Source organism: Hippoglossus stenolepis, chromosome 2 (assembly GCF_022539355.2).
Source record: "Hippoglossus stenolepis isolate QCI-W04-F060 chromosome 2, HSTE1.2, whole genome shotgun sequence".
Classification (NCBI taxonomy): domain Eukaryota; kingdom Metazoa; phylum Chordata; class Actinopteri; order Pleuronectiformes; family Pleuronectidae; genus Hippoglossus; species Hippoglossus stenolepis.
In genome coordinates this window covers 19,170,252-19,311,038 of record NC_061484.1, presented here as the reverse complement: position 1 = coordinate 19,311,038, position 140,787 = coordinate 19,170,252, and the positions used below count along the sequence as shown (strand labels likewise).

The 140,787-nt window shown below is 40.1% G+C and overlaps 13 protein-coding genes across 17 annotated transcripts in view; 7 read left to right on the top strand and 6 right to left on the bottom strand.

The window, feature by feature from the left end:
- Positions 1 to 21,483: 21,483 nt before the first annotated feature.
- slc25a4 (solute carrier family 25 member 4) lies at positions 21,484 to 23,787 on the top strand. The gene is made up of 4 exons (XM_035174415.2): positions 21,484 to 21,688; positions 22,434 to 22,920; positions 23,021 to 23,161; positions 23,270 to 23,787. The coding sequence occupies exons 1-4, from the start codon at positions 21,578 to 21,580 to the stop codon at positions 23,425 to 23,427; spliced, it is 897 nt and encodes a 298-aa protein (XP_035030306.1). The 5' UTR covers positions 21,484 to 21,577; the 3' UTR covers positions 23,428 to 23,787.
- A 724-nt stretch (positions 23,788 to 24,511) lies between these two features.
- cfap97 (cilia and flagella associated protein 97) lies at positions 24,512 to 31,907 on the bottom strand. Of its 2 annotated transcripts, XM_035174403.2 has the most exons (6): positions 31,388 to 31,907; positions 29,490 to 30,407; positions 28,989 to 29,269; positions 26,112 to 26,271; positions 25,896 to 25,944; positions 25,271 to 25,396 (listed from the first exon to the last, which is right to left on the bottom strand). In XM_035174403.2, exons 2-5 carry the CDS (start codon positions 30,379 to 30,381, stop codon positions 25,913 to 25,915), a joined length of 1,365 nt encoding a protein of 454 aa, XP_035030294.2. In that variant the 5' UTR covers positions 30,382 to 30,407; positions 31,388 to 31,907; the 3' UTR covers positions 25,271 to 25,396; positions 25,896 to 25,912. The 2 variants fall into 2 exon arrangements, with proteins under 2 accessions (XP_035030285.2, XP_035030294.2); XM_035174394.2 differs by lacking the exon at positions 25,896 to 25,944 and having other exon boundaries at positions 24,512 to 25,396; positions 31,388 to 31,903.
- A 3,567-nt stretch (positions 31,908 to 35,474) lies between these two features.
- Positions 35,475 to 40,712, bottom strand: ufsp2 (ufm1-specific peptidase 2). The gene is made up of 12 exons (XM_035145062.2): positions 40,586 to 40,712; positions 40,002 to 40,080; positions 38,755 to 38,938; positions 38,589 to 38,655; positions 38,189 to 38,343; positions 37,874 to 38,066; positions 37,496 to 37,642; positions 37,244 to 37,408; positions 37,023 to 37,147; positions 36,866 to 36,942; positions 36,074 to 36,198; positions 35,475 to 35,970 (listed from the first exon to the last, which is right to left on the bottom strand). Exons 1-12 carry the CDS (start codon positions 40,586 to 40,588, stop codon positions 35,884 to 35,886), a joined length of 1,407 nt encoding a protein of 468 aa, XP_035000953.2. The 5' UTR covers positions 40,589 to 40,712; the 3' UTR covers positions 35,475 to 35,883.
- Positions 40,713 to 46,895: 6,183 nt separating this feature from the next.
- Positions 46,896 to 55,390, top strand: gucy1a1 (guanylate cyclase 1 soluble subunit alpha 1). Its single transcript, XM_035181734.2, has 8 exons — positions 46,896 to 47,436; positions 47,655 to 47,713; positions 48,464 to 48,552; positions 48,645 to 49,354; positions 51,266 to 51,751; positions 53,140 to 53,283; positions 54,135 to 54,289; positions 54,442 to 55,390. Exons 1-8 carry the CDS (start codon positions 47,197 to 47,199, stop codon positions 54,602 to 54,604), a joined length of 2,046 nt encoding a protein of 681 aa, XP_035037625.1. The 5' UTR covers positions 46,896 to 47,196; the 3' UTR covers positions 54,605 to 55,390.
- Positions 55,391 to 56,636: 1,246 nt separating this feature from the next.
- Positions 56,637 to 73,424, top strand: gucy1b1 (guanylate cyclase 1 soluble subunit beta 1). Its single transcript, XM_035181747.2, has 13 exons — positions 56,637 to 56,766; positions 57,026 to 57,099; positions 59,790 to 59,890; positions 60,033 to 60,151; positions 61,311 to 61,508; positions 62,604 to 62,834; positions 63,023 to 63,139; positions 63,852 to 63,985; positions 65,333 to 65,530; positions 67,576 to 67,813; positions 69,085 to 69,225; positions 71,331 to 71,485; positions 71,959 to 73,424. The coding sequence occupies exons 1-13, from the start codon at positions 56,764 to 56,766 to the stop codon at positions 72,104 to 72,106; spliced, it is 1,857 nt and encodes a 618-aa protein (XP_035037638.1). The 5' UTR covers positions 56,637 to 56,763; the 3' UTR covers positions 72,107 to 73,424.
- A 3,471-nt stretch (positions 73,425 to 76,895) lies between these two features.
- Positions 76,896 to 78,589, top strand: fabp2 (fatty acid binding protein 2, intestinal). Its single transcript, XM_035179441.2, has 4 exons — positions 76,896 to 76,977; positions 77,373 to 77,545; positions 78,073 to 78,180; positions 78,403 to 78,589. The coding sequence occupies exons 1-4, from the start codon at positions 76,911 to 76,913 to the stop codon at positions 78,451 to 78,453; spliced, it is 399 nt and encodes a 132-aa protein (XP_035035332.2). The 5' UTR covers positions 76,896 to 76,910; the 3' UTR covers positions 78,454 to 78,589.
- Positions 78,590 to 80,237: 1,648 nt separating this feature from the next.
- Positions 80,238 to 98,514, bottom strand: usp53b (ubiquitin specific peptidase 53b). 3 transcript variants are annotated; one of them, XM_035176200.2, is made up of 17 exons: positions 98,064 to 98,514; positions 96,386 to 96,582; positions 95,921 to 96,081; positions 94,149 to 94,241; positions 93,924 to 94,058; positions 93,046 to 93,159; positions 92,760 to 92,842; positions 92,172 to 92,277; positions 91,038 to 91,184; positions 90,559 to 90,708; positions 90,289 to 90,457; positions 87,872 to 87,994; positions 87,045 to 87,765; positions 86,208 to 86,269; positions 84,372 to 84,450; positions 83,420 to 84,240; positions 80,238 to 83,004 (listed from the first exon to the last, which is right to left on the bottom strand). In XM_035176200.2, the coding sequence occupies exons 2-17, from the start codon at positions 96,477 to 96,479 to the stop codon at positions 82,952 to 82,954; spliced, it is 3,111 nt and encodes a 1,036-aa protein (XP_035032091.1). In that variant the 5' UTR covers positions 96,480 to 96,582; positions 98,064 to 98,514; the 3' UTR covers positions 80,238 to 82,951. The 3 variants fall into 3 exon arrangements, with proteins under 3 accessions (XP_035032091.1, XP_035032071.1, XP_035032080.1); XM_035176180.2 differs by having other exon boundaries at positions 80,238 to 82,568; positions 98,064 to 98,513; XM_035176189.2 differs by having other exon boundaries at positions 80,238 to 82,568; positions 95,921 to 96,075; positions 98,064 to 98,513.
- A 3,376-nt stretch (positions 98,515 to 101,890) lies between these two features.
- Positions 101,891 to 106,715, bottom strand: myoz2b (myozenin 2b). 2 transcript variants are annotated; one of them, XM_035183247.2, is made up of 6 exons: positions 106,454 to 106,715; positions 105,235 to 105,375; positions 104,236 to 104,402; positions 103,662 to 103,758; positions 102,885 to 103,041; positions 101,891 to 102,804 (listed from the first exon to the last, which is right to left on the bottom strand). In XM_035183247.2, exons 2-6 carry the CDS (start codon positions 105,350 to 105,352, stop codon positions 102,579 to 102,581), a joined length of 765 nt encoding a protein of 254 aa, XP_035039138.1. In that variant the 5' UTR covers positions 105,353 to 105,375; positions 106,454 to 106,715; the 3' UTR covers positions 101,891 to 102,578. The 2 variants fall into 2 exon arrangements, with proteins under 2 accessions (XP_035039138.1, XP_035039149.1); XM_035183258.2 differs by having other exon boundaries at positions 105,235 to 105,340; positions 106,454 to 106,702.
- Positions 106,716 to 109,883: 3,168 nt separating this feature from the next.
- synpo2b (synaptopodin 2b) lies at positions 109,884 to 116,550 on the bottom strand. The gene is made up of 3 exons (XM_035169881.2): positions 116,475 to 116,550; positions 114,341 to 115,063; positions 109,884 to 113,590 (listed from the first exon to the last, which is right to left on the bottom strand). The coding sequence occupies exons 1-3, from the start codon at positions 116,548 to 116,550 to the stop codon at positions 111,207 to 111,209; spliced, it is 3,183 nt and encodes a 1,060-aa protein (XP_035025772.2). The 3' UTR covers positions 109,884 to 111,206.
- Positions 116,551 to 120,314: 3,764 nt separating this feature from the next.
- On the top strand, positions 120,315 to 124,290 carry LOC118117551 (solute carrier family 22 member 7-like). The gene is made up of 10 exons (XM_035169867.2): positions 120,315 to 120,710; positions 120,957 to 121,060; positions 121,560 to 121,714; positions 121,850 to 122,018; positions 122,109 to 122,232; positions 122,331 to 122,440; positions 123,242 to 123,456; positions 123,551 to 123,659; positions 123,776 to 123,982; positions 124,257 to 124,290. The coding sequence occupies exons 1-10, from the start codon at positions 120,330 to 120,332 to the stop codon at positions 124,288 to 124,290; spliced, it is 1,608 nt and encodes a 535-aa protein (XP_035025758.1). The 5' UTR covers positions 120,315 to 120,329.
- A 1,281-nt stretch (positions 124,291 to 125,571) lies between these two features.
- Positions 125,572 to 129,687, top strand: LOC118123377 (solute carrier family 22 member 7-like). The gene is made up of 10 exons (XM_035180733.1): positions 125,572 to 125,958; positions 126,040 to 126,143; positions 126,516 to 126,670; positions 127,215 to 127,383; positions 127,913 to 128,036; positions 128,116 to 128,225; positions 128,621 to 128,835; positions 129,035 to 129,143; positions 129,362 to 129,568; positions 129,657 to 129,687. Exons 1-10 carry the CDS (start codon positions 125,578 to 125,580, stop codon positions 129,685 to 129,687), a joined length of 1,605 nt encoding a protein of 534 aa, XP_035036624.1. The 5' UTR covers positions 125,572 to 125,577.
- Positions 129,688 to 133,879: 4,192 nt separating this feature from the next.
- On the top strand, positions 133,880 to 136,759 carry LOC118117571 (solute carrier family 22 member 7-like). The gene is made up of 9 exons (XM_035169908.1): positions 133,880 to 134,260; positions 134,378 to 134,481; positions 134,567 to 134,721; positions 134,853 to 135,021; positions 135,267 to 135,390; positions 135,624 to 135,733; positions 135,909 to 136,123; positions 136,233 to 136,341; positions 136,546 to 136,759. Exons 1-9 carry the CDS (start codon positions 133,880 to 133,882, stop codon positions 136,757 to 136,759), a joined length of 1,581 nt encoding a protein of 526 aa, XP_035025799.1.
- A 993-nt stretch (positions 136,760 to 137,752) lies between these two features.
- Positions 137,753 to 140,787, bottom strand: part of LOC118119303 (ATP-dependent RNA helicase DHX15) — a 7,989-nt gene continuing 4,954 nt past the window's right edge. Inside the window, exons 11-14 of the mRNA XM_035173143.2 lie at positions 140,080 to 140,202; positions 139,093 to 139,283; positions 138,347 to 138,516; positions 137,753 to 138,226 (exon numbers count right to left, since the gene is read on the bottom strand). Of these exons, the coding sequence (XP_035029034.1) occupies positions 138,109 to 138,226; positions 138,347 to 138,516; positions 139,093 to 139,283; positions 140,080 to 140,202 (602 nt within the window). The 3' untranslated portion in view covers positions 137,753 to 138,108. The remainder of the gene's footprint in view (positions 138,227 to 138,346; positions 138,517 to 139,092; positions 139,284 to 140,079; positions 140,203 to 140,787) is intronic.

The window sequence follows — 140,787 nt, the reverse complement described above, 5'->3', positions numbered from 1 at the left end:
ACTGTTTTTGGCAAGCTGCTGTCTGCTATATGTGACCACATGCATCTCAATAAATGCATCAAATTGCTTCCAGACCCCTTCTGTCTTTCTTTAAGTGAGTTGTATAGAGATGGATTGTAAAAAAAAAAAAAAAAAAAGAGGTAAAAAGAGAGAGAGGGAAACTCCTTGTTGTTCCTTTTCCCCCTTTAAAACCAAGGAGCCCCATTGTGGTGCATCTGAAAGGGGAACAATCTCTGCCTCCTTGTGCTTCATCCTTGAGTGATTGCGAAGAAAAATAATCAACACCATGAAATCAAAGTTTCTCTCTGACAGCAGTGCAAGAAAATACTGAGAAGCAAAGAAGCAAAGCTGATATGATTGCACATGTCTCTCTCCTGTGTCATTTCAGGCTCCTGTACCTGAACATGACACTAAAAGACAGAAATGTAAGGTGCGTTATGTGTCATCATAGTTGCACGTATGGACAGATATAGGATGGATGCAAGAATCATTTCCGGATGGATGGGTAGATAACGGATGCATGGATAAGCCCACATTAATCGCCTGGATGGTTGGATAAACCCACATTAACCAGCCCCAGACCAAAAAGGACAGGCAACAAGAGAGGGCAAGTGAAAGAAAGAAAAACATTGGGCATGCAGATGGAAGAAGTGACAATACGATAAAAGAGAAAAGGCTTTGGAGAAACACTTGGATCCCTGCAGCGCCAATATTGGTTTAAATCCTGACTCTGAACAGGAGAAAAAAGACTCATGTGCAGCCAGATGAGAAAGATTTAGCCACAGCACATCACATGAATAATAATAAATTGAGCAGGGATAAAAAAAAACAAAAAAACTCCACAGCATTTATTGTCATGTAAACCGAGTGAAGCTCCCGTTGGAGAATGTTTATCTTTCGCATTAATATCACATGCTGAACATGAACAATCTGCTCTTGTGAGAAATTATTCATCACTTGAACGTCAAAGAAGAACAGCATCGTGCTCAGACACTTTTACTTTGATGAAGATGAATGAATGGACAAAAGTTTATGAAGAGAAAAGCATCTTCCTCATCCTGTCGAAACAGGAACTATGGTGGGAATCAGATAAATTCTTCATCCATGAGAAATAGTTAGCCCGAGCTCCGACAGTGCAAAGGCCCTATTGCTTTTCGTTTCATTATTCAGGAAAATCAATCGCATTTTTGACGGCTTGAACATACTCCAAAAATCACCAAATTTCCCGGGCGTGTCAGGCTTGGTGAAAATGTACGTATTCTGGAGTAACTGAAAATGGGCGTGGCAAAATAGCTCAACAGCGCCCCCCCAAAATGCAGCAATTCCGTCTAGTTTAACCGATCTTCACGAAATTCGGTACACACGTGTATCATGACTGGACGGAAAAAAAATCACAAGGAACAAAAGGCACCAATACGATTAAGGAAGTCGGCCATATTGGATTAAGTGGGCATTTTGGCCTTTTTACACGTTGTGTATTTTAACGAACTCCTTCTAGAGCTTTCATCAGATCAACTTCAAATCAGTTAGTGTCATTTAAAACACATAGAGAAGAGCACTGCTCCTGGCTGCTTTACAGTATACAGCTCAAATGAGCTCAGACAAGTCATGAGACCATGGTCAGAATTGTGACATTTCCTCAAACTGTGTAAATATTGAGGTCCGGCGAAGGTTGATCCTTCGCAAAAGGAGATGAAGTTGTCATACCTGCACTATGCATTGTCCAATCAGCACCGAAATTCTGTCACATGACCAGAGTCCAGGCCTGAACAACTCCATATGTCAGTATTAACCCAGGGTCATAGCGCCACCTACTGATTTGCCATGAAACAGGACGTTTTTTTTAAACTCCACTGTGCATTGTCCTGTCAGCAACAAAATACTCACCTTTGATTAGAGTCCCGACCTTAATCCTTGATCACGAGCTATGCGAACACCTTCTAATGCACATCATGGGTACAAAATGAAACGTATTCATTTCTTGTGTTTGCGTTATTCTTTTATAGCTTATTCTTCCTTCTTCGTAGGAGAAGGCTCCTTTGATGATATAGAAGTCTCATCTTCTATGTCATCAAAGGAGCCTTCTTCATTTAGGAGAGCTGGATCAAAAGATGTATCAAAAGGTTAACAGCTCAATATGTCAAAACTAACTCAGGGTCATAGCGCCACCTACTGATTCGCCATGAAACTGGAAGTTTTTTTTAATTTCACTGTGCATTGTCCTGTCAGCAACAAAATACTCACCTTTGATTAGAGTCCCGACCTTAATCCTTGATCACGAGCTATGCGAACACCTTCTAATGCACAACATGGGTACAAAATGAACCGTATTCATTTCCTGTGTTTGCGTTATTCTTTTATAGCTTATTCTTCCTTCTTCGTAGGAGAAGGCTCCTTTGATGAACTAGAAGATGAGACTTCTATATCATCAAAGGAGCCTTCTTCATTTAGGAGAGCTGGATCAAAGGATGTATCAAAAGGTTAACAGCTCAATATGTCAAAACTAACTCAGGGTCATAGCGCCACCTAATGATTCGCCATGAAACTGGAAGTTTTTTTTAACTTCACTACACATTGTCCAATTGGCCCCAAATTGCTCAGGCTTCATCAGAGCCTGGACCTGAACAGATCTATTAGTCTGTATGTAGTGATAGCGCCACCTACTGGCAACAGGAAGTAAGCCTCATTTTACAACTTTAATACGAGCTGTTGACATCACACACTTGACTCACCACCCAATTAAACTCATTCAAGTGCAATTTCTCAACTTCTGTCTCTCTTGACAGTCAGTGTTTATGTTGGTGTAGATATACTGGTACCTGAACTGGGGGTCAGATTCAATCAAAGGATTCCCAAGATCTCAGGGGTCACATGATCGCTGCTTTGTAGAATGTAACGTGTTATATGATGAATCTAATAAAGGCCGCAAACGCCTTATAATAAATTTGTTCTATAGTTGATGGTCTTTAACCTTTTAAAGAATCCGCAAATGAAACAATCTGAGAAGCAAAAACTGCTTCTAACTCCACAATGTAGCAAAAACCTATGATCGGTATGTTACCTCCACCAAGGAGGTTCTGTTTTCACCCGTGGCTGTGGATTCAGGGGCGGATCCAGTTATTTTTTCCAGTGAACTATTAATGATAAATAAATCATTTAGGTTATCAGACCACTTCCTGTTTTTTTTAAATATTTCTATCGGAACTTAACAAACGTGTAGGATTGTTCGGCCGTGGCGGAGGCATGAGATCTGCTGATTGTTGTTTGTGAAAGATAGATGGAAATATCGATAAAAGACTGGAAACAGTGGAACACTGCATACTCACTATGTTCATGCTGGTCAAGTGTTTTTACATGTCACTTAATATGCAAGACATACTGTATTAATTAGTCAGCTTTCGAGACAGATGCTCTTTCGCTCTGTTTCCAATAAGCTGAATGGCTCTAAGTTGGCTGTATTGCTTTATATTTAAAGGATAAGAGAGCGGTATCAATCTTCTCATCCTTCTCTCTGCAAGACCGTAAACAGGCATATGTCCCAAACTGTTGAACTATTGCTCTAAGGGGTTACAAGTCCTAAGTGTTGTTCTGATCTTTGCACCTGCACAAACACTAAAGGCTGTCCGCTAAGCCTCTGGCTGAACAACCGTAAATCTTCTTTCCTTTACCATACTGTGTGTTTGTGTTGCCCTCTGTGTGTGTGTGTGTGTGTGTGTGTGTGTGTGTGTGTGAAGAAGGGTTTCTGTCGTGCTTTGGGAGTGAAGCCAAAGACGTTACACAAGCTGTGAGAAGCTCAACAGTCAGTCAGTCTGCTGGTGGCTAATCAAAGTGCTCCGGTGGCATCAGATCTCGGCCGGCTCACCTCAGGATGGTCGTCTGATCGGCAGCATGAAAAGACAGAGAGACAGAGAGTGAGGGGGGGGAGGGAGGATGGGAGGGGGTGAGACAGAGGGAGGGAAGAAGTGAGAGAGACAGAAACAGTGCGAGGGTGCTAAGAAAAGGGGAGGGGAGGAAAAAAAAAGAGGGATGAAGATCATTCCCACAACAGATAGCACTATCTCACAGGGGTTTAAAGGGCCCCCTCTCTGTACACCCCCCATCCCCTCTCCTCCCCTCTCTCCTTCCTCCTCCACCCCCCTCTTCCCCTCACCAATAATGCCAAAACTTGGCAGCCAACCCAGCGCATGAGCAACAGTTTCCCATCAGAGAGAGGCAGCCGCCCTACTGCCTTGGCACCGGCGACGTCTGGAGACTGACGGGCACTGTAAGAGAGGACGAGAGCGAGACATGAATGGAGTCTGTGAGGTTAAGACGAAGGAAAAAAAACAACAACACATATCAACGGCTTTTGATCGTCTGGGGGAGATTCTTGTGAGCAGACATGTTAAAAGTGTAAACATTTTATAATATTTGACTGTTTTTCATAGCAAAAGGTAAAAGGTGGGTGTTTAAATAGAGTATTTAATTAATAAAAATGTAATTATTTTTCCAGGGAGCTTTTTTGTATTCGTTTATCCACAATGAGAGAAAATGACGTTAATCAGAACATATCTGCTGTAACATCTGACATTTGCTGTAGGAGGCCTCTCCATAGTCGTCTGTGCCCCCTGCCAAGGGATGAGGGGCTTCACCTTTTTACACTTGGCACAACCCTCCATGCACTCACCAGCAATGCCATCAGATTATGCAAATCCACGGAGATGTCCCATTCAACACTACCTCCATTTAGAACTGAGATATTTGAGCCAAAAATGAATAGAGTGATAAAGGAGGCAGTGTTTTAAGGGAGGAAGAGCAGCGAAGGGTCAAAGACATCTCCGATATAAATGAAAACATAATGAACACTGTACAAAATATCCCACTGTGGACCGCCCATTCAGTCACGCCCTCACTTTTCTCGCTCTTTGTCTCTTTCCGCTGTTTTGTAAAGTTTTCTCGTGTACAGGGCGGCCGCCACCGCAGACAATCAGAGAAATATGGAGGCCGAGAGCGGCATGGGAACAGCCCAACAAGCGTGCAACAACACACTATAGAGGAGAGCTGTGAGTCAAAGAAACAAAAACAACAAACAAAAAGAAACAAACTTGGACCAAAGTCTTTGTTATTCATGAGAAAAAGGAGAGCAAGCTTGTTAACTTGCACAATTAAGGCGTCATTTGCCAAGAAAAAGTGGCGTTCTTTGTTTTTGGGGGGACAAAAGGTTGAGAACGTGTGTTCTAGATCGGCGCCGCGAGTTTCACGAGGGTGGGTTCGGCCACAACAAGGGACACTTTTGTCACGAGCACAGACAGTGTGACATCAGAAAGTGCTTGAGATAAATCAGGTGATTTTGCATGGTAGTTAGACAAAGAGCGCCATACATTCCAGTTCCTGTGTGTGTTTATAAAGGGCGTATGAGTAAAAGAGGAGGCAAATATAACAACAGCATGTGAGTAATTTCACAAGACGTCTCCAATAGAGTGGCATAATTTATGTTTTAATGGCTTTTTGTTCAAGACTAATGGCATTAAGTTGGACAACATCAATAAATTATGGATATTTGAAAGAATATATTTAATCAAAGAACACACTAATAAAGACATTTGGATAATCTCCCCCTCTAGTAGAATAATTAAGACAAGAAATGCAGTTTCTCAATTTTTCTGGCAATATTTTGCCTTTATTGGAATGTCAAGTTTTATATCTTTAGTAAACTTTGATCTCTGTTGTAATTCAATTAAATGTTTAGTTCATTTCCAACTTTAAGAAGTTGCACATCAGTGACATTTCATACTGTTTATACTGATATGAAATTGATAGCTATATTTACTACTTACTTTACAGATTACATTTTATTTTCCTCACAATAACTTTTGAACGTTAGGATTTCTATTTCTTACCAGAGATTAAACAATCGAACCATTGATTATATGATCAAACCTGGTTGTTAAGCAGTTAAAATAAATGCAGCCTCAGTGAGCTAATCCATTAATAATAATAATAATAATAATAATAATAATAATACACTAATTAAAACATTATTCATTCTGTTTGAAGTACAATGTCTACTTTTCCTACTATTAATTCATGTTTTCTCCTTCCCTTGCACTGCACACATGAGCAAAAGGATAAATTCGCAGAGCTGTTTTGTGTATTTGAAAACGTTAACCTGCTCTCACGTTTTATTTCCCTGCTCCGCTGCAAAGTCGTCCTTTCAGCTCCGATCACTCTCGTGCGCGTGAGGCTGCGTTCACGTGTGAAGGTTTCTTTAAGTTGTAAATCAGGGATGTTTTATTCCTGCCAGAAATCTTTCTCCAACATAACGCTTCAGTGATGTGGAGAATATGAAAACTGACATCCTGAATCAGGAGAATGCAACATGAAGCTGCTTGGGAATGTGAAAAGCTGTGTGTGATGTGGTCAGACGGTCACAGCTGAGGCACCTGACAAACTTGACGCCCTGGTCGACTCTTTGCGGGGCCAAAAAGAAAGGGTAAATAAAACCCAGAGGTCCTAATGTGCTCCCTGTGCGCTTGGCTGGACTCATGAGGGGCGAGCAGGGTATGTTCGGCCTTTTGTCCGGCGAGCTGACGGCCGCTGCTCTGTATTTAGCTGTGTCCTGGGGGCCAGCGTAGGGCCAGTGAGGTGGGGCCCTGGGGGCTCCACAGGTCACCCTCTGAGGTCACGATCTGAGTAACCAATCCAGGGAAAGAAATAAAGCCGAAATGAGACTGGCAGCCAGTGAGGGTTGAAGACTTCATCTTAAGTGATCGCATGCGGCCGAACTGAATGAGATCCGGCCAATACATTTTCTCGTGTGAATGTCGATAGACTGAATGCTTTTTATTTTTAACCCAATGAGCTTTTTGGGGAGAGGCAGCGTTCGTACAAAAGAGGATGAAGCAGGAGCAAAGAAAGGAATTCACACACCCAGAAGAGAGAGACACACACACACACGCACACAATTAAAGCAACATTCAAAGACAAAATACAATATTGTAAACTGTGTTTCCTTTAGTTTTACAACAGATTGGACGTACGGTTGTGGTCATCGTGTCGGCGGGTGAAGTGGTCAGACCCTCGCTGACCTCACTGTGACCTTCACAGCAGGGCACCCATGTCCGACACCACGGACATGAGGCAACACAACACAGTCCGTGGAAACAACAGCCACATCAGGAAATCAGTTTGAAATACAACATGTCATTCATCCAGAGAGACGGGCTGAGCTGCACTGATGCACTTTCACACAGTGTGGTGGGTTCATTCACTTTTTAAATATAGTGGATTCAATTACAACACAGCAATAACATATTTGACCAAACCCTCAGGATTGTATGTTTTATGGTGTGTATAGAAGATATTATCAGCTGTTTCTCAAAGAGAGAGAAGAGGAGGAGAACATGCAACATGTCTCCAGCTTGAGTCCAGCTGGGGACATTTTTTTTTAAACCCTCAGGCCACCAGGGTGCACTCACCACTCCAGACTTTGTTAGTGATAAGAAAGAAACGTCGTTCACCCTGACCCACACACACACTGTTAGTTTAATCCCAGCTTGCAGTTTGTGGACCTCATAGCGACTTGTTGTGTGCACGGCACAGACACACAGTCTCACTGGGGTTAAAACAAGTTAAACAAGTTGCTTTTAACTTTACACCTTCTTTAAACTTTAGTAATGACTGAACATCAAACATTACGAATATCGACCTGTTGCTGTTCTATCACCTGAAAGAACATAAAATAACTTGTAGTTCATGAACGGAATCTGTAGTGTTTGTGTTGTGTGGATGTTTTAAGCACAGGACTCACACGTTTGTAGGTTCAAACAATGTCAATTTAAAAAAACTGATTCATATTTAAAAAACTAATGTTTCTGTTTTATTAACTTACACCAAACAAAGCACCATTTAGTAAGAGTTAACGTTAAACTTCACAATGACTCTACAGAACAATTACGAAAGCTAACATCAGTTTACCCTATATTATAATATTTTACACATAGCAACTGAGTTGTTCATACTTGTACTCCTGCACATGTTATACTGACTGATCTAGAGGGACTGTGAAGATACAACAAAGGTAAATTAAGTTATTCTTATTTATACTTTATTTGTAATTACCAAACTATGGTACACCCTTCATCAGATTTGGTTTAATCTAGATTACAGACGTACAAACAGGGGTGAAAACATAAACTCCTTGTTATAAATTAATATGATCTTGAATTAGGATTATTTTGTCAAACATCCTTTAAAATTGTTTCTATGAGTTGATCAGACTTTACTGCAAAATATCAGTCCAGCTGCCTCCGCTTAACTCCTACTACACACACACACACACACACACACACACACACACACACACACACACACACACACACACACACACACACACACACACACACACACACACACACAACGACAAAGGAGTGTTTTCTTATGCACAGCATTAACGCCCATTAGGAAAACAAACAGGGGTTTGAGAGTGTATCATTCAGACGTATCTGCTGCTGCACTCGGAGTTGGCAGCTCTCCCTGCCAACATGCCAACACTGGGGGGTGACTCTCAGGCTTCATCCATTCACAGCAGTGACTAAACTGATTCTCTGAGCAGAGAGACTGAATGTGACCTTGTGTTTTGGAATCAGACAATAATATATACTTTATATTGTCAAAATAAATGGACATATCATTACTTTCTTTTTTGTAAAGACACTGTACCACATCTGAATAAACAGACTTATTTTAAAGATAATTCAAAAAGGTATGGGAGATAATATAATACAGACTCGCTCTTACTGGTTGAAATTTTTTTTTACTAAAGCAAACTTTTGTAAAGGAATTTGGCAAAGATAATTCATTATGAATTTATATTGTTTTTCAATTAGATTTTTGGATTCTTTAGTGTTTTAACCTAATATCACCACAAATTATATTTCAATACAATGAGAGACATGCATAAGGTCACAGCCATTTGAAACTTTATGTCCAGAGAGGTCAAAGACACATTATTCTCAGCTGAAATCCAGCGGCAGAGAGAGAGAGAGAGGGAGAGAAATGGAAGGATTAAAAGCAGCCAGAGAACAAGCCAGGGTTTGTGGGGAGAAGACACCCACAGATAACGTTCTGAATGGCCGCTTACGCTTCCCCTTTTCTCTCACCATCATAAGATAGCAGAGGGGAGGGCAAAAAAAAGGGACTAACAAGATGCACATTTTACATTGAAAACTGTTATTGTTCCCCTTCCTAATCTGGCCCACCATCTGAGAGGAGGGCTGCGCTAAAGAGCAAGGGGCTTTAACGGGAGGACGAGAGCCAACTCAGGGATATGGGAGGAGAGAGAGAGAGGTGGGGGGGAGATGCAGGGGGTTGGTCTTTGGCTTTAAGGAGGGGATCAGTTGGGAAGTGTAGAATGGATGTTTCTTTTTCTGTATGGGGGGAACTTTGTATTTGACTGTTGTTTGTATCTGTCTTTCAGTGGCCTGATCCCCGTGGGCCTGGACAGGGAGATGCCTCTATATGTGTTTGCATGTGTGGATGTGTGTGTGTGTGTGTGTGTGTGTGTGTGAGGCAGAGAGAGAGAGAGAGAAACTGATGGTGGGATCTACCCCTCTTCTTTCCTACAGCTGCAGCTCAGCGGATTAGCCGTCATCCACAAGGCAACATTACACAAGTAGCCTTTGAACAAAAGTCATGGATACTATTAATGATATGGTAATCCGTAATGGAGCTACCTCCCAGTAGTGATTATACTGACATGGGAAGAATGTCCAAGAGTCCTGGACGCAACTACCCAAACAACACTGTGGCTATTGTTGGCAGGTCTGCACCTACATCCACTGGCATCAGCCGAGTAACAATCCTTTCCTGCTACACACACACACACACACACGCAAACTGCCCCCTGCTTTTTTGACACCCTTCCCTCCACCCCGATCACCCTATGAATAAAAATGAAAACCCAAAAATGGATGGAGAGAAAGAGAGGGAGGGAAGGGGTGGGAGCGGAGGGGAGAAAAACAAAGTGTCTTGGCCGGGATCAGCCGGGGATTTCTCCCTATGTGGTTCCCACACACTGACTCCAGCTCCGCTCTCTCTACCCGGGTCCATCCTTTCTCCTCATAGTCCGGGGAGACCACACAAACACTAAATGATTTCATGATTTAATCTGGGACGGTGGTGGAGAAGATGAGCGTTGAGTCAGTCCTCCTCTTTTTATTCTTGGGCTGGTACAAGCCACTATAGTGGGTGTGGTGGAGTTGGCGGCGGCGGCGGTGGTCCGGGGGGGGGGGAGGCCCCTGTTTGCCTGGGTAAATGTTCTCCACTGGACAGGCTGGGTCACAGCAGGGGTGTTTAACCCTAAAAACTTGTCTCTTTTAAAATACAATTACCAATTTCTGTGTTCACTCCTGCCACTAATCCACTCAGAGCTCAGAGTGCATGATGTCAGAAGAGCGTGCGATGTAATAACAAACGTAGAGCAATGAGGCACATCACCTTAATTACAGTGGAAGACTTACAGAGTGTATGAAGAAAGTCACACTATGACTAGAATGGCATTCAGGACACACCTCCACATACCTTTTTTTTTATCAAGATCCATGAAATACTTCCTTGAAAAATTATGAAAATGTTGAAAAACGCTGTATCTTGCAATGCTGAAGAAAAAAAATCCTGAATCAAACCCCTGATCCGGATTGGCACCAACATTGAATGGGTTCTTCCCTGACCCAAACCACATCCTTCCACCGTGTATCGTGGAAATCAGTTTCAGTGTTCTTGTGAAATGTGACTCACAAACAAACACACATCAAAACCAACCAGCCATCAAAGAAACTGGGTGAAAACACAACATCCTTAATTACCCAAACCTTCATGGGTCTGTTTGTTAAACCAGAAAATACCTTTAGGTTCCCAGTCGTCTTTCCCCAATTAAAACATACTTTACATTCAAATGTCACATAGATCACAAATTCTTTACTTCTCCTAATGTTATGAAAACTGCTTATAAATATCATTTTAAAATGATGATGTGTTTTGTACATTCACTGCAGACAAAAACAATTGTCTTGAAACTTTATGGAAGGGTTCGGAACGGGCCAAGGAAGAATTGAATAAGTTTGGGATCAGATTCAATTAAAGGGTCGGATCCTGGTTTTCTCTTTCTTTAACATAGGGCGTGTTTCAACATTAATGCAGAGATCCTTATTCAAAAAACCAGGCAAACGTGGACTGCTAATAGCCTACCCAAATGTCTGTGTACATGGTATATGTATCAGATCTCAATACCTGTACTGTATATGCAAGTGGAGGTATCTGCTTTCGAGTATCCATCTTTTTAGTAAAGATACAAAAATTCAAAGTAGTACATTACAAAAACAACTGGTCAATTGTTAGACTTTTTCATTGTGTGAACATTTGTCATCTTCAAACCTATGACCAGATAACTCCTGACTGAGGCGTTCTGGCATTGACCTACACATGTGTGCACAACACTGGCAGAGTTTCCCTCTAACATGATGGAGACTCTGCTCACATCGACTGGGCCTGAGACTGAGCAGAGGACTTTTAAATCAGTAAAAAGACAGAAGACGTTAAGTTGCAAACAAGTGGCAGAAATGGCAAAGCAACATGTGAGGCCCGTCCACTCAGATTAATTATTCAGATATTACACAAACCAACTACCACACATGTACATACAAAAGTAAGAAACCAGACAGACAGACAGGAAACTGAGGTATTTTAATAAATGATCTACAGTATCTCTCAGGCTGATGCTCTTACTACAGTTTTGTCTTTTATTTATTTAATTTGAAAGACTTTTTCAGAAAAACAAACTGACTCATGTTTGTGTGTATTGAAAAACTAATATCCAATAATAACGGATCAGTATCAGTATTGAGGCCAATTCAAACCTCTCGGCTGAATCTGTGTACGAAGCTCCGTTCTTTCATTCTGTCAAATTTGGGGGCGAAAATCGTTCGACAGACGGAGCATTTGGAAGCGCTTCGTTTCAAGAGGGCCCGGTTTATTCATGCAAATTGACTAAATAACATTTAAATGCCACTTCTTCACCATTAGTTTGGCTCTGGCTCAGGCCTCTTTGTAACAACTGTCCTTGCTTGACTGATATGTCAAAGTTGAGGACACGGCGAAAAAAGACGAGAAAGAAAATGCCACACAGGCACTGACACCGGGATCAATCCGATTTGGAATGATTTAGCATTTCCACGTTTTGAATAAAAATGAGAGCGCTAGACGGTGGAGCAGTTTGATTAGTGGGATCCTTAAGTCCCCCGAAGCCTTCAGGGCCTTTTCTCTCCTCCCTCACTGCCAGAAGAAAAGTCCTCTTTCTCTCTTTTCACAGGTCCCTTGGTACCCCAGCTTTTTCCTCACTGTTGGTATTACAAAATCCCCATTGAAAACAACCCTTGTCACCTGTCAACTAAGCCAGGCTGGTTTGCTAGGTCTTTATCCCCAGCACATACACTCACACATACACAGAGGCTGACTCCCAGGCCCCACCCCACCCCCATTTATGCACATCTCTCCCTACATTCATACACATACATAGACACAGACACAACTGCAAATCCCAACCGCACACACACACACACACACACACACTCACGCCCACCCACTCACCCATGCTCACACACTAAAACCACATGTCTGAGAGCTGTTACTATAGCAGTTTAAAATTCATTACCCTGTTCGCTTTAACAAACGTCCACACTGGGATGGGCGGCCTTTCAGCTGCGCTTTTGCTCGCCGTGGCGAGGCCCGAGCCTTCACGTGCACGGAGAGGGAGAGGGCTGCTGCATCGTGGGCCGAATCTGACGACCTGTTAGGAGAAACCAACACAAACAAAGAAAACTGAAATGTAAAAGTAAAAGACAAAAGTAAAGTCCGAGGTGCACAACTTGAACTTCCTGATGACACAACCCAACATTAAATAGAGAATGAGATGCTTCTTTTATAAGGCTTAGAGCTGTGGAATCAGTGGGATTGTTTAAAGTATAACTGGTGTTTGTGATTTGAAGCTAATCTTAATTTATTGGTGGCATTAATATAAACTCCATAAACTAACTGTTTAACTTTTAGGAGAAGCATATAAACAACAAATATATGCTTTAAAATGCATTATATTGGAAATGCAAGCAGATATAAGAATATCTTCAAACTATTAATGTATCCGGGGGGTGATCGTCTTAATCACCTCATTCAACTTTTTGGATTTTCCCAGTTCAGGTCATGGTATATCCCACCACACGTAGGTGCATTTATTTATTATTTAAATCTTCATGCCATCCATTAGCCACACTGATAAAGACTTTTTTCATTTCCCCCCTGGTTTATTTCCTTGTGTCTTAATGTATCTGTGGCCAATTGTAATTCAGGATATGAAACTTAACTGATGCTAATGCTCGACACCACAATATTAGTTAAGATTTATTATGTCTGCATGAGTTCTCACATATAAATACAATATTTTAGAGAGCTTTCATATTAGATTACATTTAATAAAAGCTTTATAGGGCACAGTGAGGATTCATCATCAATCAAATATATCACTGCTGTTATATCATATATATTATATAATTAAATAGGCCGTATAAAAAAAAAGTACATTTTAAAACGTTTTCTTTTTTCAGAGTACAACATTATAGTTGTTATTAATCATTAATTAGGTGTTTATAAGCAGTTTACAAATTACGGACAAAATAAATGTTTTAAGGAATGTATCAAAATCAATAAATTTGTGTAGTGTAAAATCACAGATATTTGTGATTTAGCAGTAAGTTTATTGTTTCCAGTAATTTACTGATCTATATGAATAAATGTCCGCTGGCATTATCACATTTTCACTCAAATAAAAGTATCCCTGCTTCTTAAATCACCATTACAAATGGATAATGAACACCTCAGTTGTTACTGAGTGAAAGCTTGTGCAGAGCAGCTGTGCAAACCTGAGCTTAAGTGAGAGCCCCACCGACGGGTGTCGGGTGGAGGTGGTGGTGGTGGAGGGGCTGTTTAACTGATGGCCGTAAGGGTCAGAGCAGAGGGTGGTCATCCGGCCCGGTCACTTAGCCAAGGCCCAGCGTGCCCCGAGCAGCCGTCGCTCATTAACCCGCTGACAGCAGCTCCGGACACCGATGAGCGTCGCCTCACACAGAAGGGTCACCGGGTCAATCAGCCCTCTCTCCGGCCATCACATCAAGATGGACGCACAAGCAGCGACTTATCCCCCAATCAAAGGGTCAGTGATGCATTGTCGATGTCACACACACACACACTCACACACACACACACACACACACACACACACACACACACACACACACACACACTCACTCAAGTCTAATCAAAGCAAATTGATGTATCAAAGGTGTTAAGAGTTAAAAAAAAAGAATAACCTAATCTAATTTAAAGGTTTTCAGATGACAAGAGACGTATAAAGACATAGAGACATATGTTTGACTGAATCTTTGTGACATTAGTATGAAAAGTACAATAGAACAGAAATGTGAAGCCCAACTAACAATATAATAGTCTCGTAACAATTTCTGAAAAACAAAATTACACTTAAATATTTAATATTTGTATTTTAGCCGTGAAATTATACAAACTATTATATATAATCAAACATTAATCGAAACCATCCACTTTTTAAATTATTTTTAGTAAGTAACTAAGTAAAGTGTATATATAAATCACTTTCCACATGCTAGAGTCTCTAATATCCGAGTTGTAAAGAAATTGTGACGCAATAGAGTCCAGTTAAGTGCATAAAAGACATAAGAATAACGCAAAGGCCTGTTTAAACAGAGTTAAATGGACTTTAACTGTTTTTAAATGATTCCAAAGAGTCAGCAAACCTTAGAGGTGTTGGTAGGACTTTCCAAAACTGAAGTGCTGCAGCCTTGAAAGCCTGATGGTGCTTGGGATAACGTAGCTGGACCCTAGAGAGCGAGTGGATGAGTAAAGGTGGAGTAAATCAGTCAGATGTGCAGGGGCCCGATGGTGCAGGGCTCCACGAGTGAGGATTTTAAACTGAATTCTGTATGTGACAGGGAGCCAATGAAGAGGAGTAAGTGTAATGTATGAAATACTTAGGGGACGTAAAGCGCTGTTTAAGTTAATTTCAGATTAAAAGTTTAATATAAAGGGTATTTATATAGTTTTTTTTATGTCGGTTGGTTCCAACTTCCTCAAATATCAGGATATATGTTTTCCTTTGTGTGGGTTGGAGCTATAGAGCCAAATGCAATGTGAAGACTTCACTTCTGTCTCTGAGACATTTTGATGCCATTTCTGATATTTTATCATTTCTTTACAGACTAGATGGTTTTTAATCATTTAATTTGCAGTGGAAATATTTGATCTCCTCTTTTACTTTATTCTTAGTTTCCTTGCAGTTTGTCGGCACGTCACGCTGCAGTCACATCCGTCGTAAGGGATCTACATGTTCCAGTCACATCCTATAATTGGGTGAAGTCCCCGCTCTTTACTCTTTGTCTCTGAATACAAGACGAACATAAAAGATGTTTCCTCCACTTGAAAAAATTGTGCACAACCTCTCCACAACACAGAAATGGACGTGTTAAAATGTATTGAGAAAACCAATACATTTTAACACGTCCATACCACCAGTATTGCACAATAGAGCCACTGGTTAAACTCCTGACCCACTGTGTGGCTGAGTGTTCCTCATTAGAAACTCTAATTCCAGAATGAGATTAATCCACAGCTAAAACGACGACAACCATTTGGGCCTAAGGGCCGTTATGAGGGCTCAAACTCGTCTTAAATGATCTCAGGGTTTGAAGAGGGTGTTGTCTCTGCGAGAAGTCTGAAGAAAGGATGAATGAAGTTCACACACTTATAGGAAACCATCATCTTGAGGGTACTACATAGATTACTCCTCTGAGTTGATAAGGGTTCTTGTTTTCTGGGCGAACGCGAGTCCAGGAGGAATTCTTTTATCGTGAGTGAGAGATGAGAGCTGCTTCTTGGTGTGAAGAAAACAAAGCAGTGGGAGGTAAAAGATGCTGAAACGTCAGGGGTTTTGTTCCTGGCTTCATACTCTGTTGTGGGGGTTGTTGCAAAATCCAATTTACATCTCTGCACCTGGTGAGAATATGTACACACACATGAAATAATCAAGTGGTGGAAGTGAATGTTGTTTCAGTATCCTCTTTACATAAAACCTAATCGCTCATCTGGATTGATGTTTTCACCTGTATTTATAAAACTTGCTGTTTACAGGGACTCCTGAATAAAAGTTAAAAACAAAGCTACAAAAACCCATGAGAAAGATTTTTGATAGAATGTTGATTATCAGCTCTTTTGGCTCGGTGCCTCTTCAGGTAGGTTTAAGAAAAGATTAACTTTCCCTTAACTTAATTTGATCAACTGAGGGCAGATAAAGACTAAACCAGTGAATAAACATTTGGACATTTCCTATTCGTATCTCACGGCCTCCGTAAACCCTGAAAATGAACTGCGAACAACGTTTACTTTGTCTGATTTATCCAATTAAGGGAACTTAATCTAATCTTGTCTCCAAATGCCAGCGTCAGAGCTGGAGACACTTCTGAACCCTTGACACTCCGCAAATATTTACCGTCAAAGCAGTAAATGCTAGAGTTGATGTAATTTGCCCCTGCCATTTGGTTTGTGCGTTTATTTTTCAGTAGAATTACACAAAAAACACTTAATATATTTCCATGGAACCTGGTGGAAGAATGGGACATGAGCCAAGAGAGAAACCATTACATTTTGGCAAAGATCTGGAAAAAGGAGTTAATGCAGGAATTTTCAATTTCTTTAACATTGTGAGGCATGTTTGACTTTTTAACTGATTTCCCACGGAATAATTCATTTAGACTGATATCTGTGAGTGTGTGAAATTTGGTGCAGCTTGATTGGATTTAATGGGACTATTGGGCCTTGGTGGAGGTATGTGATCTACTGAGTGGCATTCTAGTTCAATAAGATGAAGACAGATTTAATAAAGGAAAGATTTATTAATGGAAACAAGTGTATTTTTGGCTCTGTTAGTTATATTTACTAAATGTGAGATGACGTTGAGAACGACATGTCTCCTCTTAAGTCTTTTTAAACCAGTGTCACTCGGACATTGCCAGTAATACACACTGAGTTTTAAAGGTTAACATTTGTTGGACTCCAGCCTCAGACCTTCTCCTCTTCACACTCTTCCTCTCTCTCTCTCTCTCCCTCTCTCTCTCTTTCCTCAGCCCCAGATCTGCTCACATATTCTCTCTCTCCCATTTTTGGATTTCACCCCACCTCTGGTTCCCATGAACTTCTTTTTTTACTCTCTGCCTCTTTCCCTTGGCCCCAGTGTCTCTCACCCTCAACCCCCACTCCTGCCATGTCCATCCCTTCGTCCCCCCACTGACTGTGTGTCTCCAGGTCTTCCTGATTGGTCATGGGGATTTCTCCTCCTTCTCCGCAGCAGCGTGTGTATGTGTGTGTTTATGTGTGCGTGTTATCGTGACTGCTCGGCGATGGGCACTGCCCTGACTGCGGGTGAGAAAAGTCAGCTGCATGACGCTGTCTCTTGTTTTTTAAACCCACACAGACACACATGTGCCTTTGACTCATATTGTCCTCAGTCAGTGTTAATGAAAACAGGCCAACAGCCAATAATGGCACCAAAGAGAAGAGAGAGGGAAACAGTTAAATAATCTCCTTCTCTCTGAGCCCTGGAGAGCTCAGTCTGTCTGTCTGCTCAGGAGATCCCAGTGTGCATCCACCAGAGGATTGTACTATGGTGACTTTGAACAGGACACTCATGGGACGGAGCTTTATGAAGAAATAAACAGCCAACATCATCTCTTAGGAAGGAGCTGAGTTTTTCTTGATGCATATTGTGTAAAATGTTGTGATAATGTGATAATGCTGCTTGTACTATTTACATCAGAATTAAATAACTGCTATGGACTTTAATTGTATGTACTGCATTAAAATATCCTGTAGATTTCTACATAACTTTAATTCAGCTGTATTCAAATTTTTCCTGTAGTCATCAAAACCAACAAATATTTTATCCCACTACAGAAAAAGTAGCGTCTGTGTAGCCAAAGTCTGATATAGTTATACTATTATCACTGAGCCACAGTGTTTCACTGGGTGACATGTTCATTACAATGAATATGGCCATGTTGGTTTATTTTGAGAAATACTCACTTCTCTTAAGAGAAACAAATGTGTATTAATCCACTGAAAACAATAGATAGTTCTCAAGAAATGTGCAATTTACTACTGTTTGAGTAACATTTGCTAAAATAGAAAGTGTGCAGCTGTTTTCGCCTTTTTAAAAAACTATATATTAAACTGTGACTGGTTTATGTGCTCATTATGAACCATAGGCTTCAGGCTGAGAGCTCAGAGTTATGTTTGTACATACTGTACATATGTATATACACATGCATACATATTGAGATTTAACTTTTTATCGTTGCAGCACACTACACATGAAGTATATTTATATATATTTATATAAATTTAGTTGTGCAAAGTTGTGATGTATCGATACAAAGTTAAATCTCAAAATAATCTCTGTGTTTCAGCTCTATTATTCCTTTCATTCAATTCAAAGCAAAATAATTTCCTAACAATACATCTCTATGGTCTGAAACTGTTGGAGTAAGAATCAACCAGTGGCTTCATGCTGGTGAGTTTTGACCCTAATATCTGTAGTTTTAACCTTGTCTGACAGTCATAATCTCCATTATCTTCCCGTCTGAGCTGCTCTGAGATAGACAAAAAAAAAGATGGTTTTCACAGTTGCTTCTTAACATATGAAATCAGTGACTGTATGCTGTGCTTAACGGCTTTGTGTACGCTTGTGTGCATGTTTATATGTGTGCGGCAGGGGGGGGGGGGTCTAACTGTCTAACACCTGCAGCTCTTCATACTCAAAATGCAAATCCAAGCCCACACCCCCTCCATGACCCCTCCCTCAACCTCTAAGATCCAAGGTTACTGAGCAACGACTTTCGTAAATCTAGATCAGATTTAAATAACAGTGCAAAAAGAAAGAGTTTCAACGGCACTTAACACGGAATTAAAGCTTTTTATGGAAATAATACGCACAGAAAATTTTCGGATCCAGATGAATCATTGACATATTCTGCAAAATCAAATCTTATCCCACAAATAGTCTGTACATTTTCAGCTAATAGCTCTCAACTGTTGGTGGATTTTTACAAATAATGATAGTAATAATAATAAAAACTCGTCATCGTCAATAGCAACAACATTGTGGTTATTCGACAAATTACAGTAAATGGTAAATCCGGTGAATTTGAGTAGTTTACTTCAATATTGCCAAAATAAATTATATTATATATTATCTCATTAGAAAGAAACTGACATTATCCTTTAAAACTGAGAACCACCAACATCTTATATATTGGTCTGAGGTTATAGGCAGTCCCTGGCAGCTCAGGATGGAGATGCTTTGTGAATTGGTAACAGTTAGTGAAGTCACCTCTGCCTGTCTGAAAGCAGGTGCTAGACAAGCCTCCGTGTCAGAGCACCTGCTTCACTGAAGGCAACAACATGAACGAGAAGCTGATCCCCAACCAGCTCTGAGGTTGCAGCCGTGCAGTCTGACCTCTGACCTGCTGGTGGGGAAGACTTAGGAGCGACTCTCTTTGTGGGGACGAGTAAAGTGCTGCATTATCGGCTGTTTTCTATTGTTGTGTCTGTGGAGTGTGGAGTAAACCAGGGGGGAAAGCACCTGTTCCACTGGTTTACAACATTTGCTCTGTGGGGACGTTCCTGACGCTCTTGAACGCAAGCCAGCTCTCTAGTGCCACCCACTGGCCAGTCCAGACACAACACAGCAGCATGGAGACCAGAGGACATACTGGAGCTACAGCAGATACAAGACTCAACAACCCCAATTTAGTCTATGTGGGGTTAAAATGTATTATTTTTTGTGTGGAAATAAGCTGCAAAAACAAAATCAAACAACATCTATTGTATAAAAATATTGTTAAAATCAGAGAAATACCCTGTAAATTAGATTCGATGCCTTCAAGTAATACTTTTAATAAAGAAGCAATAATAAAAACATCAATCAGAATTATTATTATTACTAATAATATTAGTATCTATGTGTATTTTTTTTATTAAATAGGTGTTTCTAGTTTGATAGTATGTTAGTATAAGTATAGTTTACATTTTTTATATTTTGTCTATGGACCTATACACGAAGTCGAAGTGCGCCACCAGGTGGTCTTGAGGTGTTACTTAAACTCCAGAAGAGAAGACCAAGAGGATGAAACCTTAAAAACATGGCACCTTATTTAAATTATAGTTTTTATTTGTTCTCCCTTTGAGACGGTGTTTAAGTTTTCCAATTAGACAGATCCAATTTAAATGTTTTAAATTGAATTGAAATCAATTTGATTTAACTGCTTTATTTCAATGAGTTATGCCAGTGCCTACTTTGTGGTACAGCTATAAGAATTAACTAGTCTCAGAAAATCGTTTCTTTAGTGGAACCAAAAGAAGCCAGTGGGTCGGTTTACAACTTCATGATCATACAGTTTTTTTGAAAAGTCAGCCAGAATCTTATTTCCTGTGCTATACTTCACAACAAAATTGACCAGAGTAATTTGGCATGCTCTCCGGTGTCACACTTACTTTGAAAGGCAAACACTCTCTTCCGTTCCTCCTCTTTCTAACCATCTGCTGAATGACGCAGGTTTTCAACAGGTGCCAAAAATGAATGGGCAGCAAAAAAAAGTCAGTTTGCTGGAAAGAGTCAGCCTGAAATAAAGTAAATGACAATAAGACAAAGTAAAAGATGTTGGTTCAGCTCAATGATTAATACTTGATTTCATTTTTGAAAAACTCCTTCACGTCCACTTACTTCTGACCCAGAATCAAAATGTTGTGTTTCAGCCCGAAGTGAAGAATTTTCCTAACTGTTTAACATTTAATCTGCTTTATTTTTGATACATGTTGTCATACGAAAATATTGATAGGAAGGAAATCTCTATTTATGGGTCTGTTATGCTGTGAAATGTTTAAATGGGTTAAACTGTGTAGATTCAGAATTGAAACCTCGTTTGATTCCCTCTTTAGATTCACTTCAATAAGTCCTTGTTTCATTTTGAGTATTTTGGAAACTCACTTGTCCCCACTGTCTGGTTTGTGGCTGACAAGTTGCTCTCCAATGGGTTGAAGGCAAACTACGTTATTACCATGATGAGAATAAGATTAGATTAATAAAGAAACACATTGAAATAAATCCTTACTTTCATTCTAATCCCATTTCACTGATTGTGCCCTTTAAACGTCCCCTGCTCAGACTTGGCAATGGGCACGAATATGGCGCAGGTCTTAACCTTCGACCTCGGATATTTATCCAACCTCGTTTTTCCGTTTGACACAATCCAAATCCATCACTCAAAATTCTCGCGATAAATGGCGCGGATATATTAGGGCAGATGGAGGAGCCTCGTCCACTTGAAGGGGCGTTGGGTTTCCTTGAGGACCAGTGTGAGGTTTGGAAAAGTCAAGGGTCTCGAGTTTGCACCAGAAACATCCAACCATGTCGGACGCGGTGGTCAGTTTCATGAAGGACTTTTTGGCCGGTGGTGTCGCCGCTGCCATCTCCAAAACTGCTGTCGCTCCTATCGAGAGAGTCAAGTTGTTGCTGCAGGTAAAATAATTGATCCAACTGTTGCCCACAGCGTGGCCACGTGTTGAATGTCTTGTGCGTAAAGCATGCGTAAATGTTGGATAACTGATAAACCTAACATCAAATTGTACAAACGGAATTTCTTTTAATAGAAGCAAAGTGTAGTCGTGCGTGAATTGGGTTCATTTGATCCGGTGCGTAATGTCAAGGGGCACGTGAGAGCTCTTGCGTCAATGTGGAGATGGTTTTACGCACCGGACTTTGCAATGTTGCTGCTATGACGAGGATGGTCACATATCAAGTCCTTGATATGTGACCATCCTCGTCATAGCAGCAACATTGCAAGTCCTTGATATGTGATTCAATATCAATAATTTACGTTGCTATCTGTTTATAAAGTTAATTGTTGCTCCACTTTCACAGATGACCGCAGTCATATTCAGAGAAATTGAATTGCTAAATTTAACTTGGAGTAAGTAATCCAATACAGAGCAGAATCTCAAGTGACAGGAGAAGAGCCTGGAGGCCGCTGCCACCACTACAGCATATGATGCCTGAATAGAGAATAAGAAACACCGACTAATATTATGTAAAAATAATAAGTTATCAACAGTGAAATAAAACATATGAGCATATATTATATCGTTAATAGGGAATAAGGCATGACATAGTTCATTTGCACAACATTTAACTATATAATATTAATTTCCCCTTGGTATGCACTTTAAAAAATAAATAAATGATCTTTTATTGTCTCTGCTTGCAGGTCCAGCATGCCAGCAGACAGATCACCGCAGAGATGCAGTACAAAGGCATCATGGACTGTGTGGCCAGGATCCCAAAGGAGCAGGGCTTCATTTCCTTCTGGAGAGGCAACCTGGCCAACGTGATCCGTTACTTCCCCACCCAAGCCCTCAACTTCGCCTTCAAGGACAAGTACAAGAAGGTCTTCCTCGGTGGAGTGGATCAAAAAACACAGTTCTGGCGCTACTTCGCTGGTAACCTGGCATCCGGTGGCGCAGCTGGTGCCACTTCGCTCTGCTTCGTCTACCCTCTGGACTTCGCCAGAACAAGACTCGCCGCCGACATCGGCAAGGGCACAGCAGAGAGAGAGTTCTCCGGTCTCGGCAACTGCCTCTCCAAAGTCTTCAAGAGCGATGGCTTCAAGGGTCTTTACCTCGGCTTCAACGTGTCAGTTCAGGGCATCATCATCTACAGAGCGGCCTACTTTGGATGCTTCGACACAGCCAAAGGTGCGCACATCTGTCCGACCTGACCTTTAACATGTTTTCAACATCTGTGTATGTGTGTTTTCCAGTAATGAGCGAGTGTCTTCACTCTTCCCTCGTGCAGGCATGCTGCCAGATCCAAAGAACACGCACATCGTCATCACCTGGATGATCGCCCAGACTGTCACTGCTGCAGCTGGTATCATCTCATACCCCTTCGACACCGTCAGACGTCGCATGATGATGCAGTCTGGACGCAAAGGAGGTGAGCGTCACTCATGTCCTTTATCTGAGGAATTCTATCCGTTTGTTGCATTTTTACGCAGGCATCCATTGCATGTACGCATCACTAACTCTGTCTCAATTTCCACAGCTGACATCATGTACACGGGCACAATGGACTGCTGGAGGAAGATCATTAAGGACGAGGGATCAAAGGCCTTCTTCAAGGGTGCCTGGTCCAACGTGATCAGAGGCATGGGGGGTGCCTTTGTGCTGGTGCTGTATGACGAGATCAAGAAGTACACATAATAAACTCTCTCATCTCCGAGTGCCGAAGGAAACCTTCTCTTTGTTTGAGTCTTAAATCTTGTGATCGGGCGATAACAGCTTGTGGTGAATTACAATGTGGATACGTGTTCCTCTGCAGCAGCCCTGGGAGGAAAGGTGCATTTGACCTGGGTTTAACATGCCTCCCTCTGTATATATCCCATCTATCCTGTGCATCATCACATGTCCAATCAACCACCGGTCACTACCCGCCATATGCTCCTCATGTTAGTCAGTTTGTGAAGCAGTTGCTGAGGCCATGTAATATTGTGTTGTGACCACTCTGACCCATGTATCCAACCTCATACACTATTTTATTAAGAATAAAAATGTATTATTCAATGGTCCAGTCTTTTTCCAACACATGTTCTGTTGTCACGCCAACATGTCATCTGCTGTTAACTAGACTTGTCACAGTAAAACACAGTTAACATTACTGATGGCTCTGTTCTATTCAAGAGTCCCAGTCATGTCACCATTAAAGTGAGTGAGCAGGTACAATAACAGGACCCTGAAACTAAAGCTGCAAAATTCCTCCTTAATCTTCATCCTAAAATGATGGATGATGTAAGATGTACCTGTATTTAACCTGTGTGGAGCAAATTCAAAGTTGACACAGCAGCTCTTAAGTTAGTGGCAGCACAAGGGGAAAATGTAGCAAGAAATACAAATACCACTGAAATATAATCTAGAATGAATAAGATAAATATACTATATTATAGTGTTTTTTAAAACGCAATTTAAAAGGTACATTTGTCAAAAATCCTTTGAAATATACAATATGGGTAGCCGTCTTTCTTAGATTTTGGATTCTAGTCGTATACTGTGGGTCTTGATGCTGTTACTACTATGTCAGTATAAACCCAATATCTGTATGAAGATCATGAAAACATCTTTAAACCGAAGGACGACGCCTGCGCCCTGATTTTCACCTCTAACAATCTGTTCAAACCAAGTATCCATTAAAAATCCTCTTCGGTTTTCTGGCAATTGGTCACGAGAATGTTAGACACCTACTTAAGAGCCACCATTCTCCAAGATGTAAATAACACACTGCTTACTAATGGAAGTAGCAGCCTTTTTATTTTATAAGCAACAATATATTAATAACAACAAATATTAACTTCCCTATAACCTTTTCATTTTGTTTATAATTCTATAGCACATTAGAATTTGAACAAATGTGAGAAATTGCAGAAATAAACCAAAATGTCACTTACTTACTGATATAATAAATTAATTTATTGTGCTATTTTTGTAATGCATAATTTATAATAGCAGTTGATGTAAAGGCAATATTTTCTACAGAAATGCACCCAGTGATCTTACCACAGTATTGAGAAGCCACAGTTGAACTATTAGAGTGTATAATGAGAGAGCATCGTTGGCTATATTTCAGCATCAAAGAGCAGAAAAAAATTCCACCTTCTTTATAATGCTGAACTTGAATTAAGGTATCCAGCAACATGCTTCTTAAACTGCATTCAAACACGAACAGAACTCCAGAGAATCTCCTGACATTCTCTGGAGGGGCTGTATGTTCTAGGGAGTTTCTCCTGGCGGGAAAATCCCCAGATAATGTTCCAGTGAGCCCACGAGCGAGAACAGCAGGAGGTTCTCTGGATGATTCACTGCGAGCGAGTGGGCACATTGATGATGTTTCTAACCTCCATCGACGCAAAGATGACAAAAAACAAACAAAACATCAAATATCTCAGTATGAAAAAGCAATGCTGTACACAAGGAAGACACCAACGACGATGATCCGGGGACCAGGGAAACTCCTGCTGCGTTCTTCATATTTAAAAGAGAAACTCTGGAGTTCATGTCTGAAAACGGCTTTGGTTGCTGCACCGTTTGTTTGACGTGGGTGCAGGCGTGCTGCCGGAGTCTGTGGTGGTGGAAACTGCTCTGGAGCTGTGGTTGGTGGAACTAGCAGACCTGGGACCCACTGCACAAAAGAAAGACACTTATCAATACATGCTTAAAGGAAATACCAAACATTTTTAAATTTTTAATTTCATAGCACAGTGCAGGTAAAAACCCACACACAAGCACACATCAAATTGCCATTGAGCAGCTTTTATTCTACTTTGCAGTTTTACACGATAAGGCTATAAAGATGCAAAAAAATCAGCCCTTAATATTATCCCATAAACTCCTATAGTTATTTTAATCAACAATAAAATGTAACTGAAGGCAGCAGCACCGTGACACAAGCTGATTCTCTTTGCCCGTCTTAATTAAACCATCAGATTCAAACACCCACAGGCTACTACAAAACGGCCCTGTTCACACCTGAACTTAGCGCTGACCACATGAGATCAGATCACTCAGGACAGATATTAATACAAGGTCTGAGGTCAATGACTCCCTGTGAACCTGCCTTTGAAGAACGATAACCCTCTGTGAGGGTTGTGCAGTCAGGTGGTAAGATGCTGTGAAGTTACCTCAAGAGTGGGATTGTCTAAAAGTGAAAATCCACATCTCCTGACCCTCCTGGTTCAGTCGTACATATGAAATATGTAAATGGAGGAGAGATGGACAAGAAATGCTTGTTTTTATAAACAGTCATGTGTAGTTGAAGACCCTGTATGAGCAGGTATCCAGTTGCCAATTGTATTTTGACACAATAACATCGTCAGAAGTAGAAACAAATAACTTGCCTGAGTTTGTTCCGCAGGAGGACCTGTCTTTCTTTGAAGAGGGCCACATTGGGTATACAGGACCTCCCAAATATGATTCTAGTCGCTGGTAATCTGCCAGTTGCTCTGAGCGCTTCATACCAGATGAAGGCTTGGCAGACTCCAGTCGCTTCAGAAAAACCTGCAAGGAACACATTCATTTCACACATTTTGAGAATCCATTCTAAGATATATCTTCTCGTACCACTAAATAAATCAAACTACCTATGCCAATGTCTTGAAATTGTCAGTTTCGATACATTGTTAAAGCCATCATGTTTAATTTAAGACTTTCAGGTAATCTGACTCTGGTAGATGAGGGAATATGTTTACAGGAGGTCGGTTGAACATAAAGTGCTCTACCTGTGCGAAGGTGTTGAGCACTTAGATGTTTAGACACTTATCCATCATGCAGTGGAATCATCTGATTGTTCCCAATTCATTCTGCAGCATAACAACGACTACAAACACACAGTCAGACTCCTGAAACAGATGCTATTGGCCCCCCCCACAGAGCGCTGATCTCAACTTCATGGAGCCAGTCTGGGATCACATGAGGAGACAGAAAACACTGAGACTAAATCGACAGAACCGTGACGAGTTCTCCAAGATGGAGGAAGCTACTTGTCAAGTATACCGAGGAGAAGGCATGCTGTTTTAAAAGGGTCACACCAAATATTATGATTTGAAAAATATTCATCAGAATATTTTTGAAAGCATTCCTACTTTAAATTTAGTTAGTGGCTTAAACGTTTGATCATTGCCATATATGCTCATAATTAAAGGACTTCTTATCTCTGGCTATGTGTTATTATGTCTGACTTCAGCCACAAAACCTAAATAAGAAGTAAGACTCACAAGCAGGAGTATGATATGAATGATGATGCTTTCTAGCAAACGGATCATGATTTACTGTATATATACACTGACCCAAAATGTATAACCCATTTATTTTATCCTTTAAAAAGCATCTTTATCATTTCTAATAAAATTAAGCACAAAGTAACCCTATCGTACGAATCACAATCAAATTAGGTGAATAGAAAAACTTCGCAGCACAAACAACATGAAACAAAAACAGTGTAGGCAAGTGGCTAAATGTCATACATGCATTCACACTCCCACATGCATGTTGTGCTGTGCAGAAATCCACCAGTAGGCAAAAACTCTATATGAAGCAATGCAACCAGCGAAAAAAGCTCCAGTACTGAAGTTCACATATTCTCCAAAGATCTGCTGGATTTTACAGTCACTGCAGGCAGACTCGTCACCTACGGATTTCTCCACTGTGTGAATAATTCAAATCTCTCCCCTCTACATTAGAAAATTAAGTACTTTGTGCAACTGACCAATCTTGAAAGTGCACAACTAGTTCTACTTGTGCAGGACACATGTATGATGTGTTGGGTGGACACACTCATCACCCGGCAGATTCAGTTACTTCACTCTAAGAATAGAGAAGGCGAAATGCACGACGTAGAGAGAATCAGGAGGAAGAACAGTTTGTCCTGATAATGACTGGAACTTATTCCTCTATACCAAAGCAATAAGTATTAATTGTCTAATCAGTAAAAATGACGAACATTAGTGACAATAAAAGAAAAGAAGGAAGAGTTTCCCCTGTTTTCACTTAGAAACAGTAAAAAAAAATGGCTACTCCAAAAATAACTTGCTGAATTAAAACTGCTACTGGTCTGAACCTGTGGTTTTATGACTGCGTGGTCAAGCAGAGTGAATATAGGAGGAGAGAGGCTGCAGCTGCAGACGCTGAACTGTCTGTTAATGTCACTCTGTGGCGAGCCCGCCACCTGCTGCCGTCTGTCTCCGTCCATCCGTGTCTGCTTTCAGGGGTGACACTCTACATCTAGTATCCTTGAACATATAGTCGAACGTATTCGTTTCCAATGATCATTATCATGTTTACAACGATATTAACAATGCAGAAAAGATTTGCATTTATGTTTAAAATTTTTGGAGGGAAATTATGTATATTTTTTATTGAAGTTCCATATATGTATTTTTTTTCACTATAGTGACACATATCACAAACTAAACTTGACCTATCTTTAACTATCTTTTCATGTTATACTTAACCACCTTATATTCTATGATATTTGGGCAATTTGCAATTGTTTCATTGTGGTAAATGGACTGTATTTATATAACACCTCTCCAGTCTTATCAACCACACAAACCGCTTTACAGCAGTCGTTTCTATATGGAGCACAGCTGGAGGTGCTGGGGATCAAACACCCGACACTGTGGCTAGTGGACGAGCCTCACTACCTCCTGAGCCACAGTCGCCCCATATATTAGGATGATATTACTTTTCTTTTATTAAATAATCACATTGAGATCTAGATCTCTTTTGCAAGAAAGACCAGAGAAGAGCAGAGGACAAGGAAAAACAAACACAGCCAGATATGGCAAACAGGACAAGACAATCAGAGACATACTGCAGATTTTATGGTAAAAGTTACCATAATAAATCAGTTTTGACAATACGACAAAAAACCCTCTGGAATTCATCCCATACGTTGCAAAGATAGAATTTAGATCTCTTCTTGTTGTGTTTGAGGGCCAGCCCAATTTTTCATATAGTTCACAGTGATGAGTATGCAATGTGTTGTATTGGAGAGAGAGACAGGAATACATGCTATTTGCAAAGGGTGAGATTTTGACTCTATTAATAGTGTTTTTCCACACTGACCTCAGATTTGATATCAGAGCTAGATACAAAAATCACATCTTCTCTACTACCTTCCATGGATCAGATGCTACAACTGATGTGTGCTGATGATCCCACTGAACCTTATTCTAATAAATCATTGGTCATTTACACGGATCAATCTCACTCACCAGATTCTCTCTCTCGATCCGTTTCTGATCCCGCTGCCTGTTAACTGCGCTGTAATTAAGGCGAATGGCAGGCGAGTTGCTGCCTTTCTTGGTTTTCTTCTTCGCCGCACTCTGTGGTCTGGGCTCTGCAGAAAGGCGTGACAGCGCCCGAAGCAGTCGCTGGTTCTCCTGATCTATGCGCCGGACATCGATGTTGTTGAATGAGAAGTTCTTCCTGTTTTTCTGTCCAGGATAGCAGACGACCAGTCCACCTCCAAGTTGACTATCTGAACTGAGGGAGCCTGATTGATGCAAAGGAGAATGGTTTAAGTATTTTCATTTTCTTTAACAGAGTTACTGTTTTTTATGCAATGTTTAAATGGTCTTTAATTTGTCTCAAAAGTGATTCAACTTAATCTGAGGCATTTACTTTTATGCCTTTTACTGTGCATTGTCCCAGCTAAATAAATCAACAAACATTCTCACAAAATAATTTGTGATAATTTTTGTTTCTTAACTTACACTCATCCACATCCTGATCTGAGTCCTCGTACTGACATGTATCGCTGAGGCCACTGGAGGGCACACTCTCCTGCTGCTGCTCTTTCGAGCTTTGCTCCTCTGGCTCTGTGTGGTTCAGGTCCAACGACTGCAGAGGGCTGATGTCAGGAGAGGAGAGGGGGCTCACATCTGTCACTGTATCATCCGACTCCTCTGCACAGCTGGTGGTCATGTCCCGAGATCCTGCCCCGCCCTCTGTGGACTGTCTCTCTCGAGGGGATAAAGACGACTTCATGGGTTTGTGAGGGGTGGAGGACCTTCTACAACTACAGCTAGAGCCGCTCTCTGAGTCTGCTTCCTCGGCTGAAGAGGGGGATGGAATTTGGCTAGGCAATTTTCTTGTCAGTTTTTTAGAAGATTGTGTATTTCTCCATTTCAAGGGTTTGGCATTGGATCCCGATGCTTCTTCTTCAGTCTCATCTGGACTCTGGTTGTACATGTCCCTATCCTTTACCTCATCCAACAAAGACATGAATGTCTTATTGGGTCTTTTAGAGAGCACATTGTAATCTTCCTCACTATCACTGCTGTCACTGATGCCTTTATCTGACACAGAGGCTACAGATGATACGTTAGAAACCCTTCGGTTATTTTCTTCCTTTGACAGATGGCTGTTCTCTTTACTTCCCCCACTGCTTCTGTTGTTGTTAATTTTCTGCAGGTGTTTTTTTGTCCCATAAGTCCTCTGGGACAAACCATTATTTGCTTTTTCAGTCTGTTTTGCTTGAAGCTTCTCTTGCACTGGTGGATTCTCCCTCGTTTCCCCTCCTTCTCTGCTGACGCTACCGTCGTCATTATCACTGTCGAAAAATGAATGATCCACCTCATCTTCAACTTCACTGGAGGTGAGCATGACTCGTCTGCTCCAACCCACTGAACCTGTCGGATAGCGTGAGGATGAGGTCAATTATAGATTAAAGAACAACAGTTTTACATGATATAGGCCATTTACAAAACATTACCTTTACTTCATAATACAGCTTACCATAGTGGTCTTTCATTTCATCCACACAACATAAAAATTATTTAGCCAACTCCAAAAACTTGCTTGTTTTGAAATCAATCCAAAATAAAAAAAAGTCTAAATTATTGTTCACGACATGTGAAGTATCAGTCTACAGTTTTCAACCTGCGTCAGATGGATTGCACGTTAAAGCTTAAATGATTTATAACTGTTAAACTCATCGATAGAAAATAAATATAGTTTTAAGGGTAAATAACTTATAATAATTATCTATATTTATGTATAAGCTTTAGTTTTAAAATAATACAAGGTCAGTGGGAGTTGGCTTGATTTGACGATTTAAGTTTAGCATATTATTTATAATATATTTTTATGAAGGATAAGCTTGCTTTGTTACAGGCAGAGTAAATTCACTTTATATGTGTGTGATTTATTTCCTGTTTTGTCACTAGGTTTGTTGGTGTTCGGTTGTGGATGCAACTCTTTAAAAGAGTAATCGGCAAATATTTGAATAACTCAACAATCGTTTGATTCACCTTTCAAGAACAAATGCAAATAATTTGCTGGTTCAAGCTCCTGAAAGAAGACTTTCCCACTTGATCTGTTTTGTATGGCATCAGGTCAAGTTGGTCACTTGATTGAGCACAAGACCTTCATACTAACAAGGGATATTAACCATCTAGGCCTATATTCTCAAAAATAAGTTGCATATCTTTAGTAGCTAAAACAAAACCAAGCACATAGAGACGTTGCCTGAGCTTTGAGAGACTAAGGTGCACTACTGTCATTGATTTGTAATTGAGGAGCTGAAAGCTGCCAACACACTGACATGGTCTTGTGTCTCATTTGAATGAATAACAAGACACTGCAACCAAAGTATCACAAACATATTTACCTGGAGATTTAGACCGACCAGGCCTTGTAATGAGAATTCCGGGTCAACAGGGACACTTTCCTCCGCACAGTACACAGCTGTGCACCCATGAAACACGATGGGAAGCCTCAGACCTTGAAATGAGTGTATTTAGCCAACTAGCTTAACTAAACTCCACCGGGTTAGCTAACTTTAGCGGCGTGGCAGCGATATCGTAGCTGACGTCGAGAGCCAGACGCTGTTTGACGTTACGGTTTTGTTCGCCTCTTCAGACACGATGAGAAGAAGAAACACACTGACCCCAGCAGTAAGGGAGAGCTCAAATCGTGGCAGCGGTAGCTCGTCGAGGCATTTCCGCTCAAATCGTGCCCGCAGTAGGTCGTAGAGGCATTTCCGGTGTCAACAGAAACGGCCGCTGATATGTAAAGGCAGCTGATATGTAAAGGCAGCTGCCTTTGTTTCCACAATGTTAAGAGAAAGCTGCCTCTGTTGCGACAGTGTTTAGAGGCAGCTGCCTTTGTTGCAACACTGTTTGGAGGCAGCTGTGACTGTTGCCACAAGTGTTTGGGGGCAGGGACACTGTCTGAGAGCAACTAAAGCTGTTAGTGATTTATTCAATAAGATAAACAATATTCAATAAGTTTATGAAAGTGTATTGGATAGTTTCTTAGCTCTCGTGGGGGCTGGACTCAAAATGAATCAACAAAAGCTCCACATCTATCAGATCCATCCATCTTGGTGTCTATGGATAGGTCAGAACTTAAAGACTGTATTCTCAGTATCACTTACAGTGTCTGATACTCTGCCTGAGTAAACTGTGATAAACCAAAGGAGAAATACAAATTTGTATCCTTGCCTTAAAGGTTCAGGGTGTAGAATTTAGTGACATCTAGTGGTGAAGTTGCATGTTGCATCTAAACACCCCTCACCTCACCCCCCCAATAGATCCCTTTCACCTAAATCTTACACTCTGAACCTTTAAATTCTACATAAGATGGTGAATAACTCCATGGTAGCAATGATGCACAGAGATGCCACTGCTCATGTAGCAATGTATTGACTACAACTGTACCAAAGTAGATGGAAATACCACAAAGGAACAAAGTTTTTAGTAACGGTCGGACCGGGCACACTTTCTATTTACACTTATTCTCTCTAGTCTGAATAAATGTATTCAGAGTTTTGTTTTACCACACAGCAAAGAGAGACTCACACAATTTTACTTTGCAATTGCATATAAACCATTAGCAGTTTTATTTACTATCATAAGTTGACCTAGGCCCAAATGCTTTCCTTATGATGGGATCTCATAGGCATTCTCCGAGGACTCTTAGTTAAATACACTAACATCCATAAGAACATTTAAAATAGACTTATTGTTGCTCTTTGTCTGAGACCATGCTGCTACAGAACGTGCTATATTGTTACCGAGCAGGCGCATTTATAAAAGAGAGGTCCTGTAAGTAATCCTTTTAAAGTTTAACTAAACCACATTTTTTTTAGATGAAAACAAATATATCTGGATATTTAGTAGAGAAAATATTTATTTGGGAATTCGGCCGTATTTAAAATACAGTCACATAAACGAGCAAGTGGAGAAATAAAGATTCTTGGTGCTCAGAATAGTATCACTCTGATAAACATTCATAAACGAAGTATAAATCTCAGGGAATAAGTCACAAACAGCGGTAGTTGCCCTCAAACGGAGTGGCAGCAGTGGCAACTGACAGCTGCCTCAAATGTTTCTGTTGCCACCGGAAGTGCCGCTGCGAGCTGCCTCTGCCACGATTTGAGCTTGTTGTCTCTCGTGCTGCGAGCGCGGCATGGCGCCTAGTAACAACAAGACGTCACTTCCTAGCAACGGTTGCTATGCGGCAGCCAGCAGCGATAAACTAAATAAACAGTCGAAGGTTATTATATTATATTTTTTATGTATATTTTATATTTTTTTGTAATGCATTTATATATATATTTGAACACCGTTGTCTTTATTTATTTATTCATACTTATTTTTATACCTTTTGCCAATTTTGTTTTCCATCCTAAGTCTTTGTTTTATTCCTAACGTGTTCTTATTGATCTATCTTATTTCATGTCTTTGATTTTATTGTAAAGCACTTTGAGCTGCATTTTATGTATGAAAGGTGCTGTATAAATAAAATGTATTATATTATTATTATTATTATTATAAGTAACGATTAAAAAACACAGAATACAATAAAAGTATGCAACACTTACCTGCGCTGTTCAGAGATGGTTTGTTCCTTTATCCAACACGAGAAATGAAAATTGAACAAGGAGATCCAGTAACAGTAAAAGAGACAGATGCCCTTCAAAGTAAAAGTTCAGGAGGCTCAAAGTCCTATTTGATGATATAAAGTGGCTCATTAACACTCAAAAACCCCAGAGTAGTGAGTGACCCTGTTCTGTAGCTGATAGATTCATCATTTATTTTATCACCCTATGCAAACCATATATGTCGAGAACTATATTAAATAGTTATAAGGGACGAATGGACAAACAATTCATTTTCGGGACATAGTATATTTTCTACGATTTGAGAGTAATATGTTGGATAAATGTTAGAATTTTCATCAAACAGATTCTATTATTGGGAGATGGTAAAACTCCAAACCAGTTTTTGAATTTGAATTTTCATCAAGAACTATATCAATTAAATTTAATCTCACATACAATTTCTCGAGTGGTTTGTGTTGTATTCTTTGATTTTCTTTTATATATAAATGCATTTTTATATATTGACTAAATATCAAGTGTCTGCCTCAACATATTGACACAAGCTGGCTTTTAAACAGTGATTTCATAGAGAGACCAAAATAAAACCCCACATTGCCGTGATTTGCCCTGACAGTCAAAAGTAAAACTAAACCAAAACTATTTAAACATACATAGGAACAGAAGCTGTGGAGGAACAGAGAAGAGGTCATTTAGTTTTTCCATGGGGATCTATTATGCCAAAGTAACTGCTCCCTCCAGTGCATCTCCATTAACAAGGGAGGGGATTATCTGGAGGCGCGTCCCCTGAAATCACAATTTGTCATGGTTTCCTCCTAATAACATAGTTAGACCTAGAAGTGACACACACTGATGAAATGCCGATGTCCTGGGACAATGGTCCTTGGAGGAATCTATCGTATAAACCTGTGTCTGGTCACTGTCATCGAATTTACATGCCAATGCAGGATGGGTAGAGATGGGGATTGAATAGGGGTATTACTGCGACAGTCCCATACAATCAACCCATGCATAAGAAACCACAAAGAGTGACAGTGTAACATTCAAAGATTTTTTTTTTTTAAATCATAAAGTGCACATTTTTTTATGTCTGCTAGTAAGAGGAGAAAAGCATAAATCTGACTCTGACAACTGACTGGTTGTGAAAACTCAATTACAGCCAGTGATTGTTTTCCAATAAAGTCAGAGGGATCAGTGATCAGGCTCCAAAGGTTTCAGAAGCAGATTCTCCACGACCAAAGTATTTGTCATAGTGGAACATTCACATGTTTCTAGGACGTCTACAGCAAAATGAGAATTACTCTAAATTAACTGTTATTCATTCACCCACACATATATAAATTACAGGAGCCTAAGCATAAGAATGAGGATAGATTTCACTTCATTTAATCTCATCTCATAGATTCTACATGTTTATAAATGAATATAAAAAAATAGTCTGTAATTGTGAGTATCAATAAAAAACTAAATCCAGTGGCTGATGTGTTATTTAGCTGTCTGTGATAGGACTATAGCAATATATTGTATTGTTTCTTAACTTTCAGAAACTCAAACTTCAAACTTTAAGAAGCAGAAGTTGTTGTTCTATGAATAAGTTTTATCAGTCAAAAATAATTTAGGATTCATATTCTATTGAGACGACTAATCTAACTAGAATGGCACTCAGAGAGCACATACCTCAGAGGCCAAGCAGTCCTGTTGGGCCTGATATAAACGGGCCTGATATTTGTCGTCAAGATCCATTAATTGGAAGATTAAAGATCCTGCTCTCCTTGGCAGAAGTAATAATCAGCTGATTGTTTTAGATCTGCAAGTTTTTAAACATTTTTAAAAAAGGAAAGAAAATATAATGTACAGTTTAATCATTTTATATAATCAGCCAAATAGAATAGTGGAACATACGTCTTTCAGCTCGTCTTCAACCAGACACAAAAGAGTCAAGACCATGTTTTACATCAGTCATTGTGGGTTTGTTCACAGTAACACAAAGCAACAATATTTTGAGGTTTTGTGAACTTGAGGCATCGTATCTATCTTCAAAATAAAATAAGCCTGTTTAGGGAACATACTGTATTTCACCAGCCTTCCTTATATTAAATAATAGCGAGTACTGGAAGTGCACATTATGATGATTATCAGAAATAACTTGAATTTGCAAAGTTGGACACATTCCTATACAGCAAACAGGATATAGTGTGACTCCATAAGTTTTCCATATTCTTTACCATTATTAAACATTGTCCATGAGACAGGCTGTGAGCTCAGATGATCTTTGGCCTTTGAGGCAGACACAGATTATAATACGCTGTTTTATCCCAAAAGTCTGGTCCTTTCCATCCACACCAGCCCTGTGGGAGATACAAGTCACACCAAGGTCAACACTGTACATGAAAAGTTTTTTTTTCCACACAGAGCAAAATACAGCCACTGTGGATGCACGTGAACAGTTACCTTGTCTGTGATAACCTGCAGGTCTTCTGCTCCTGTGTAATGTGGATCTAAGATGAGATAGCGGATCTGCCCGGTGGTCTCGCTCCATGTCACACCCAGAATAGTGTGAGCTAACACTCCCCCACCTGCAACACAGCACCAACTGTTAACAAACCTCTAAATCTGACTGGGAATTAAGATCCACTGACCTTGTTAGACACAACTAAATAATATTGTTACAACATAATATCGGCTTTTGAAAATGCAGAACCCCTCTTTCACTAAGTCAGGTACATAGTATTTGCATTTAAGTGAAAATTAGTTGTTTTTATGAGCAGTTAATTAAAATCTCTTAATATATACAATATACATTACCCAAAGATTACATTTATCAAATAAGCATCAATGTTTCTCATACGATCGTTGAGGCTATGAGGATAATTCACCCTGTGTTTACAGATGCTATACTAAATGTGCCTTGTGGTGATTAGACAGATTAAGATGCTGTCTAGACTCTGGAATAAATAACCTGTCAATCAATTTTGGTCCCACAGAAGGCTCCAGTCTTATATTTGGAGTTTTCAAGGGGACCCGATCCTTAAAACAAAATCCAGATCATAGATTATGTGTCTATAGATTATTATGCTATTTACATTGTTGCTGTAAATTGTAGGTATGATGATATTATAATCTTACAAAAGATATATACCCAAATGTATAGTAAACAATAAGTTATAACTATGTGCTTGTTGATTAGGTTAATTTAAACACAAAATGCTTATAATAATAATAATAATCTGACATTCAACTCACCGATCATGATAGGAGTTCCTTCTGTAAGGAAGTGGTTGGCCAGTTCTCTGCCTTTAGATCCCAACTCAGACCCCTGACTGAAAAGAACACAGATTAGCTGTCAGAAAAGCTGTCATTTGAACTTTATCATACACAAGGTGCTAATATGTAACCACACCTCACAAACATGATCTTGGAAGTGACTCCGAGCAGCTGGTTCAGAACCAACTGAACCTCTATGGATCCGATCCACTGACGTGATCCCACAAAGGACGACTGCTTGTCTCCAACGTCCACTAAAGCCTGTGAAACAGAGACCAGCAGATATGCAAATGAAAAACAAACAAGAGGAAAACAGGTATATTTCCTATTGTGTTGTGGTCGAGTTCACAGATATACCTGTTGGATCTCTTTGTGAGTGGGCACAGGCCGCTCTTCAAAGCCTTGCTGCTGGAACCAGGAGCAGATGGTCTGCAGGGAGCGATAAGCGCAGCCCCAGCCATTGTCATCTATACGGCCCTGCATGTAGTGGTGATAGCTGTAGATCCCCTCGACCAAGTACACCTTCAAAAAAAGGGAAAACATTATTATGGTTTCTATTTAATGCACATTTCTTGAGGAAACTGAGTGCGACATGGTAATTAGCCGTACCTTCCCATCATCCACGGTAGGGTGTGTGAGGACCAGGTGAGGGTTGCGCAGGTAACCGTCTCTGTAGGCCTCGCTGGGAAAGTGGTACGCATTGGCTCTTCTAAAATAAGGCCTGTCATCGGGGAGCTCAAACTGTTGATGCAGCTCCTAGAGACAGAAATTTCATGCAGAATTCATTTACAAGTACAAGCTGGAGCTGAAGCTAATCCAGTGGCTGCTGGATAAATAAAAATGTTGGACTTTCTGTATCCCATTTCTCGTCTGGATGTTGTTGGAGCGATATAGACTCCACCAGAGTTGAACTCTAATATCAGGAGATGTACAAGTTGCTTGCCAGTGCATTATAGATTTTAAGGAAGCTCAGTCTGAGGTTCTCACCTTACGCTGTGTCTCTAGTTGGCCGTCAGCCACTCCTGCTGGGTAAACCACGGTCACTAGTCCAATAGGCTTCGGTAGAAGAAAGTGCAGCGGCTCAGGGACCAACAGCGTCGTCCCTTTCATGTGCCGCAGGGTCACTTTCTCCATCTCACATAGCTGGTGAGTGAGCGCTTCCACAAGGCGCTCGCAGGCACTGCAACGTCAGAGCAAATATTGTTAACAGTGAGAAACGAGGAGTGCTATGTTTGGTGTCGAATATTTGAAAAGTTTGATCAGTAGTATGAATCCAGATAAAAAATGTAAAAAAATAGATACTCTCTGATCGTGTCGTCGCAGCTTATACAGACAGCACAGTCCATGGGAAGAGTCGCCGACAGGAAGTGGGACTTCTGGGCTGTTCTGGTGAGGATGGGAGCTGAGAGGGGACCTGGGTTTGTCACCTCCATCATCAGTTGAAGGTTTATGACACTCTACATGATACAGATGCAAATATGGGGGAATATAATACACTTTAGGATGATAAGGTGTTTTCAAATATCTGAAATTATCCTGCAGCTACGGTGTGGAAAATTAGTTGGCTGATATTTTTTGGTCCATGTGATAAAAACTTGAAAAATATTCTGCAGTGTTCCAGCAACATTTCTGATCTATTGGGACATTATTACTATTTCTGTCTTGGCACTCCCACACCCTTCTCGCTGTTAGAAAAACTTACCGCTGCTGAACTTCTCCTGCCTTTCTTTTTTCCAGATTTCTTGCCAAAGCTCTCCTGCTCATCTGACCTACAGTGAATAAAAATAGAAATGACTGTGCTGCTGACGAAGAAAGAGACAAAACTACAGACTAGTCCACAAGATCAACAAAAGCTGTTACTGACTCACTGTATCCACTGATGTACGTCTTCAAACAGCGTGTCTGGGGTTATGACTTCAGGTGTTACATGTATGGCTTTGTTTGGCCAGATAACAACGGGGCTGTCGCAGACCGCGAGGACGCAGGATTCAGATTTCACCTGAGAGCGAAGGGTCTCGAATGTTTCTGAGATGGCCTTGTGCATCCGAAACACTGACACAGGGACAGAGAGAGAGAGACAGTGTTAATCATTTGAACATTTAAACACAGGATGATGTGATAAAGACAAGGTCTGAAGTTACTATACATAAACATTTGTGTATTTGCAGTTTGTTGTTGTTTTTCATGTTTTATTAGAGACCCCTCACTTAATCTAGGGTAAAGCTTGAGCTGATTTCAGACATTTGCCTTAAACACATGAAGAACGCAGCAGGAGAATGTCTAGGTCAGAAAAGTTTGCAACAACAGGAAAATGTCCAGAATATTCAGTCGAGGGATGGCGCCTGGGTAGAGCATGCAGGGTGCATAACATGACGCCAGGAAAATCATGTGTTTGTTGTTTGTTTACAGAAGATCCACACCAACAACGGCCCTCACGTCAAATGCTCTCGAATCTCGTTGTCTTTCCAAGTTGATGGCAGATCTGTGACCCAGTCACCTTAAAGGTTCAGTGTGTAAGATTTAGGTGAAAGGGATCTACTGGCAAAAATTTAATATAAAATAATCCTAGTTAGATTTTCACTGGTGTGTTTCATCTAAATTGTACGAATAGTTTTTTTCTTTTCCTGTTTTTTTTACAGTAGCCCAGACTGGATAAACTAAACACCTTTTGAGTTTTTATGACAACTGAAGGCCACCACAGGTTCTCTTTCATGTTTGGAAGGGGAGGGTGAGGTGAGGGGTATTCAGCTGCAACCATGCAACTTCACCACTAGATGTCACTAAATTCTACACCCTGAACCTTTAAAAACCCATCAGTACCTTCAGGACAGGTTTATTATGATATATAAAATAATAATAATAATTTTAATAATCTATGTAAGGACAGCTCAGATTAGGTGATGGCAAACGAGCTCATCAGCCGGAGACATCATCCGCCAAGTGAAAAACTTCATTCCTGCTCCCTGCAAGATTTCCTCTCACAGTATCTGTACTTTTACTTTACTAACTTCCTCACATGCATATAGGATCAGATAAGCTAAAGATTTGTTACAGAAAAAGAAAAAAACCACAGGAGGGGAGTGAAACCTGAAATAAAAAAAATACAAGTCGGTACCGTCTGTGGTGTCCAGGTGACATCTGAGCTCCAGCTGCCCTCTGAGCCGGAGGATGGTTCCAGTGAGGGAGGGAACAACCTGAGGAACCACAGAGGAGGCGTTAGCAGCCTGACACAGAACCAGCTAAAGACTATCACCTGCATTATCATATCTAGTGTTGAATAGAACCAGGGGAACCACAGAGAAGTTAGCAGCCTGACACAGAACCAGCTACATTATCATATCTAGAGTTGAATAGAACCAGAGGAACCACAGAGGAGAAGTTAGCAGCCTGACACAGAACCAGCTACATTATTATTATTTAGTGTTGAATAGAACCAGAGGAACCACAGAGGAGAAGTTAGCAGCCTGACACAGAACCAGCTACATTATTATTATTTAGTGTCAAATAGAACCAGAGGAACCACAGAGGAGAAGTTAGCAGCCTGACACAGAAGCAGCTACATTATCATATCTAGTGTTGAATGGGAGCCGAGGAGACGCGGTGAGCAAACAGGGATCAGTGGAAACAGACTATTACACTGAACCATATTCATCTGAACCAGCTCCCTCATCAGTTTCTCCATGAATCTTCTAAACTCACCATCGTGGAGCTGAGTTCTGTCAGTTTAGGATCCGGAGGCGGACATGTCTGATGGAGGAAACCTCTGACGTGTCCGTCACCGCTGCATCCTATTGGACCACACTGACTCCACCCACTGGTGTTGCGTTCAAGGATAGCTGGTTATTTTGGAAATAGTAACAGAATGTTTATTTCTCCCTTCTTATTGACGATCAGCACTTATATTACACAGGAGAACACAAAGGGCATTCTCATCACATTTCAAATAGCATCAATATATGGTGTACTTTGTAGAAAATCATTACAAAATATTTTCCTCCAAAATTGAGAGGGTTTAATACATTTTTATATTTTGTTGTTGTAGAAATAGATTCATAAAGAATAAAATGACCACTTCTGCTGTCAACCTCTCAACTATAGACTGTACAGTAAATAAAGACGAATGACATGACTGCGCCCCCAAAGTGAAGCCAAAGCTTCTTGATCGCCCTCTGGTGGCTGGTAGTTTGTGTTATTTTAGGTAGTTCCTACCACACCGATGTTTCTTCAAGGGCTATTTTACTCAGTAACTTTGGTTGTAATTAGTTAATGATGCTACAAAAAAATGGGCAAAACATCATAATTGACAGCTAAAACTGATTTGTGGTGGTCGATCACGTGTTTTGACAGGACCTCGACAACTCTATCCCCTGATTGCTACTGTGCAGATTCTGGCTCCAAATGCGCAAGATAGCAGTGTTGGTATCCGAGATATTTTAACTAAATCTCTGGATAGTGGGAGGATGCTGGAGACACGTCATCCATCTTTCTATAGTATGCTCTAATGATGAAAAAATAAATAAGAATACTGGGTTTTTTTAATAGAACAGATCTGTCGTAATGTTACGAGGAAACATTATCAAAATGTCTACTGTGAACATCCATGGTCACATCTGTACAAATAACTGAACCACTAAGTACAGTAAACACATACTCTGTAGTGGTTAGGATTCAGTAATGAAGTGTCTGTCACACAGATTAAAAGTCTCCAGCATATATGTACATAGATCATCATAAAACTATAATGTATTTTCACATTAACTGAGATATAGCACCCTGAGTAACTTAACTCTGCATCATTCAGTATATGAGCAGACAACATTGAGACAATTCCTATTTTGTCATCTATTGCTCTTCATTTGTCATATATAGCTTACTTCCATATTTAGATTTTTAAGAGAGATAATGTAAAATATAACAGAATCTTTTTGGCACTTGACAGTGGGACATGTTGGACGTACATTTGGGGCAGAGCAATAGTAATGATAAAAACAACTATGGGCTGTAAAAATCGAAATAATTTTCCAGTCATACTGCCTCCTGCTAATGAGCGTAACGTAAAATCTCCTGTGGGGGTGCTGTCTGTACATTACCAAGTGTGTTCGGCTTTAGTGAGGCATACTACATCTAATTATTCCAGCATCAGTGCCCAAGTCTCCCATCTTACGCAACACTTGAAAACATGCATCAATATTCTTGTTTATTTTATCTTTTTGTTCAGCTATCTATTTTTAAAAAATAATTATTTACATCTTTTTGCACAGGGATGAATAATTCAAAGGGATTAATACATAGAATGAAAAATACAGTGGAAGCTGTTTCTTGGTACATTTCGTATTTGCCCCAGGCTGTTACATGGCAGCCATGCATGCAAGCCGAGCGGGCAGGATGAGGACACAGGGTTAGAGACACTGTACTGTATGTGGTTATTATGCATGTTAGAGGAGGATGCTTTCTAACCATCGTCGCTTCTAGCAAACATCACCACGAAATACTCTTTGAACTCAACAACCTCGAAGGAGAAATGAAACGATCACCAAAAGCTTCACTTGAAGTAAAAAAAGACAATTCAGATAACAGAATGTATTTACCTGCTTTTGCTCTGACAAAGAGAAGTATCTGTAAATGAAAGGCCTATCACACTTGAATATGTAAAAACCTATTGACTATTCTTATTGATTGTGTCACAGTAAAATAAGGGCAATGTCAGAAAGCAGAGTTGAAATTGATTTTAGTTTTTGCTCAGTGATGTTCTAGTGTAGTGTTTCTTCTGGAAAAAGTCACGATGGGTTTGTTAGAATCTGCAAAAAAGAGATGAGATAGTTTGTGCAGTACTGGGCCTGTGGCGTGGCAGTATGGGCAAATGCCAGGGGGCGCCCTCCAAATGAAGGGGTACCAGAAATTATAGAAGAAGAAAGAAATCCAAATAATTAACTTTCACTACTTTTACCTCTGGTAAGGAGGTTATTTTTTACCCCTGTCCATTTGTTTGTTGATTTGAATAATTTTATATGAGCAAGATTACACAAAAACAACAGAACAGTTATCCATGAAATGGGACCAGGGCCAAAAAAGAACCCATTCAATTTTAGTGCAGATGCGAATAAAGTGGCAGATCCAGGAATCTTTTTTTAAAACTCTTTTGTTCACATTCCGAGTTAGGGCTTTTTGCAGCATTTTTGTTATTTTCCCAGGGAATGTTCCATGGAACTTGAGGGATAAATTCAGACATGTCCATGAGAGATATTAATGAGTGTGTGCAATTTGGTGCAGATTCAAAAAAAAGCCCAGATCTAGTGAGTTCAAATTTGGTCTTATATACATACCACTGTCGAAGATTTATGAAAACTAATCTAATACTAACATGTCTAAAACGTGCAAACTCCAATGCTCTTAATTAGACTTAATTCAGTTACCTGACCTGAAACATGATATAATTCATATATTATCAATTTAAAAATCAATACCAATCATCTGAAGTTTGTGAGATTTGACAGATTTAACTGGCCTGTAGTTTTGGGACTTATGAACATTCTAATGAAAACCATATTTTAGCTACATATGAAAAACAGTTATTGTGATATTTTGAGACACAATAGTTTCCAGTATCTCATGTGCACACACAGACTTTTAATCTAAACATCCATTAAAGGGCTTCAAGTTGAAATCTGCCTAAAAGTTAAAGAAACTGTGTGTACATTTTAACTGTCTGAGGTCATGGCTGTTACGTTCCTGTGGACTTAGTGCGCTGGGTTTGATTTGTGATGAGATTATCTATCTCTCTGCGTATCATCAACAGAGTGGATGGTCCTTTGGGGAGTGTGTGCCGGGGACTGAATAAATGGAAACTCACGTTACAAATACACATTCATCATATGCACATAGACAACGTTTATCCTTGGATTCCTTTGGTTGCATAATAAATATGTGACATGAAATTAGTGTAGTTTGAATGAAACACAAATAATATTTGATTGTGATGGAAAAGTTAAAGAGGACTATTATAAGTGATGACTCACTCAAGGTTTTACTACAAATTCAATTCATGCTATTTAGATTTTTTGTGGTAGTATTTGACAGTGCTATGGCAAAATGGTGCAGATTAATATCAGTGTGATATATATAAACTTCATGATTTAAAGATGACAAATGTGTTACAACGCAGTTTGGGATTATAGAAGCAGTGTCGATGATAAAAATAGTTTAAAATAGCATAAAAACAAGGTTAGAGACTCAGTAGTCAGATGACCATGTTGTATGAAACATTTCTGGCTGTAAGCTTTCAAACTGGCCATTCAAACTTTCCTTCTTATTTCACTTTGAAATTAAGGGACGGATTTGGACGGAACTTGATTCTGCGATTAGTGAGATGATGAAGAACCTTACTTCCAGCACCTCCTCTTTCTCAGGATTCAGATTATCAGTATGGACATATTAGACTCAGGCCCAGGGTCTTGAGAGGTCAGGGGGCCCCTGGGCCCTGCAGAGACTGTGTATGAAATGACTGCAAGTATTTCTTGTTTGGAAGATGCACCGCTCAAAAAGACACAAATATCAGAAAAAGTTGCACAACCAGTACAAAGAGACAAAAATGACCATACACAAACACAAAAGATACACAAAACAACACAAAAGAGACACAACATGACTTTAGAGACACACAAAATAACCATTTTTATGATGACTATGAAGGCAAAAATTACTATGAAGAAAACTAAACGAAGAAACACAAAAATGGCTACAGAATGGGATTATGTCAAGTAGTTGATGTCTATCTCTTTCAGTCGTGGGGTCTCATATCAGAGTGGTGGGGTCTTTGGGCTCCATCCCCTTATATTCCATCCATGATCAGTCATATCTACCGTCTTGTTCAATTTCCATAAGTGACTGAAATGTTCTTTGAGGACAAAGAGGAAATTGGCCTGTGCCCAGTGATTCCTGCAGAACAGATGCTTCAGAGTTTATCGTCTTCACCTTCAGCTCCAGTTGTGTTTTACTCTCCAGCTCAGAAAGAATACAAAAATTAGACTCACAATAACACAAAGCCAACACTACAACTGTGAGACTTTTCTCCCTTGGGACTGAATTCACTGGCTCACCTTGGCTCAGATTAGAAGGTCCATGTTGTAAATAATCCAGACAAAGAGGTTTGTTCATGCCGGTGCAGCTGGTGCCGTCTCCTCTGGGTCCTGGTGAGAGGCAACAAAAACAGCTGTCACCTCTGTGGTGACAGATGTGATGCTAAGACCTGAGGACGGCCTGTACATCTCCACACTTCACCTGTAATCGCTTCTCATCAAATTTTTACACACGCTCTTCAGAAATAAATGTCTATTTACTGTAAGTCTTTTGAGTAATAAGTTCACTTTAAACTAAGATGAGAGCAGAGGCTGTGAGGCTCAGTGTTCCTGTCTGTCTGGTGGCACCTGGAGGTTGCAGATTTTCTTTATCGGAATTTTTATTTTGATTATTTACAGAGAACATCTTAAAGACAGACACGATAGACTTGGTCACACATGGCGCCACATGAAAGGATCCCCCCTTTATCTCTAACCTATAAACATGTCAATGTTTATAGCAGCTTCCGGGACCGGATCCAAAGTTTTTCTGCAAGAAATGACTCCAACTCCTGAGTGACAAAGCTGTTCATTATTTAAGCCCTGAAATGGATTTATTATGTCAGACAATGAAATCGCTGTTTTTCAGCCCAAACAAGGCCAGTGAGCAGAACCTCAGACTCATCGTGGCCAATAAAAGCTGTTTTTGACACAAATGTTAAAAATGATCCCTCAACATGTCTGATCAAGACCCAAACATTTCCTCAGCACTTTTGAATTAAACAAATCAGAGTCGATTCATGTTGCACTTCAACTTGCAACCGAACATTGTCAGTGTATGTTGTTCGTTGTCTGTGGCATAGACATGTAAGAATAGAAAACATGCTGATATATGAGAAACATTCCTTCATTGTCATTGCACTGACATCAATAGATAGAACATGGATAACTATTTTCTCATTTAAAACAGTAAAGCTTTCTATTGCAACTCTCCTGTAACACTGTTGGACTTTGATATGCAGCTTTTAAAATTGCAGAACCAGAGATGTCTTCTTTTGTTAATTCTACAGTCTTCATCCTTGTCAGAACCTGCTGCCTACATTACCCACAACACCACTCAACTACCAACTCGGTCTTCCCATTTTTCAGATTTTCTCATGTCAATATAGTCTGAAGACATCACACAGGGTTCCACAATTCCTATGACAATAACATTCCACAACAACAATTAAAGGACAAAACATTCAACACATTAATTTCAAATGAAACTAATTGTTGCCTGTAGCCATGATTATAATTAGCAGAAATGTGGATTAGTAGTGTTTATGTGTCTGACTTGGAAGACTGAAAAAAAAATGGGCTGAATGGAGATGGTCCTGTGGGGGGTTGTGGGTCTGTTGTTTGAGCGGACATTGCGATTTATAATCTTCCAGACCAGATGATAGATTTTCAGGCGTTTTATAAGGGGAATGCAAAAGGGAAGCTGTAGGTGATGTAACGTTATATATATATATATATATATATATACTGTATTTCGGTAGGTGTGTGTGCATGAGAGAGAAAGAGACGGACAATAGAGAAACAAAAGAATTAGAAGAAACTTAAAAAGCCGAATGTAAACTGAAAAGAATAGTATCCTGTCCCACCAATAACTGAATAAAGACCACATCCTCATTGTGCACTACAGGCACGTATACACTCGACATCCTGGATATAATAGGAATATGTTTATTCCTCTCTGTGAGACCAGTTTCATATGATGGGAGCACAGACTGTATATGGGACCCAGTCCAGCGTCTGATCTAAATAATAAAAAGTCAGTTGCATGCGAGGAGTCGTCTGGAAATAATTTCTCCGTGCTGATAGGTTGTTCAGCTACACCAGCCCCACTTGCGCATGGATTGGCCTGGTGCGCTCTTCTCTCCCCCCTCCAGTTTCTCATTGGCTTTTGGTAATGATAGTTCTTGGCCATCATTTGCCCATGCAGTTTTTTTTTTTTCAATGAATATATTGTATGTGGTCTTGTGGCTCTGATGCTGCCGATCATTTGAATCGGCGGAGCACTAGGAGCAGGAGGAGCAGGAGGAGGCGGAGGAGAGGTCTCCTGGATGAGCGCACCAGATGATGGAATTTCTCCCGGAGACCGCAGCTGCTGCTCGACCAGAACAGTCTCCCTCCGAGATAAGATAGAGAAGAGCCGCAGAAGAAGGAGAGGAGCCTGCCGGCGGTGCCAGGCTGCAGCAGGGGGGAGGAAAGATGTTCTGCGCGAAGCTGAAGGAGCTGAAGATATCCGGAGAGTGTCCGTTCTCCAGCGGCGCCAGGAGGAACGAGCTGGGAGACTTTGAGGAGCGCGCAGGTGACGCCGCGGATCTATCGCCTATTTCTAAGGACGTGCACGGGAAAATTGGCGAGGACGTGCCGCGACCCAAGCCGAGCAGAGGCAAAGTTAACCTGCACACACTTGGGGAGAGCATCCGAAAACTGGCATGTCCTGAGGTGAGAAAAATATGAATATTCACTGGCCTAGAATAGAACAAATTAATAAATCACATTCATTTGATTGTGCAATTTGTGCCCTTGCACCACCACCGCCTGTTCATCCCCTTGAATTAAAGATAATCCTGCTTTTCTTAATTATCTGTCATAATTAAAGCTGCATTAATAAAGTGTGGCCAGACAATGACCTTAAACTTGCTGAACACTTTGCCATTCAGTTTCACAGACTGCACGCTGCCCTCCATCGAATGATGAGACTCAACAGGGACCCTGAAAGGTAACATTTGTTTTCCTGAAACATCCACGCCAGCTGCACTCCTCCTCCTAGACAGACACAATAACTACTATACAGCTACTGTAAATTACAGGCCCCTATACCACTACCACCACAGCATGTGCTCCTGTAATACCAGTAATGATGCTGAGATGTTACAGCCTCATTTGATCCTCTGTTGCACAAGATTTCGTACAAATTTCCCCTGTCGCTCTCTCACTACCAGACAGAGAGTAATGATGACAACAACAACAAGGTGTGAGGCAGACTCAGACTGCTGCGGAGACAACATTACACAATCGTCTGAAAAACCTAGTGGAAATAACAAGCAGACATTGGAGTTTTCACGATAAATGTATCAATATTGTCATATAAGATGTAGAGGTAAAATGATTAGCAAATCAGCAACTATTTTGATAATTTACAAATGTTTAATCTTTATATTTAAGCTAAAATGGCAAAACATTTGTTGGCTGCAGCTTCTAAAACGTGTCCGATTTCTGCTTTTTGGGTTATATATGACTGATAACTGCATATTTTGGGTGTTTTGGCCAGACAAAACAAATGAGCCTGAGCTGGGAAATCAACGTGCATTTTTCACTTTTTCACGAGTTAATTGAGTGTAGATATTTGGCAGATTAACAGATTGTGAAAATAAGAGGTAGCTGCAGCTCTATTTTGATGTTTTCCCGAATACAGTCCACCGAGCACTGGTTCATGTGTCTAAATCTTTCAAATTCATTGTCTCTCCAGTCCAACAATTTGCTGCACAGGCGATCAGAGTTGCAGCGAAGAAACAGAGCATTTAGTGGAGATGATCAACATTTACTCAAGTAAAACAGGTACAAACATTTGATTATCCTTTTTATACTTCTGGGTATTGTGAGCTTTCCTCCCATCTTCACCTGCTTCCCTTCATGTGTCTTCATGACAGCAATCCCGCTGGAAGCGTTGAAAGTCTCTCTTGGCGTGGAGCTCTTCAACATGTGTTACGAGGAGGACGGACACATTTTGCGGGTGGTGGGGGGAGCTCTCCACGACTTCCTCAACAGCTTCAGCGTCTTGTTGAAACAGAGCAGCACGCCGCCCAACCCGGACAGAGGGGATTGTGTAAACGAACCTTCAGTGCTGTGCTTAGACAAGGATCCGGGTCTGCTCACTGTCTATTTCTTCAACCCCCACCCAACCACTCAGCTTTTTTTCCCTGGAGTCATCAAAGCTGCTGCCCGCTTGCTGTATCACACCACGGTGGATGTGTTGATGGACCCCCCCAGTGCTAATGACAGCATCTTGCAGGCCAGCCCGCAGCCCAGTCTTCTGTACACAGTTGTTGTTAAGGATGCTAAAAATCTGAGCCCCAGTCCGCTGAGGGCTTCCTCAGCTGGGACCCTTCCTACCACTCTGTTCTCCACCATTTTCCCCTTCCATCTGATCCTGGACCAGGACTTGGTTCTGGTTCAAATAGGACATGGCCTCAGGAAGAGACTGAGCAGGAAGGATGGACTGAGGCGGTCCACTACCTTCCAAGAACACTTCTCTATCGTCTGCCCGCAGATCAAATGTACCTTTCAGGGCATCCTGACCATGCTGAACACCCAGTTTATCATTCGGATCAAGCATGGAAGCACAGATAACACGGGGAAGGTATGTTGATATATCTGTGAGATATCCATAAAAAAGTGACGTCACTGGCTAATGAGGCAGAAAAGGTCTTCTGGTCAGAGTCTTAATATTAAATCAAATAAGACAGGAAAAAAAAGATCTGGCTATTTATAAGCAGTCTGGCTTATTAGTGGTGTAGTTGGCCTGAGGTAGAGATCAACATTATACCCCCAGTGGAGATCAGAAGCAAATGTCAAACCATTTTACCCATCAAAGGCCCAGCCCTGCTTGTGCTATTTATGTAAGGGAGCACAGCGATTGGTCGCCAGGACATGAAAAAAAGTATCAGCGAGTCAACATGACGGTGGTGTAATAACTAATGACATCCAGTCAGAGAGGATTCCACACGAGTCATCCAGTGGTAGTTTTATCTTAACCTTTAGTGAGTCCAGTTACAACAGGTAAAACATACATGCACAAACAGTCCTCTTCAATTCAATCAAGCTGCACCAAATTGCACACACATAGAAATCAGTGGAATCAGATTTTTTTTTATCAACATCCATGCATTATTCTCTGGGAAATTAGTGAAAATATATATTTTTTAAAAACAACGACATAACTTCCTTGGTGGAAGTAATCAGGAAGTGGATGAGGTAGTGTCTCCATTTCTTCCATCTGGGGTTGACGACGTATCACCCTGTTAGCAAGTCCACTAAACACAAATATGACTGACATATCAACTGAAATGGCACTTTCAACATTAATTACATTAGAATTTGAAAACTACTGCTGTAGCTGTACTTTTTCCTGTAGCTCTTGAAGAAGACTAAGTGTCTGCTGCTCGGTCAGACTGTAATAGTATAAATCAAACCATTAGATTGATGACAGCGAGTTATTAAACACACATGATCAAGTATTCATTATTTCCAGGAAAATTGACTGAAATGTCAAAACATGCCATATCTTGAAAGGTAACGTTGATTTACAAAACTGCTGTATTGGCTCCGTTAACTGGATCTGCAGCTACATTTTATTTAATTCAATGGCCGATGCCCCACCCCCACTCCTGCTGACAACCAAACAAACTTGATTGAGGTACTAATTACACTAATCATTAGCATTTGGATTCAAATATTCAGCATTCAAAGTAGCATAAAACACTAATGCTAATGTCTAGCATATCATTTTACCCATCTTTGGTTAGAGTACTAGCATGATAACATTTCCAAATTAGCCCAAAAAACACAAAGTCAAGGTTTCACCAGCAGCTATGAATGTGTCTCCCAAATTGAATGGCAATCCATCCAACAGTTGCTGAGATGTATCGCTCTGAGTCGCAAATACTAACCTCATGGTGGCGCCAGATAAAAAGTCTGCATGTCACAAAAGTTGCTATATTCCTCCTCTGGGGACCATGAATGTCTGTACCACTCATCACGGCAATACATCCAATAGTTGCAGAGATATTTCAGTCTGGAGGAAAGTATTGGACTTGACCAGCTGTCTTTGCTGCTACTGTGACTAATGTAAATGTTGACTCTGATGGGACTTTTCGGTTTTTTTTAAATGTGTATTCCCTGGAACATAAATAAGCTTTTGGTTGTGTTTAGTGTTGTGGTTGACAGACAGCTGCAAACAGCTGCTGTCTCACCAATAACATGCAAATGGAACGTTTGCTTTACTTTTCTCTGTTTACATGTCTCAGTCTCGAGGGAGTTTATGTATATACGTTGCTTATTTTTTAAATGCAAAGATGCCACAGAGAGAAAAAACATTATTTTTATTCAGTTGTGGGAAATTTGTTCTTAAATAAAACAGTAGAGGAGCAGGGGGTGGGCTATATACTGCAGTAATCGTAATCAATCTTCTTTCAACAAAAGAAGTTGTTGAGTTGTGAGGACAGTTAGACCAGTAAATGCACTTTTCTCATCATATCCTTTTTCCTGTCAGCTCATGGATCTTAAAGGTCAGATGATCTTCGTGTCAGAGTCCAATGCCATCTTGTTCCTGGGCTCCCCGTGTGTGGACAAGCTGGAGGAGCTGACCGGCCGCGGCCTCTACCTGTCAGACATCCCCATCCATAACGCGCTGCGTGACGTAGTCCTGGTCGGTGAACAGGCCAAAGCCCAGGACGGTTTGAAAAAGCGTCTGGGGAAGGCGAAGGCAGCCTTGGAGCATGCTCACCAAGCCCTGGAGGAGGAGAAGAAGAAGACAGTGGACCTCCTCTTCTCCATTTTTCCCGGCACGGTGGCGCAGCAGCTGTGGCAGGGGCAAACGGTCCAGGCCAAGAAGTTCGACAGGGTTACAATGCTCTTCTCTGACCTTGTGGGCTTCACAGCCGTCTGCTCGCGCTGTACCCCGATGCAAGTGATCACCATGCTCAATGAGTTGTACACCAGGTTTGACCACCATTGTGGGGAGCTTGATGTTTACAAGGTAGGTTAATGGACCGTACCGTGAGTGCATAATTGTTATTGTAAATTGTAAACGTTCTTACGTAATTGTAGCTTTCGTAAAGAGCATTTGGGGTTGTACATGCAATATTTATTACCACTAGATGTCGCACTACCACCAGCATCTTGAACCAAAACAAATATTTCATCAGCCACACTTCCACCCTCCCCGTGAGTTCTGAGCAAGGTTTTGCGTTTTAGTCTAAAAACGAATTTATGCTACGAAAAGAAATATGCGTCTTTGTAACCTTGTTTAGAAAGGTGCTGTACAAATAAAGTTATTATTTTTTTGTATTGTTATTTGGCTGCCCCACTCTCGAGTTAGCATGGCTAGCATTTTTAACCAAGCTGTGGTGGGCTGTGCTGCATTTAACCCATAACATGCATAAAAATAAGGTGTAGCACTGGTGTTAGTGGTTTGACAGAACTGTGGTGGGCAGGCGTCAAGTGTATGTACGGTGTTTGTGCTCTGAAAGACATCAAAATACAGAAAAGGGTAAAACGTTATCACGACTGGAACTTGAGCCTCACATACATTTATATAACCTTTAAACCACAAATGTGATGGATTCAAAAATACAGCTTTTCTTTCTTTTAACTCAAAATAAAAAATTAGGATGTTGGGTACTAGCAAAGGGTACATCAAATAATTTTTTTTGCAAATTCCACAGATCTGAAATTTATAAGTTTTGCTTTAGAAATTTAAACAGGTTGAAAGGACTGTAACTCAGCCACCTACCCTAGTGTCTGCCAGAGGCTGTTAATCTACAGGGAGGTTGGATAATATAATCAAAGTGTCACAGAGCCATAACAGACAGAGCAACATGTTTGACAAATATCTCGTAAAACACTAGGAAGTCCGAGGTTCCTTCGGGTCCCTGTTTCCACTCCACATGCACGAGCCTAAAAATAGTTTTCCTTGTCTCATAGCCGTCTTGGCCACATCGCTCCAGACTGCTCTGCGGTGCAGATTTACACGTACAAACGCGAAGAAGAGGAAGACAAAACGTTTCTGGACATTTTAATATGACCGAGGATCAAGTGCTATTAGAATTTAAGTGTTATTATTCCTTGTTTCTTGCCCCCTGTCTTGTACAGCAAGATGAACAGCGAGTGAGATTCTTAATCAAAGACATTTTGATGAATACCCACTTCACATTCATTATTCTGTTCAAGGTTCATTGTCGTCATGGCACAGTTCATATTAAATACAGTTTAACTCCCTGGATAAACAAAGCTAGAACAATATGATCTCAGATCCACAAAAAGAAGCATTGGACTGTGGGTGGAGGGGGGAAGCACAAACAGCGTCTTTATTCTGCCTCAGCTGCCGGGTTAAAAATAATTTTAATGATCCTCCACTGTGTTCAGGTGGAAACCATTGGTGATGCGTATTGTGTCGCCGGGGGCTTACACAAGGAGAGTGAGATGCACGCCGTCCAAATTGCACTCATGGCCTTAAAGATGATGGAGCTTTCAGATGAAGTCAGGACGCCAACTGGAGACCCAATACAGGTGAGAGTCAAGTACTGCAGGGGGTGATACTCCTCATTCCACCTGACTGTGTAACTCCAACAATCCAGTAGAGTTTGATATAAAGACTTTTTATTAAAAAAAGAAATGTTTCTCATTTGAAAGAGAAAAAAATGCTTTCTATGAATATGTATGCGAGTGAATGAAAGTTAATTTAAGTCAAAATACATTCTTAGACCTTTGTTTAATAAGTAATAGTTATGCTTTCGATTAATGGTGTTGACTCATTTTTTTTATATTGATTAATTTCCAACCCCAGCAGTTGTAATAATACAAATAATTGGATTAATCAAGAAACCAAAAATCTACATGATGCTTTAATGTGTTTAATATACAAATGATTTGAGTTTTTGTCTTACTTCGAAGGCAGGATTGTGAGTCGCACTGCCTGCAGACGTGTGCACATTTAATCATTTAGTCCAATACGAACAAAATGGGGACCCACTCATAAAAGCCCTGGTACCAGTGGTCAAAAGCTCCACAGGATACTTTTAAAGAGCAGTAAATAATGTATTAGTCCAGGACTATTTTCAACTGCAGATTTGGAGAGCTGGTGAGTACATGTACAGCAGCAGGGCTGAGTTTATGCCTTCATGTTGGGTTCAAGATTCTTTTTGCTGATGAATTTTGACTTTACAAGCGATTTGTTGATAATATGAAAAATATGGAATCATAATTTGAAAGCATCTGTTTTATCACGTGAAGCAGAGAAATTGATCTGCAGATGCAAAGCAGGGTAACTTTAGAGCTACACTGGTTTAGATAATCTGATAAAATATCTGTTGATTAATAAAAGACAAGCAGAATGTGTTGAATGCCTTTCTTTTTTCTAGATGCGTATTGGCCTTCACACTGGTTCAGTTCTGGCTGGTGTAGTCGGGGTGATGATGCCGCGCTACTGCCTTTTTGGGAACAACGTTACTTTGGCCAACAAGTTTGAATCGGGCAGCCAACCCAGAAAAATCAATATCAGCCCTACAACCCACAGGTGAAGTTTCAAATAACAGATTTTAACTACCCAATCTTGTTTGGTGCTACTTGTTCCCAGAGGCGATTGATGCAGAGAGTTAAAAAACTGTGTTTCTTAATCTGCCACATTGTTTTTAGATTCATGTTTTCCTCGTGTGCTGTTTGTCCCAGATTGCTGGAGCATCGGCCAGAGTTCGTCTTTGTTCCCAGGAGCAGACAGGACCTTCCGGCCGACTTCCCAGAAGACATCCCTGGTGTTTGTTACTTTTTGGAGGCGTCCTTCAAAACGGACTCAGAAATGAAGTCAAGCTGCTGCACGGCCCAGAAATGTTAGATATCAAGAAATATAAGCGTGTTCAGTGAATACGGTGTAAACACCTGTTGTCTTTGGTTGTTTGGATATTGATGATATTGTCCATCAGTCAATCTCTCGCAGCCGCTTGATAACAGAGATGTCAGTTTGCTGTTAAACATGAGTCTCGTCTCTGTACAATTATCTGTTTGTATTGTTATAGTGGAAAGAAACACTCGCTTCCTGCATTTTTCTTCCAGAATGAGTCATCTCTCCAAAGTGTTCTCCGCACTCCCAGCACAGACTGTCAATAAAAGATTTTCAGACAATTTCTTTTAACAATACAGCATTGTAGAGGTATAACATGTAGACAGAAATGGTGTTAGCTTTCTTTGATTTGCAGATTTGTAAAGAAATGTATACACATCATTTTGCATAATGTAGATATGATTCAGAAATACATTCTGGATGTTGATTCTCAACGTGATGCAGTTTAACGGAGTCGTTGTTTTTGTCGAGATTGTTGTCTGTAAGTGTCTGACTGGTCCATTCACGTCTGTCCAGCCTGGGTACCTGCTAAAGCACCTTGGTCTGCTGGGACGTAAGACAAAATCTAGATTCAAGATAAAATGGCTTTGTGTGCATCAGTGGGAAAGATTTCATGACAAATGATATGGAAACGCTGAAGCAAATTTTACCGTTATTCAACGAGTTAGGATGAAATAAAGTGATGTAGAGTAGATTCAGGTGCCTTATGGGAACTGTATGGACAGGATCAGAGATGTTAAAAATGTCAAGCTGGTTATTCTCTGTTAATTTTACCAGCATACCCCCGATATGGTTCAATATGAATTCACATGTCAATCATTTCTTCCAGAGGTATGTGGTCCTATATATTTTATATATTCCATTTATTAGACGAAAGCATTCCAATTCAATTTTCCTAATAGAAGTAATGTATTTTTACTTTTTACCACTCTACACATGTTTATACTATATTTATTACATGAGTTTCACAGCACTCCTTTCCCATATAGAGGAAATATGAAAAACAGAAATACAATGAATGTTCTACTATCACTCATAATGATGTGCTTTAATCATTGTAATGTAATCAAAACGCAATAAATATTGACATTAACAGACGTAAGTGACTGGCTCCACACTGTTTAGAGTAGTATTCTATAAATAAATAAAAATGTAATGGCTATTTACATAAACAACTATTATATGATATAAAATGGTGGACAGTAACCGAGTATATTATATTTCATGTAAGTCATGTAAATACAAATACAATTTTAACTTACTTGCATTTACAGTGCAAAATATTTTAGTTTTTAATCTACTATGTACTTTTATGTGACAGCAGTTACAGGATACTTTGATTTGACATGAAAACCAAAACACATAACATATATAAGATGCATTCAAATATATGAATATGCATTTTAGATATTACATCATCAATAACGATAATAGTGCAACAATGAAATGTGCCTTTATATTTTGATATTCACTCGTAATAATACACATAGTGATAACTTGTACTTTTGATACTTATTTTACTTTTATTCAGTAAACTTCTAATGTTATTTCAATGATACATTTTCAATGCAGGACTCTACTTTTTTTTTTTTTATAAAGATAAATCTAATTACATCATACAAATGTTTCTAAATAGTCATGTTGCCATGCAAATAACTTTTTACGAAATAAAGAATAATATCAAAAATACTAAAATTATATATCTAATATATAAAATATATATCGTAAAAATACTATTTTCTAATACTAGTTAATACTATATTATATGATAGAATTAGATTTATATTTATAAATATTATTACTTTTACAAGAATGAATGTGAAAACAGTTACTATTTTAAAAATACTTGTACTTTTCAGATATTTCATGATGTTTAGCGTCAGAAATACACAAACTATGAATAAGCGGTAATCTCATGTTCGCCAGCATCACTGTGACAACGGCAGCTGCGTACTCATTGGCCAACAATCCCTTACGTAAGAGCAGCACTGCGCCGCTATTGGCCAGACTCACTGTCAGTCACGAGGTGAAGGGGGAAAGAAAGGGGGAAGGGGGCGTGGCCGCAGAAACAGCATCTGTAGCAAACGATGAAGGTTGAGTCACAATCATCGGGTTTTATCGCAGAATAAGGAGAAAGCGGAGCCGCTGACATTATGGTATGTTACCACACACGTTGTATTGTGTCTATAACATATTGTGTTTGTGTGGCGACGCGTGGTGATGGACATTTCCTGTTGGTTCTGTCCACTGTGAGGCAGTTACACAGTATTTAGTATTTGCTGTGCTGTGTATTAACAGGTGAAATAGATCTACAGCAGGATGTAATCTAAGTATACATGCATGTGATGTGAGTTATGTATGTGTGGGGGACAATTTGCATTGAATGATACTGACGTTGCTCGTGTTTATTCCCAGTATGGATTTGTGAATCACGCCTTGGAGCTGCTCGTTTTGAGGAATTATGGACCGGAAGTGTGGGAGGACATCAAGTGAGTTCATATGTGGATCCTGTGTTGTTTACTGATGGTCCGAGGATCAGGCTGAGGCCATCCACACCACAACACAGATATATACAGATACAGATATATACAGACAGATCTCAGACAGGCCTGCTGGACAGAGAGCTGCCTCTCAGCTCCCACTCTGCCAGTGACAGGGTGTCAGCAGGTCCTGACATCTCCTTTCATTGTAATGATTAACCTTCATTCTCTACAGGCTCACACCGACACCCAGATAACATGAACACACCACATTTAGAATGAGTTCCCACAGAACATCCAGTAGGAGGCTGCAACAGCCAAAGATCTTATCAAGACTTAACGTTTAATATATATTTATAAAGCTGATGCAAAGTGAGGATAGCTAACTCACGTTTGTTCTACCTCAGCTTCGTACATGTTTTGCTGTTTATCCAGTGTTTGTTATTCTCGGCTCATAAAGTTTAAAACAACAGCAACCTTCACTCAAGACTTTAAGTCAATCTTTAAACTAGAAATAAGAATAAGAATAATCACCAACCATCATATATATGGACTTTTGTTGTATTGCTATTGATGAAAAGGATATTGCGATAATAAGTTTAATTGTTTAATTGCCCAGATTACTCACTCAATTAGAAGTCTTGTCACAATAATTTGAGAAAATAAACAAAGTAAAGTAAATACGTGCAAGTATGGTCAGATAAAAATATATTATGTAAAAATATTTAGGCAGAAAATTGTCAGTGAGAATTATATATGAATATTGTTACTGATGCATTAAAGTTAACATTTTAGATCTGTAGCTTCTTTATATGTTGTTTGGCAGTTTCATGGGTAACAATGTGTTATATAAAAAAAGGGTTGTTTTTGCTTGATAAATTTAGTGGAGTGAAAAAGGGAAATATATTAAATAAATAAAAATATTAATCTTAAAAATAAAGTGAAGCAGAGAGTGAAAAATAACGTAGAATATAGTTTTCAATAAAAGTAGAGTGAGTCAGTTACATTCCACCTCCGTAAAGCTGCTTTATGTTTGTTGGATTCTTGAAGCCAATACAGACGATTATCACTGTTCAGTGAAAAACAAGCATGTCCCTGTTTTGCTTTTTCACACAAACTATCAGACAATGCGTTCCTTCATGTGTTGACAAGTTTACTCCCCTTCTCAAGATAAATTTAACAACTTAAGAACATGTTGTTATTATCTAGTAATTGCAGTGTCAAAGAGCTGAGAACAGGAATGTTTTCTGAGCTCATGAAAAGTTAACTTTTTGGAGATATTGTGGATTTCACAGGATAATAGTATATGTATCATTTAGAGGGAGAATGTCGCACATCGCAGTCCAACAGATAGTAAAAAGAATAAAAACCTTAATGGAGCAGAGGCACTTCAACGTGTTTTATTCTTAGTGATTAGAATCATCCTGGCCAGTTACATCTTATAGGATTGATAGCATTCCATTCTCCAGTGTAACGCTAACACGTCATTTTTTCTACATGTTAAAACACTTTGCCCCATCGTAGTTTATTTTTCATCTGTAGTATCAGCTGCCCTCAACTTGACCCTGCCGAAGAAAGAAAGGAGGAAAACACAGCAGCAGCTGCCTTGTGTAAATGTTTTCAAGCTTCTCCAGCCACCACAAAAAAAGAAAAATATATACTGCTGCGCAGCATCTCCGAATGTAACTCATCGTTATTTAACGCACGATTTATCATGTTTGGTCTGTTTTCCGACTTTGTAAATGAATTTTTATTTTCTTTCCGAAAGCTTTCAAGGCTTGGTATGTTTTTCCAGCTGGTACAGGTTGTGATAAGATGGCGGCTGCTGGTCAGGCCTGTAAATCATTTCTGTTTTCTCAGTTAAACAGGAGTAATCAGATCCTCATTAAGATTTCTGACATTTAAAAAGAAGTGGATGTCAAATGTATAAATAGTAAAGTGCGCTCTGTGCTCGCAGTGCAGAGGATCTGCTGTAGATCTTAAGCTGATTATTACAGTGTAACAACTTCAAAACAACATGGAAACCGTTTTTATGTTACTGTAAAATATAAATGTAACTTATTTAAAATTCAATAATCAATAATCAATTCAATTAATAATTTAAATATGTAAACATATAAATGAGATTTGTGAAAATGGGTTGTATATTATTATTATTTAATTTGATTTGATTTTAAAATATGTTAAAGCAGGATATAATTATGTTAATATGCATTTAACTCTACCTCTACCTTTGCTTTTAAGAGGAACGTTTTGCATAGTTTCTAATGTTTCCATGTGTTTTAGTTCTTCTCAACGATGCAAATATTAGCATGCTGTAATAAAACTACAAACAAGACCTGATAACTGATTGGCTTGGCTGTAGGAAAGACCATATAGATACCTACTGTCTATGTTTTAGATATTGTGGCGTTTCAAGGGTTATTCTCTCTTGACTACTTTACCTTATCTTCATTCATGGGGTTAGTTCTTGTCATGTAGGGTCTCTGATATTCCATCAAATCTGTCGTACTTGCCATAGGTTGTTAATTTCAGTCATTATCTCCTAAAAAGTCAAATGCAACTTTTTGAAACCTGCAGGAACCCTTATTAATCCAAAAAGGGAGTAAGAGTCGATTGCTTGAATAATGACAGTGACTGTTTACCTGTGCTGCAACATTTGCTGCAGCTCGTGAGTAACAGCTTCTCTTTGTTTTCAGGCGGGAGGCCCAGCTCGACATCGAGGGTCAGTTCCTCGTCAGGATCATATATGAAGACGGCAAAACCTACGATCTTGTAGCGGCTGCAAGTAAAGTTCTGAGTAAGTGGCAGAATTTCTGTTTGACTATTGTAAATAAACACCCACTCACTGTAGATGATATATGGTACAAATGGAGCTTAATGACACAAATAGAGCCCGTGTCACAAGCTGAGACATTAACACGCTCTGTTCTGTATTTCAGAGATCGACGCAGGAGACATCTTGCAGATGTTTGGGAAGATGTTTTTTGAATTCTGCCAAGAGTCCGGATACGACACCATCTTGCGAGTGTTGGGATCAAATGTTCGTGAATTCCTGCAGGTAGGGCTCTCTCCTCTTCTGTAGATATAACATTGTCGGGCTCACAGTGGAACATTTAGAAAAGGATCAAATCGATGCAGAGATATCTTCCCTTTTTTAGTCTATGCTTTGTTCCTCCTTGTCAAAACCCCTGGCATGTACATTTCCCACAATGCACATGAACAGATGACATGATGGGTTGGTGATCTGGGTGTATTGCACTAATGTAGCTCAGGAGTGGGCTAAATTAATCTTTCTAACAGTTTACACCCAGATATTTTCTCCTTTTCAAACTTGTAGTGTTTTGTGGCTTTGTCTGACGAATTAACCCTTGATGATGTCATAGTGATGTCATCAGGGGCTAGAGGCTTCATGCTAGTGCTGGTGGCTGGCTGCAGTATAAGTCATATATCCCACCTCCTCCATGTTAGTAGATGGGACCTGAGCCAAACAACAAAAAAAAAAAAATCAAAGAACACTTCAAATATATTTATGTCAAAGATGGTTTCTGTCATTTGAGGTAATTGTTAACACACTGACTGTATGTTTTCATATTTCAGTAAGTTTGGTTTTAATTAGCTATTTGATGCTATAAAAATACAAAACCACGATACACGCTCCAAAAGTGTAAGATAGTAGTGTTCGTATCTGGGATATTTTGGCTTCATTTTTGTGTAGTCCGAGGAAGAAGAGACTCATGGTCTTTTTTTAATACAGTCTATGGTGGATAGAAGTAGAAAAGTGGCATGAGAGCACATACTTCCAACAAGGCTAAAGTTCTATCTCGCCATGTTACTCAATGTAAAAAAAAAAATCCTGGATCCACCTGTTTCTCCGTATCCACTTTGAAAAGTAATGGGTTTTTCCTTGGGTCACTTCCCACCCCTCAACTAAATTTCATGGAAATTGGTTCAGTACGTTTTTGAATCATCCTGCTGACAGCCAGACAAACAAATGCCAATGAAAACACAACCTTCTTCAGGAGATCTCATCCTCCACTGCATCCTTCTTGAACATTCATATTTTAAATCTGTCTCTCACAAGTTCCCGATCGTTATGGGGGTGCACCACCCTTTAATGTTTAATGCATTTTGTACAGCTGATCATACCTCAGCCAGGTTTTAATTAAATCGTGCTGTGATTGAATGTTGCATATTTTATCTTCAAACTGAATTTTCAGAATTTGGACGCTCTGCATGACCACCTGGGCACCATTTATCCCGGCATGAGGGCTCCCTCATTTCGCTGCACCGACGCCGAGAAGGGAACCAATCTGATTCTTCACTACTACTCGGAGAGAGAGGGCCTGCAAGACATCGTGATTGGCATCATTAAAACCGTCGCTCAACAAATCCACGGAACAGAGATCGAGATGAAGGTCTGCGTCGCTGTTTTCATCCCCCCTCTCTGTGCTCGGTGAACTCGCAGCTCTAATAGCTCTCTCTGCTGCCGGTGATAAATGAAGATGACTTCCTTTTTTTTTTCCTCCCCCTGGTTTCTCTCTAAATTATGGTACAACATTCAATGAAGCCTTTAAGTGGCCGTAATGCTTTCTGTCAGAATGCGTAAGTTTGAGTCTGGGGATATAACTGAAGACATAATAACGTGGAGATTAAACAACAGAAAGTTTCCAAATATCCAAAACGGCAACAGAGCAGCGCTGTGACAACTGCGGTTCAGCACTTAGTTTTTTGGCATCTCCTCTTTGAGTCAGAGGATATTTTTAGATCCAAGTTATAGAGTCTCGAGCTTTGAGATGTCGGGGAGTTTTTTTCCTTCCGTGGTTTTACTTTAACTTTTTTCAAAGTGTTGTTTCATTTATATTCAACTAGATTCATTAGATAATCAATCCTGAGAGCCACACAATCTGATTTGTTTCAAACTAGTCAGTAAAAATCAACATCTCATAAACTTCCACTGGTATTTTTATTTGTATGTCCAGGGCCAGCCCACAGATCACAGTGTGTAATCTACACTAATAACTGGGGTTTGTTATCCTCCTCCGACATTTACTTTACTTTAGCCAGGGTTTTCTCCTCATTTTCAGGAGCGAGTGACATTTTCTCGTAAACCTAATCATATTGTACAGACAGGCTAACATTTTTTCAGCAATTGTGTGTGTAATGAAAGAACAGAAAATGGCAGACGCTCCAAATGTGACACCCAATTTTTCTGGAGGTATTAGCCTCTGTTGCTGTGGCAACAGGGTGCAGAGACGGCAGCTTGACGTCAGCATGCCTTATGCCCATAAACCCACAGAATAATGTCATTTTCTACCCTCCTAATTTTAGAATAAGACACCAGAGATTAATAATAATGTTAATGGGAGGATATTTAATCACACCGAAAATGGCAAAGGTTAAATATTTAATCCAAAACTGTGTCACTGCAGCAATCATGTGCCACAATATAGTGGAGTTTAACTAATTAATCAGAACAGCTGCATCATAATTCAATCGTTCATGTTACACAGATGATCCAACCGAAAAGCGAGGAGTGCGACCACATCAAGTTCCTCATCGAGGAGAAGGATTCAGAGGAGGAGGCGTTCTATGAGGATCTGGACGGCTTCGAGGAGAACGGCACGCAGGAGACTTGGATCAGTCCGTACACGTTCTGCAAGGCCTTCCCCTTCCACCTCATGTTCGACAAGGACCTGATGCTCACACAGTGTGGGAACGCCATTTATCGAGTGCTGCCACAGGTTCTCATGCACTTACACCTAAAGTCTGTTTTACACGCTGAAAACACGGGCTCATGAACTCAGCTCCTGATTGTGTCTCTGTGTTGATCTGGATTTCTCAAAAACTACCTAGGAATACATAATACAGATAACAAATATTACAATCTAATCTATTCTAATTCTAACCTTTTTATTTTTGGATTCCCCAGCTTCACCCGGGCTCGTGTATCCTTCCATCAGTCTTCTCTTTGGTCCGTCCTCACATTGACTTCAGCTATCATGGCATCCTGTCTCACATCAACACCGTCTTCGTGCTGCGAAGCAAGGTACAGTCAGTGTGACACATACTACACTAAACACAGTCTTCATCACATGACTCTTTTTGTTATGAAATAAACACTGGAACAGACCCAAAGTAAACATGATCAAAACCTGATTTTATTCTACACTACAGAAATGTGCTTATAGTCTTATGACAACATATTGATATGGATGAGCTCACTGATATTTTTAGAAGCTGCATGATATTTAGATTATGTGGGTTTCATCAACACCGTTAACGAGGATGAAATTGTTTGCGTGCCGAGATTGTTCAGCATGTGAACAATTAATCAAAGAAATGAATAATTTTAATTTAACATTGATATTTATGCACAGGGCAAAGAGTGCAAGGGTTTTAAATTGAATCCTGAGACGCAAATAGAAACTCGGGTGGTTTGAAATACAGTGAGAAGAGGAAATATTTGAATTTGTGTACTCGTGTGTCCTCACGGGACAGTAAATTCTCACATGTCAGTATATTAGCTGCAATGTTGTGAAAATGCACATCAGACTCATTGTGTGGAGACTTGTCTCAGAGCGCCACCGAATTCCACATGAAATCTGAACTAATGCTCTCCACTGGTAAAAGATGCACACAGCACTTAAAGCAAAATAATACAGAAAATAAAAGTTGAGCTGAAGTGGTGCACAGGTTTGAGGTAGATTTAGAGAAGAACTTCGTATGAAATATTCATAAGTGTGATGTAATCCTGCCAGGAGGGCGTGCTGAATGTGGAGACGGTGGAGAACGAGGACGAGCTGACGGGTGTGGAGATCAGCTGTCTGAGATTGAAAGGACAGATGATTTACTTGCCAGAGGCGGAGAACATCCTTTTTCTCTGCTCACCCAGGTAAAGCCACAGTGCCTTGGCTCCAACAGAAGCATACGCTCAATATCCAAACCCAGACTGAAGGGGAACACTCCACTATTCTGGCACATATTCAAAATCCTGACAAATAAAATGTGTTGTCATTTAACTTCTATTTATATAAAATAAAACTAATAATATACATAAACATACAGGCCAGTATAGTTTTGAATACATTTTGAAGCTGTTAAAACTTGCTGCGTCTGCTCAAATATCTCACCAGTATTTGTTTTAGTCCATTGGTCCTCATTACCACTATATTGATAACATGCTGAAAGGTTATCTCTATTGTGTTAGTGTTTATCTTTATGTTCCCAACTTTAAATATTTGAACCTAAAGATTTTTAAGTAATATTTTATACACAAATATTTACTTCATTAAAAGAAGTTTGTCTTGTGTTAACATTAGTCAACATCTTATTTTGAAAATATAGAGAATGAGTACACACAGTAGGTCATATACACAGTGTCAGTGTGAGTGTCAATACATGTTCTTATTGATCATATCTCATCATAAATACCAAATATCACATGTTTTTTCAAAAATAAACTTGTATTTTTATACATTGAATTGTTAGAGCTAAATATCATTTGTGCAAAAATTACAAGAAATACAGTCTATGACCTTCAATACGAGTACATTACATAAACATTTCACATCAGATCTTTTCTAATATATTATCTATATAAACTGTATCAGAGGGTAAAAAGGTGAAGCATTATTTATTCGCACAAGAACAATTTATATTCTGTGACCCAACCAAATGAATTTGAGGGCACATGGTGAGAGAAAACAACCTGACCAGGAAACTGAGAGACATGTGAGCTGGTAATTACATGGCTTCTCCTGCAGTGACCTCCATTAGCCTCCGTGGCCTTCATGCAACCAATCAGACATTTCTCGTGAAATATCGGACGCGGGAGAGAGCAGGGTTTAAGAGATCTTGTCCTCACTGATCGAAAAACACTTTGCAGAGGACAAGATCAGTGTTTCCACGAAGGGTTGCCGCCCGACAGAAATCTGCAGAGACGCGTTCACCGGACTGGAGAGGTCTCGTACCACAGTGTCTGACCTCATGCCACAAGAACAACATTTATCTGGAGACAGTCTGTGATCTCACTGCTGCTGGTCCACACTTTATGCTCCGTTTTAATTACTTCTCGTTCTTGGGTTGAGCAACAAGTCTGCAGACATCCTGCCTCCACACACTCAAGTCAGACATTTACGACTATTTCTGTTTGAAAATAACTCACGTCAGCTGTAATGACTTAATATTTCATGCCATGTCTCCTCTCTTCGTTCACCCATTCTCTATTTTTGGTGATCAGTGTCATGAACCTGGACGATCTTACACGGAGGGGGCTGTACCTGAGCGACATCCCGCTACATGATGCCACACGTGACCTGGTGCTGCTGGGCGAGCAGTTTCGTGAGGAGTACAAACTGACACAGGAGCTGGAGATCTTGACAGATCGTCTGCAGCACACACTCCGGGCCCTGGAGGACGAGAAGAAGAAGACGGACAGGTCGGACTGTTTTTATCGATTGTCCTTTTTCTTTTTTTGTTCAGGATACACCGACATGCTGCTTTAGTAAATGACAAAACTCTTATTTTAAACATACATCATCGTCAGCTCAAACAACGACTCTCATACCTGCCAGATATTTATTTACCTCAAACACAGAATTGTAAATAAACATTAAGGTAAAAACATTGACCCACTCAAACTGAGGCATTCACACAACTACTGAACCCCAGGGAATGTCAAAGCTCTTTGAGCCCGGTCTTTCCACACTCATGAAAGTTTGCATATTTGTGTCTGTCGTCATCTGACCACTCACTCTCGTAAATGTAATATATCAGAAACCCCCACAGGGAATTTTATCACATGTGACACAAACATTCACTATGACAAAGTTTCCCACAAATGTCTAATAGGATAAAATGTCATATGTACACATACATGATATGAAATGAAATTGGACAGTTAAAGGGTCATAGGTCAGCTTCACTGTCACATCATAATGCTCCAAAATAACGCCATCATTCAGAAACAGAAGGGGAGATTGAGACGATATTTCCAGCAACCAATTATTTAGCTTTACTTAAAAGGCTGAAAAAGGCAACACTATTTAATTTTAAACAAGTAAAATACATAGATGAGAGAAATGACATACTTGTTATGAAGCAGATTTTTTGTAATACTTTGTAATCATCCTGAAACCCCTTATTTCTCTTTTGCCCCCGTGGAGGGGTCGTGATCCTCAGGTTGGGAACCACAGCTCTGAGAAATAACTTCGTTTTTTCACTCACATCTTAATTTGTTTAAAAACTTGAAACTTGAAGTCACTGAGAAAAAAATTCCTATTACAGTCATTCAAGAATATGTGGATCCCAACACTCGGGAAGATGGTGTCGTATTCTGAGTCTTGGCAGAATTTAAGAAACGTCTTCCCAAACATCTGCAAGATGCGTCAATCTCTGAAGAACAGAACCGAGCTTGTTAATATCTCAGCTTGTAACACACATTAGGTTTAACTATATGTTACATCCCTGTAATTATCTGCAGGGAAGTCAACCTCAAACTCACCATGTGTACACTGGTGTTATTCTCGTTTTATCTTCCTCCAGTGGAAAAATAAACACCAAAGATCGTTCGTGAACTTGTCTTTTAAAAGTTGGGCCCATTGCCATTTATTTTTCAACTACCCCCTTTTATGGACTGATTTTAAACAAGGAACACCGAAGATACAGTGCGACCACCTACGGTCAGAATCTATTGATATACTCAAGTTGATATTTGCCTCAGCTACTTTTCAGCCCCTGTTATGGTGAAGACACTCTGACTCTGGCTTTCAGAGAAAGGCCTGTCATAGTAATTTGGCACAGCAGCGGGTGACAGCTGGAGAGCAGCACGGAGGTGGACCGTGGTCTTTATTAAGACTGGAGCAACCCAATCTTCTTCTCACAGGAGAAGACTTTCACTCCCCGAATGGATCCCGACATTATTATTCTCACCTCTGGTCTCAGTGCCTCAGGCTCCCAACATTGATTAGAATTCATGGCTCCGCTTTAAATATTTAAAATAACTGTTGCTACTCTGTCGAGCTTCACAACAATGAGCTTCCCGGCCATGAAAACATATATCTATGCTGTGTTTGCTGCTGTTTACCTCGTAAGAATAATTTCTCTATATGCTCATGTATGTGAATCATTTAAGATGTTGTAGATAAATATGTGCAGCCTTGTCTCCTGGGTGAATACACTTTATATACACATGTATAGATTTCTGTTTGGTAACTGTTGTCTGTATTTATCATGTGTCCTCAAAATACGATGTATCATGGAAGGTATTTTGCTTTTAACAGGCTGCCATGGTCTAACTAGTTACCATAGAAACACCACACTCCCATCCGAGAGCAGCTTGCATAGCAAAATGACCAAAAGGTGGTGGGTGAGCGTATAACATGCCGATCCCACGGCCAAACCTCAGTCTGGCAGCCCCAGCCGATTAACTGCTGCCATAACTACGCTTCCACTCAAATTGTTCATTTCTCTCCTTCCTCTCAGATTGCTCTATTCCGTTCTGCCGCCATCTGTTGCCAACGAGCTGCGGCACAAACGGCCCGTCCCGGCCAAACGCTACGACAACCTGACCATCCTCTTCAGTGGCATCGTGGGATTTAACGCCTTCTGCAGCAAACACGCCTCAGCCGAGGGGGCCATCAAGATCGTCAACCTGCTCAATGATGTCTACACGCGTTTTGACATCTTGACGGACTCTCGCAAGAACCCTTATGTGTACAAGGTTAGAAGAAAGAGTTGTACCATAATATAATATCATGTTTATTTCTAAATACCTCTCTCACTAAAAAGGCTGAAAAAAGGACTGGATTTAAGCAGCACAGTGAAAAGTAGAGGTTTCAGAGAGTCAACTCGCACCAAATTTCACACACTCATAGATATCAGTCTCCTAAATAACTATAAGACCTATACCGCATCCTTCCACCAAGTGTCGTCATAATCTATCAAGTACTTTTTGTGTTATCCTGCTAACCAACAGACAAACAAGGCCGAACAGTCTCCTTATGAAACCACAATTAAATTCACTTTATTTTGATTTTTATTTGGATCTGCACCAAATTGCACACACTCATAAATATCAGTCCCCTAAATGGATCAGATTTTTCTTACATTTTTTTAATTCAAGACCCATGAATTATTCTCTGAGAAATCAATGTAAAAAATACCCCATCTCACAATGTTAAAGAAAGGGAAAAATAACCCTCCTGAATCGACTCTCTGATCTGGATCTGCACAAAATATTCAATGGGTTATTATACCTTGGGTGATGCCGTACCCCTCCAGAAAACTTTATGGAAATCGGATTGAGATGTTCTTGCTTAATCCTGTTCACAGAAAAAAACAATGCAGATGAAAACAAAACCTCCCTGGCGGAGGCAATAATCAAGGTGCAGACTATAGATCTATTTAAATTTAGACGTACAAGTACTGTTAAAGTCGACGATCTGAGTTGGTTCTCCAGCTTTAATGCACGAAGCCCCCCGACTCTCTGGTGACTGATGTTTTGTAATTATAAGCACACAGAGTCAGTAAGAGAGGATTTATACCAATTGACTTGAGTTTTTCACCATATGAAGAACAGAACCAGCTTCTAAACACGGTGCAGTTTTACGGAGGCACTGCACGGTTTTATAGGCCTCGTGCAGCAGATTTACACTCCAGGCTTTCAGACAAGAATGCACTTTAAGAAGTCAAACAGACCTCGCCACTTCCAAAGGATCAGCCTCAGGCACTGGGTCACCAAAAGAAGTAATATTTACTCTAGGAGCTGAATGGCTTGGTGGTCCTGGGCTTTTCAGCCGGGCTCCAAGAGGCCCTGGATGTCTTAAAGCTGATGTAAGTGTTTAAGTGTTTATCTCAGGGTGTTTCAGTTTATTTTTAGCAGCACGGTGCATTCAAGAAATCTCAGTGGGATCAGATGATTTTTGCATGAAATGACACTAAGGCACAGATGAAACAGGCTCTGATGTCGTTCACATGTTTTTGCTCCCACAGGTGGAAACGGTGGGTGATAAGTACATGACAGTGAGTGGCCTGCCAGAGCCGTGCACGCACCACGCCAAGTCCATCTGCCACCTCGCTCTCGATATGATGGAGATTGCTGGACAGGTCAAAGTGGATGATAAACCAGTGCAGGTGTGGTAGAAACACATTCAATAATTATCCCAATATCTATTTCATCAATAGAAAAATAACAAAAGTCCAATACATATCTATATTATTCGTATGCATTGTGCCCAGTGAGGATGTATAACACATAATTGATCAACCTCAGATGTTTAAAATCAAGTGTTTGTCTTCTCCTTTTTAAAAAAAAATTGGATATTTATTGTGATAATTCAATATTGACTGAAAAGAACGTTTTCTATCTTGGCTGTATCGCTCAGCTCTATCAGAAAATATATTTTTTGTTAGTTTCTTATGTCTGTACTCGAAATCTTGAAGTCTTAAATGAGGCATTGACGGTGAGCAGGATGGCTGTTGTCCACGGTCAATTTAGCAAACTGGGAGAAATTAGAAATATTTGATTAAAACAAGGAAATAAAACACATGAATTAAAATAAGGAAAAGGTTACAGACAGAGAAGTTTAATAATCTTTTTAACACTGCTTCTGCTCTCTTTAAATGATAATCACAATTTTAAGCATATATATTTTGTAAATGTTTTATTGATGTAATAATAATAATAATAATATATATATATATATACATAAATGCAGCTCAAGTTGCTTGACAAATAAAATAAGATAAATTGAATGAATAAAATAAAGTAAAATAATAAAATATATAAAAGCATATAAAAAGTTACACAAAACAATAGACCATGCAAAGTTGTTATAAGAATGAACAAAACGATAAAACATATAAAGTATTAGTAGACCAAAAGTCATGATAAAATCCAGAAGCACTAAAAAGATGCAACCAATAAAACAGGATCGAAAAAGAGCAGCAGTATGAATAAGTTTAGTGAAACAATCTGATAAAACACAAGGTTCTTGATCGAAGGGAAAAGATGAGTTTCGTTTTGAGTTGGTTCCTGAATTAATGCTCCACATAATATCACAGATTGACTTTATTCATTCTCACTTTTTTAAATGGGCAGAGTTTGAGTGTGGGCAGAAAACATGTATAAGAATAATAATTAGCAGTATTTTTGTGCTTCAAGTTTATTTATTTTTATTTCATTAGCAATGTTATTTTGGCAAAGATAATTTTTCTCTGTTACCGTCCAGTTTTTCTTTAAACTCCACACGTTAACGTGTCAGACGTCTGCTGCAGCTGACTCAATACGAACAACTCTTCAGCCTTGGGCCCTTTTTTCTTGCTGATTGATTTTAGAATAACTGCATCTGTGCATCTGGACATATTTCCAGAGTGAAGTAATGCGCAGTGAAAAGTTGGAGAGAAAACAGCAGACTTTTGTTTAACCGAGTGTTGGAGATTGTTATTGTATCGATGACTGTTGAGACCTGACTCTGGAAAATCATGTCTGCTTAACAAAAGGCTGTTTATTTTGGGACATGGCACTGGCTGAAGAGGAGTCCGGTTTAGAAGCGAAAACAGACTCAAATCATCTCACGACCCCGCCGCTAAAAATAGAAACTCATTTGTCGCAGACACTTACAGCGTCTTCACGGTCTGAAGACAATAAGCACTGAAGAGCCTTCAGGTTCAAGTATAAATATTAGGCTGTAGATTGCCTCAGGCTACTTTTGGAAGTGATAGTTTTCCGCCAACCCCCAAATCAAAAATTTGTGCACGGAGGGATTTCTGGCAAAGCTAACCTTATATCCACCCACCAAATTTTGCACCTTTTCAGTCAGTAGCTTTAAGATTTTGTGCCAACACACTAAGAGAAGTGTTTCACTTGATAGCTGCTTAAATGTTTTTATCTTGTTCTTTCTCGGTGAAACACAAATCATATTCTTGGTCCTCATTTTAACATTTACAAGGTTTATTAGAAAGTTTGGATTATTTTTCCTCAAATTCAATCCGTGCATTTTGTGTTGATGTGGTTTTGAAACATAAGTCAGTGTAACGTGCTGCGCTCAGGAATGAATTCAACACAGATAGCAAATTATAATATTGAAGTAAACTTAATATTTAAGCCTGATTTTTCCAGTAGTTGACAAAAGGTATCGACATTTTTGGCATCTTTATTTGCTTAGTTCAAATTATAACCAAAAATACGGAGCACTAATAATAGATGTCATGAAGAGTCTCTTCTTGTGTCTTTCCAGATCACGATCGGTATCCACACAGGGGAAGTGGTGACTGGGGTGATCGGGCAGAGGATGCCCAGATATTGCCTTTTTGGAAACACGGTCAACCTCACCAGTCGTACTGAAACTACTGGTGAGAAGGGAAAAATAAACATCTCTGAATATACTTATCGGTAAGTGAAAGAACCCATTACATTTTGGTGCCGATTTGGATCAGGGATCTTTAACATTGTAAGATAGGGTGTGTTATTCATAATTCATGGATCTTGATGGAAAAAATAGTGTTAAGGGGACTGATATTTATGAGTGTGCGCAATTTGGCGCAGATCCTGATAAAAATATGGATGAAGTGAATTTAAATCTGGTTTCATAAGGGGACCGCTGGGCCTTGACGGAGGTATGCGCTCTGCTGCCCTTCTAATTTCATCAGTATTTATTCTTCCTCTTTGTTCAGTAATTCCTTTGTAGGGAAATGCCACGAATAGATAAGAAGAAGTTGGAAACCATTTTGACATACGCTGCTGTGAGAATACATGACAGAAATATTTGATATTTAATGTTATTTGTTAAATTGTGAGATAAGAACTCACCCAGGCTCATATACAGCGTGATTGATTTTGCGATGGTGTCGACGTTGTACTTCCAGGTGTTTGCAGTCTGCTGAGAACGCAGACCCTCAGTTTCACTTGGAGTATCGAGGACCCATCAGCATGAAAGGAAAGAAGGAGCCGATGAAGGTCTATTTCCTGTCCAGGACGTCCACAGACTCAGAGTCCGCCACAGTCGAAGCTTGACCGTCCAACACTGAAACGTCAAGAGCGTCGTCTGATGAAAACTTCAGTCTGGCCAGGTTTTGAGAACGAGACGGATTAGAAGAGGGATTATTTATCCACAGACAGATATTTGTAGGATTTATGAACCACAGTTTGTTTTTGATCAAAGTGAGTATGAACCTGTTCCCTGTTTTCTCCCTGACTATTGACATCACTTCACAATATTCTTTGGGGGTTAACACAACATTGCAGTGTTTCATGATCAGTAAAAGTCAGACATACAATGTTTGGTGTGTTCAAGTTTGATTCACTTTTGGACAGAAAACACTCACATTGTTGTTTTCTGAAGGTTTGGATAAGAAAACCATTTTCCATCTCTTATATGTTTTTAGTTACTAATTTTATACACTGTCCTTCTGAAGTTTGCCAAAAATACTGAGAATCTCTTCAGTTTGCCAAAATGACTCATTTCACCTCAGATAAATGAAATACTGTATTTTTTAAACGTTGACATTTTCACCGTTGGAATAACAAGAATTAAATCTGGATAAAGAGTGTAATTCAGATAATAATACTAATAATACACTCTTTCTTTGTAGTAAAATAAAACTCAAGACGTTCGTGCCAAACATTACTGTCTATTTGAGATATGAGAATTTTACACTGAATATATTTCACAGGCGTCAAGACCATTTAAAGAAATAAGAATTTATAAATGTAGTATTTATATGGATTTAATGTTCTTCTTCACATGTTTAACATGTTGCGTTATTTTTTTAAAGTCACAAACGATGCAGTGTTGAGCCATCACTAAACCTGTGTTATCATATATTGATCACTGAATCCTAAAGTATTGTCCCATAAATATAAATGTGAGTAAACACGACTTTATTTAACATATTTATTGCACCTTTCTACTCATCACACAGTAAATTTGTCTGGTTTTATTAAATAATAATGAGTAATTATTTTCAACTGAGCTCTGTTACTTCTACTTATTTATTGTTAGTGTTACTTTTGTATTTATTCTTTGACTTTTTAGTTGAAATGTAATGATCACCCGTAGAGAAACAAATGTAGTACATTTTACTATGGAGGAAACTACTGTAGAAGTAAAACTGTGTGCTTTATGTGTTTGGTTTATTTCACGTGTGTACATGTGCTGTATTTTTTCACCACGTTGTTTTCTTTTGTATTACACGTCACAGTGTCCTCTCCAAGAAGAAGAAACAAACCGGTGCCTCATGCACTGTACGAGTGCAGTTCTGTGGTTCTCAGACATGATTGTTTTAGTAATGTCTCTGTTGGGAGGTTAACTAATAAAAACAGTCTAAAGATATATTGTTTACTGTGTTTTCTTTTGTACAGAACAACCTCTGGGGTCAGATCGCATAATATGGGTCAAATAAAAAAATAACATGAACTCTATTTTATAGTCTAAGGGGTAATAAAGTATATTTACTTTGTTACTGTACTGAAGTACATTTTTTGATGTACCTGTACTTTACTTAAATTTATTGATTTTCTGGTACTTCTCACTTTACTCCACTACATACATCAACAAATATCTGTACTTTCTACTCCTCTACATTTCACTGTGGATTGTGTTCATGTTGTTTTTTTATACTTTTGAAAAGTAATCAATACAGGGAAGGTAACAGTAGACACTGGTTTCAGAAACATGTCAAATGGATTTGGCCACTACCATAATGAAACTCAGCCATAATGACGCAGAAGAGAATAGGCTACACTCGGCAAGTACTTCTACTTCTAATACTTCCAAGTCTATTTAAAAGCAAGTACCTACTGTTAATCAAGTAGAAAAGTTGTGTTTTGTTGTTGTTTTTAAATTTGTGTCTATTTATTTGTACTTTTCCCTAAGTATTATGTTTGAGTACTTCCTTCAGAGTGTAAATCAGAGAACAGCATTAACTTGCACAATGTATATTACTTTGTAAAGTGCTCTCTCTAGTGGACAGTCAGAACATTACCACCATGGTTAAATTCACTGAAGTTCACAAATTATATCATATTGACATAAATGATATAATAATAAAGATATTAAAGACCCTGCAAGTTAGATAATGCACATGGAATAATTAATACATAATGTATTTCATTCCTATTATAGTATCTGGGTGATTTATGGACTGATAACTTGTGTTCATATTTGTCTAATGACTCCATTTTATCTTGTTTCATTTTGCGTTTCTTATTTCCGATCAATTATTTACTCTGTGAGTTTACTGCATCTGAGGGAGGAGGCCAGTACTTTCTGAAAGACACGTTATCACTGACTTGTCTGTGGTCCACATTATCTAATCAGGATGAACTCCTCCTTCCAGGTCTGTAAAACAAAAGGTCGGCTTGAGGTTTATGAACAGTCGATAGTTTATTATAGATTCCACTCTGCTCTTAAACAAGTGAATGGATGCTGATGAGACACTTTTAGATTTGGTTTTTAGATTCTTTTAGATTAAAATACCCTCGTCTGATCTGTGCCAAATTCATTCTGCAGCAGGACAATGACCCCAAACTGACTCGTGAACCCGCTACCTTTGTTTTTTAGTTTCAGAAAGTAAAATTCAACTGCAGTCGTTCACTTTGTATATTTAAATGTCACTTTAGAAGGGTATTGCCTTTTGTCACTATCTTTATAATGTCATATACAAATTAATGTTGATGGGTGCAATCATATTAATTGACTGCTGATATTGTCTGAACACTCATATACGGTCATAAAATCCATGTGAACTTCAACCACTTGAGGTCGTCATAAACATTCTCTGCTTGCTTGTTACCCTTTAAATGGCCTGTTCACCCAAAACTGAACAGAACCTCTTCTCACTTACCCCTGGTGGTTTGTGGCCTTCCAGATAGATTAGGTTTTTATATCTCTGAGATTTTCCGTCGTTTTAAGTGAACAGAATTTAGTTGTTGAAACTTGACATTTAAAAAGTGAAACTGCAGCATCTATTTTTAGAATCAGCGTTCCTGTTTCTTTGGATCAGTCATTGTCAGGCTCTGCTTTGCACCTGTCAATCAATCTAATCCAGGTATGTTAAACCTGTGTTTGAGCAGTCATGTGACGCGGCCCCGCCCCTCAGCTACTTAAAAATAAAGACAGTGAGAAGAATGGTTCAAAAGGTTTTGAGCAATGCATCATCAGTCCATAAGAAGTATAAGTGTCTTCTTTTTATATTGATGTAGTTCTCGATTTTAAAAAGTCAAAAACGGCTCTGGAGTGTGTCAATAACAAAACCAGTTGTATGAAGAATAAAACATCTTTATCCAACACATGACTCTAGAAATGTTGAGACATTTCTTTATCCTGAAAATCCTGAATTGTTTGTCCTTTTCAAATTGAAATTCAAAACAACTTTATTTGTTCCCATCGGGCAATTCAAACTGTCATCGTAACTATATAATATAAATCTGAACATCCGTCCAAAACATTCTGCTTCACACTGTGATACAATACATGATACATCAGTTCTATCAACTCCAGCAGAGCTACTTTGTGACATTAAATAAGATCACGAGCCTCCTGAACTTCTGCTGAAGTAACAAGGTTAAAATATCAAATTGTGCTGCTGCTGTGCTTTCGAGTGACCTGAACGGAACGGAGCCATTATAAATGTCATTGTGGTTTGAGGCTCTGTTTCTGAAATACAACCTTTGAGCCTGAGCCTGCATGAAGAGAAAAGTCTTCATATTACCATTCCAACACCACCATGTCCTCTTACATCATCTCACCTGTAGCGTTACTGCTGACGCCACAACTGGGATCAAACCTTGTGTGATATACTTGTGTTAAAGATTAGCTTCAGGCTCCGCTGCCAATATCCTCACCGCAGTCGTAGTGGAAGCGTCTGCCATTTGATAAGAGGCAGATTCACAGGTGGAGGAGAAGGTCAGGCAACATGGTAAAGATTAGAAGAAACTCAGATAAGAGTGAAATCAACCGCGTTTTATGTTTTAGTCAACCCTTTGTCAGACTCGGTGGGGATATACTTGCTTTTATTCTCTTCAGAGAAATATTCATACGACATTTTTTGACCTTTGGCGTAAGAAAATTTGTTCTTAGATCATTCCTTTGCCCCAAAAAGACTTTAAATAGCCAACAGCCAAACTAAAAATGAAAGACCTTTGACCTTTGTGTTTATCCAGAGAGATAAAAGATGTCATACTCAGTTGAGATAATGGCAAATAATAGCATTTGTTTATTATTAACTTTGAACACTGAAGGTCAATATCCAGATTAAGGTGAAAGGTTTCCAACGCAACACTTTATCAACCAATCCGATCACCGATTGGAAACAATTGCAACAAATACACTAATACTGAGGGAGATAAGGTTCAGTAAAAACTAAATTAAAGGAAAGCAAATGCTTTGTTCACATATATGCTTTGTTTATTTAGTTTGGAGGTAAAGGAGAAAAATGTACACAGAAAAACAGAGTGATTGATGTTAAATTTAGAAATATATTTTGGTTAAATTTCTCATTGTAGCAAATGTCATTACTGACTGCTGTTAATGTGCGAGGACAACCTCCCTCTGCAAACAGGTAGAACAGGTCGACCTATTCAAAAGTACTCATCTGGTTTATTGGGTTATGGCACGGTCCCTCCTTCCCATTCAGAACCATGACATTGCCCAATCGCCTGCGGCTGGTGCTATTGCCTTTGAAAAAGTAAAAAAAAACATGAGCTTTAAACAGCCACATCAGCGTTTGGATAGATGGCGAGATAAGAGGGTGTGTGCTTTAAAAGAGTGAGACACTCCCCGCTGCAGAGTATTTCACCTCAGCCTCTCACCGCCACCATGACCTTCGACGGCTCCTGGAAAATCGAGCGCAACGACAACTATGACAAGTTCATGGAACAAATGGGTGAGGGATGTCACACACCACTGATGATCTGCTGTAGACTGTCAGGGATGTGTTGTTTTTTAAAAGCTGGTTCTTTTTCATTTCTTTGTTTAGTCCTTGTGTAAAAGATTTGACTAAAAACTTGATAAGGCAGCTGATAAAGCACTGTGCACAAGTGCAGCTCCACTGGTTCTGAGTCAGAACTTCATTTATGCAGCAAACTGATAATCATGCATTTTTATCCGTTGACATTTTAAATGTGTGCACTCATAATTTAAGTTATAAATTAATATCTTCTCACCCTCAACAAATACACAAACCTAGGAACATCCCTGTGAGCACAAAAACTGATCCTGACAAACTTCCTCTGGTGGTTCAGAATATATTGAGCATTATTCATGTTGTTCCGTCGACAGGCGTTAACTTGGTGAAGAGGAAGCTGGCCGCTCATGACAACCTCAAGATCCTCATCCAACAGACCGGGGACAAGTTTAATGTCAAGGAGAGCAGCAACTTCCGCACCTTGGAGATAGACTTCACCCTGGGGGTCACGTTCGAGTACAGCCTTGCAGATGGAACTGAACTAACAGTGAGTAAATCTGGTATCTAGTGTTTTCACAGGCGCCTCTTCGTTTATTTGTTAGCAGGATTACATAAAAAACTAGTCAACTGATTTCTAAAACATGCTGGAGGGATGGGGCCTGGGAAGCTTGGATGCAGATTAAGGGGATTTTCTCTTTCTCTAACATTGCAACATGGGGCAATTTGAATTTTTGTAAAAATCATGAAGGAAATAATGCACAGATCTTGATTTTCAAATGTTCAGGACTGTGTTTTATTTAATTTTCCTGCTAAATTTCCTCCATAAGAAGGAGACAATCATGTGAATTCGGGCCTCGGTAGAGATGCTCTACTGAGCCATTGTTTAAATACTCTAAACTTTCCTCTAAACACATATTTCACTTCAACTTTGAACCTTCGAGCTGCAGGAAAGATTTCACCTGTTAGCTGAGAACACCGTTCATACATCAAGGCTTGACCTTGATCGTGGAAACCTTTGTGCCCTGCTGGTTTCCGCCCACTACTCCTGACTGAGCTTCATGTTTCACCCTGCAGGGCTCGTGGACCATGGAGGGAAACACGCTGAAGGGGATTTTCCTCAGGAAGGACAACGGAAAACAGCTGACAACGACCAGGATTGTCCAGGGAGACGAACTCATACAGGTGGGATGATTTACATTCACGCAAATGCCCCTTTGTAAAGCAGTTGTGTGGTGCTGGGATAAGGTTTAGTTGGGATAAAGTTAGCTCAGTATTAGTTATTTGATATTCCAGCTGTAACTCTGACTTAAAAGATGCTGTAGTATGAGTTAAAATACACACTTCAAATGAGGTAAATGTATCAATTATGAAAACACATTATAACTGGACATTTTCCTCCAACAGAGCTACAACTACGAAGGCGTGGACGCAAAGAGGATTTTCAAGAAGGCTTAGAAGAGAAGTGTTTCCCTTCAAGATTACAATCAGTATTGTGTTGAATTATGAATTACTTTCACCAACATGACCTAAAGTGCACTAGACTGAATCTGCCTGTATAGAAAATGACATATTTTGTAATTGCACCATATTTTGATACTTGCAGTAAAGAAGTTCTTCTATATCTGCCTGTTTTCCCCTTTTTTCACTCTGTGTTTGTCAAACTGAGAATCATCGCAGGATGAGAGGATTGTGTGAATTTGAAGGAGACACATGAAAACGAGTTTAGAGTGGTACAATAATTTAAACTTTATTCAACAATGAATAAAAATAAATATATATAATCTACAAAAATATAAAGTGTAGACAGATTTTACACGTCTCTTTTAAATTGGTCTAAAGTTCACACGAGTCGCCAAGTCATTCACTGAAGCACCGGCGACGTCAGGCCGGACTCTAACCACACACAGAGGTACGACAACAGGTGTTTAGGAGTGTTGTACAGTGTAATTAGGCTCTTTGCCCGTATATTTAGCGCAAGATAAAAGATATGGTTTTGATGCAATGCCAACTGTGACGTAGTGTGACACAGGTTAAAAAGACCTGTTGGAAAATGGGCCTATATAGAGAACTGTAAATAAAGCCTTTAACTGAAGGCTGCAGATTGTGGGTGCAAGAGAAAAAAAACCCAAAATCGACGTTCATCTCCAACCGCACACATAAAAAAAACCAAATCAAGCACTGGAAAAAATTAGTTTTGTATGTTAAGGCTCCTTCAGACTTAAAAGCACCAAGCGCCCAGGAGCTGGGATGCACTCGCCTCTCGCTGCCTACGACATATGAAACTTGCCAACTGCTGCTGCATGAGGAGCAAACTGCTGAGTTTGCTGCTTCCAAGTCTGAAAGGGCCAATAGGAGAATTAGACCTGGCACAAAACCACCCTTCAAACACTCCCTCGCACACAGAGGTCACCCGATATGTCACTATCAGCATTGCATATTAAAAAGTTTTGACTTGACATCCTCCGTCACTTTCACTCATCTCCCTCGTTCTGTAAGTGTGGTTTCACTCACACACACACACACGTATGCACGCACACAAAATAAATGTCCCACCGAAAATTTCAAGGCACTCTTGATACAACTGAAGACACAAAGTTCAGAGTGTGAAATAAAAAACTGAAAACAACAAAAGAAAATCTCATTTTCTTTTTTCTTTACAGATACAGAAAACTAAATTAGATAACAAGAAGAATACTGTAAATAAATGATAAAACAAATAGTCACACAACAAACCAGGGAAAACACTTTGCAGGTGAGACAACATTGAGAAAACCCGGTTTATATATTCAACTCAGCTTCATCACGTCCAGTAATTGAACAATTTTGATGTCATTATCTGGAGAATAGATTAGATATCTTGAAGTGATCAGTAAAAATAGAATTATAATCACTACAGCACAATCAAGTCTTTTAAAGGCATGTGTCACTGCGTTTAGTTGAATTCAAATACATTTTCAAATTGCTGAGGTACATTTTATGCCTCTTTTTTCAGAGATTTAAGTGTCAATAAACATGAGATGAAAAATGCAAGATGCTCCCATTTACTTTAGGTGTGATTATTATCCGCAATGTCGGACACAAACATGAAGTATAGTGACTCAGTGTGTGCAGCTGAGAAAGGTTATTGAGAGACAACAATGCAAATAAAATAAACAAAACGAAACACGTGCGTGTATAAATGGCAGGATGTTCAGGAAAAGACTTGGCAATTTAGTGTAGCACAAAAGAAAAGTGAGAAGTTGAAAACACAGATTTCTTTTTAATGTGTATTCTCAGGAATGTCTGATGGACACAATACAAAGCTTAAAAAACACTGAAATGTGCCGTTAACATAATCTCAAAGTAACCGTCAGTGGATGCATAGTTTGTCTCGGACAGTCGTGTTGTTCGCATTATATGTTTGTATTTACAATGGATTCATAAACAACAGAGTATTCAAGCATTAAAAGGTTTCCAAATCAACTGCAGTTACAAAATGACATTTAATGAATTTACTGTATTACAATTAAGTCAAATCAAATAGAATTTCTGTTCGTTGGACTCAGTCCAGTATTTTCATGCTCATGCTCAAGCTGTACACGCAGCTATTAAGACTTCTGTAAAGGCCACATGCAGGTTTTAGAACATTAATCCTATTGACAAGAATATTTGTTGTACGGTCAATAATAATAATAATATCGGATAGGCAAATTACCTATATTGGCATCTTTAGGAAAATACCTGCATTACAGACCTGTTTAAATATTTCTACTTCAACAGGAAGACTGAGAAAATACAATTTGACATCACTGTGAGTTTTAAAAAAAAAGGATTAGAAGGATCGAGGTTCGACTACACAAGTTTACATGATGGTATTTAGTGACGCATAACCTGAGGGCTGTCTCTGAAAGTTCTCTACATATTTATCAGCGATTGGTTGAAATCAACCAATGATTTTTTGTTTCCCAAAGAAATGAACAAATCACTTGAAGAAATGATGAACAAGAATTTTTTGTTTTACAGCCGAGGAGGTGGACTGTCAGGGGTCAGCCGTCGCTCATTCATCAACTAATAAATGTTGTGAAAGAGCTGATAAGTGATAACAGATGAGACAAATAACTAACTAAATCAAAGTGTTGCCACGTCTGTTCCCTGGTGAGCCAAAGCCCTCGATCAGCAGAAAGTCAACGAGCATCTCAGTCTCGCTAATTCAGCCTCCTTTAGTGACACTACCTCCAGTCATCGACTGTAAAGATGGACGACATGACGGCTCCCCAAAAAGTGAAGCCAAAATGTCTTGATCGCCACCTGCTGGCGGGCAGGAGTAGCAGTCACAAACCCTGCCTCCTCCATGTTAGTGGATGGGACATGGATCAAAGTAGAACGTGGCTGCGCGACCCTTGCACCTCAGGATGGATTTTTTTATACACTGCGCATGTTTACCATTGAGGAAAACGAGTAATAACCATGTGTGAGGAAGAGGGAGCTTTAGTGCGTCTCATATCAACTGCATCAGGGCACAATGACCCAGACGGTTAAAGTCGGGCTCGATTAGATTTCTCTCGGCCTCAGACGAGTTCGGAGAGAAAAATGTCGCCTGAGCCAAACTCAAATAACTTTTTCCCTAAAGATGGTTTCTGCCATTTTAGGTAGTTGTTGTTGTTATCACACTGATGTTTGTTTAAATGTACATTTTTTCCAGTAGGTGGTTTTAAATTGTAATTTGATGCTATAAAAATGGGGGTTAAACATCATGATTGACAGCTGAGACAGACTCAGGATTGGTCAAACGCATGTATCGACGAGACCTCGGTGCCGCAGTTCCTTCCTCCATCACCACTGTGCAGATGAGGAAGATGGTTCCACTCGTATCCAGGATATTTTAGCTACATTTCTGGATAGTGGAAGTGGAGACGTGTCATCCATCTTTTTAAACAGTCCATATCTCCAACCCGCTGCTGAAGAGTCAAACCTCGACCGGTAGGTTTTATTTCGTTAAGTAGAATGACATCATATTCTGATGAAGTAAATTCAACAAATCACTTCACGTCATCGTGCTGTGATTTGTTATCACACCTCATACCACAGTACAATCAGTCTAACGGTAGCTCACCATTGCCCCCCCCTGTATCAGTACATCACAGTTCTGCAGCACTTTTGCAGAACTGCTGTAAAAATAAAGAAAAAAACACTTTAAACTTGACATAAAGTGACCAAAAGACTCTTTTTGTGCAAACTGGAAACAGTCTAGATTTTGGTAAAAACTAAAATCTTCTCGCAGCAATGCCGCAGGATAATGGAAGACAATAAATGTGACAGTTGAAAATCCATCACACAATACGTAACAGCTTTTTAGACATTTTTCTTCAGTGACAAGCTTGCATAAATAAAGTCCACTCAGTTTGGAGATGTCACGCTTCAGAACATCTTTCCATTCCCTAAGCTCTTTGGCATCCAGTTAATTCTCAACTGACCACAGTCCATCTTTGTAAACAAAACGTACTGACTTAACACTCATAAAAAACCACGATCGTCCAGTCCTTTGGCCGTCACCGGGTTCCATTTTGCAGTGGGTTTATTGCTATTATGGCCTGTAAAGAGAGATGATGTTTTATACAGGTTTCACACCACAACAGAGAAGACAACGGATTTCTGTCACTTCGAATTCATCAATATCTTTTGGGTAGAAGTGGGTGGTATAAATAAAACCTTCCATTGGGGTAATATACAGTTTTATATTGTGATATAAATGCACAAAGTTCAGAAATAAATTGGAAGCTATTAATGGATTCAAAAGAGTGAACACATATTTGACAAATCAGGTTGTTTTCATTACATTGATGCAGATATCTTATAAAAGTCTAAATCTGCCATATAACAGTCCCTACTGGCCTAAAATATACAAGAGATATATTAAACAACACTGTACAACTTGTATTAAGCAACAGCGCCCTCTACAGCCACATGTGGAGATTCATTCTGTTGGGATATTATGGTCCTCGGCCTCCTGAACCAGAAGAGCTGCCACTGTAATAAATCCACCAAACTCCGTTCAGAATTCATCATATTTCCAAAGTGTCCCACTGAATATTTGAGATAAACACTGGTTTTTAATGATATATATACGTCTTTTAAACTGATCTACAATTCAGCATTACTCTGGACCTGACAATTTAACTATCTCTGCACACTTCTCACAGGAGATCGTACCCGCTCACCAAAGTTACATGAGGAGTGGGAATGAAAGAGGCTCCATTCTCCTTATTCCAAGTCAGTGAACTATCAAATCTGCTGTTTTACATCGTGTTGGTTTAAAGTAATTAGTTAGTTTAAAGTTAGTTTAAAGTAACCGCTGCTACAGTGTAAACAGTTGATAAAATCCCTGAAGTCTGATTTTAAACATCTCACAGTGTATGTGTATATTATACAGGGGGAGGCTTACTTGTTTCAGGTCTGGTTTTTGGCACATCTTGTGAGTGTGTGTCGGGGGGGAGTGTGTGGCTGGTATCTCGGCGCTCCGTCGTAACCACTGTCCGCGGCACCGTGGCTGAGAGGACAAGAGGCCTCTGGTTGTGGTACTTGAGACGGTATGTTTCCGTCATACAGTTATCCACGGTGAAGTATGTTGTGAGAGAAACCTCTTGAGCCGCCGCTGCCTGCTCCGCTCTGCTTACGCCGAGTCTTTCCTCGCTGTCGCATGACGACGGCGTGCTCCTCTCCGGGTCAGAGCCCGACTTGGAGCTTGCATCTGAGAAGGTTCGGAGGCCGGACATGTCGGGCCTCCTGAGAGGACTGACGTAGGACGTGGAGGAAAGACGAGGACTCGGCGGTAAGGGTTCTTGGAGCATCCTCGGGCGAAACGCGGTGTGGCTGGATTCGGCCTGGTGAGGAGAGGTCCGCTGGGAGGGTCGGAGGTGAGGCGACCCCGTAGTGCTGAGCTGACGCTGATTGTTCAGGGGCTCTGCGGTCACATTGCAGGGAGGCTGGTAGGGCAGCGTTATGTGAGGACACTGGGGATCGGAGGCGGCGGCCTCGCTGTTGCTGGAGCGATAAGTACTCTCTCTGTCCTCGGACTCCGAGAGAGCGAGATCGTCGGAGCTGTTCCACTCGGAGCTACTGGTTTTTGTGATGTGCCTCAGGGCTGTACTTTCTCTACAGTTCGTCAGCTCCTGCTCATCACTCGGCCAGCTCTCACCCCCAGTGGAGTCCCGCTCTGAACACACAGCTTTCCTGGAGGTGCCAGACGTGTACTTTGATTTCCGTCTGTGGGGAAAAGTGTTTGTATCAGAAAATGATGGAGTATTATTGAAATACTTGAATACAATGTTCATGTTTTATTCTTGACTCTACGTCTTTCGACAATAGCTAAATAATTGCAAAATAAAGGACACTACCTTGAACCCGGACTGCACTTCAGATGTGAATGTGAAACTTGGTCATGGTTCTTTCCCTGAGGTTTGGCATGATGTTTACCTATAAGATATAAAATAAAGATTTTAAAACATAGTGTAAAAAAGGAGATAGCAGTCCTGTTGGAAAAGTCTTCTCTATTGCGGCATTAACTATTTACATCCTGTAATAACTGGACACTTTATGTATTTTATTTTCAGTATTTAGATTAAAACTTTGCAGAGGATGTATAAAGCACAAAATCATTATTGGGCTCGATAGAATATTGATTAGAAGGTAGAAATCTTGTCCGAAGATAAAAAAAACAACCTCTTTATAACAACAAATAAAAAACATCTGCCTTAAAACAAATTCAGGAAGTGAGAGAAAAACAAGTGTTGAGATTAAACTTGGAGTGTATTATTTTCCCAGAAATGATTCAGATTAATTCAGGATCCTGAGAATAAAGTCAGAATTCTGCTGAATTTTCACTATACCCTTATCCACACACACACACACACACACACACACACACACACACACACACACACACACACACACACACACACACACACACACACACACACACACACACACACACACACACACACACACACACACACACACACACAGACAGACAGAACCTAACCCTAACCCTTAACACATTAAAATATAATGATTAATGTTACAGGGACTTGTTTTCAGACGAGTCCCCATAATGTGACTCTGTAAACAGATTTAAGTCCAGATTTGAGAAGCTGCCGTCCTCTCAGGACAGCAGGTGGCAGTATCAGAGTGGTAACCTCCCTGGACCCTCTCACAGCTGGATGAACCAGTGATCGTGCTCACCCCTCGTGCACCAGCACAGCGAGAGGCAGTGTGGTGCCGAATTCCTTCCCTTTAAAAATAGATGTGTTATTTTTTTCTTTGCTGTTGCCCTGGAGAGGTCCATGCAAGGATAAAAGCTTTAGCTGTTGGTTGGAGACACAGGCTCTCTCTACACACACACACACACACACACACACACACACACACACACACACGCACACACACACACACACACACACACACACACACACACACACACACACACACACACACACACACACACACACACACACACACACACGACTGGGTATCAAGTGCAGCGGACTTAAAGAACGACATGAAACAGAGAAGATATTTATGACAATGCCAGCAGCCACGTCCAGCTGTGCTATCTGAATGAGTTTTTGTGCGATTACGGCGCTGACTTGGTGAAGAGGTTAAATAAACCAGGCCGAGTTCAGAAATCAACTCAGACAATCAAACCTCAGTTACTCTCACACTATCAGCAGAAGAGGCAGATCCCACTTCAGCAAACAGATAACGACAAATACAAATAACAACATAAATACATAGAAGGAGGAAAACAAAACGAGAGTTGTGCATAAATACTTAACCTATTGTGGTTAACCAAGTGTGTGTGTGTATCCTGTTCTTGAACTTGAGCTGAACATTCACACGTTCTTCAATTCTCTAAATCCTGTTTTAATTTGAATTTATCTTCATCTTACTTGTTGTTGGTGTCTCAGTTCATCATTTTCCTTCGTTTACGGCCCATCGTCTTTCTTTGTGTTTTTATGTGAGATCGATGTGAACTTTGTTGCAAACAGTTTTCAAGACAGTGTCAGGCCACAATATGATGTAAACTAAATTTACCCAACTAATTACAATCTTAAAATACTACTTATAATAAGTTAAAACTGGTTGTGGTCATTTCACATATTGCTTGAAATACCAGCTAAGATTTTAACTCTTCTCATAAAACCTATCGCAGCTCTTTAAGAACTGGAACTCACCGTTGTGTGAAGGTGACGACGCTGTACTTGACTTTGCATCGTCTCCTTTCTGATGCAGCAGGCTGGAAATAAAAAGGCTAAAATTATTCCAAACATTTCTCAAGCAGATTTTATAATTAGCACAGCCTCAAAAAATACTAAACATAGACCCATGAAAAACACTAAAATAAATTCACACTAAGCATTAAAGAAGGCTTTAAATTAAAACAGCTTTATATCTTGATATAATAATTTGAATACATATAATTAAATATATACAACAGCATTAAAACTTTATATCATATTACACAATTTTACTGTTTGTAGTTTGTATCTCAATATATCATAAAGTGTTCATTATATTAATTTGTAATGAGAAGTTGCAATTTACTTTTCGACCACAATCTCAAGAATTAAGGTTTGGTAATATATTTCAGCTTGTGTCATCTTCCCAATTGATATTACACAAACTACTTGAAAGGTAATGTCAGTGTTTTATTGTCATCCAGTTTTACCAGAGTTTCCAAGGAAATCTAAAGTATTTCTGAGTGAGGATGAGATCAAAATAGCAAGATGGAAACTATATCCTTCCTTCACTTACATTAAATCAGTTTCATTGTTGCCATATGGAAGGGTCGTGACTAATTACTGGATGAAAAACATTATTTAAAGGACATGTATTTCAGATCCAGAGTTACTCTTTGACTTTTTTCCAATGAATTAAAGTGTTTACATGGAAATAGGCCGTGAGCACAACAGTAGGTCTCTGCCGATCCAGCACTGACTCAATCAGAGTTGTATTCAGTTACCTTATAATATTCTTACTTTTATGTTACATGTGATGTCTTTGTTTCTTACCTTTGCAGCTGTGCCTCTGGTGTTGATCTCTGGTCTTTAACAGCAAAGCCATCGACCCCCGGTGAGTCCGGGTTGGTGGAGCCACTGCTGAGTCTGTCGCTGCTCTCGTAGCCGGACTCCGTCCTCTGAATGATCCAGGTGTCGCTCCGCAGCAGCGTCTTGGGGCCGCCTGTAAGCCGGCCGCCCCTCTGCTGGTTGGCCCTGCTCTCCGACTCTACGGAGCTGTGGCTCTCGGTCTCGTGCCTCTGCTCGTCCTCGTAGATGGTCATCAAACACTTCTGCTGCTTCCGATCTTCTCTGGTTCGTACAAATTCCCTCTCGCGGTCTCGACTGGGTTCGGCGTGCACCCTTTCCTGGGAGGGCCTGCCGCGCCGTGGGCTGTCCTGCTGCTGTTGCCGGCGCTGCTCCAGCTCGTTCAGCACGGTGTCCACGTTTAACACCTCCCGTATGGGTCTCCAAGTGGACTTGGATTTGTTGCGGCCTCCTCCACCTCCCCCTCTGTCCCACTGCTCCTGGCAGCCCTCCTGATCGTAGCGACTCGGGGAGGGGTTGTTTTTCTGCCCCCCGCCCTGCGTACCCACAGATTGTCCTCGAGGCTCCTGGGACCCTCTGCTCGAATGGTTTGATGACTTCTCAGTGCGTTGGTGGCTTTTGGATTTGTGGTCTGCAGAAGGCCTCAGTCCGTTCTCTGGAGGGGATGAAGATGTCGTGTGTGGCGTCTCTACACAAAGTGAACACAGATCATTTGGATTAATACAATTTCATACATGTTGTGACGTACAGCAGGTGTATGTCTTTGTTTTTGCCTCTTTAATATCACAGTGCACCTTTGTGTTGCGACGGATCCGTTCTCCGATGCCCTCGGTCCTTTCTTGAGGTTTCACCAGGCCTCTGTAGATTCTCCATGAAAGGTTCCTGGTATTTTTTAGGGCTGCCGAGGGGATGTTTCACTAAAGGATAAAAAAATAAGTAAAATCAACAGACTTGTGATTTATTTTTTTGCATTTTAAATGTTTTACTGCTGACATCAGTGAACCAGGTCATGAATAATGATGATAAATTCTCATAACCTGCATAAAACATCATGAAACTTAAAAGAAGAACCAGTTTGTGATATTTGGCAGATTTTCCTCTTTTCCATCTCTGCTAAAGATATTTCTACGAGTGAGCTTTTTCAGGACTTGGGCTCTGAATTCATTTAGAACTTTCTTTTAATCCTGGCTCTGATCCTACTGACTATTCTAATAATGAAAAATATTTTATTTTACTTTGTTTTGTTTTACCCTGCCCTAATATTGTGAGGTGTTCAAACCACTTTTAATTATTTCCTGTTGTTTGCCTTCAATTCTTCATTTTTATGCCTCTGCCATCTTGTTTTCAGTTTGTCCTTGTGAACACCAGATCTCAAGAATACCTTGAGGGAATTTCTTCAAATTTGGCACATACGCTCAGTTGGACTCAAAGATGAACTGATTACATTTTTGTGGTTAATGGTTAAGTCACTGTGACCTCACGAACATATTTTTACCTTGTGAACGTGATATCTCAGGATCACCTGCAGGGAATTTCTTCAAATTTATGACATATGTAAGTAATTTTGACTCTCTGACCTTTGACCACTTTCAGACGGCCCTGCAACTTGTTCTGGGTTAAAATAAAGTCATAGTGTGTGATGCACTGCTTGACAAACCTACACGACATTTCCGACTCTACATTTTAAACTCATCTGTACTGACTCTTCCTCATTACACATTCAGCGCAACTAAAACCGACGTGAAAGGTCACTGTGAGAAACTGTGAGAAACTGAGCTGCAGCGGAAATCTGCCTCCCTATCAGCACATTTATCTAACAGCTGCCACCTTCACCTTTATAACTCAACTCCTCCTTTCTGCACATTAGTTAGTTGGACCACTTTTTTTGCAGCATTGTTGTCTTCTTTGTGTTTTTATGCAATTAGAGCTGTATTTTGTTAAGATCAACATTGAAAAAAATTATCTGACGACATAATAAACAGATGACAAGAAAAGGAAATGATGTCTGAGGCCTCTCTGAAATATGAGGCATATAAATACATAATGCTGTGTGCCTGTGCACGGCTGCTGCATGTTGCAACAGCAGTGAGTAAGCTGTAGCATTATGGATTACAGAGCCTAATGCTGACATTTACGTAGTTCTACTGAAAAAGGATACTACAGCACATTGGACTTACACAACTACCACATAATTCCCCCCCCCCCCCACACCACACACCACACACACACACACACACACACACACACACACACACTTCATAATGTTGCCGGAAGTTATACAGAAACTCTCAAGCTAGAAATATCAGTACAGTAAAATACTGCAGGGAAAGTTGTAAAACTCAGTACTAATAGTAAGTAAGAAAAACTCCTACCACTATATACTGCAGGACAAATTTACAATATTTCAGTAAACCTTAATTAAAATAATTTACCAAAGAGGACAACGGAAAATAATGAAAATAGTACATGTAAGGTTTCAATCTGAACCATGTTTGACTCTGAAAAAAAATAAAAATATCATTTACTTACATTTATTTTCATAAAAACAAGAATCCTGTCCCATGCCAGTCAAAGTGTTTGGCCACCTCACTAAAGCAAAACAATCCATCTAAGCGGGCAAAGGCACCATTGCCAAAAAACAAACCCACGCAGATAAATTAATGGAGGCAAACATCGGAAATGTCTAGGGGAGGAGTGAGAAGTACGGAGCGGCAGCATGAGCGAGCTTGGCCCCGGGAGCAGGGATTAGGGAGGGAGGCGTGGGTGGTAATCTGCGTGCAACCGAGGCATCATCCTCATGTCAAGTTCAAGCCAGCACACAGGGCAGGACAATCTTTCTGCCCGAGGTTTAACAGCGCTCTCCCTCTCCCTCCCTCCCTCTCTCTCCCTCTCTCCCTCTCTCTCTCTCTCTCTCTCTCTCTCTCTCTCTCTCTCTCTCTCTCCCTCTCCCTCCCTCCCTCTCTCTCCCTCCCTCCCTCCCTCTCTCTCTCCCCAGAGGCAAATAAAGAAAACCTTTCTTGAATCTCCATTTGGATTGTTTAACATCAATTTAACCTCAAGTGATCTGTTGTTAAATTCACCTTCCATTGATTTAGTGTTAGATGTCCCAGTAATGATTTAAAGGTCCCTGCTATCCAGACAGGTGCTTTTATCTGTCACATTGTTTGATACAGTAAAAAAGGACATGCTGATATCTGAAGGATTTTCTTACCTGTCGCGTCACCATTTACTTGGCCTTTGTAGCGGGGACACATTGTGGTTTGTCTCGGTGCGTCTTCATTGGACACTGGACTTCCCTCAGGATTAGTGTAAAACAAGAGAAGAGGCTGGAAATGTCCCCTGATGCATTTAGAGGCCACGTCTTTCCATTTGGATCCGATCTAGAGGGAAAGACGAGTGTGATTTCAGAGCATGTGACCGACAGTGACAGGTAGTCGACATTTGAACCGGGCTAAAGCAGATTAATAGCAGGGTTCCTAACCTCCTTTACAGTAGCATCATCAAAAAACATCCATTTTGAAGATTTGGTGTGATAGGCAAAAGCTGAGTAATGTTTACTCGAAAAACAGATCATCCCCACCAGATGTAGCTCGCTCCGTTTGGCATTTTCATCAGTGACGCGGTTGAAAAGCTGAAAGAGAGCAAATTGAAGTTTGATCTCTGCATATTTCTCTCTGGCAGATGCTAAATCCTATGAGAATATAATTTGTGTGTGTGGTTTTGATAGCCGGTTTTTTTTAAGGATTACAGCACACTGACCTTCATTTCTCGTATATTAGAACCAAACTGTGATCAGTGTAATTTTGTGGATATGTGATTTATTTAATTTTTTTTCCAGATAAAACAGGCAGGTTGTTCTGTGCAGAACAAAGTGACGATGGATAAAGATGTTGAACATGATGAATTCTTATTTGTCATCTGGTGCTTACAAGCAGCACACGAGGTCTGAAGGCCTCTTACCCCACACAGGTTCAAACGTGGGCCAAGCGACCGGATGACATCGTCCGTGAGATCCGACTGCTCGGCGTCCCACACGAATCCTATGGTCACGATCTCTGGACAGTTCATGAGCACACGGCGGATCTTGATGCTCTGACCACAGTCACTCTGCAAAACGTGAAGAACTAGAATTACCTCCCTGTGGTTGTATGCCTCCGCCAACCAGTGCAGTTTCTGTCGACGTGCGTTTATTTCCAGTCTCACCGTGAACCTTGACTTTTGACCACTTTAATTTGACCAGTCGGCCTAAGTGAACATTTGTGCAAAGGATTCTCTTGAGGCCCCTTTATGATAACACGTTCATGAGGCAAAACAGTGTTTGTGAGGTCACAGTGACCTTGACCTTTGACCTCCAAAATCAACTCAGATCATTTGTTTAAAAACAAAACATAAGATGTCATTATGTTAATAAAATGTTTGTTTTTCACTTGTGACTGAGCTGAGATTAGTGGTTCACCTGCTTCTTGTGTGCTAGGCTGAGCAAACACGATTGAAAACACTGTGAGGAGAGAAAATTTGTGGTTTTATCTCTTTTTCTCTTTCTCTCGCTCTCTCTCATGTGACTCATTACTTCAAACTCCCCAAATCAGGGCTATCGCTCAGATGGAGCAGAGCCAGTTATTATTATTATCTGCATATTAGTGTCATTACAGTTAGTGTCACATTTCTGGAGGAATAATAGGTTTTGTAGGAAACAGAGAAGTCAGCTTCACCACAGGGATGCAGAGTGAAGAGGAAGACAGTGGCAGCAAATACAGATGAGAGAAAACACAGTGAAGCTCTGACTGCTATTTATATCCTAACACTAGTCTGGCACCATCTCCTTCCGGCTGCTTCAAGTGCAGTGTGACAGCGGAGAGCACACAGTGTACTCTGCACACTCACAGGAATATTTCTCTCCGTGGTTCTGTTTTACAGTATCATGCGAACCGATCAGCTGCGTGGCTGTTTTATGAATTCACAGCTGCCTGTATCCAGTCGGAGGTTAAATTCTGATCAGATGTTTTGGACAGAACAGGTTCAAGTTCACCACAAGATTTGTTCCTTTATCAATAAAAAACACATTATTAAAATGCATGATGCTAAAGGACATACCGGGCAGCTGCGGAGGTCCCCTGTGTTGTTTGCTGCCTGCAGCAATTCTCCAAACATGTCGGACCTGAGCCGCTCGTTCTTACCCAACATTCGATCAACCTGTTGGCTGCACGGAATAAAAATAACAGAAAAACTATAAATATTATCAAAATATTTTTGAAAAACACCTAACCAAAGCCAACTGATATTTGAGCCTGATAAATGATACTTAGCCTTTCAGAGATAAATCAGAATCTGTATACATGTTTGCCAATATGCAGCAATATGAAAGCTTCTATTTTACAGAATTAACAATGAAAAAAAATAAACATTAAAGCAATTATGTTTATTTTCTTAATTTGAGTTTTATATTCGGAAGCATTTGTGTTTTCTTTGCTTCATGCTTCGTGGCCTCTTGATTGTGTTCACCACTACAAATTAATGCAATCAAATACAACAGATCTGTCTCCAGTTCTAAATTTAGGAAGATTATAAAGCTCAGTTTTTTGTTCACATTACATGTCTTTTTAATATTCTTTAAGATTATTATAATTGTAATCAAATCATTTTGTATGATCCTTGATACTGAAATTAGTATAAGTTACTCACCATAAAGAAGTGGTTGAGACATAATGTACAAATTCTGTGAACGGGTGTGGATCTGAAGATGCACCACAACAGCGACACACAAACTGTAAAAAAAACACAAAATCTATGATTATATTTTATACTTACATCTGAGTAAGTTGTCATGTGCATTAAGAAATAAAAATGAAAACAGCTTGTTAGAGCAGCTGTAGGAGTCTATCTCCATTAATATCTACCTTAGTACATTCCTGCACTATTTTATCATTTAACAAATAAAATGACGAACAGCTCAGAAAATGTTATTTACCTGCTCATAAAGCATCATTGCAAACTTCTGATGTGTGATGCAGGATTTGGATGAACAAGCATCAGTCGCTGTGTCTGAAACGATGTGTAAATGGATTCGCTCCAGGATGTTTTCCTAAAGGATGACAAGAAACAAAAGAGCCAATATGGCCGACGTGCAAACACACATGAAACACAGCACTACTGCACAGTTAGAAACACAGAGATTAAAGGATTGTGTCCATCTACACCCTCAAAATTCAGTGTGTTTCCTTACAAACCTAATGAACCAGTCGTGGTCTAGAGCCTGACTCATATGGATATTTGGGGGCCGATATAAATACCGATATTAGGGAGTGAGAAAATACAAATACTGAGATATAAGCAGATTTAAAAAAAATCTTTTGCAATGACTTCTATGACGTCAACTCTAATTTAACTACCTATATATATATATATATAAATAATAATTGCATTATGCAAAGTTTTTATATGGGTTCATATAGCAAACCAAACCACAGATACCGATATTTCTGTGCAAGGCTCATATCAGCAGATTTTATCGGCCAACAAATACATATAAGTCAGGTTCTACTGAGGTCTCCTCCTCTTTTCCCCAACTACCTGCACACCTAAACAAATAAAGGAATTGTAGATGCTCTAGGATCTATACAGACACAAAAACAAACATCCTAACAGGGCTTCAATATGTAACAAAAAAAAACAAGAGGCCAAACTGCACCTTTACATACGGTAGATAAAGCGTACACAGAGCGGAGGTATTTTGTCAGTGGCTTCTGCTTCCTTATACCTTCAGTGTCACAGAGGAGGAAGCACCACAACATTATTGAACACACAGTAACTGTGGAAATGTCTTATTGCGATTGAGTGTCTACTTACGAAGCACTCAGCAGCATCGTCCATCAGGCCCAGCTGGAAGCGCTGCTCGTCCTTAAAGGTTTCAGCTAGGGCGTTCCGCAGGCTGTCGGAGGGAAGCACGCGCTCTCGGCTCTGTTGAAACTGGCTGAATATACTCTGAAAAAAAACAAAAAACAATGATAACTGTTTAAACTATCCCTGATTACCAAGATTAGGGCTGTGTTTAAAGAAATTGAAGCTACAAACCTTTAGAGCACAGAAGATGCAGCCATCCCCCAGACAAAAGTGACCCGAGAGCTGCCTCAGACTTCTCCTGAAAATGTCCAGCTGCCAAAGCACCTGTGAAGAATCAACAGCAGCAGAACTTATTCAAGGGATTCAGACGCTCAAACTGTGGGGACAGATCAGAACGTTTTTTTATTTTAACCTGCAATTTAATGCCTTTTTACATTTACTTCCACCAAGTAGGTCCAGTTTTTTTATCCCAGTCAGAGTTTTTTTTTTCTCATCCTTCAGCAGGATCACTCACGAGGATGGGACATGAGCCAAGAAAGAACCCAGTAAATTTTGATGCAGGATTTTTTATCACCTTCTTTAACATTGTGAGATGGATAGATTTTTTATATTATCTCCAATTTCCCATGGTTTAATTCATGGATCTAGAATGGATGAAAACTAGAATTAACGCACTGTGGTAGTATGCCTCCGCCAACCAGCGCAGTTTCCGTCTACATATTTAATATATTCCACAACAAAGTTTCTTTTTTCCAGATTCATATACTGTATGTGTTTATGAATTTACCCCAGTTCATCTTTGAGTCTAAGTGAATGTTTTTACCAAATTTGAAGACATTCCCTCAAACTGATCTTATGATATCACGATAAGGAAAACACATTTTGTGAGGCCGCTGTCACCTTGACCTTTGACCTTTGGCAACCAGTCAGTTAATGCTTCCAGTCCAAGTGAATGTTTGTGCCAAATGGGAAAGGATTCCTTCACGGTCTTCCAGACATATCACATTCAAAAGGCAAAAAATTTGCTTTGTGAGGCCAGCGTGACCTTTGACCACCAAAATCTAATCAGTTCATTCCTGAGTCCAAGACAATGTCTGAACCAAATTTGAAGACATTCCCTGAAGGCGTTCTTGAGATATCATGTTCAAGAGAATGGGACAGACGGACGGACGGACAACCTGAAAACATGATGCCTCCGGCCGCTGGCTGCATAACTAACAGGCACGTTTAGAGGACTGATATCTGTGCATGTGTGCGATTTGGTGTGTGTCAGTCTTGGCTGAGGTAAGTGCTTTGCTGAATCTCAGTCTAGTTAAAAATTTGAAGAAACATACGGGAGTTGACTGAGAGAAATATGAATAAAACATCAGTTAACATTGGTAGGATTCTTTCTATATAGTTGTTTCTCACAAAATGTTGAGATAATATTTCCCAATATGTTTGTCGACAGAATGGGATTTGTGTTTGTATGCGGTAGTTTGTTACTGAGTTGGTTTTGGGGCCCACTTCTGCCCTCTAGAGGCATTTTATCCTGCTTTCATTGCAGTGTTTAAAACTAAAATTGCAAAATAAGAGAGGGCATATGTTAGAAGGAGAATTTAATGTTTGTTAATCTCCGTCAAGCAGGTTATGTTTTCACCCGTTTGTTTGTTTGTTTGTCAGCAGGATTACGCAGAAACTACTGAACAGATTTCCATGAAACAGGAAGGATGGAACATGAATTAACCCTAACCCTTTTTTCCTTTTTCTTCAACCCTGTGAAATAGGTTATTTATTTATTTTTTTACATTTTCTCTGAAATCCCAGAGAATATTTCGTGGATCTTGATGAAAACGATCAACCATATTTCGGGGACTTATATCTACGAGTGTGTGAAATTGGGTCATGGTGCAGCATGAGTGAATTTAAGGGGACTGTTGGGCCTCAGTGAAGATATGTGCTCTACTGAGTGCCATTCTAAGTATTTATTAAGTCATTGAGAGTTAATGGAAAGTGGTTCTCACCTGAACAGCGCTGTTTAGGAAGCAGCTATTCTGCCCGGGCTCGTTCAGCAGGCCTTTGGTGAGCGCGAGTGACAGCATGCTCCCAGGCTGGTAGGACTTTTTCAGGCCCCCTCCGGGTTTTTTGAACATCTTCACCCAGGCCATGGAGTTAGAGCCTGCAACTGATGAACACAATCCTCAGTGGTCCACATACAGGTTGTCTGGTTGTGTTTTTAAAGAAATTTACATCCGATATATGACCTAAAAACATATAATAAATTGCGGTTGTTTTCATCGCAACAATATGTTTTAATTCAAATGTAAACTAACTTAAAGAAAACTAGTGATCAACATATTCAATCCTGTAAAATAACTAGATCTGGATAAATAAATTAATAAATAAGTTCATCTTGGACCCAGTTTTCATTACGTCATTATTCCAAAATCAATGTTTTGGTCACATGACAGTCGAGTTGTGTCATCTACCTTCTCCAGAGTTGGAGGGAGACTTGCTGCAGCCGGACATACTGGGAGGTGGGAGCTGGTGTGTCGGTCTGGCCACGGGCTCCAACCATTTCATCCCCACGCGCCTCCGGAGCGGTTGGTGGAAAGCATCGTCGGGATCAGCCACAGGGCAGCTTCAGCCGTGTGCTGCTGGACATCGAATGGCGACTGGTAAGAGTCTGTGGGTGGAGCAGAGGAAGAGGTTAACCACCGCCCGCTGCACTCAGTGAAGTCTGAGGTGCAGCTTAAAGCATGAAGAGCAGAGTAATGCTTCAGAGGTGCAGAGGCCTTTTACTGCATCTGAACATAAACAAAAAGAAAAAACACAAACACGAGTTCAATGAAAGGTTGTTCCTCAGTGAAACAGCTGCTGAATGTAGCATTTGCAAACTCCATGGACATTGCATTGTTCATTCGCAAACCATTAATTCTAAATACAGTATCTCTGCTCAGAAACATAAGACCTGAGCGGAGTTCTGCACCTCCTCCATGATCTGCATCCTTCACAACCCTCCACAGTCTGATGCAAGAACACAACAACATTTTAACTGTTTTTAATACTTTACACATGCTCATAGAAAAGAAAAGATAACCCCTGTTCAACTTTTAACACGTAAATATATCCAGATATTGTTGGACTTGTTATATTTGTGCTCGACGCAGCCACTGCTTGAATAATAATGGAACGGGCAGTGTTGCAATATATTCAAACACATTTCAACCATTATAATATAACTATAATACTAGCTTACAATATGTTTATGAATGAAAGGTTTCAATACTATTTTAATAAAAACCTAAAATGGTGCCACATTGCTTAAATTCCAATTTGCAAGAATGGTGCACGATTTGTCTTTGCTCTGGAACGCTTTATTTTCTTGTGGGTATGATAATGATGTGACATTATAATACGTAGTTAGAGGGCTCATAAATAAACAGTTGTTGGTCTTATTTGAAATTCATTGTTTGCTCCATTCAATTTTAAACTCCATTATTCAGTCCACAACAAAACAAAGAGGCTCAACCCAACGGCAAAAAAACAATCTGAACAACAGAACTGAAGCTCTGATGCTGTTTTGCTTTGTTTACATTTGTAATGATTTGACAAATTTGTATTTTCCATAATGATGAGATGAGAAATAAAAAATATTTCAACATGATGTCAAACTTTTAAAGGCATGTGCTGTTTTGTATATATATATGAATATAATCCCACTCACTTTTGGAACACACTATCACGCGTTACATGAATATTCTTCCACATATTCAAAGCCTGTGTCGGTGCCATGTGTTTGTGCACCAGCCTCTCTGACACCATGTGATTCAGGCCTGTGACACAAACACCATCTCTGCCGTGTGGGGTTCATGGAGAGGACATAAATCCTTTATTGACCGGGCCTTTTACAACCACCCTGTGTTTTCCTGCCTGGTTCATCAGGAGCTTCGACGAGCGCGCTCCCACCGCAGCAGCCGCAGCCGCAGCCGCAGCAGCAGCAGCAGCAGCAGCCGCAGCAGCAGCAGCCAGGGCTCCACCAGCCCCACGGTGAACTGTGCATGTGGGAACTGCGCCCGGTTCAGCCACTGTAGCGCAGATATGCCGCAACTCGCACGCAGACCTCTGGGTGTAAAATAAAAAAAAACAAGCGCTGTGCAGACTCACCTCTCGGAGGAGCGGAGACCTCGAGCTTGGGGGCGCAGCGCGGCGCAGCTGTCAACGCGCAGATCCCGGCACCTCTGCCCGAAACCTGCGAACAAAACCCGGCTCGAGATGACTGCAGACACGTCCCGACGCATGTAACGCACTATCTGCCACGGTGCAGCACTCAGCCCCTGCAACACGCGCACAGGGCGCACACACAGCCCGAGCCCGCGTCCGACGATGGCACCGCGCAGATCCCGTCGGGACAACGATGCTCGGATGGAGATTCGTCCCGGATCTTTTCCTTTTCTGCCACGAGCGTCTGCAGCTGACGGCCCGAGCCCGAGTGTCCGACGCGGATTAGTGATGTTTTGAGACTTGAGAGGTCAAACTCCGCCCCTAGTGTCGCCTCAAGCGCACTGCCGCTGTACTGCAGTCCTCGGTCTCCCTGCGTGGAGAACTGCGCGCTGGCGGAAGGTCAGACTTCCAACTTGTCATCATGATGAGAGGAGACATCACATGACCGCGCTGGTTTCATAACAGCCCGATTTCAAAAGCCTGCTGGATTTTTTTATTTTTCTCTCTAAATGTCAAAAGGCACAACAGGAAACCGTTTGATGTTTGGACTCGGTCTGTAAATATGCCACAATCGCCTTTAGGAGCCTCGCTGCACAAAGAGGCAGCCGCTTATTATTTCTTCCAAGTTTTCCACGCTGGAGTCATCGTACATTTATTCATAACAAACATACAAAACAGAAAGAAGGAAATAGGAGGAAAAAACTAAGAAAAAGAAATGAGGGCTTAATTCACTTTTATTAGGATTTTTTAAAAATGTGTATTGATAATAGCTTGATCATTGATCGTATGCAGAGCCCATGTCTTTATCTCTAAACTTTATCCATTTCCCCCATTTTTTGGTAAATACATCTTCTTTCACTCGTAAACAATCTTTTCCATCACATATATTTTCTGTATTATTTCTTTTAAGTTTTTTCCACTTCATTCTTCATTGCTTTTATGCTTATATTCATAACAAACAAACAAAAAGAGAGAAGGAAGATGCAAAAATAACAGAGAAAATGCAACTGCACAGTGGGTTTACATTTTAACATTTTACAGTGTAATTCACCTTTATCTTGAATTTGTACTCATATTTTATATTGATAGAGCTGATGTCTTTATCTCCTTATCCATTTCCCCCATTTTCTAGTAAATACTTCCTTTTTTCACTCACATATATTCCTTGTACTATTTCTTTTAAGGTTTAAAGACAGTTTTTTTTTTGCTCCTGAGTGAAGGTTGTGGTTTTAAATTCAACAAACACTTGATAAAAATCTGACATAGATCAATTCATGCAAAAGCAATATATTCATATACATTGAACTTTCCTTATATTGTTACAGATGAAAATTATATTGCAATAATTATTGGTGTTGTTTTTTATCTCCCTAATGCACATAACACTTAATATATACATGACAGCACCAAATGTGATATTTGAACATATTTACTGTTTCCATTTCTCTGACTCTGCTGCAGTGAACAGGACAGAGATGCAGGCAGATGGAGGGCCTGGCAGGAGAAAGCCTGCAGGGTTTAAGAGTAGACAGGACTAAAAGAGGCTGATGGTGCATGAGAGTCAGCGTCAGCAAAAAATGACTCTCACTAATTAGTGCATCTCTCTCAGTTCCCCCCCCCCCCACTCAAGTTTTAGTAGATCTGTTTCATCCTGGCAAAGAGAACTGGTGACATGTTTGCATTATAGCCAACACGTTTCAAAACAAAATGTTAGATTTCCAGAGTCATATTCCAAATGAGTGTTTTGTTGATGCAGTAAACACAATGTTTACCATCACCTCGCTTCATGCCAAGTGTGTATCAGCTGTTCCTGTTCACACATGTAAATACAGCACGTGCAGTGGAGCCTTGTGGATGGTTTACAGTGTTGTTGTGTCTGTCCACAGTGTGTGGGCCAGCCTGTGAATAACATAGTGAAACACTCTTCATTAGATGTTACACTGATTTGGTTCTCATTGATTTTGAGTCCAAGAATGAAATCTGGGAACTATAAACAGGCACTTTTATGTAGGAAGTTGGAGGAAGTTATTTCAGTGATGCTGATGAATTTATTACTTGATTGGAAACAAAATACAAATGAACTGGAAATGAAAATGCTAATCAAATTAAGGGCATATGTTACGTTTTTAAACTGAAATTCCAAACATTTAACATTTCCAGCTTCTCCAGTGTGATGATTTTTTCCAAACTAAATATTTGGGTTTTGCATCAATACAATAAAGCTAGACATCACCTTCCTCTCGGGGGAAATTATTAAATTAATTTCTCAATATTTTCAAATGTTCAATGAATCAATTATTGAGAAAATAATCTACATATTCAATCAATAATGGAAACTAGAATTGCAATGGAGCACATCCCACTGCAATGGCCGAAAAGTTCATTTTTTCCGTATAATAACCAAATATCCAACAACAACCACAACAAAACCAACTTATTAACCAACCAACCAGCAACCAACCAACCAACCAACCAACCAACCAACCAACTAACCAACCAACCAAACCAACCAAATAACCAACCAACCAACTAACCAACCAACCAACCAACCAACCAAATAACCAACCAACCAACCAACCAACAAACCAACCAACCAACCAATAACCAACCAACCAACCAAATAACCAACCAACCAACCAACCAACCAACCAACCAACCAACCAACCAACCAACCAACCAACCAACCAACCAACCAACCAACCAACCAACCAACTAATCAACCAACCAACCAACCAAATGGACTGGGCAAAAACAGAACCCGCTTGGTAGAGGGAACATTTTTTGTTTGCAGCCCTACTGTAACTGTGCCTGAAAGACATGATACCATTAGGGCTCTGTTATTTTCTCGTCATGTTGCTGACAGTTAAAATCAGGCATTACTGTAATTCTCATACAGGTTCTAATACTGTATATTTGTATATTCTATATATACAAGTGGTATATACTGTGGAAAAAGGGTGGAACATGTGTAGACCATGAGATGGACACACATCTATAAATACTGTGTATTTGTATATTTGGCATTTCTCTAATCCTGGCTTGGCTCTAGCAGTTGCACTGAAACCTCTCTTGGGACACATGAAGAGTCCTTGCTTGGTATTTATAAAAGTGTTTCTCCTGCTCAGTGCTCTACAGCTGAGATGTGCTGTCAAGCTCATTTGTTCTTAAAGTTATTTTTGGAGCTTGTTTCTTGTGTCTGTTTTCTTTTCTTTTTCAACCTTCCTGAAAAGCCTCAAATAGATGCACTTCATAAAACTCTTCAAGTTACGACCAAAGTCAGTGGATATGAGGCCAGTCAGAGTAAATATAGTAGTTTTGAAGTGGTTTTCTCTGGATCAAACTGAATTGAGGCCAGTTTTGGATGCTGCAACTTTAAAATCCCTACACATTCTCATAAATATATCGAAATGCATCCAATAGCCAATGTTGAGTGGGTGAGAAAAACTCAGCCTGTCTAAATTCATTCATAAGCATAAAAATTGACATATTGTTTTGAAATAGCATTGAAACAGCTGAAAAAATACAATCAATTGCACATCTGAATTGGTGGGTTACTCATGTCAGTCTGTGGATACCATTCTGTGTGGATGGTATGCAAATACTTTAGACTGCAAGGTTTTGAATGAAAGTCATGGGATATGTGTCCCCACTGGCCTTGAATTCAATCTGGCCAGATCTCCTCCCTGCTGTTTCCCAGCTGTCTCTCACAGGCACTTTATATATATATATGTTCTTATAAAATGAAATATATTAAAAAAACACAAAATATCTTACTGCATGTTCCAGTTTTAATTGTGTGCCATCAATAAATAAGTTTGCATTCTTTATTTACATTACATATTAATGTTCTCATTTGAAAATTGATACAAATTTACAGTGGTGTTTTCAGTATCGGTGGAATCATTGAATTTCTTGAATTATGTATAGCACATTCATTTTGCTATTTACATGATTTTCTTTGGAGACGGTTTTTGTAGTGGACATCAAAAACATACTGGTCAACTGAGAAATAAAAGCACAACACCATATAAAGATGGACGACGTGTCTCTACTTCCTCCCACTGTCCAGAAATGAACACAAAATATCCTGGATATGATCACTGCAATCAACCATATTAACTAATACAATGAACACTTGAATACACACCAATGTGGTGATAAACTGCCTAAAACAACAGAAACAATTGTAACCATTTATTTGATTTGACTTTGACTTTGTAGTTTTGCCCATGTCCCACTCACTAACATGGATGAGGCAGGATTTATGACTTATAATGCAATCAGCCACAGGGTAGCAAACTAGACTTTTGGGTAGCGATCATGTCGTCCATCTTTGTCTACATTTTATGATTTCAATGCAAAATCACTGTGAGGGTTTGCAACTGTGCTACTAATTCAGTGTTAAGTTGTCATGGCAGGCCGAGGCTACAATACTACAGCCAGGTTACGTAAAATCATCTACAGATCATCGGACTCTGGGACTTGGACGGGCTCCAGGGTAATGGTGGGTATGATCAGATGGATGCCCTCGGTTATCCAACCCTGGGCTGTCCTGTTGAAGGTGGGCCGCTTCATCCCCGGCTCCTGGAGCTCTGGGTATCTGAGCGGGCTCAGGTCTATCTCCGGGAGTTTGAACGTGATTCCTCTGGGAGCTTTGTCGAAGCCACCATAAGGAGTGGCAACCCTGCAATTGAGATCAAGGTGTCAATTCTGCTCGTTCTTCTGCCGTCTTACAAAAATAAAAACGATTGGCAATTTTCTCACCGGTTGAAGGATTTGTATTCGGGAAGCTCTGATCTTGGGTCCAGTCCAGACATTGCCAGTTTGAGAGACTCAGCAAGGTCAGGGTCACTGAGGATTGCCTCCTCCCATGGAGAGTGGTAGCACTTGTGCAAGACTGTGACGTTTGACTTTTCTGGTTCTGGGAAGAAGAGAACGAAAATACACACAGGTACACCAGAGGAGAAACGTCAGTATGAGATCCTGTAGCAGAGGATTCTTCTAAAAAGGCAGGGGTCAAAACAGAGCTGCTTCCTATTGTCTTTGTTTTTTTTTAGGCTAAGGTTTTAGAGTGGATTATGAAGAGAGAGAACACTTCACACAGGCGGACTGAGTTGTCCATCATTACGATGTGAGGCCTTAAAATAGCACATTGCTGAAGTGTGCACTCATCATATAAAGTGTCAATATGAGATGACACCCCGCAGACACATTTTAGAATGAGCACCGAGCTCTGTCTGCTATTCAAATAGAAGGGGAAAAAAATAAAGCTTCTAAACTGATTCAGGTTGTCTCGCCACTCAAAATAGCAGGAGATAAGTCCAGCTTTCACCAGTTGTCATTGTTATGATGTTTTCTTACATAATCAGTTGACTGTGAAGCCTGGTGGCATACATTTAGCATCGTGCTGAACACTTTGATGGTGGAAGAAGTTATACCAATGATTTTCAATGACATAATTCTAATTGCCAATGTTAGCACATTCATCTTCATTTATTTGTTTTTATATCGCAATAGTCACATACTCAGCAGCCTTATTACCTGATTTTGATTCTTCTGCATTACCAGCACTTCCTTCATGGTCGGGTGCGTCCACTTTAATTTCCACAGTGTGTGTGTTGGCCAGTAAAATATCATTCTGCAAAAACAGAGCAGAGACAGTATGTCTTCAGATTCAGATAAAACACAGATTGTGCGACATAATTCCGAGTTGGCTCACTGATAGCTGCGATACACACACACACACACACACACACACACACACACACACACACACACACACACACACACACACACACACACACACACACACACACACACACTCATACACACACATCATCTGACACTGATAAAGTGGGAGCTGCCCCTTAGCAAAGTGCCCGAGCAGCCTCTCCAGAAGATTTGGAGGCACGAGGCACATGTCTCTTTTATCATCAATGTTTTCTGACACTTTTTTTTTCAAGAGCATATTTGCTGATGAATTTACCAAGTGAGTCACACACAGACAACTGTGGTGAATGTCAATATTGTGCAAGGCCATTGAAATGAAGCTTACACTAAATCCCGTCATTGTAAATGAATGAAATGAGTGACACAGACACACAAGGTGACTTACATTTAGTTGTGTGTTTGCCTCATTTTGGATGCTTTCAAATGTGTATTTGTCGGATCTCCTCCCGCGCATCTTAAAAAGACGAGAGCCTCTGTTGGAAAGCAATGACAGCTCCTCCAACATGATGTCTTTAGGAGTGCTCAGCTTCTTCCCCAGATCTATGGTGTCCCCTGCTCAACAACAAAAAAAATTACTTGTGCTTGCAATGTTATACAATGTTGAGCTAACATTTCCAAAATCTAATTTACCTATGAAAGGATCACAAAAGAAAATCCACATTTTTCTAACTTGCTTTTAAGTTATTGGGTTGATGTTTGCTAGTCAAACTGTCTCATGAGTCCCAATAGGCCCTGGTGATCACGGTAATTTGATAAGGTTTGTAGCAGCAAAAAATCTAGTTTACCTTATACGTTGATGTAATGCTTATATAATACCTATATTCTCAAAAAGGCTAGTGTATTATTAAGCTAACTTAGGAAGGGTTCATCTTCACCCCCTGGGCCCCCTGCTGGGTTAATCCAGTCCTGGAGTTAGAGCTGGAAAGTGCAGGATGGACAATATGAATAGAAATATCCCCTGATACAGTTCTGTCATCAGGTTTAAGGGAGGGTCCATTACTGACGTCAAAGGTGTTACTGAATTAAACATTTTTGCACGTTCTAAGTTCTGTCATGGAAAATGAGTAATCATTGTAGTGGAGAATAAGACTTGGATGTGTGTTGTGCTCCCTCGCCCACCAATAGTGACGGAATGTGCCCCAGCTGTCACGAACCTTCACATTATCCAAACAGCTACACAGTGCCCCCCGTCTCCCACCCACCTACAAATAGACTTTAGAAATGGACAACGACAAAGGATTTTCACCATATAGTAAATCACCCCCATTAGCTTATTTATGGCAAGTGCTGGAGTGTAGCCCTGACATTTTGAGCCCAGGTCAGAGTGGATGTTCTCTTGCAGCAGTGTGTTTGTCCGCAGAGCCTCGGCTCCATGGTGTCATACCATTGGTACCATGGACCTCTCGGCAAATAGCTGCTGCACACTTCTTCCTCTCTCCAGCTGGCATCGTGCAGAATTGTGACATTGCGGTTGGCAGAGGTCCGGAGGACTGGAAACACATACAGGACACAGGATGTAGTCGTTCTGCCCAAGTCATACAGAAGGAGCTTTACTCCCCAACACTAGTGACCCCCACAGAACATCAGTGCCCATCGGCCGACAGGGCTTCAAGCTAAACACACAGTTTGGTGAGAGCAAGTGTAAGGTCGTCTCTCACCAGCTGTCAGAGAAATAAAAACCTTGAATCGGTAATCCTGTATTATTGTCAACATGAAATGGGGCAATATTGAAAGATTGACAAGGACAGAATGAGACACTCAGGATACACAGAGACTTACACTTGATTAGACATATTTATTCCTCTAATCGTCTCTGTTACATAACATATAAGCTGAACCCGTTTTTTTTTAGTTTACTCTTCAAAGTCAACCTCCCGCTTTCTATCCACATGCACTGGAATTGGAAAATGATCTGGAAGGTAACCGGTTAAAAAAATCTGCGATACCAGCGTTTTTCATGTTGTAATAATCTCCGTAGATGTAATTTTTAACAGATTACAGTATGTTGCATAATCCTGACGCTCCCATTGTATTTGGATTGGTGGCACACATGTAATTCTAAATCTGGCTTTGCCACTAGACCGAATTTTTTCAGAATGTGAACGACTGTCGATGACATCTGCCGTTAATATTGTAACCAGATTCATGACCTGTGTAAAGGTCAAGGTGAATATTGTGTCCAACTTTTGTATCGAGCAACAAATGTCCTGCGATAAAAAGTGCAAAACATAATTAACATAATAACTTTGTATATATTTAATGTGCCCTTTCTTTTCAAATGTAAAACATGATAAATATACATTTAAATTTTTTTAAATGTTCAGTAACTCAATTGTTCCTGACGATTTTAAAATAATTTCCCAGCAAAATCAACCAAAGCTTTATAATTCTGAAGATTAAAAATACTTCTAATTAACTGATAGTCTCTCAAATGTCACATTTCCATAGGAAAGCGATGACTCTAATTTACAGAAAATACAAATGCTAGTTAGATGCAGCCAAATGTCATTTATCGCAATGCAGCAGTGACAATGTTCTAACATCAATCAAATTTAAATACACAGCATATTCACAAAATACACCGTGTCGAGGCTCGTCCATACCTGTGATGGCGTCCCTACTGCGTAACCTGTATCCTTGAAGGGGAGACACGGAGACTCAGGGGTCAACCTACAGTTGGTAGTTTGATCTTCCCTGATCTTCACAGTCCCGCACACTAAAGCCAAACTGTGAGTGTGTGTCCCTGTCTGTTGTGAATGGAATGCAGCTTACATCAATAGGCTAAATTTAACCTGCCAAACACTCATAACCACTCTCTAACACCACGGGGCAGGGACGGCGACAGAGAGGAGAGGAGAGGGGAGGATGGACAACACACACACATGTCCGCTGATGTCGTTTGGAGGCTTCACTCCTGAGACGTGTGGCTCTCCTTGTGTTAAATCTTCCCAGTCAACACTCCTCAGCTGGTTGATGTAACCTCTGGGGCGCCGAGCCTTCAAGTTAGGGAGGTGGTTAATGCCTCTCCTCCTTCTGGATCGTGTCACTGTCATTATGTGTGATTATGATAATGTTAGATAATGAAATACAGATGACTGGGGATGGTTAAAGGGCCGTGTGGCTGAGACAGTGGTCAGCCAAAAAGATTTTTTATAAAGCAACGTCAAGGTCATTATCCTGGCAACTAAACACATTGTCCCACCTCAGATTTACTGTACATTGAATCTGCTTGGAAATAAATTGGCCCAAAATTGAAATAGTCCATATAGTCCTTATGCAGTCTTATTCTTTTTTAGAATCAGTATTATTTACAGATGTTCTTATATTAAGTGAACATACAATGCTCTTTTGTAAAGGAAGGAATGTACGATATATGATCAGAGAACGGATCAAAAACTATCTACACAAAAATGACCCTTATATACTCATAGCATAGGATTAAAAAACAACATAAAGACGTAAAGCATTTTCATGTTTTTTAATTTTTGACTTTGTGTTTAAAAGGTGCAAAAGGAACATTTTACTCAAGGAAATTGTCAAAACCCAGCGCAACACTCTAATTCATAATTGCTGAATAAAAAAAAGACATTTCTATTTTTTTAACCTTGACACTCAGAGATACTTTAAAAACACACTGTGTACAATCAAAGGTGGCATATTACATGAATGTGTGCATGCAACGTTTAACTTTAAAATCTTACATAATAATGGCAAAAGCTTCTCTCTACTTTTAACTACCCATCACATTTGTATTTCTCCAGAGTGAAGAGAACACTTCAGGTTCAGAGAAGGTTCACTGCTTTCCTGTTTCCTCACAATGTAGAACATAGAGAAGGTTTGTCCTTGCTAAATAAAATGTTCACTCCTTTACAATATGTTATTATTGCCACGGCAACAGTCGTTATAACAGATTAAAACAAGATGAGCAACAATGTTTATGACGATCATTAAATGACATATTCAGATGTGAAACAATCAAGCAACATCAACCTGAAAAAGTGATCCCATTTAGTTTTAAAGCTAAAGGTAAAGGAATGAAAAACTCACACATGACATTTCTTAAAGTGCCTCATTTCTCACTATATATTTAAGACCAACACTGTCACGATTACCAGCCACTTCAGTGAGCAAACACTTCATTTCTCGACTACAACACATTGACTTTACCTCACATGACACATGCTTCATATCATCCTATTGACAATCTGTCTCTAATGGTCTATTTCTGTCCCAAATCAAGTCTGTTGTCAGTGCTCAGCAGGATTATGTCTCATCAGCAACACAAGCTCTACAGTGAGTGATCACTCGTACCATGAGAGTAACAACCTTCAACATCAACTCCAGAAAACAAACATAGAAAATGTACATAAATACATTTTCAGAAACACATTTCAATATCAACCTTATTTTCGAAAACCATTGATCAAATAGGGCCTAAATTCCATTTGTCTGCGGCAGATCTATTTTTGTCTTCTCCGCTCAATATGCTGCATGATTCTCTCCACTCTGTACCTTCTATGTTAATCTACATGCACCTCCAAGTTCTTTTTCTCTCATATATCTGACTTTTTCTCACTAGAATTAACTTCTTGGGGCTGCAGTATAGAGGGGAGAGTACTTTGTTGGACCGGGGCCTTGTCCCATGTATCCAATGTTGGCAGGCCTGAGAGGCTGGGCAGGTCTGAAGGGAGGCCCATAGAAGGCTGCTTTCTCAGGTGAAAATGTCCTGCTCAGAGATGGGGCCTGGAAACCAGGGGCCGCATGATAATGACTCCTACTGACAGCTGCAGGATCAAGAGACACCCTGCGCTTCCACTCATCTGGAGGCTCTGGCAGAGACATGCGTTGCCCTGCAGCTTTGACATTAGAGGCAACAGATGACGGCAGGCTCTGGAACAGAAACGCCTCGTCCACAGCACCAATGGGGCTCTTGGATGCTGCCTCCCACGGTGACAGTGGCTTATAGGCACTTTCCTGAAAGGACATTTGCCTCTGTGCAGGTAGAAATGACCCCTGGGTTCCTGGCGACAGAAGTCTGGGCGAGGGCATCGAATTCAGTCGCCTGGGCAGGCTCAGGGAGCGGCTTCGGCCAAATCCCTGAAAGAACAAGCACATATCAGTTGTCTGGTGTTGGCAGCAGTGTTGTAGACTTTGCTGCCACCCTCTGGCTCGACTGACGCCAGTTTTGTTAAAGAAGTTTTATTTATTGAGGAGTTCAAACTAATTCATCGTTCTTCTATCTTTCTATCTTTATCTTTCGAAAGGTTAGCCTGGTTTCTCTTTGTCTAAAATAACAAACAATGTTTGGAAAATGTCTCATGTGTCCAAACATTTGACAAAATAAATATTATAAAGTATTTCAGAACTTACCTGCTATTGGTCCAACCAACATAAAATAATTACAGTAGGAGAGCAACGACATTTAAAAGACGATGCAACTTTGCTTGGAACTATTTCTTGGCCAGCTTGTATTTGTCTTGTCTCCTTAAAGGGAAATCCATTCCAAAAGTAAAAGTACATTTTAAACTAAATATAACTATAACATTTCCATGCTGATGAAAAGACCCATATGTCTGACTGATTCCCCTCTATTATGTAGTGATGTAGAATTTCAAGTTAAATTCAGTGTTGTTTTGTATTTTTTGGACAAGCAGAGAAACGTTCTGCAACACAAACATTTTACCACAATAAAATACTCATCACTCAGAGCCACAGCTGCTTTTCTCTCAGCACCGTGTTCTGAAGGCCAAGATCATAGTTCCAAGCGTTTTATTGGTGATGGAAGTGAAGTGAAAACAAACGTTTGTGAAGCTGACATAAAATGATAAATCATGCAGGTCACTGATGGTGGTAGTTTTAAAATGGGCGATAATTTATTGAAATCAAATGGATATCGCGTAAGGTGCCGTACATATGAATAACTCCTGTGTGAACGTGTAGTGAGGAAGATAGAGGAGGAAAAATGTGTGGCTCAGAAAAAAGGAGTGATACAGCAGCTGGGGAAAAGAAGACAGAAGCTCACGACACAGGAAGTAGGGAGAAGGAAAGAGAAGTTTAATAGGATGATTGTGCAGAGTACAAGAAGTGCAATAAACAGTGATATGTCAGAAAGACACAGACATAAAGACACACAAGAAAATGTTTGTTTTTTCGCACTTTCATTTTTTTAGTTGCTATAAATGATGTGAATCAGAAACATAAAACTCAGACCTCTGGGATGTTCTGCTCATGTTTTACATCAAGGATGAGGATATAAGTCTAATGACTTTAGAGACAGTTTAAGAACTGGCCATAACTGACGATCCACAAAAAAACACATTTAAAGTCATCAGGGTTCATGATCACAACTCAACTTTATGCTTTTAGTCGTCATGAAATCATCAAAGTTTGGAATGAGACTGAAGGAATTGCATCCAAAAAAAGAAGTGCATAGACAGTTTCTCCCCAAACACACTGAGTGATTCAAAATATTCCATAAATATAATTGTACAAATGAGTTACTCTTATCCCAGATGACAGAATTATAATTTGAAGATTTTGGACTTAACTTTTGTTTTATTTATGTTATTATTGTGTGTAGTTTTGGGGGTTGGTTGTGACTACTGCTACATACAAGTTCATGCAAACCTATTTCTTATAAAACACAAACACAAACTGGAGCCCTGAGTTGAACAAGGCTCTTAACACACATTATTGCACAGGTAATAGCACTTCCTGAGAATCGCTAAACATTATTTAGTCTCATGTTTCCTTTTTTAAGCACTAGTGAACCTCACAGATTAAAGGAAGATGATATAATATGTTCAAGTTATTTATTTTAGTTGTTATCGGGAAAGGTATGTGCATGAAAGTCAATATGCACAATTTTCAAATGTTTATTGAAAAAAAGGTTTCCTAACAAAGTATAATCCATCTTGTTCACTGCCGTCTTGGGTAATCTGTTTATTAAGGTATTTATTAAGTTTCCTTTCTATATTCATGATGATGAATGAGTTCAATTATTTTACAAGGGAAAATAGCGCATGAAAACAACAGACTTTTATGGTTTTATGGTAATAAGTAATTAAGTTACCTTATTACTGGTTATTGAATTTGAAAGCTAATATGAGAGGCATATTATCTCTTCTGTTGTTGTTTTCAGCTTTATGCATAAACTATTTGCTTTTTATGTCTTCTAGTTTTTGTGATGTTCCATGATGCTTCAGGCCCAAATAAATGTGAACGTGGACATCAGTAGGAAGCGAGGACTCTTTTAAGACCAGAGTAGTTTCCACCAGTTAAGTATAAGACATATTAGGTGCTAGTGTTCCATCGTCTCAGTGGCGTCTCCACCAATGACCATAAACAGTATTAGGACTAATGAATCAGAGCAACAGCCCGCCACTGTTTGACTGCCACTACCGGCTTCTTGGCAGAGAACTTTGGACGAGGAGCCATTTGACGTGCGCCTCGAGCAATAAGAGATGCAGGAGAAAAAGCTGAAGCTATGCTGTCACCGGTAGATGACAGCGTGGAGGAGGTGCTTGCGGGCCGGGCGCTTGGTGCTTGCTTGTTGCTTATGTGATGGGCCGCAGGTGTGACAGTGTGCTTTTCATCCAAGCGCTTGTCAGTCGCGAGAGTCTCAGCTGATCTCGTGTTTTGGCAGGCAGAAGAGTTTTGGGAACTTACCGATCCAGGATACTTAGTGGGGGCTTCTGCCTTGGCCTGAACAGCGAGCTCAGATGTGTTATAAGTAGAAGGAGAAGAGGCAGATCTAAGTTTGAGACTTTTTTTTGCCTCAAACTTTGATGCCGGAGTAGGTTTGGGGTTGGGGCTGGGGCTGGGGCTTTTGGCCTCAGGGACTGCATCATACTTGAACAGTGATGAGTCCAACTGATAAGGTTGATGTTTCATGATATCTAAGGCATTTAGGTGCTTTTGGGGTGCTTTAGGTTTTTCTTTGGTCTTAGGCTTGACTTTGGAGCTTGTGGGAGGGGGCTGCTTGGCTGCTGATGGAGGATAGAAAGGAGCAAGAAGGGGATTGTACGATAAAGGGGGAGGGGCGCGGACATTGGAAGAATACCTCCAGAAGTTAGGGAGGGAGGAGGCTGGGGAGGGGGATCTCCTTTTATTCGCTTGCACAGTTTCAGCATCAACAACAAACTTCTCCATGCGGGACTGTCTTCTTGCAAACAGCTGTGCACCTTTTCCTGCCATAGTTGAACCATCACCAGGTCGATTAACACCTCTGTCTGAGACTCGACCCTTTGGAGAAGGCTGCGCTGCTTTTGGTGCATGGACGTATGACTTCCCTGATTTTGGTGGGCAAGAAGCAACTGAGTTTGGAACACTGTCGGACTTATTCCTTGAGGGTGAAGGTGGGTGATGTGGGCTGTAGGTAGGACTGCGGGCCTGGATACTCACAGGGGATCGTGATGGCTGCTGATTCCAGCTATTTGTGGTTGGCTGAAGATGAAGCTGAGGAGAAGGGTTGACCGGAGCCCAGGCGTTGGCAGGTGTTTGAAGTGTTGCCTGAGTTTGATCTGGTGCCCAACGGTTGACCATCTGTTGCTGCTGAGCCCAATCTTGCTGCTGTAAGTAATGCTGACTGTGAGGCGCTCCGGGACTGTGAGAAGGTTGTGAAACGGGACTTCTTGGTGGAATATACGGTTCAGCAGAGGGACTCCTGCTCATCCAAGGTGGACAGGATGGGTTGATGGTGGGTTTTGGGGCCACTGGAGGGGGATTCTTGAGTTTTATTGTTCTTGGTTGCATAAAGTTGCAAGCTTCAGCTCCGAGACTAAAGCAGTCTTCCTCTGACTCAATATAAGACCTCCTTTCCCCTTTGCGTTGTAGGTGGGGATTTGATTCTTGTGCCAGCGCTGACGACTGCTTTTTAGTGCCTTTCCTTTTTGACTCTGGCAGGATCCCCGACTTGATAGCTGGCACAGATATCCGCTCATCTCTTGAGGCTATGATGTCTCCAGTCGGGGACCAAACATGTGGGATAGTGTTGATAGGCACAGATACTTTGAATCTTGGTTCGTTCTTCCTTGTGACTGGAACAGCGCCACCAGGCATGACAGCAGCAGTTGTGCCACCTTGAAATCCTAGGAAGGGCCTTGCAGTTCTGTTTGGCACCAGGGGTCTTGGCACATTGGCTAGGTGATTCATCTGTTGGATATTTTCTTGGTATTCATGCTGCTTGTGACTTGCATCCATGTAGTCGGCCTGGTTATTAAGCATGTACATTTCCTTAGTGTCATACATAGTCTGTGCTTCTGTACATTCAGGCTCTGTTAGCGCCTCCACGGGTAATCCTTTATTCCTCATTTCTTCATGCTCTGACATTATCTCGTCCATCCTCCTGCGGCGTTGGACAAACATCATAACTCCCTTCCCTTTTGTCTCTGGTAGCGCCTCCATTTCTTGAACACCTCCCCAATTCAGACTCAAATTACGCTGCTGGTGATAAACAGAATACTCCTCCTCTAACTCGGAATCACTCGTCGCCACAAAGTTATACGCGGCTGATCGGACTTCTTCGGATTCCTCCTCTATCTGGTCTTCGCTGTGGAGCCTATTGCCAGTCCCGTAACTCACGAGTGTGTACTTCTTGACCCGCTGGCGACGTTTTTTAAACAGCAAGGCTCCCTTATTTTGAGGATTGGGTGCATCAGTTAGAAGCCGGGCGATTCGTTTACATTTAGACTTGGTCTCCTTCACGTGCCTTTCTGATTGGCTCTCGCTGTGAATGAGCCCTGTGACAATGGAAAAAAGTGACAGAGGGAGAGAGAGACAGAGAGAGAGATAAGGCAGCAGTGTGAGGCAGATAATTACAGAAATGGCCAAATAATTATGAATAATAGATAAAATAATAGGTTATTATTATTATTATTATTATTATTATTATATTATCAATAAGCAGACTAAAATCAAGTAAGACACATTTGAAAGTTCCCCCTGCTGATGCAAGCGCACTATTAAAAGCATCATATTTACTTACAGCTAACTTAGGTCCAGGAGGTGAGGAGCTCACTTTCCATTGCAGTCAAGACTTACGATTGGAAAAGGGATCGGGTGACAGGCCAGGGGGACACATGCTCGCGTCAGTCAAATTTGTTCCTGTCCGTCTCATGATATGGTCATATTTTATTCTTGTCCTGCTCTGACTAATAAAGCCATGGGAATTCTCCCTGTATGTCCACCTCAAGGAGAACCCAGCATGAAAATAACCAGCTTTGCACATGATATTTATTGATTAACTGATGGAACTTATCAGATTTAAATTTAATTATTTAGCCTCAGAACCCCCCTCTAACAAATGCAGGCAGAAAATATTATTTAAGGTGATTATCTTAAAATAATTTGTTTGTTGGGTTGCATTTAAGCCACACACAAAATTATACAGATTAATTAATTTTAAAGTTACTTTAGGGTACACAGTTTGCATGACCAGCTTCATATATGCAATAAAATGTATAAAAGGAGGGTAAAAGATAAATACTTACGTGTGTATCTTCCCCTGTGCCTGTCTGGTCTGCACAGATCTGTGGCAGACTCTGAGTTCCACTTCTCTGCCTGCTCAGCACCCTCGTCTGAAATTTCAAAGAAGACAGGAGCAGGAGGTGCCTCACTACTCCCTCCTTCCTCTGAAGATTCAATCCTCCTGTTCCCAGGGGCTGGGTCCTGCCTATTACTGGCTCCCTGCGGCTCCTCTGTGGTCAGGGTCAAGGCCAGGGTCAGGTCAGCAGCATAGCCAAGGGAGGAGGAAGATGACGGGGAATGCACTGGGGATGTTTGGCTGGCCTGAGGCTCAGAGTCAGGGTGCTCTTTGTGTGGGGACAGGGATACTGGTGAGGTTTGGATGTGAGGAGACTCTCTCGATTCACTGAGGTAGATATTGTCCTCTTCTTTGTAAGAAACATCCTCATCACTTCCACTAAGTTCAGCCAGGGACTGTTGCTCACCTGCAGATTCCCATTCTTGTGGCTGAGGGCGTTCTGGGGACCCAGGGTCAGACTTAGGGGTATGAGGAGGCTCCGGGTCTAAAGGGTCCTCATCACTAATATCATCCTCATCAAAGGACTCCGCCAAGGACTCAGAGGCACAAAGTTCCTGGGAACCATCTGAACCCGACCAAGGGACCAGGTTGTGATTGTTGTCTGGGGCTTCGACCTCTGGCTCCATTTTCTGATGCTGTTTCACAATGTCTTGGGTGTCACTGATGATACCTTCATTAAAACACAGATAATCAACATCAGGCCTGGGAGCCAAGCACTTAAAGGGGGCTCATAAAGCAAAATTCAAAAGGACTTTCAATATTACATGTTATCAATAAATATGTAAAATACCCACTGAAAATAACCCTCAACTGGTCAAACAGCAATGATTTGCCAATGGGCCAAAGTAAACATTTAACGGACGTCTTGCAGAAATTGCAGATTTTAACAACTCATCAAGCTTGGATCAAGACATTTCAGTATAATTTCACTTTGTGACATTTCTAACTACTGTTTAATTCTCTTGATTATTCCAATCCTCAATAGGAAGTGCAGCGTTGCTCTGGAAGTTCAGGGTCTGCCATCGCTCTAAATGGAATGGAATTCAACATCCAGGGGGAGGTAGCATTCGCATCCAAGACTATAAACAAAACAATTGGGTGGCTGTTTTCCGAACTCATGTTTATACAGCGACGTCTCTTTCCCTCCACTGTTCTACATCTATCACTGCAGCAATGGAAGTGGTCAGCATTTCCATTTAAGAACTAAATATGAGAGACTATTCATTTTATACATACTCCTCCCCCGTCTCTCCCTCACTTAGAGCCAGATGTTTGTTTTGTTACTGAAGTTAAATCAACATTTAATCATTTACTTTCTTATTATTATTGTTATTATTATTATTATTATTAATAAGAGAGTATTATTATTAGTTATTCTGGTAAACAATTATTGCATCGCAGCAGGTGGAAAAAGATTCAATCGATTAAATAAAACAAGACAGTGCAAAATAACTAATTTCTTCCATCAAATCAATTATTTAAGGTAAAGCAGACATTAAACTCTGCAGTTTTGTGGTTCACACCTCACCACTCATAACCTCATATGAAGCTTGATCACCTGTTTAAATTGTTTATATTTGTCTGTTCATAATATCATACCCTAGATACGGCTATAGACCAGAGTGCAGAGGAAAGAACAGTCTAACACACATTTAGAGTTGGGGAAATAGCAGGGACTTTCAAACATGAAGATTGCAACACAATCCTTTAACTCTTAAATACAACACCTCCCAACATCCAGAAGGTGGGGCCATAACACTGCAGCACCAGGGCAGCACAAAGTCAGATAAGATAAGATAAGACAAGATTAGAAAGGTTAAGATAAGATGCTTTTCATCTTTCAGTTTTACACTGTGCAGTTTATTTAACTTTACAAGAGACACAGACACCTACAAATTAGTATAAGCAGTTGCATGAATGGATCAATTCTTAAAAACCCAAAACTACTTAGCAAAGGTCAAATTACATTTGAAAGAGACTGCTGGTAATGACAGATGCTTATATTGAAATTACAAACCAATAGAATTGAATCAATGGATCTAAAGTCTTAACTGTGTGACAGAGGCCTGTTCTGGTTGTACAGTTGTATGAGGCCATCACCACTTTAAAGTGATAGCGGTACAAAGTGTTGTTTGCTGTCAGAGCTACAATCGGCATGACAGCAACACAGAACACACAGCCAGAGGCTTCAGAACTATGATGCTGTCCCCTCAGAGCCCTGGTGTCAACATCCTGCAGTCTGGGATCTCACGAAGAGACAGAGGACACTGAGACTAAATCCAAAGAAGAACTGTGACTCACAGCGCCTGGAAACAACAGTCCAGTGTACTGAGGATCGATTGATCTATCTATCTATCTATCTATCTATCTATCTATCTATCTATCTATCTATCTATCTATCTATCTATCTATCTATCTATCTATCTAACTGATAAATAAAATTAACCTCCAAGCTCACTTTACTTTTCGTGCCTAAAAAGTCTGCACAGTGTTTTGCATATGTGCATAATCCAAAGAGCTGTGTAAAGGCCTGCGGCCCCTGATATTGATTAACTGCTGTTTACAGACACCATCTGCTCCTAAGACCAGAAAGGTGACCTTGAATTCTGTCCTTTTTACCAGCTCCCCTGCTTGAGTCAAGGGAGGATCACCTGAGGTTTTAACAACCTCCCAGTCCAAATAATAATGACAAGCTGCATTTAAACATCTGAGTTTATTGTGTGTCTGTGCAGTGATATGATACTGGTTGGAGAGAGGAGGATCAAAGTTGACCAGTCCCTCCCCCTGCAGGACAACATCACACTGAGCAGCTCCCTCAGCAACAGACTGACTCGCCCAAAGTGTCTGAGGGAGAGGAATCACAGGTTGTTTCTTTCCTGCAAGACTCATCAACCTGATCCATGCTCCCAAAAGACCACAAGCACCAAACCTATTTCACTCAGGATTAAGAAATGAAACTGAGAAATAAAAAAATCGGTGCAATTTCAATATAGTATTTGTGTAATCCTCTTCACATTGTATATACTCTGTTTACATACATAGGCTTGGTGTGGACCCTTTTCACTGATGCTCTGTACTTTTCTCTTTTTTTAAAAATGTTGTGTACGTCCATTTATTTGTATTTTTGTCTTTCTTGGGATCAAATAATCATAATATTAACATTTACATTGTTTATATTATTTCTATTTTTGTTAAGTATCATTATTATTATAATATAAACATATTACATGTTTATTACTTTTACTGATATTTACCCCTTTGCTTATCTTATTTTATCTTATCATATCTTTTCTTATCTTATTTTATCTAATCTTATCTAATCTTATTTATCTTATCTAATTTATTTAATCTCATTTTAACTTATCTTATCAGAATTGATCTGATCTGATCTTACCATATCTTATCTTATTTCTTATCTTATCTTATCTTATCTTATCTTATCTTACCTTATCAGATCTGATCTGCTTTTACCTTAACTTATCTTATCTTACCTTATTTTAACTTATTAAACCTCATGAATTTTGTAGCATTTTTACGACACCACTATGACCCGTAAGATTCAATACACACTTCCAGCACTGTTAAAGGTACAGGCTCTTTGGCTCTTTGTCCCATGCCCACTCTTCTCTTCCCTCTCGGTTCCACTTCATTTCATCATTTCACCATCATCAAACCTTGCTTTAGTGCTGTCGGAGTCTCTGTTTCCTAGTATGGCAGTAACTCCAGTGTGTTGACTCATTGCTATGGAAACAGGGAGTCAGCTTCCTTGACGGAGGAGCAGACTCTTGGCCTCGGGGGTGACCCCTGTGAGGACTGAGCTGGCGGATTAGGTGTTTCTATGTTATTATATAATTAGACCATCTTCCCTTAACCACTAATGAGAATCACACACGTTTGTAACAACTTCCACAATTACCTTTTTTAGTACTTTCTCCAGGATACAAATAAAAAATATGTTGTATTGCAATTATGTGGACAAAATCTGATTTTTTATTTTTATATTCAGATTTTCTGATATATAGTAGGTCAATTAACCTTTTGCAGCAGCAAATAGAAAAGTTGTAGGATACTATACGTAACACAGTTTCAATGAACCCTAAGATGCTTAATTTGGTCCATTTGTGCAAATTGATCGATATTTGCATCAGATTGAACAGTTATTTGGTAAATTAATAACAGGAAATACACAACAGTATGGTGATTAAATCATTCAATTAAAAAATTAATAAAAGTAAGACCTTATAAAGAGTTTGAAGAAGTGAATCAATGAATTCATAACTTACATTAATCATCCCGGAGGTGCTATCAAGACAAAAAATGTTCAGAAATGGTCCCATCAGTAGATATCCAGCATTGTCACGTTCACGTCCCGGCAGTTTTAGTGCACGACCGTAGATAAGAGATTCTGAGCAGATGTTCAGGTCACCTAGCGACTCGCTCAAACCATGTCCTTGCACATCCACGTACGCTGCTGTATTTAAAGAGAGAGAAGAAGAGGTGATCCTGGCTCGACCTCCCCCTCAGACACAGCTCAGTTAGCATCATGACCCTGCCTGTAGAACACAGTGAAGATATTCTTAGACGGATATAAAATGTGCTGTTCGCTCAGTGCAGGTGTTTCATGTCAGTATTGAAATAATTCACTGATCGACCACTGAGAGGAAAACAGGGACATTCTTTACTTCATGCAATATCAATGCAAATACACTACATGTTGTTTTTCAGCAAGTTGCATTAATAATCATTTGTTCATTGCAGTCGAATTGAGGCAAGAGATAGGATTAGTAAAATACAGGGTAAGGTTGGACATGATAAAGCGGCTGTACAGTAAATGGATGAGGTAAGAGTGCTGTTCTGTAGGACTGTGATGCCCGTACATGGAACTAAATCTGAATTTGAAATGCTTGGTTGGGGAAGTAATATGGGACTCCAGAAACTACAGTTAAAAGTACCCAGTAAAATGTGGGTGAGCCTTCCTATGGAACTCAGCGTTCATGTTAATAATGTTTAACTTTCATTTTTCCCTGCAACAATGTTTTCAACCCGAAAGTCTGGACCAAGGTTGTTTTTGTTACACTATAAATATTTGACCCGGTTACTTTTAGTTTCACGTTGCAATGTAGTGATCATGCTAAAGACTTTCCTTATGACATCACCTATGTGGGCTGCGTCTACCTATACTTAACATTGATTGGTTTGTAGACAGGCGTCTGACATCAGCGTGTTGTTAATTCAGCTACTGCACTCCCTAACTGAATGCACTCCCTAACTTTTTTTAATAAAGTGCAGAGTTTTGTCTAAATGGAGAAAATGAATGAACCGGTTCACTCTGGTAACTGTAATATCATGATGGTATTACTACCTCTTTCATTCCCAGTCCTCACCCTGAACATCTGTTCTTGCGCTATATAACTTAAGTGAGCGGGTACTCGCTCCCCTGCGACTGTGTAGCTGTAAACAGGCCCAGCAAGTTCACGAGTAATCCTGAACTGTAGATCAGTTGAAAAGACTTAGAAGTTATTAAAAAACAGCGTTTATCTCAGATGTTCAGCGAGGAAACTTTTAAGATATATGAAGAATTGTAAACAGAGTTTGGTGTATTTGCTACAGCAGCAGCTCTACTCGTTCAGGAAGCCGAGGATCATGGGTAATGTCCACCATTCAAATTTTTTTTTTTTCTCTACATGAAAACCATTTGATCAATCATTGTTGCAAAGTTACAATGTGTTGCTTTAAATTGACATGCGTCTCCCTGTCTGTTGAAAACCTTTAATGCATCTTTGAGTCCTGTACTTCCCACAGTATATGAGAATGTGTAGCAAAACTGTAATGGTTAACTTGGTGCTGATAAATGTGTCTCGTTCAGTCTCCTGTCATTTTAATTCCCATCACCGTTGCAGCATATTGCTTCTTGTCGACTCTCACAGCAAAGCAACATGAAATTTGACAACATTCTCTCGGAGATCAATGGATTTGGAAGATTCCAAATCCAGCTAGTCTTGATTCAGGTCCTCTCTCGCATTACGTTGCCATGTCACTTTCTGCTGAACAACTTCATGGCGGCTGTTCCCGCTCACCACTGCAACATCAGCGCTCTGGACGATGGAGACCTCTTCAGGAATTTAACTCCGCAGCAGAAGCTGGTTGTTGGTGTTCCAGCAGAGCAGGACGGGACTCTAAGCTCCTGTCAGATGTTTTCTCAGGCCCAATATCAACGTCTGTCGGGGTCGAATGGCAGCGAGGAGGCTTTAACTGTTCAGTGTCGTAATGGATGGGTGTATGACAACAGCACCTTTAAATCTACTTTGGCGACAGAGGTAAGCATCATTAAATAAATAAACACGTGTTCCTAAAAGACCATAAACTTTTAATAAAGAATAAGTCATATTTTTTCTTTTTTTTATGTGGTTGACATTATAATTAAATAAAGTGAAAATATAATGCATGCAAAAATACACAACACATAGTTTAGAATTAATGACATTTAACCTTCTTTCTTGGAACACTGTAAAAAAAAAATGTAGGCTACATATTGTAATATCTTTTCAATATTTTCTTTGCAGTGGGATCTCGTGTGCAGCAGAAAAGGGATGAACAAGGCAACAGCCACTGCTTTCTTCATCGGGGTTATGTGCGGAGCCCCTTTGTTTGGATTTCTAAGTGACAGGTAAGATGTCAATGAAAAGAAAACTGCAGTCTGTACTTTATATGTCCAAAAAGTCCCATATGTGACAAACTATTCATGAGGTAAGAAAAAACCTTTCGAGGAAAATATTTCTTGCAATAGCATGTATGTACAGTTCTGTGCCAACAAGGTTTACATAGATATTTGAAAATCTATGTAAAGAAAACAATAATGCATAATGATAATATATGATGAAAACGGTCAAATCTAAAGCATGAGTAGAATTTATAAGACGATGCATTTTACATGCCCGACTTATGTATAAAGGCTTTTTTCCTGGCACAATTTCACAATTTCACAATGAAATATTGAAAATAAACATAAAGTACGTAGTAGTAAGTTCAAGATAAATGAAGTAGATGTGAAATTATTGAATCACTTGATTGTATATATGTTATATTCTGTTAATTTTAAATGGACATGCAGGTAATTTAACCCAAAGTTCTGATCATAACTCTCAACATCCTCTTTCCACGACCAGGTTTGGGCGACGGCCGCTTCTGCTGGCATCTTACGTGTCGTCCATGACGTTTGCGCTGCTCAGTGCTTTCTCCACGTCGTATATAATATTTGTCATCATGAGATTTTTTACAGGAATGTCGCTCGCAGGAATAAGCATCATCTCCATTGTTCTTAGTGAGTAGGCAGATGTTACAACAATTCAAATCTTTGCTGAGAAGAGAAAAATGTTTTAGGTTTGTTTCTGCTCTGTTTTAGTATGAAGGAATGAAAGCTGTTGATTTGACATCTTCTGTGCTGCCATCTCTGCAGATGTGGAATGGTTCAGCATTAAATACAGGACCTTCTCTGGTATAATCATAAGTCTGGACTGGACTATTGGGAACTGGCTTCTGGTTGGACTTGCATATGGTATAAATGAGTGGAGGATGCTGCTTCTCATTGTGACCTCGCCCCTGATACTGTCTGTCTTCACTTGGAGGTATCAAAACTTCATATTTTTAACTTTGCACTATTAAAAAAACAATGAGCGGTTGATCAGACACTGAACTTGCCGTGTTCGTCACGTTAGGTGGCTTCCAGAGTCTGCAAGGTGGCTCTTGGCAAAGGGGAGGACAGACGCTGCTCATCATTACATCATGCAATGTGCCAAGATGAACAACAGGACCGAATGTATGGCCACCATCACACCATTGGTACAGTCCAACATTGTTTTTACTTTGCTCAGCGGCCAACCTTCAGTAATTTAAGAAGAAAGATGTGTTTGACCCAGTTTGTTTGTGCTCTCTCACAGACATTACTGGAATCTGCCAAAACGGAAACTGCAGACAGGAAGTACACGTTTGTGGATCTTTTCAGGACTACAAATATTAGGACACTTGCTATTTGCTCTGGGATTGTATGGTGAGTGTGAGTTTCATGTGACTGGGAGAGGATTATGTTGATGTTGCATTAAGATGGGAATGTGGACAACCTGTTACCCTGGATCTGCTCAAATATTAAAGCTAAGACGGCCTGTGTCACTTGCCCTAAAGTCACACATTTTTTTTCTGTTCGTGTTAATAACCACACAAACCGTGTTAATCTGTGAGCTTTGTAGTTTTGCTAATTGGTGCGTTTTTAAACTTTGGACCGAGTCGGCTTAGGTTAGCTTATAAAACAAACAAACATATTTCACAAAATACCAAACTATTCTCTTGAAGTAAGTACAAAGTAGCCTCAGCAGGTATTTAGCTTGTAATCTGGGATAATGTCTTTGTTTCCCTTAATTAAATAAAATGATTAACAGGGATTTCAGATTAGTTATTTCTATGTATTGTTTCAGTGATATTTAAAAAGCACAATCCTCTAAATATTTTATATATTGAAATAACTAAACTAATTCATTCAACATATGTGTGACATGACAACGTAAAGATTTTATAGTCCACATCACTGATTGATACTATATTTCCAAAGTACAAAATAATAATAATATATCATAATATGATATAAAATGAAAAGATGATGGATGATACTTAAAGTACTCACAGCAATTTCAAATTCAATTCTATTTGTATAGCGCCAAATCATAACATACATTATCTCAAGGCACTTTACATAGTAATAATCATTCCTCTATGCTGCAACAATAACTTACATTGTCATAGCAACGCTTAACTCACTGCTGTCTGTAATCAGTCATGTTTTTTTGTTTTTTTTTAGGTTTGGAGTTGCATTCACATATTATGGGATAACTCTGAACATAACCGGATTTGGACTTAACTCATATCTCACGCAGTTTATATTTGCAACCATTGAAATGCCGATGAAGATTGGTGTGTATTTCTTCCTGGAGAAAATTGGTAGAAGACCTGGCGAGGTGGGGGCCTTGCTGTTGACGGGGCTGTGTCTCTTCATCAACATGTTTGTTGCAAAAGGTCATTTTTGGTTTCTAATCCGTCATGTAATTTTGGTGCATTCTCATTTTTCGTCCGTATTTATGATGATATTTTTCTAAACATCTTCTGTCAGATAAATGGGTCACTCGAACTGTGATAGCAGTCCTTGGAAAAGCCCTGTCAGAGGCCGCGTTCACCATCATGTTCCTCTTCACAACTGAACTCTATCCTACGGTCGTACGGTCAGTCAATAACAGACTCCTTCACTAAGGTTGACCACAGACAATGATTTTCTGTTTTGTTCAGTAGGCTGCACACATACAAGGTTTGAATTAACCACGGGACTTTGATTTTTCAGGCAGAATGGTTTAGGATACACCTCGTTTTTGGCACGGCTCGGCGTGTCCATATCCCCGCTCATCATGCTATTGGAGGACGTGTGGCATCTCCTCCCCCCGGCTATTTACTGTGCAGTGGCAGTCGTGTCTGGTTTAGTGGCTTCGCTCCTGCCTGAAACATTAAACACCCGACTGCCCGAGTTCATTGAAGACATTGAGAAACCCAGGTAACGAGGATTTTGAAAGGAAGATCACGTATACTTCAATATTAAAGCTACAGTAAGCATTTACCCAGATCAAAACGCGTCACTGCTAAAGAATAACTCAACTCTGAAAAGGAAAGTAGAAATCCATACCCTATAGTTTAACATACATAGTTTTACATTTACATAACATCGTCAGGAATACTTTACGTGATTTAATCATTTGCTGGTGTCTTTCCTTCAGCTCTGTAACCCAGGCATGATAAAATGACTAACTTTTGTTCTACCTGTATTGCAGCGTACAATCAACAAGGAGGAAGGAGATTCAATAAAAAATGGTGATGTTGTTCTACAACTGGAATAATTGAGGATGAGGTCAACGATATTGACACAGTGACATTGTGGAAAAGCACAAAAAACACTTAAACCAGCGGTTTTTCAGGAGTCAACGTGACCAACATAAATAATGAAATGTAATAATGTGCTGCACTTAAAAAATAAATAAACTAAAGAAAAGTGTAAATGTAAATTTACTTGAAGTTGGAAATAAACTAAATTGGAGCATGGTTATTGGTTGTATTAGTGTGACACTCGATGGTTGTGTGTGTGTGTGTGTGTCAGTCAGTCAATCTCTGCGTGGGTGCTCTGCTGAGCCTCTACAATTGAATTTAAATATGTAATGGTTGGGATTTGCAGAAGTTAAGGCTTTAAAGTTTAATATACAGACCTTATTTAGGAGCCCAACGTATGAACACCAAGGATAAGGACACAGGTACGTTATAAACAATATAATCATTGCAACATTGCATTGCAACATTAATACAGATTATACAAAAGGCCTCATAAAGGGCCGATGTAAAAAGCAAGTATTCAAATTCAATAGTTCCAAGTGAAAAGTAAAGTTCAGTCCATTCTGACCACACCGTGTGGAAGGGTAGTTTCACTCATTTCAGTTTTGAAGTTAAAAGTATATATTGGAACATAGGTTTGAATTTCGTATCCGGGTGATCCAGGCTACACCTAACACGACACCACAGAAAAACCTGGATGGTTATATTCTAGGAGTGATTGTTCATGACATATGTGCTAGAACATTGTTGTTATGCTACAGGCTGTTTGGGACCTACTGGTAATGTTTACAGAAGAAGCAGGTACAGATGGGTTGGTGTTATATCCCTGGCTGTCTGTTATGCACAATACTTTACAGATATTTTATGCTCTAATATCATATTTCCACATAGATACTCATTCTCACTGGATAAACATATTAGATTCAATTGATATATTAAAGACAAAAATGCCAATTAAAAATGTCTGGAGTTTGAAGAGTGTATTACTTTCAATATTTAGTGTATTTACTGTTTTTAGTTTGAAGCTGTGTTATGCTGCTGGAAAATTGCAATGTTTGGTGTCCTATTAGCATCAATTATTTATTTTTTAAAATATTTTACTGTTCAGACTTTTTTTATACAGCTGCGTGAGCAAAGTCTCATAGCTGACCATTAACTAGCAACATTTACCAGTACGCGAAAAGGCCACTGTCTCACTTTCAAACTTAACATCTTCTCTGTGAACATTTCTAGTATTTTCAGAGCTGCGTTGTGTCACTCATTTAAAAAATGAAGTTTGAGAATGTGCTGGCAGAGGTAGATGGCTTCGGGAAATTCCAGATATGGTTGATCTTCATGATGGTGATTCCGCGTATGACTTTGCCTTTTCACTTCTTGATGAACAACTTCATCGCGGCCGTGCCCTCTCACCGCTGCGACATCAGCTCGCTGGATGACGGAGGGATCTTTGGGAATTTGTCCCAGACGGAGAAGCTTGCCGTTGGTGTTCCGGTGCAGGAGGATGGGACTCCGAGCTCCTGTCAGATGTTCACAGAGCCGCAGTATCACCTGCTGCTCAACTCCTCCAACGTTACCGACCTTCCCACGGTGTCATGTCAGAACGGATGGGTGTACGATCACAGCACCTTCAAGTCCACTCTGGCCACAGAGGTGAGTTTTATGTATTTATTTATTGCATTTACAAAGCAACAAAGTAATTCCGGTTCATTTTCTACCTTTCTCTCTCCATAGTGGGATCTGGTTTGTGATAACAGAAGAATGAACAGAGCCACAATCACAATCTTTTTCCTGGGCGTCATGCTCGGAGCTGCAATATTTGGATATCTCAGTGACAGGTGTTCATGTCTTCACATTTTAAATTAGAAACCTTTTCATATTTTCACTACTTTATTACATAGGTTTAGATATACAAGAGAAATTCATATGATTGAATTATTTTTTGCAAAAGTTATAATTATTGATGATAGATTTAATTTGCAGTAGCCACTGTGCAGCTGTCATTGTTCATTCACTAAGCAAATAATGCACTTAGCAACAGATGAGCTGGATTTGTTGAGATACTGACAAAAGAAAATTTTAAGTTAATACTATTTAGATTTATATATTTTAGATTATTTTGTAACTTAAAATGAAGGAATATATATCTGTTCATTGGTATATTAGGTCATTATTAACTCATCATGTGTCTCTCATTTTCCATTGCTCAGGTTTGGCAGGAGAAAAGCACTTCTGATGTCTTACATCACGACCACAATCTTTGCATTTGCAAGTGCTTTCTCGCATCATTTCACCTTGTTTGCTGCTATGAGGTTTTTTACTGGAGTTGGACTTTCTGGAATAAGTATAATCAGCACTGTCCTTTGTGAGATTTACTTTATAATCCTTCTCTTATTTACCTTATTCTTAGTTCAGTTGCATGTGAGCCATGTTCCTCATGTAAAACATAGTTTGTTGTGGTGACTTCACTCATTCTTCACATATAAGGTTCTGTGCAGACAAACTCACTTTAAATGTACATATGACCAAGATCAAGAAATAATCCACAAATGAGCCAAAATACTCCAATTCTGTATCTTCATATGTGTAGGACTGTATTATAGTTATGTCATTAGACAGCAGCTGTTATACTGGCTCATATTGGGTAGTTAGGACACTACATCTTGCTTATTAGAAAGTATTTTACAAAAAAGTTGAATTCTCTCACATACCCCCAGTTTTACAAACCGTACTAAACTATACCCTACAACAATAACATTTTTGGGGGATTTTTTTAGTTTTTATCTCAATAAATATTTATATAAAGAACCAGACAACAAATGTGACTTGTTTCATATACATAAGATTTTTCAGTTTTTACACAAAAGTATGTTGTAATAGATGTGATGTGTTGTCATTGATCATAACAGGCATTGAATGGGTGGACATCAAGCATCGAACTGCAGTGGCCATTTTAATGAGCATGGACTGGACTGTCTGTGCTGCTCTACTACCGATTGTAGCCTATTTTGTGACTGACTGGAGACACCTGATTGCCACGTTAAGCACCCCACTGTTTCTGGCAATCATCTGTTGGTGGTAAGGAAAAATAATCACCTCATAATTAATCATTCCATGAACTGTCAATTGTGAGGCACATATTAAAGGTTCAGTGTGTAGAATTTAGTGACATCTAGAGGTGACGTTGCATGTTGCAGCTGAACACCCCTCAACTCACCCTCCCCTTCCAAACATGAAAGAAAACCTGCAGTAGCCTTCAATTGTCATAAAAACTCAAGAGGGGTTTAGTTTGTCCAATCTGGGCTCCTGTAAAAAACATGGCGGCCTCCGTGAGGACCCACTCCTGATTTAAAAATAAATGAAACACAGTAGTAAAAAAACATCACTGGGATTATTTCAATAGATTTCAATATCCATTTCACCTAAATCTTACACACTGAACCTTTAAGAATGTTGTATAGACACAAGCACACAACACATTTTCACACTGTTATAGATTATTTTAACCCTTATTTACAACATGGCTTCTAGTTTTCAGGTGTGACTCATGAATTTATGTGAAAACCTGTTTAAATTTGGTCACTCATTAAGACATATGTTGTCACAGGTGGCTCCCTGAGTCTGCCAGGTGGCTTATAAGCAACGGGAAGGTCGACAGTGCTCATTTCTACCTGAGCAAGTGTGCAAAGTTCAACCACAGAGAGCAGTTCATGGCAGACCTAAAGCCTGAGGTTCTGAATTTTACACAATTTAGAAACTCCCACCTGGTACTATTCATTCGTCTGACTAAACTTTCCTGTCACTCTCCAGTTTCTGTCCAAAGTGATATTTGTAGAAAATGAAAACAGAAAATATTCCTATCTGGACCTTGTGAAGACTCCCAGAATGAGGAGGCTGGCTCTACTCACTGGCATTGTGTGGTACTGTGTTGTAATTACTGCGTTTACCCTCTTAGCCTTACACAAATATTACATTAGTTTACTCTCCTGTCTGTGTATGATCGCTCAACCTAAGAACAGCAATGTTTGTTTTTAAAACAATTAGAATTTGGTGGTTTTGACAACAACCATTATATTTATTCATGAAGTACTGATATAATGTTATTAATACACATATAATGCACATAATTGAGTACCTCTTCTTCCCACTGTGATGCAGTAATTATCTGGTTCACACCTACATAGGAGGTACTATTATTTTGAAGTATTTTGGAGAGTTTTTGATTTGCCAAATAAGAGAAAACATACACAAAAAAAAAATAGTCTTCTCTTATAAAATGTATTACATGTTGAATGTCTCTTTTTTCCGTTTATAGGTTTGGAGTGGCCTGTACTTACTATGGAATCAGCTTGAATGTCATCGGATTTGGTGTGAACATTTATCTCACCCAGTTCATCTATGGTGCAATTGAAATCCCAGCGAAATTCATCATCTTTTTCACCTTGGACAAAATTGGTCGAAGAATAAATCAGGCCGGAGCCCTTTTTCTGACCGGACTGTGCATATTCTGCAGCATGCTTATACCTCAAGGTAAATTATCAATTCTGGTGGGTGTCTTTGATGAGATACTAACGTTATGGTCCCTCTTTTATTACTACTGGGAAAAAAAACTGATGACACTGGAATAACTTCACGCTCGGAGATGCCAGTTTTTTTTATCAAATTCTGCACATGTTGGTTTTAAATGTTAAAGAAAGATGATTCAAAACGACCTTTGGTTACTTTGCAGAGATGGGGCTGTATGGGACAGCTGTAGGAGCTTTGGGCAAGATGTTTGCAGAGGCATCTTTTACGACTGTATATCTGTACACAACAGAGCTGTATCCCACAGTCCTCAGGTCAGTACAGAGTTTATATTTCACACTTGTGCAAACATGATTATCCAGAGGCCTTTTCCAAGAGCCACGTTGACTGAGACATTTGGAAAACCCAGTGCTTGAGAACCAGAATCATGTTTTCATCTTGTATAAATCGGTGTTTAAGGGAGTTGCAGTTGTCTTGTGAATCAGACATTCTTCTTCTGTGGTCAGACGTGATGCTTTCTTCTGTTGCACAGACAAAATGGATTAGGTTACAGCTCCTGCATGGCACGTTTGGGTGTGTCTATATGCCCATTGATCTCACTTCTGGAAGAAGTGTGGCTCCCTTTCCCGAGTACCGTCTTCTTCCTGACGGCTTTTACTGCAGGTTTTTCAGCTTTGTTTCTTCCTGAGACAAAAAACATCCGTCTACCAGAGACTGTTGAGGATGTGGAGCAGATGAGGTACTGGTCCCCATTTTGCTCTTACTTTGCATCCAGACATTCACAGTGAGCGATAATAAAATATTTTGTGTGTGTGTGTGTGTTTCAGAAGGCGCTCAATCTCCACGTCCAACAAGTAGTCACCACCTTAAGGGTTTTCGTCATTTCCACTTAAAGACCAGTATGAACACAATGCAGCGGGAACAAGCTGTAAAAAACCTACTGACAAATTAGTTTGTTTCCAAAGTTCCCTGATATGATGTAACATTTAAATGAGTCATGTTTATGGCCACCTGGCAAATGCTTGCTGTCTTTTAAGCCTTAAGTTTAGTCTCCACCCACTCAACCTACCAAGTATGCACAGACAAAATATTATGCATTGTTACTTTTAATTTGTCTTTTCTTTATTTTGTTCTATTTTAGTCTGTTTCAGATTGCACACTATGATGTCTGTGGAAGCAGCTTTTGCAATTTCAATTCAGCAAAAATGTCCAACATCGTTTTACCCCAAAGGACGGCGAGGCCATTGAAGAACACTGAACATAAACAACAAACTGTGACTACTTGGGTCGAGACAGTTTTACTATACATTTAAACAAATGCATTACCACCGCCACTACCACTGATTTATGGTTTATTTTTATGATGTAATGCAATTAAATAAAAGATGACTCATTTCATTAAATCCTGAGACTCCTGCTTTAATTATTACCTCTAATGCTTCACAATCCCACAAATCAATCTCAATTCCAATTAATGTTATTTCTTTTTTTTTTTGTATGGCGCCCAGTCGTAACATACATTATTTCAAGACACTTTACAGAAAAAGAGTTCACAATAATATGAAACCCAACAGTTTGCACGTCAAGCAAATGTTTGTGCAGATAAAACAAGAGGAAACATCTAGCAGAACCGGATTCAGGGGCAGGAACAGTTGTATAACATAGAGGTGAACGGAGGATTAACACATTTACCTTTTCAACTTTACAACGGCAGCCCTTGGGAAAATCCAACGCCAAAGGTTACCCTGTGGGTTTTTTGTAATGTTCCGATCGAATGGATTTGGAAGATTTCAGATAACAATCTGTGGTAGTGGGGCGTGGTCAGCGTCGGCTGCAGGAGGGAGGGAGTGGGGATGGGGTTCTGGGATCGGTGCCAGGGAGAGAGTCTGATTGTACACAGGTGTTCCAGTTCAACTAAGGACTCTCTCCTCTTTATCAGCAGTAGCGCGCTGGGGCGCGGGTTGGCCGGGAACCAGGAGATCACTCCCGGACTCAGAAACTCAGAGATACCAAGCTGTAAAGCTAGTTGCTTTATGTGTGATTTAAGTTTATGTTTGTTGACGTGTGTGTGTGGAGCGAATAAAGAGAGACATTGAAGACACCTACCTGATTCCCCTTGTGTTCATGACGAGGAACTCACGGTAACGCAGAGGCATTGTTACACAATCATTGTGATCAGCTTCCTCGGCCGCTTCACGCTGCCCTGCCACTTCATGCTGAACAACTTCATAGCGGCCGTGCCCTCTCACCACTGCGACATCAGCTCGCTGGATGACGGAGGTATTTTTAGGAATTTGTCGCAGGCTGGGAAACTTATTGTTGGTGTTCCAGTCCAGGAGGATGGGACTCCGAGCTCCTGTCAGATGTTCACAGAGCCGCAGTATCATCTGCTGCTCGACTCCTCCAACGTTACCGACCTGCCCACAGTGTCATGCCAGAATGGATGGGTGTGCGATCACAGCACCTTCAAATCTACTATCACCTCACAGGTAGAATACTTTACACTTTACTACAAATCACAAGGGAAATGTACTTTGTCTTGAAGAAGAAGTTACTTGTGTTCAGGGAACAGACTTAACTTGTCTCATTTCTTCATTTTGTTTCAAGTGGGACCTGGTATGTGACAGAAAAAGTAAAAACAAGGCGACCGCTACCATCTTCTTTGTTGGGGTGATGTTTGGAGCCTTGACCTTTGGAGGTTTGAGTGACAGGTATCACGCAGCTTAAAAACAAAAGTGTGAACCTTTACCACCCAATCAGAAACACAAAATTTTGAGACCTCCTGATTTTCCGCAGGTTCGGCCGGAGGATCATGCTGCTGGTCTCCTACGTGTTTGGGACGCTGTTCGCTGTCGCGAGTGCTTTTTCTTCATCCTATGTGATGTTCGTTGTGCTGAGGTTTTTCACGGGATTTAGCATCACTGGCATCCTCGTTGTCTCAACAGCCATCAGTAAATCGTTTCTGTTCATTATCTGAATTTATCTAAACAAAGATGCGTATGTGAGTATACGTGTGTGTGTCTGTGTCTCTGTGTGTCTGTGTGAGTGAGCGTGCTTCCAAAATGGCGGATGGCCACTCCAAAGATAACGCCCCCCCCTTTGCAATGTTTACGACATGTAGCGGGGGTCAGAGAGATGGGTGCTGAGATATGCGTGTGTCTGTGTTGGTGCCAAATTACGGAAAGTTTCTAGATGCATGCAAGGAAAGACTGAAGGGCATAACTAACATTAACTTTCAAATAACTTGTAACCAAAATAGCACAGCAACACAAATCAAACTTGTAAACATCACATGGAATCGAATAAACAGTCTTTGCTTAGCCTAGTATAATTATTAAGCCCAGTTGTGTTACCCGTCCATGGAAAGGGAAAAAAGGTTTCTGTGCTGTTTGAAGTTCTGTGAAGTCGTCTTGCTGGTTTTTTGGCTCCTGCCTTTGTGGTGCGGTGCAGCTCAGTTGCTGTTCGAAGTTCTCCGGCAGGACATCGCGTCGCTGCTTGAAGGTTGGTAGAGCTTGGATTGGAGGAGGTTTCCCTCGCTCGGTGCGTGGAAAGCTGCACCTCGTGCGCAGACAGAGAGGTGGGCTCCTCTCGGACAGTCGCGTTGAAAGAGGAATCGAGGAAGAGCGGTGTGCTCCTCTCGGAGAGGTGCATGGAAAGAAGCTGGACACCCTTCTCCTCTCGAGGGTGGCGTAGAAAGAGAATGAAGAGAGGGAGACCTGGCCTTATATTGGCTTGGTGACCTCATAGGTCATGGGGCCCAGAGTGACCAATAGTAGTTGAAACTTGTGTCCCCGGTCGGTTTTCACACCTCTGTGTGACGTTGAGACACCCTGGGAGACTGAGTTCTGGAGGCTCTAGTTTTCTCCAGAACAAAGGACATGCGGCCTTAGGCTTTTGACTACACATGTAGGCCGAACTGTAGTTCACAAATACCAGGTCCCAACAAGTAGTAAAAAGCTACTAGCATGAGAGATTATTCAGTCAAGCAAAGGTTTTTTTACATTTTGATTTGTGTGAATGGTTTAAAATTCAGTTTACTTGAGTCCTCTTGCAGCCACTGCTTGTTCCAACCCGGCAGTTTGCTGAATGTCTCCCCTGCTCTCTCTCTCCCACTTTTACACTTAACTCTCTCCTGTTGGGTGAAAGCCAAATGCCCAGAAAATATCTTTTCATAAAAAGGTTTGAATAAAAAGGTTGATTTGAATGATAGTTGGGCAGGTAAGAGGGGGAACATTTACCCACAGGTTGTCTTGGCTCACACTGTCCAAGAGCAGGTTTAACCCAGTGACTTATAAATGTGTAATTATCTATTATTTCAAAAAATCATGAAACAAAACTTGGATGACTTTATTTCCTTTACTCTTCCTATTATTTTTTGACCTAAGGTTTAAAAAATGGTATATTAAGAGATAAAGAATAATATAGTGAAACACAGTTGTGAAAAGTGCTGTAAATTATAAATGTCATCTAGCCTGTAACTACATTATAGTCTTATTAACTATCTAATAAATGCCTGTATTCTATTTATGCTAAATGAGAAGTTAAAGTTTATCTGTGAATTATATACAACATGCACGTTTGTGATAAAATGAAAGTCTTTAAATGAACTACAGGTGTTTGCCTCCACTAATCAGTTCAGTGTCAGTCTGCAAACACTTTTCCAGACACCTACGAGTTCACCTAAAATCAGTTGATCATTAAGTGACAACTGGTCAAAATCCAAGTGAACGTTAGTGCCAGATGTAGTGACATTCCCAATGAGTGTCATGGTGCAGAGAAAACAAGAAGAAACCTCTTGCATAACTAGATTTAAAGTGGGCGGCCATCTACCTCAACCGTTTGGGGAAAGAGGAGAGAAGAGGGGGGGGGGTCCAGGAACAGTTGTGTAACATAGACTGAAGTTATTTTAGTGGTTAAGGGAGGTAAAACATTTACCTTTTCAACTTTACAACGGCAGCCCTTGGGAAAATCAAACGCCAAAGGTTACCCTGTGGGTTTTCTGTAATGTTCTGTTCTGACAGGAAGACATTTTACACCACGAGAGGCCACAATGAAGTTTGAGAACATCCTCGCCGACATCAATGGATTTGGAAGATTTCAGATAACAATCATTGCGATCAGCTTCCTCGGCCGCTTCACGATGCCCTGCCACTTCATGCTGAACAACTTCATAGCGGCCGTGCCCTCTCACCACTGCGACATCAGCTCGCTGGATGACGGAGGTATTTTTAGGAATTTGTCGCAGGCTGAGAAACTTATTGTTGGTGTTCCAGTCCAGGAGGATGGGACTCCGAGCTCCTGTCAGATGTTCACAGAGCCGCAGTATCATCTGCTGCTCGACTCCTCCAACGTTACCGACCTGCCCACAGTGTCATGCCAGAATGGATGGGTGTACGATCACAGCACCTTCAAATCTACTATCACCTCACAGGTAGACTACTTTACACTTTACTACATATCACAAGGGAAATGTACTTTGTCTGGAGAAGAAGTTACTTGTGTTCAGGGAACAGACTTAACTTGTCTCATTTCTTCATTTTGTTTCAAGTGGGACCTGGTATGTGACAGAAAAAGTAAAAACAAGGCGACTGCTACCATCTTCTTTGTTGGGGTGATGTTTGGAGCCTTGACCTTTGGAGGTTTGAGTGACAGGTATCACGCAGCTTAAAAACAAAAGTGTGAACCTTTACCACCCAATCAGAAACACAAAATTTTGAGACCTCCTGATTTTCCGCAGGTTCGGCCGGAGGATCATGCTGCTGGTCTCCTACGTGTTTGGGACGCTGTTCGCTGTCGCGAGTGCTTTTTCTTCATCCTATGTGATGTTCGTTGTGCTGAGGTTCTTCACGGGATTTAGCATCACTGGCATCATCATTGTCTCAACAGCCATCAGTAAATCGTTTCTGTTCATTATCTGAATTTATCTAAACAGACTAAATGCTGATCTATAGAAAATAAATTGTCTTAATAGTGAAGGTTTTGACATGATCCTTGTGAAGTGATGAGGTGTTTGTTCTTTACAGGCGTGGAGTGGGTGGATGTTGAGCACAGAAAACTGGTGGGAGTGGTGGACAGCTTATCATGGACATTTGGGAGTGCAGTGTTTGCCGCTATCGGCTACTTTGTGACTGACTGGCGGTGGCTTGTTGTTAGCGTCACATCTCCTCTAATCGCGGCCATCGTCAGCTGGAGGTACGAATCTAACACTGAGATCTTTCAGCCGTTATTCAGAGAGACTGCGACTGGTTAATGTTTAAGTGACATGTACCCATGTATGGATTTAATGTTGAACATTGGGAAAACAAAAAGCTTTTATCCTTCACCTGTACCCCACAGATTAAGACAAGGTATTTACAGAGTATGGTCTTATAAAACATGAAATGAAAAGTCATTGCCGTGTCATACATTATAACTAAGAGTTTTTTCTTCAACATTAGGTGGATGCCAGAGTCGGCCAGGTGGCTCATTGCTAATGGGAAACTGGAGCAAGCACAGATGTATCTGAAAAGATGTGCCACAATGAACCAAAGGGAGAAGCAGATTCACTCACTTAAAACCGAGGTTGGCACATTGAATATGTGTGTTCAAGAGATAGTGATCTAGGAAACAACTACAGGCTCAAGATCTAACAATAACAAAATACGTTGTACTAATAATAAAAGGACTATTTTCTCTGTCAATTACATTATTCTCAAAATATTACCTTATTCTCGAAATCTCTTTATATTTTCTTCGATATCAACCTGATACTCATATTGTGGTTTGACAAATAACACTGCTTTGCATTGTTTCAGACACTATCAACGATTGTGGTGACAGAGAAAAGAGATCGAACATATTCCTACATCGATCTGATACGAACACCCAAGATGAGGAAACTGGTCCTGAGTACTGGCATTGTGTGGTCTGTATTCACATTACCATTAAGCCCAGTGGCTTTACGTTGAAAACTATTTAAACTATTGTTTCTATCACAGGGTTAGTTTTACTTTTTAAAGCAACAGATGAAAAACTCTTAGTGACTGTGTATCAACAACCTGTTACTCGATTTCATGAGTTTCCTTTTTCTCTACCTCTAGGTTTTGTGTAGCGACGACATTTTATGGCATCAGCTTCAACATCACAGGCTTCAAGCTCAATATCTACCTCACTCAGTTCACCTATGCTTTGATTGAGGTCCCAGCCAAACTAGCCATCTACTATTTACTGGATAAGATCGGCAGGAGATGCACGGAGGTGGGATCTCTACTGATGGCCGCCATCTGTCTTGGGATCAATATCTTGGTACCTAAAGGTAGCCTTCATTTCCACAGATCTACTGTACATCTATAGCACAGTGTAGTCACTACACACTGAAATATATAAGGAATTAAAACCTACTAAAAGTGATGTTTTTCTCTCAGATATGTCTGTGGTCAGAACAGTGGTAGCAGTCATTGGAAAAGGGTTTTCTTCAGCATCCTTTTCAACAATTGTGCTCTACAGCTCTGAGCTCTATCCCACTGTTGTGAGGTAACTATATACCTTCTTTTTCTTTGTCTCAACAACCCGAACAGAACCTGTCACATTTTAGATCTGTAACATATATACTGTGCTATCCCAACACTGCAGGACAGAGGATAGATCTTCAGATAGAAGATATGTTTCCACCCATGTCTGTACGTTGGTTGGTTTGTTGGCAGGATAGCTAATTCTTGTTATAAATGTTTCTTTTAGACAGAATGGTATGGGCTACAACTCCTCCATGGCTCGACTTGGTGTAGCTGTGGCTCCTTTCATCCTCTTACTGGACGACGTCTGGAGGGATCTGCCACAAGTTGTCCTGTGCTCTTCGGCTGTACTCGGGGCACTAGCCGCAAGAACGCTGGCAGAGACACGCAACAGGTGCCTGGCAGAGACCATAGAGGACGTAGAGGGGCAGCAGGAGTAAAAAGCTACTAACATGAGAGAGTATTCAGTCAAGCAAAGGTTTTTTTACATTCTGATCCGTGTGAATTGTTTAAAATTCAGTTTACTTAAGTCCTCTTGCAGCCGCTGCTTGTTTCAACCCGGCAGTTTGCTGAAGGTCTCCCCTGCTCTCTCTCTTTCTCCAACTTTTACACTTAATTCTCTGTTGGGTGAAAGCCAAATGTCCACAAAATAGCTTTTAATAAAAATGTGGGTTGATTTGAATGATAGTTGGGCAGGTAAGAGGGGGAACATTTACCCACAGGTTGTCTTGGCTCACACTGTACAAGAGCAGGTTTAACCCAGTAACTTATAAAGGTCAAATTATCTATTATTTCACAAAATCTAGAAATAAAACTTGGATGACTTGATTTTGTTTCCTCTTCCTATTATCTAACCTAAGGTTTAAAAACGGTATATTAAGAGAGAGAATAATATAGTGAAACACAGTTGTGAAAAAAACATTAAATACTGTAACTACATTATAGACTTAGTAACTATGTAATGCCCGTATTCTATTTATGCTGAATGAGAAGTTAAAGTTGAATTGTGAATTATATAGATGTACACTTTTGCAGACGCATACAAGTTCACCTTGACCTTGGAACACTGAAATCAGTTCATCATGAAGTGAATTTTTGTGCCAGATGTAATGAAATTCCAGATGGGTGTTCTTGCTGTGGAACATTCACAGAAACATGACGTCACTGTGACCTTTGACTGTGAACCAACAAAATCCAATCATTTCTTCTTTTCCTAGTGAATGTTTACACTAAATTTGAGGAAATTCCCGCAAGGTGTTCCCGAGATATCGTGTTCACAAGGCAACAAAGATGACGTACGACAACTATCATGAGCATTAATAATATGCTGCTCATGTCGACCTGTGTGTTGGTTCAGAAGAAACAAGTGTTTATTTTCTTGACCAAATTAGCATCAACACAAAAGCAAAGAACTGCACTACAAACTACACAACTTTTGCAATTAACATGTTTTACTAATATGTACAGAGAAATTAAGTCAAAGCTCCTTTATTAAAGAAACAAAGCAAGCACAAATCTTTTTTTAACGACTCAACAGTCCCCTAAAGGAAAGTCCACCACATCTAAATGACATGTTTCTGATATTCCTTTTGAAAATCTTCAAAGCCAGGTCCAATACTTGCTGCTGATATTAAATCTGACATTACACTTACAGAATAAACTTTGATGGGGAAAAACAAACAAACAAAATATAAAAATCAAAACGCCAAATTTTTAAACATTAAGATACAATGATACAGAATCATCTAAAACTATAGTACGCAGCCGTTTTCCAGGACACTTCTGTTATTCAGTACTGGGAATACTCTTTAGTCTCTAGTTTGGCAACGATTCGCTCCAGCTGTCGTTTAGCTTCACATTGTGGGAAGTTACTCATTTCATAGTACTGGGGGGCAATCTTCACCAGCCTGTAGCCAAAGAAAGAGAAGAATGTTAGATTATAATCACAGATATCATGTGCTATTTTAGTTCAGTTATATTCATTTATCTTTATTTATAATAAAACGTGTAAATCTCGACACACATACCACTCAGGCTTGATGTCTGTGCAAGTGCGGATGTAGTTCTTGGTGGTGAGGACAAATTCGTTGTAGAGCACCCACTCAGGCTTGTGGTCTAGGACTGTAGATGGGTGCAGTTGGACCACTTGGTTGTCTTTCACTGTGAGGTAATGACCTGTGCGCTCCAAATGAGCCACCTGCAGAATGACAGAAAACAGACCTCAACAAATCTGCAAACAAACATTGTTACTGTAAACTACAGCTGTATATCGGTGTCTGCGTTTATTATGCACATATGCATCAATCTTAAAACATTTATTTTACAGGATAAACAAAAAACATACGTTCAATTTTTTCTTTAATTCAAGTTATATATATTTGGTTGTATTGGTGTTTTATTTTATTTTTTATTTTATAGCTATATATAATACAATTTATGATTAACTAAAATATCAAGGCTCAATTACATGAATTTGTCATAAGGGTTTGATAATGATATCTTAGGAATCAATGCCAATTATTCTTAAAATACATATATGCATATACACACACTGGCAAATATATCGTACGGGACATTTTTTACCCACTAATATCAGTTAGGGCACTTTCCCCCAAAATGATCGGGTTCTATTTTAACCTAACATTTTCCAATAAATCTTTGAATTCCCCTATTTATAATATAATGACAATATAGTAAAGCACAGTAATAATGCAAATACAGTGCGTTATAAGCTATTAAATAGTATCATTGACATCATCCAGTGAATGTTCACCTGCATGAAGAAGCCGGTGCAGAGCGCCCGGCGGATGTTGATGTAATAATCTCTGCTGGTGAACTCCGTGCTCCGACGGGGGAGGTTGAAGCGGTCCATGATCCTGGACAGCTGCTGCCGCACGTTGTCAGCAGACATCAGTGAGCGGTAGTTGACGAAGTTGTCATAGCACCACTGGTTCGACTCATGGTCTGGAAAATAACATATAAAGCAAGTGATCAGATATTTAGTTCAGCGTCAGGTCTTTGCACTTTCTCTACAGCAGGGCTCCAGACTACTTTTTTGCATTGGTTGCACAAATCCTAAATAAATGAAAATAAAACCACACAAAACCAAAACAATAATTAAAATGGACTCTCTGGCCTCTGTGAGTGGGAGGGAGGAGAGGCATTAGATGTTTAATGTTTTACAGTAAACTCAAAGCTGCACTATTCGTTTATATTAACGATGCGTAAAATGCAGAAGATTTAAACATGTAGAGACAACATTTATTTACATAACTTGCTCGAAGAAGCGATTTAGTGATTTTTTTTAATTCCTTCACTTTAATCACAGTTTGAAGCTACAAGCTGGAGCCAACATATTTACCTCTGCCAAGGAGCTTATGTTTTGATCTGCATCTGATTGTCTGTTATTTAGCAGGATTACTAACTGGCTAGCAGAGGGTTTTTCCTCCTTCATACATCGTTTGCCCCAGAAGTCATAGCATAGGGCAAAGCCACAGGTAAAGTGGATATGACGCTTTTAAAAAGGCGACAAAAAGGAAGCGTATTGTTAGCTTGAATTTTTCGGGAGGTGAACATTGTTGGAAACATGTACACCAGTGAAAAAAACAAATTTAACAAAGGGCTAATTGTGTTAATGAAGAACTGTTTCATATTATATCTTTGTCATGGCGAGATAGGGTTTTAGCTTATGTTATATTAATCAATGCAAACCTTTCAGTGCCGTGACATGAAGGAAAAAAAACATTCGACTGTTGCTCACTTTGTTTGAAGGCGTGATAGACGTTGAGCAGCGTCAAGTGGTCTCCGTCGATGTGAGCAAACCTCATCTTGGACTCGTCGGCTGCCTTCTTAGCCTCCGTGGGGCGGACAAAACACTGTGGGACTAAACAAGGTTGGTATGGGCCCCAACAAAGCCGCCCATAGGGATGAGTCAAACATTCACAGAAATAGGGGAGCAAAGCCTATGATGCTAGGGCACTCGACACTGCGTTGGGACAGGGCAGGACCACAAGCTCTATCAAATGGGGCAGCAGTCTTTTCTCATGGTCATTCCCAACTGTACTGGCTATTAGCTCGTAGAGAGGGGGGGTCATTTAACCACATCTGTAAAACAAGAGTTTTCACACAACTACAAAGTGTTAGGGACACCAGCAATGTTTAACTTTTCAAGATTCAGAAATCTGACTTTTTTTTTCGTACCGAGACGCAATGACGTTAAGACTTTCAGAGAGTAGATAGTATGTTAAAGCTACACATGATAACAGTTTAAAATCACATTTGATAATTTGAATGAAAAGAAAATTCTGAAATATGTGACAAATAAGAAAACGTTTTAGTGGTTCCTGCCCTATCCACATGCTTTGGTGATGAATCCTCACTCTCTATTCAGTAAACCAGTAAACATACTGCACATTAAGGCCGTAAATTCAATCCTAAAATTGAAAAAAGTCAAAACAAACTCAGTTCC

What these genes read in the sequence shown, in the direction of transcription:
- synpo2b (XM_035169881.2), bottom strand. Translation starts at nt 116,550, where the DNA reads ATGCCGATTGTAGCTCTGACAGCAAACAACACTTTGTACCGCTATCAC. An exon ending in GGTGATGGCCTCATACAACT is followed by an intron (nt 115,064 to 116,474) that starts GTACAACCAGAA and finishes GTTTTAATGAAG; the next exon opens with GTATCATCAGTGACACCCAA. An exon ending in GCACAGGGGAAGATACACAC is followed by an intron (nt 113,591 to 114,340) that starts GTAAGTATTTAT and finishes CCATTGTCACAG; the next exon opens with GGCTCATTCACAGCGAGAGC.
- myoz2b (XM_035183247.2), bottom strand. Translation starts at nt 105,352, where the DNA reads ATGTGTTTCCAGTCCTCCGGACCTCTGCCAACCGCAATGTCACAATTC. An exon ending in AGAGGTCCATGGTACCAATG is followed by an intron (nt 104,403 to 105,234) that starts GTATGACACCAT and finishes GTTGTTGAGCAG; the next exon opens with GGGACACCATAGATCTGGGG. An exon ending in GAATACAAATCCTTCAACCG is followed by an intron (nt 102,805 to 102,884) that starts GTGAGAAAATTG and finishes TCTCAATTGCAG; the next exon opens with GGTTGCCACTCCTTATGGTG.
- gucy1b1 (XM_035181747.2), top strand. An exon ending in CTTTTTCTCTGCTCACCCAG is followed by an intron (nt 63,986 to 65,332) that starts GTAAAGCCACAG and finishes TTTGGTGATCAG; the next exon opens with TGTCATGAACCTGGACGATC. An exon ending in GAGAAGAAGAAGACGGACAG is followed by an intron (nt 65,531 to 67,575) that starts GTCGGACTGTTT and finishes CCTTCCTCTCAG; the next exon opens with ATTGCTCTATTCCGTTCTGC.
- usp53b (XM_035176180.2), bottom strand. Translation starts at nt 96,479, where the DNA reads ATGAAATGGTTGGAGCCCGTGGCCAGACCGACACACCAGCTCCCACCT. An exon ending in AGTAAATGGTGACGCGACAG is followed by an intron (nt 87,995 to 90,288) that starts GTAAGAAAATCC and finishes TTTATCCTTTAG; the next exon opens with TGAAACATCCCCTCGGCAGC. An exon ending in AAAAACCAGACCTGAAACAA is followed by an intron (nt 82,569 to 83,419) that starts GTAAGCCTCCCC and finishes CTCTCTTTACAG; the next exon opens with GCCATAATAGCAATAAACCC.
- LOC118123377 (XM_035180733.1), top strand. Translation starts at nt 125,578, where the DNA reads ATGAAGTTTGAGAATGTGCTGGCAGAGGTAGATGGCTTCGGGAAATTC. An exon ending in CTGGCAATCATCTGTTGGTG is followed by an intron (nt 127,384 to 127,912) that starts GTAAGGAAAAAT and finishes ATGTTGTCACAG; the next exon opens with GTGGCTCCCTGAGTCTGCCA. An exon ending in TGGCAGACCTAAAGCCTGAG is followed by an intron (nt 128,037 to 128,115) that starts GTTCTGAATTTT and finishes GTCACTCTCCAG; the next exon opens with TTTCTGTCCAAAGTGATATT.
- slc25a4 (XM_035174415.2), top strand. Translation starts at nt 21,578, where the DNA reads ATGTCGGACGCGGTGGTCAGTTTCATGAAGGACTTTTTGGCCGGTGGT. An exon ending in ATGCTTCGACACAGCCAAAG is followed by an intron (nt 22,921 to 23,020) that starts GTGCGCACATCT and finishes TCCCTCGTGCAG; the next exon opens with GCATGCTGCCAGATCCAAAG. An exon ending in GCAGTCTGGACGCAAAGGAG is followed by an intron (nt 23,162 to 23,269) that starts GTGAGCGTCACT and finishes CAATTTCCACAG; the next exon opens with CTGACATCATGTACACGGGC.
- cfap97 (XM_035174394.2), bottom strand. Translation starts at nt 30,381, where the DNA reads ATGCTCACCTCCAGTGAAGTTGAAGATGAGGTGGATCATTCATTTTTC. An exon ending in GGATCGAGAGAGAGAATCTG is followed by an intron (nt 26,272 to 28,988) that starts GTGAGTGAGATT and finishes TGTTCCTTGCAG; the next exon opens with GTTTTTCTGAAGCGACTGGA. An exon ending in CTCCTGCGGAACAAACTCAG is followed by an intron (nt 25,397 to 26,111) that starts GCAAGTTATTTG and finishes TCTTTTGTGCAG; the next exon opens with TGGGTCCCAGGTCTGCTAGT.
- ufsp2 (XM_035145062.2), bottom strand. An exon ending in GACGTACATCAGTGGATACA is followed by an intron (nt 38,656 to 38,754) that starts GTGAGTCAGTAA and finishes TATTCACTGTAG; the next exon opens with GTCAGATGAGCAGGAGAGCT. An exon ending in AACTAGAGACACAGCGTAAG is followed by an intron (nt 37,643 to 37,873) that starts GTGAGAACCTCA and finishes TTCTGTCTCTAG; the next exon opens with GAGCTGCATCAACAGTTTGA.
- LOC118117551 (XM_035169867.2), top strand. Translation starts at nt 120,330, where the DNA reads ATGAAATTTGACAACATTCTCTCGGAGATCAATGGATTTGGAAGATTC. An exon ending in AATCTACTTTGGCGACAGAG is followed by an intron (nt 120,711 to 120,956) that starts GTAAGCATCATT and finishes TTTTCTTTGCAG; the next exon opens with TGGGATCTCGTGTGCAGCAG. An exon ending in TGGCCACCATCACACCATTG is followed by an intron (nt 122,233 to 122,330) that starts GTACAGTCCAAC and finishes GCTCTCTCACAG; the next exon opens with ACATTACTGGAATCTGCCAA.
- gucy1a1 (XM_035181734.2), top strand. Translation starts at nt 47,197, where the DNA reads ATGTTCTGCGCGAAGCTGAAGGAGCTGAAGATATCCGGAGAGTGTCCG. An exon ending in CATTTACTCAAGTAAAACAG is followed by an intron (nt 48,553 to 48,644) that starts GTACAAACATTT and finishes TCTTCATGACAG; the next exon opens with CAATCCCGCTGGAAGCGTTG. An exon ending in ATCAGCCCTACAACCCACAG is followed by an intron (nt 54,290 to 54,441) that starts GTGAAGTTTCAA and finishes TGTTTGTCCCAG; the next exon opens with ATTGCTGGAGCATCGGCCAG.
- LOC118117571 (XM_035169908.1), top strand. Translation starts at nt 133,880, where the DNA reads ATGAAGTTTGAGAACATCCTCGCCGACATCAATGGATTTGGAAGATTT. An exon ending in GCGGCCATCGTCAGCTGGAG is followed by an intron (nt 135,022 to 135,266) that starts GTACGAATCTAA and finishes CTTCAACATTAG; the next exon opens with GTGGATGCCAGAGTCGGCCA. An exon ending in CTCTATCCCACTGTTGTGAG is followed by an intron (nt 136,342 to 136,545) that starts GTAACTATATAC and finishes TGTTTCTTTTAG; the next exon opens with ACAGAATGGTATGGGCTACA.
- fabp2 (XM_035179441.2), top strand. Translation starts at nt 76,911, where the DNA reads ATGACCTTCGACGGCTCCTGGAAAATCGAGCGCAACGACAACTATGAC. An exon ending in CAAGTTCATGGAACAAATGG is followed by an intron (nt 76,978 to 77,372) that starts GTGAGGGATGTC and finishes TTCCGTCGACAG; the next exon opens with GCGTTAACTTGGTGAAGAGG. An exon ending in AGGGAGACGAACTCATACAG is followed by an intron (nt 78,181 to 78,402) that starts GTGGGATGATTT and finishes TTCCTCCAACAG; the next exon opens with AGCTACAACTACGAAGGCGT.